At 55.4% G+C, this 141,018-nt stretch overlaps 6 protein-coding genes and 2 long non-coding RNA genes across 8 annotated transcripts; 5 read left to right on the top strand and 3 right to left on the bottom strand.

Annotated features, from left to right (window-relative positions):
- Positions 1–4,187: 4,187 nt before the first annotated feature.
- On the top strand, positions 4,188–20,689 carry LOC119100526 (uncharacterized). The gene is made up of 18 exons (XM_037223613.1): positions 4,188–4,297; positions 4,329–4,479; positions 5,295–5,386; positions 6,719–7,828; positions 8,142–8,252; positions 8,337–8,583; positions 8,926–8,972; positions 9,667–9,828; positions 11,353–11,499; positions 12,057–12,419; positions 12,919–13,011; positions 13,837–13,940; positions 16,828–17,053; positions 17,636–17,765; positions 17,961–18,123; positions 18,990–19,134; positions 19,535–19,733; positions 20,039–20,689. Exons 1-18 carry the CDS (start codon positions 4,188–4,190, stop codon positions 20,171–20,173), a joined length of 3,735 nt encoding a protein of 1,244 aa, XP_037079508.1. The 3' UTR covers positions 20,174–20,689.
- Positions 20,673–27,587, bottom strand: LOC119100525 (uncharacterized). The gene is made up of 9 exons (XM_037223612.1): positions 27,567–27,587; positions 27,012–27,221; positions 26,865–26,975; positions 26,219–26,383; positions 25,819–25,876; positions 23,707–23,897; positions 23,221–23,484; positions 21,707–21,865; positions 20,673–21,284 (listed from the first exon to the last, which is right to left on the bottom strand). Exons 1-9 carry the CDS (start codon positions 27,585–27,587, stop codon positions 21,063–21,065), a joined length of 1,401 nt encoding a protein of 466 aa, XP_037079507.1. The 3' UTR covers positions 20,673–21,062.
- A 105-nt stretch (positions 27,588–27,692) lies between these two features.
- On the bottom strand, positions 27,693–28,812 carry LOC119101175 (uncharacterized). The gene is made up of 3 exons (XR_005094512.1): positions 28,679–28,812; positions 28,108–28,215; positions 27,693–27,871 (listed from the first exon to the last, which is right to left on the bottom strand). It is a non-coding gene; the product is annotated as an uncharacterized LOC119101175 (long non-coding RNA).
- Positions 28,813–29,115: 303 nt separating this feature from the next.
- On the top strand, positions 29,116–36,281 carry LOC119100524 (chromosome partition protein Smc). Its single transcript, XM_037223611.1, has 7 exons — positions 29,116–29,136; positions 31,423–31,606; positions 33,507–33,708; positions 34,080–34,304; positions 34,934–34,988; positions 35,456–35,550; positions 36,276–36,281. The coding sequence occupies exons 2-7, from the start codon at positions 31,446–31,448 to the stop codon at positions 36,279–36,281; spliced, it is 744 nt and encodes a 247-aa protein (XP_037079506.1). The 5' UTR covers positions 29,116–29,136; positions 31,423–31,445.
- Positions 36,282–36,367: 86 nt separating this feature from the next.
- Positions 36,368–38,464, top strand: LOC119101222 (uncharacterized). Its single transcript, XR_005094518.1, has 3 exons — positions 36,368–36,510; positions 37,486–37,608; positions 38,424–38,464. It is a non-coding gene; the product is annotated as an uncharacterized LOC119101222 (long non-coding RNA).
- Positions 38,465–45,644: 7,180 nt separating this feature from the next.
- Positions 45,645–46,585, top strand: LOC119101506 (homeobox protein Hox-A4-like). The gene has a single exon (XM_037224845.1). It carries the CDS (start codon positions 45,685–45,687, stop codon positions 46,108–46,110), a length of 426 nt encoding a protein of 141 aa, XP_037080740.1. The 5' UTR covers positions 45,645–45,684; the 3' UTR covers positions 46,111–46,585.
- An 8,549-nt stretch (positions 46,586–55,134) lies between these two features.
- On the top strand, positions 55,135–106,029 carry LOC119100523 (segmentation protein even-skipped). Its single transcript, XM_037223610.1, has 5 exons — positions 55,135–55,154; positions 80,457–80,662; positions 83,169–83,422; positions 86,460–86,674; positions 105,795–106,029. Exons 1-5 carry the CDS (start codon positions 55,135–55,137, stop codon positions 106,027–106,029), a joined length of 930 nt encoding a protein of 309 aa, XP_037079505.1.
- Positions 106,030–109,722: 3,693 nt separating this feature from the next.
- On the bottom strand, positions 109,723–115,896 carry LOC119100522 (segmentation protein even-skipped). The gene is made up of 4 exons (XM_037223609.1): positions 115,661–115,896; positions 111,895–112,148; positions 110,417–110,647; positions 109,723–109,734 (listed from the first exon to the last, which is right to left on the bottom strand). Exons 1-4 carry the CDS (start codon positions 115,866–115,868, stop codon positions 109,723–109,725), a joined length of 705 nt encoding a protein of 234 aa, XP_037079504.1. The 5' UTR covers positions 115,869–115,896.
- Between the last annotated feature and the right edge of the window lie 25,122 nt (positions 115,897–141,018).

Here is a 141,018-nt window from a genome sequence, read left to right as displayed (position 1 = left end):
AGAGCCGCGCGCGGACTGCCGACTGCGCCGGACACGCCGCTGGCCGAACACGCAGCCGGCGTTCGGGCTCGGCAGCCACCAAATGGTGCTGATGCCACTAGGCCAATCATGACAGGGCACTCTGGCCGGACAGCCCGCTGCGTGGTCGTCTGTCGTCGCAGGCGTCCGTCGTTGTGCCGGTGCTACGACATCCTCTGACTCAGCGCGAGGGAAGTGGAACATTAACTGGTGGCCACTGCAAATTAGATGGCACCATCCGTTAGTACTATTTTTACTGTGAGGTGAAACATCTGCCATCGTGATTGTCATCAAGTATATCTTTAACCGTTTCCACAAAGAGTACCCATTGCTGTCGATTTAAAAAAAAAAAGTTTTAGCAATCTGTGTATGAGATCTGAATCTCTACTCGGTAATGAACACCAAGATACTTTCACCTACAAATATTTCTGTAATTCGCTCCAGGTGCTCACACGGAAATTGCGTCAATAGCAAAGGCGGTGAACATTCCATCACGATTTTCCGACACATTTCCAAGAGCCTATAGCATTCCGTGCGGAATATTCGCAAAACGTGTGGAAAGAGTCATTCATGAAAACACCTGCTGTTCGCGCAATGCATTGTGTTGTCAATACTTGGAACGCCGCTTGGTCGTTTAATTGCCGAGTGACGCGTCAAATGTGTGATCATGCGTCAAAACCTGCCTCTGAATGCCTTAAGCGAACCCTCTCGGGACGAAATAACCCGAGGTGATGTCCAAAAATGGGCGTAGAGTGGCGCACACATCTGTGGTTATATAATTAGCCAGGTCAGCATTCCTAAAAATCAGAACAGCTTAAGTGATATCCTTACACGGCCGCTGGTCATGGATGCGGACCGTTTGCCATCGGTGCTGTGCTCGTCAGCCGTTCCCGCCGCGCCCGACCGGTCGCTGGTGGCCGCCAGCGTCACACCGGAGCGGGTCAGGTCCAAGGTCGCGGTGCCGGACCGCCGGAGCCGCCAGCCGATCCGGCCCGCGGCGGCGCGGGCCCGGCGGCCGTGCGCCAGCCGGCGCGGCGGCGGTCGCGTCAGGTCAGAGGTCAGGGTCGGGTCGGAGGCGGCGGCCGCCGGCGGTCGGCCGGCACGTCCCGGCCGGCCGACGGCGGGATGACGGCCGCGCTCTGCAACAATGGCGCACGCTCAATGGACGGTGCGGGGAAAAACGAGCCGGCGCTGGCGCACACGCACGGCCCGTGGACGGCGGCTCCCATGAGCCGGACGGGATAAAGGCGCGCACGGTGGCTGGGTACAGCGCGTCTCAAGGTCCGAAGACGGCGCCGACAGCAGCGGCGCGTGAGGGCGCTGTCGGCACCGCGGAACGCCCCACTCTGTGCTGGCCAGGGCCAGGAAAACGCCCGCATCAACTCCCGGAGAAACAATGGAGGAAAAACGACGGTGCCCTGCAGGACGAGTTTCCCACGGCAAACGAGCGGTTGGCCGTGAGCTGGCTCCGGAGTATTTGGTCCACGAGCAAACCCGCAAAAATACTGCCGAGTTTATTAACATATCCCAGCTGTGACGAACCAATCTACATGCTTAGGCAACGAATGAAAATGCGAGTAAATCGTCCGCTTGGAAGAACAACGCACTGTGATGAGAAATTGCGCATGAAAACAGCGCCGACCGGTTGTCAGCTTAAACGGCGCTTGTTTGAGCACTGGCTGCTGGCTGGTGAACGGCCTTGCACCCGCACTGAACCGCCAAGTGCGACGGACGGCACGCATGCCCTGAAAGCCTGCTGATGACGACCCTGAAACGAGCGGCGTTTATCGCGTCGGGTCGTGACCACACTACCTCTGCCGCGTCCAAGAGCAGGGCGCTCGGGCGTGGCATTGGCTGTGCCCCCCCCCCCCCTCTCCCCCCTATCGCCGCCAGTCCCTTCCTGCAACGACAGGGTGTGGCCTTGCTGTACTAATTCTGATTGCATGCCGCTAAGTGAGCTGCCATTTTTTCAGGCGCGTCAGCGGAGGAGTTTAGAGGGTTTTCTGGAGGGCGCAAGGCGTCTGAAGACTTTGACTGCCCCGAAGAATTCGGATACTATCCCCATCCTACAGACTGCTCTAGATACTACGTGTGTGTGTTCAGCGGGGCGCTCGAGGAGTTCTGCTCCGACGGACTCGTATACAGGTGAGTGGCGCGGCGAGTTGACTGTCGAATTAATGAACAGGCAAGTACCACCTGCCGTGCCATGGGAACTAAGTGTTTCATGACTATGCAAGGAACTTGAGGAATTCAAGGGCTCGCGGCACGGAGCGGCATACGGCGCCAGGATGTTTATGCTTTCACAGATTAATGTCTGTGCACTAAACAGACAGTCAATGCAAGCGGGCATGTTCGGCATTTATTAGCACCGATAGGTGACATTCAGCCGTCCCTGGCCTGCATTGCGCCGCCCAGCAGACAACAGCCCGCTGACTTGCGGCCAGCTGTCGTTCGCTGATCGGATCATATTTCAGCGCTGGCCCGCCAGCTGACTCGTACTCAGCTGACTCGTACTCAGCCGAGTCGTCGCCGCCGCCCGGCCGACTCGCTCAGTCTCACGCTCCGCTTTCAGCCCCGGTCTTCTGACCTGCGATTGGCCCCGGAACGTGGAGACCTGCCAGGACGCGGCCAGCGGCGCGCCCAGGAAGCCCAGCCCGGTGGCCAGCGGTGGCCGCCCGGCCGCGCCCGCCCGCGGCTCCAGCCGCGGTCCCGCCCGCAGCCCCAGCCGCGGTCCGAGCCGCGGTACGAGCCGCGGCTCGGTGCGCGCCGCCGCCGCTGTCGCCGCCTCGGAGCCGGCGCCGGCCAGAGCACGCCAGGTGCCCGCCCGGCAGCCCGCCTCCAGGTGAGGTCCGATGAGACCGCTGCAGTGGGGCACGAGTGGACAAGGCAGCCCCGCACACACGAAGATGCTGCACGCTACGAAAAGTCTGGAACAACCTGCTTTCAGCTTTGCTAACATGGATCATTTGATGACCTTGCTTGGCCTACCTACGGGATCAGAAGTGTGCTGTAATGACATCTGTTGACAGTGATGTGTCTCCCAGTGCGGTATTTGAATAAGTGCATCTGACATGTTGGTCACCAATTTCTGACTCAGTTCAGGCCACGAATCAACCTCTTTAGTTTAGAACAGGAAATATTTCAGACTGCCGGCATGCAGCCACCGCTTCCAACCATGCGTAGTTACTTTTCGGGCACCCAAACTCAGAGTAGAACAAAATGCGTCATTAAACCTCTTGCTAGTGACTGTAAGTCAGCTCTGATTTTGCTAAGAAAAGTTCACCGTTATCGCAGGGGACATAATTCTGTCACGTAACAAGCGTTCCGTTGCCGTGTCCGCATATGTCCGTTAGACCGCCTCTAACAGGATGTCTGAGCGTTATGGGCAGTCGGCTGGCTGCATCGGCAACACGGATCGATCAGCAATGTCGCGTGCAGTGCCACAACAATGTGCCGGCGCATGCAATATTGACGTCAGAATTGAACAATGGGTTATGTCGACATCTAACACCTGCCAGACGCCGCGGACAACGCCATCGCCACCGATTTCCAACGTCGCGCCGGCGGCAGCAGGATAAAAACGTTTGCTTTGTCTGGCGGCTTTACCAGCCACTGTACACTACAGTTAACGGCATTCTAAAATCCAGCATGGGCCGAGTACACAAATAACGCCATGCATATAAATGCAACCTGTTTGCCGGAGTGTAGATGCCTATCTACTAGGTGAACATTGCGTGTCTCTATATTAGTTCAAAGAGCCGCTCAGGCTGCAAGTAAATGCATACGCATTCACTCCCTTGTTGGCCACTTAACTCTTGAGTTGGCGGTATTTTGTGCCCGTGTCTTGTCTCATTAGGGCACTCAAAAGACCGACCCACCTATGCCACTCGGACAAACACTGGTCCGTCCGGTTGGCAAGGTCGCAGGAGCGGTTTTGAAATGGGTCTCGCTGTTGGCATCTCAGCGTCTGACAGACACACCCCGAGATCTTTACGCCACAATAGCCGCTCCGTACGGTCAGCAGATCAATCACAGCGATAGCGTCTTCGCGCAGCGCCCATTCTTATCTCGGGCGATTCAGCGCATCAAGGAAGCAGCAGCAAACATTTCACACCGTCATCGCCATCTCGCCACCATCTTCGTCCTTCATAATCGCTGATCGCGGAGATATGACGGGCTGCGATCCTGTTCTTCTCCACAAGATGATCGCACAACTGCGCCAGCGGCAGTCGGCCTACGCCCAGCACCCGCAGTTCCATGCGATCCACCACTCCCTGAGGCACTGACCCCTGACCTGACCCGCCGCGCAGGACGGCACCGGTGAGGAACAACCTGGACGAGCGGTTCGGCCCGTCGAGCGCGCGCAGCTCGCAGGCCGCGTTGGCCGAGCAGGCTCGCCTTCTCGGAGGAGTCGACCGCCGACCCAGCGACCTGGACGTGCGCTTTGAAGACGACACCAACGTGAGTTCCGAGCACAACCCGACGCAGTCGGCCGGGGTGACCCGTTGCCCGTGCAGGTCGCACGAGTTCGGCCTCACTGCGCGGATGGAGCACGTATTGCAGAGCGCCGCTGCGCCACTCTCTGTCCTGGAGATGGTATCGCGCCAGGCTGCCTCATGCCTCCTCCGTCGTTTGCCATCGTTCGCAATACGGGCTCCTGGCAGTCGCTCGTGTGCGGCGTCCGGCTGGCGAAGCGAACGGTACGAGGCGCCACGTGTCACGGTGGCCCAATCCACGCTGGATCTGGCCTGATCACGCGGCCCCACGGCTGGATTCGGCCCGACTGGGTCCGAGCTGGACTGACCGTTTGACTGGACTAGCCATGTCGGGCTGGATCTGGCTCGGCTGGGTCCGGCCTGGAGTGAACGTTGTACCGTACCAGCCGTGTCGAGCACGGCCGTGACGGGCCGAGTCGTGTCGGGCCAAGCTGGGCCGATCCCAGCGGCGGTTGGCCCAGCCATCGTGTCAGCCCCAGTCGTGTCGGAGCCGCGTCCCCGCTCGTCCTGAGTCAGACAGTACCAGACTGGCTTTTGGCAGCATCATGTACCGTGGATCTGCAGAATGGAGATACTTCAGGCTACCACAGTGCCGCAATGTTTGTCCCGTTGTTAGCACTACACCGCATACAGCATGAATATTGGAGGGGCTGTATCTGAAACATCGGGCCTTGTGCATTGAGTCCCGCCACATCTCGCTCCGTCTGATGTTTTGAAGCCATGTCCTCACGCGTGGCGTCCGCTAACGCTCCCCCCTCCCCCCCCCACCCCCGTCCGCAGAAGATCGTGACCCGCCGGCAGCAGCGTCTGTTCAGTCCAGACTCCAGCAGCGGACGGGGACGGTTCCAGCAGCCGGCCGTGCAGAGCCTGCAGTGAGTAGGCCCCGCAGGATTGGGCTACGTTCAGGGTTTTGTTTGACCTAGGGTTGTTATTCGGTCCTCAAAATATGCGATGGGCATGTGACTTAGCCCCCAGCATCTCTGACACCGCTTGTGAAAATGAGTGCCTAATGCCACAAATGACTGATGGCGTTACATCGCACGTTTCAGTTTTTGATCATGATGTGCACATGTTGACATTTTGTATACATTTATGCATAGTATAAAAACGTTTAGCCCCTTGGTCAACGGGAGCAAACGGGAGAACCTTCTTCCGGTAATCCTGTGTTTAAACAGACCTCAGTGACTCAGTGACTTGCAACGGCTCATGCCAGCTGGAAGGAAGCACCACGACCGCTGTACATACATGTGACTGCCTAATGAGCGACATGGACGGAAAGGGAAAGGCAGAGCACACACAGATGAACTAACACATTTTGAACCGGTCCCAATGTGGATGAAGTCATTAAAGATTGCGCGGAGTGCCGATCGGTGCTGTTCTGGAGAACGGCTGATTTCACCCGCTGAGTGTGTGGGACGTTTTTCATAGTTCATTGCTGGCTCAGATGTGTGCAAGCCGACGGTCGGAATAGTCCGCTGTCCAGACCGCAGCGCCACCTCTGCACTGCCTGTCCTCAACGCTAGGTCGGTCACTGGCGCTGAAACAGAGCCGGGTTAGAGTTCGGCACCGCAGAGCGGCCCCTCCGAGGCTCGGACCTCCGCCGGCCGTCTCGGTCCGCGGCTCCTCCGAGGCTCGGACCTCCGCCGCCCGCCGGCTGAGCTCGTGCGATTGGACTGCGTGGGGTCCGCTACAGTTTAACATTATATATGTGGATACTGACTACATGTAGTTGGTGGGTAACCACATACGCACAGCACTGCATATGGACAAAAGCAAAACACGACATCATAAATTTCACAGGTGTCATATTTAATTGTAAGGTAAAAGCTACTGTTAAGCCGAGGCATTATTCATGATTTATGATTGAGATCTCTCAAGGGCCCGCCCACTGGCGGTCTTTGTTCGCGCACAGTCATCGTCTTACAGCTGGCTCATGGACTTACCCTGTTAGTCACGGTCAATTTACAGGGCGTTGTATCAAGCGAACGGTGTCAAAAATTTTCGACACCAGGCTGGCGCGCGCCCACTGTTGACCTAGAGCCTCCCCGCGGCCTACTTGACAGGTTTGCTGGAGCATGCGTAACGGCACTTGACCTTCAGCCTGGTGCCCGCGCCACACTCGAGCCCAAGGAGGCATCATTAGCGGCCCTACTCTCGGCCCATTTGCCCACAGCAGCTAGTCATGCGCACATTCTGTCTTCTAGCCACGCCTCTCCGACCAACGACAGCGACCGGATCGGTGAGACGACAGACGCTGACGGCCAGACTGACAGTGACGTCACGACAGACGGTGACGTCACGACGAGCAGTGACGTCGCGGTCGGCGGCGCCGTGCTGAGCGCGCGGCTCGGAGAGCCGGTCAACGAGAGCGACCCGACGGTGGGCGCCAGCTCGGCCGGACGCTACTTCTTCCAGTTGCCGCCGCCTGACCAGAAGGCGTCCGGCAGCCGGCGCGGTCGTCGCCTCTCGCGTCCCTTCATCCCACAGCCGCTGCGCGCCGGCAATCCATTTGCGGCGCTGACACGGCCGCCGCAGCGACGCCGCTCCGTCGACCAGGGTTTCAGCGGCCTGTTCGGCCGGTCGCCGCTCTCCCGTTCGCACGTGCACTTCGGGGCGCCGTTCGTGCCTTCGAGGCCGGACAGCCAGGAGGAGTACCTAGACCGCGACTACTACGGCCCGCCGCGCTTCTATGACGCCTACCCGTTCCCCGTGTTCGAGGACAACTTCCAGACGCAGATTTTCAACAGCAAGACCAAGGAGGTGGTGCGCCGGCCGCCGCCGGCGCCGCAGCCCTATCAGTTCCAGAACGACTTCCGACCTTCTTTCCCGGCGCCGCCGTACAAGACGTACGAGGAGGAGCGCCAGCAGTCGAACCCGTACCGCCCGTACTCGTACGACAGCGCGCAGTACGCCGACCCGTACCCCGAGGAGGCGTACCAGACGGAGCAGCCGCCGAAGGTCACCACGTACCGCCCATCAGTGACCCCACCGCGCCCTACCACCTACTCTCCCCCGACCGCGGAGCGCGAGCCGACTCCGACCGCCACGGATTCCTACGGTCTGGACCCGTTGGACAGCTGGTTCCCGGCCTTTCCCGTGCCCACCAATCCTGCGCCGCTGCCGCTGGAGCGACCATCCAACGCGAGCCGACCCTCGTACAGCGAGCACAAGTTCTTCGACCCGCTGCCGAGCGTGCCGCTCCCGCCGTACTCCCGACCGCGTCGACCTGACCCGTACGACACCTACGACTATGACGCTTACTATCGACCGGTGCCGACCAGCCCCTACCTGACATCTAGCGACGACGACAGCAGGTAATGGTCTCGCCGCTAGATGACACTGACATACAACTTGAGATATATAGTAAAAACTGCCTAATGCAAACGCGTCCGTATTCGACATCAGTGGCATGGATCGATATAATTGGCAGCTGTACGACAGTACTGAGCTTTTAGGGTGGTCTTGCGCATATGAAACACGTCACTAATAGCTCCTATTAGGCCCTCCATAAACCCTATAGCAAATGGACCTGCCCGCGCTGCTGCAGCGGTCATCGGCGTTCTCAGGTCTCCGTCCCTCGGCAGCCGGACCCTGTTGCCCTTCTGACGGCGGTGTCGCTCCCCACAGGGACAACCAGCCCCGCGCCAAGGCCACGGCGGCGCCACCCATCCGTATCTCCACGCTCTCGTCGTTCTCGTTCGGTGACACGGGCACGCGCTTCCCGGAGCGCGAGCCGCGGCCGACGGTGGCCAGCCCGCCGCCGCGCCCGGCACCCTCCACCTTCGTCTCGTCGTCGCGCGGCTCGCCGCCGCCGCCGCCCAGCGCCTTCCCGCCGTCGACGGTGACGGTGCAGACGGTGAACGCGCGCCGGCCGACGGCCAGTCCCACGCCGCCCTCGCCCACCGTGCAGACGTACACCGAGCCCGCCTACGTGGCCTTCGTCAACGACACCATCTACGACGTGTACTACATCTACGACGATGAGGAGGTGCTGTACGAGGACGAAGTGGCCACGGATGCGGCGCCCACGCGTAGGCCGCCGGCGCCCAGGCCCACCACCACCGTCTCGGTGAGTACCGGCCCGGAGAGGAGAGAGGATGAGATCGAAACCGGAACAAGGAGAGGAGAGAGAGAGGGTTAGCGAGAGGGAGAGAGGGAGGGAAAGAGTGGAAGGAAGAGAGGGAAAGCAGAGAGGGAGAAGAGAGTGGATGGGAGAAAGTGGGAGAAGCTGGCGGGTGGGCATGGAAATGCGGTTATCATATGCATGTTATTAATGGCGAATAGTTTGCAGCGCGTTCGTGTAGCTGGTGTGGATTGTTCAGTTTTGATACCTTAAGTCTATATTTACCCGTGTCAAATCCATTTGAGATTTCGGACAGAATGAACAGTGTGTTCTCATGCTGTTCCACAGACGGCCGTGCGCAACAAGGCTACTCGGCCGACGGCGAGCCCTCCGCGGTAAGTAGCGAGACTCCACCTGCCGCACCGCGCGGGCAGCACAGCACGGCAGGTGGGGTGCGACGGCACCAGAAAACAACGCTGCCGCACCTCACACGGGTCCGACGGCACCAGAACACAACACCACCACACCGCACACGGGTCCGACGACACCAAAACACAACACCACCACACCGCACACGGGCTCGACGGCACAAGAACATAACATCACCGCACTGCTCATCGCCGCTTGTCCAGAACTCTCACCGCGCCCCGGTCGCACGGCGGCGGTTGGCGGTGTTGACTGCTGATGAGGTGCGGAGTCGCTACCGGCGCCCCGTCGAGGCGCGGCAGGTCAGGAAGCCGCGCAGGGGCGCTGCAGATGCTCCACGCAGCACAGCCTGTGACATCTGTGCCGATCCCAGAGACGCAAAGCTCACCCGTAGTGGAACACTGACATTGCTCCTGGGTGGAGTGACCAAAAGACTTCCGGCTAGCAGCGTTGACCTGTCGAGACAATCAACCCTTAGTGGTCATGCGATGCAGTTATGAATTTGGCTTTAGGTATTCGTGACCGTAGTTCAGTTCCTCTCACGAACATTGGCTACCCGTTTGTTCAGGTCATTACTGTAGCTGTCGACATCAGTAGATATTTCCGCATCCAAGGTGGTACCCCTCTCCCCGTCTTCGTGCTTATCGACTGTGCTGGTTATAGACGGACTCGGACACGAAAGAGGCAACGGACAAAGACGCGGAAGCCTGCAAAGACCAGCACCAAGACGACAGACGAGACCAAACCTACCAAACCACGCCGTAGGCGGCCCAGGCCGCGCAAGAAGACGACCACGACCGAAACCCCCACGACGACTGAGGCCAGGTAGATGACATCCTGAAGGAATGGCCGTAGACTGGCAGCAGGCCTCCACGACGGAGCTCACTCCGACGTTCGGGAGGCAGATCACGATGAGTTGAGGTGACTCTGCCCGAGAGGTGCTAGACAAAAACTGCGGTCGCATCGGCACCTGGTATCTCCTCACGGGTCCAGGTATCCGTCTCGCCGGAGAGGCCGTTTGATGTTGTCCCCTCGAGTTCCGTGCAGCAGCAGGATGCTGTGCCGTGCCAAGGACTCACTGCCATTTGAATGCTCCCGAGGCCAAATGCATACAAAGTAGCAGGCGTTTGTTGATTTCGTAACCTCAACAGCGTCTCGTTCTTATAAAGTTAAAAATGTCCTCGTAAAGAAACACCTCCGTCCCATCCGGTGACAGTCGTGACAATTGTGCCGACTTGAGGCTGTCCTTGGAGTGGAGCTTGGCATTCTCCCGACGCCAGCCCTATCCTTCAAACGCCAAGACAAAACAGCGGCGGCCCCGCGCTGACGACCGGCATGATGCGCGCGGCATGACACGGCGCGCGGCATGACGCATGCCCTGGAAGTGTGAAGGCATGGTGAATGGCGCACGCGGGGGACAGTGTGGCGGCTGGCGCGCCAACAGTGCACAGCATGGCTCTTATTAAGCCGCCGACCAACACACAGGTCGGTTGTGAGCTGTCCTCTGGCCCTGCTCTTTTGTCTTTAAGTCTATTGTCGTTCACATCCAGCACTTCGTGTCGCATCGTTCTTTTGAGACTGTCCGCCTGTGCTTGTGCTGTCAGGAGGGAGGCACCCCTGCTGCTACATCCGTGGTCCTATCCTGGGCGCAGACACGTTATGGCTTCCATGACATGGGGACGATAATTGTGCTGGAAGTGCATTGTGTGGCTTGCTATATTTACCGGTTTAAATGCTTACGTTCCAGCTCTAAAGATCTCACTGCTATTGCGAGCACGTGGTAAAGGCTTCTCGTGAGCTCATTTGCTTTTAATGAGCGCTTAATCTGCAGAACAAGCTCTCAAGTGACCCCTGAAATCACGATCAGATTAAGCAGCCACCCCACTCACTGCAGAGTGGCATACCACTCCGTACCTATAGTAACACTTAGTTCTAGGTGAGCTTACAGGATACTGTGCATTCGACAAGCTCCCGGGAGTTTACCTCACGAACTAATGCCGTCATCCGTCATCCGATGTTCCCGCATGACCAATAGAAGCCCAGGATGATGGTTGTTGGTCCGTGTGTCGCCTGCTGGTCTGTCTGTCGCCTGCTGGTCCGTGTGTCGCCTGCTGGTCCGTGTGTCGCCTGCTGGTCCGTGTATCGTCTGCTGGTCCGTGTGTCGCCTGCTGGTCCGTGTGTCGCCTGCCGGTCCGTGTGTCGCCTGCTGGTCCGTGTGTCGCCTGCTGGTCCTTGCGTCTGCCTGCCCTGTTTATATGTCGTCTGGCCGTCTGTGCAGTCGACACATCCGGGCCCAGTGAATCCCTGGCCTGCTTTCAAGCCCTGAGAAACTTGCATGCTCCTTTCTAGCAGCAGCCGGTTGACTGGACGTCCCCAGACCAGACTAAGGCCCACCGTCCGCCGACGAGTCAACGCTCCCCGCAACCCTAAACCCACCACCACCACCACCACAACCACCACCACCACCGCCACCAACCGCCGCGTTGTCCGACCCAGGTAGGTGTTGTGCTGAGCCGCCGCCGACTTCTGACGAGATCGCCCGGGCTGACCGGTGTCGTGCCCGTCTACCGTTAAGTGTGGTCTGTGGTGCTCTACCCATGTGGGGTAAGAGACTGTGCTTTCAAGGCCCGCCAAGTGTGCGCCGTGTCATGTAGTCAGCACGCTGTCGCTCCAGGTACGTCTATGTATGTCACGAGCACCACAAACGATCTTAAGTGAACTATCTTTTGCCTGATCTTTGACGACAACACAGGTGGAAGAAAGCGGGGACTTACGGGCACGGATCAGGCAAAACAACCCTTTGCCTTAAGATGCATGTGTCCCGTAGCCCTTCTGATTTGCAATACGTTGTTACTTGTGCACTTAAGTTTACTGGAGTGTACACAAGAAATTTGAAACAAACTCGAGCCAGCAAACTTAAATTTACTGAGACCTTTTACACCACTTTATATTAGATTCATCGCAATGCACTAGCCCCTGACAAGTTAGTCATTCCTATCACTTCCCGCCCAAACGTGATGGAGCGGTGTTTTCACCTCCTCGCGCCGCTCCAGTTTCAGCTCTGCTGACACCTTCCGCAAGACATCCACCACGGACCTGAGCTCGACGCGCGGCTCCACCCTCGGCTCCAGCTTCAGCTCCGGCTCGAGTCGCGGCTCCACCTTCAGCTCCGGCTCGAGTCGCGGCTCCACCTTCAGCTCCGGCTCGAGCCGCGGCTCCACGCGAGGCTCCACCGCCCAGTCCACGTTCGGCTCGACTCGCGGCTCGACGCGAGGCTCCAGCCGCGGCTCGACGCGCGCCCCGGCGCCGGCGCCGGCGCGGCAGGCGTCCAAGTCGACCGACCTCGGCAGCAGCCGGCGCACGCCCAGCAGCGGCCTCCGCTCCATCGACACGGGCAGCTCGCGCCGCCCCAACAGGTGCAGAGCGGCGGCGAGGCAGCGACGGAGGCGAGGGAGGGAGGGAGGGAGGGAGGGATGAAAAGGGAGGGAGAGGGAGAGAGGGAGGGAGATGAGAGAGGGAAGAGAGGAGGAGAGATGGAGGAGGGAAATGTGGGACGATTAAGGCGAGCGGGGTGAGCTCTCAGGGTCTCGGAAAAGTGCCGCTTTTGCGGATGAACCTTACTGATCTCCCTATTAAAAAAGATCGGCGGCCATGCAACTGAAATATAGCCACCTTATGCTACGCAACGTATAGCCGTTATTTGAACTCCATATAATCGTTATGATAACCGTACATCCATGACCGAGTTTTATCAACGTTGTATACCAATTACATAACAGTGATGTGGTCATCTATTTAACCGTTTTACGCATTGCCGTGCACAGCTTTTGTGCAACCTTGCATGACAGTCATAGTCACATATCCTGATACAGTAACCACGAAATGTTTTCAAATTGTGCCATGCAATTCTTGCAGCAGACCAAGCTTCCCGAAGAAGTCCAAGAACAGCGGAAGCAGAGGTGGACACGCGAGGCCGGCGGTCAACATCTGGGAACATCCCCCGTGGAGGTGCGAACCCTGCTGTGCCTGCGCATTGGAACGCGCTCTCGATCCCTGACCATCACGAGTAACATGCATGGATCAGATGGGTGAACACACGGCACCCTTGATGTATTGGCTCTATACATTTGTTGTTCCTGAACAACAGCTGTTTGTGCCCACGCTCTGACCAATATGTGGTGGATACGCGGGTTGGCGTCCCAGGGACAGCGCTGGCTTGACCCGCCCTCGACTCTCCGTGGAACTGGCCAAGGGAGGCGGAGCGAAGCAAGCGCGGCCTTGTTATAGCATTGCGTTGCATGTGAAAGCCTGTCGGCAAAAATATCCATTGAACGGGGAAATTTCAATGGATATGGGTGGATGGGTGTGTTGGGGGACAGGCTCATGTAATGGCAATGGATGGGTGTGGTAGTAGGGAGGCTCCAGGAACTAGTTGTGCTAGCAGATCCCGTCCAATGTCATTTAGAACGCTCGGCCAGATTTAAATAGCACAGGAGAGAGCGACCCAGTGATAGAAGATGGTGGAAATGTGTGTTCAACGTGAAAAGGCTTACCTATAATGTCCGCCTGTGACCGGTCTCGTCCGTCTCTGTCCGGTCTCATGCATCTGTGACCGGTCTCGGCTGTCTCTTCTGACCGGTCTTGTCTCTTCCCGGTCTCGGCTGTCTCTGCCCGAAAGCGTCCGTCTGTGACCGATCTCTTCCGTCTATAACCGGTCTCGTCCGTCTCTGGCCGGTCTCATCCGTCTCTGACTAGTCTAGTCCAAATCTGTCCGGTCTCGTCCGTCTCTGCCCGGTCTCGCCCGCCTCTAACCGGTCTCGTCTGTCTCGGCAGGCCCGCCCCTGTCTATCCGCAGCCGGAGCCCGACCAGCCGGCCGAGCGGTGTGACGCGCGCTGCCGACTCCCCGACTGTAACTGCGGCGGCACTGCCACTCCCGGTACGTACCCTCACACTCAGACGGGCGGGCCCTCACGAGGTCCGCCCTGTTCCAGGTCACGGACGCGCTGGTCGTGACGGGGGGGGGGGGGGACGGGCTGTGTCGCTGATGTCAGCTCCGGCTGCTCGTTGCCGCGAGGTCATGTGGGTGCTCACGCACTGGCGGGATATGACACAGCAGGTGCTGCATTGCTGGACATTAATTTCAGTGTGTTCTGATCATCCGCTTATGACCCCTGTTTTCCAGAGTAAGAATCTTTCGATGCCTTCCATGGGACTTGCCAGCCAATTTGCGATCGCCTGTGCAGCATCACACATGCCTTATCATATGACATCTGTCGATTGATGTAACTCTCGTCTAAGAAAATCGCGTTTGGAACTCAGCAATATTTCCAAAGTTGCAACTCGAACATTCTCTCAGAATTACAGCGTGACCATGCTCCGAATTTGCCTTTACTGCTCAGAATATGAAGGTATAGTATTGTGTCTGGTATGTAAATACGTTTGACAAGAACGATATGAAGGCGGCGTGGTGTGATGTGTGTACATGACCGGAAGTTTCCTTGTTAGGGAGAGCTGTTTTGAGCTTATAATCGGTAAGGGAAGTTTTATGAGCAGCATGTACTTGGATCATCACCGTGTGATCTCCAAGCCATTGTCAAAGTCATGTTTCTGTTTTCTCTTCATCGGCCTACTGTTTAAGAGTCGAAAAAGACCTGCCGGTGGCGACAAGCTGCCACGGCTAGCCCCGTGGTGCAACACAGCCTAGACACTCGTCCGCGTGGCGTGCCCCTGCCGTGCGAGCCGTGTCACTCCCACAACTGACATCGGCCGCCTGCCCAGGCAACCTCCACCCCGAGGACACGCCGCAGCTGGTGCTGCTTACCTTTGACGACGCCGTCAACGATCTTAACAAGGGCCTGTACAAAGACATGTTTGAGGAGGGCCGTGTCAACCCCAACGGCTGTCCCATCGCGTCCACCATGTACGTGTCGCACGAGTGGACCAACTACGCGCACGTGCAGAACCTGTACGCCGACGGACACGAGATGGCCTCGCACTCCGTGTCGTAAGTAGCCGGTCCGCGCGGCGGCGTGCGGATCCGCCCGGGTCCGTGCGGATCCGCTCGGGTCCGCCCCGGGTCCGCCGCGGTCGGCTGCATGCTCGTGCCTGCTGGTCTGGCCGTCCGTCCGTCCGTCCGCCCGTTCGTCTCTCAGTCTGTGGGTCTGTTCTGTCCACTGCACGCCTGTCTGCCTGTTCACGCGGCGCGGGGCAGCCGCCGGCGGGCCTATCCACTGGGGCCAGCGCCTGTGCCGAGGACCGTGGAGACCCCACACGGCCGGCGACCTGGGCTTCTGGGGCCGCCCCTGGTCTCCGCCACAGCCTGGTCCGGCTCCAAACTGCATGTCTATCGGCGCGTCGGATAACGTCCGTGATAACACATGTGGGCACTGACGACTCAACACACCTTCTCAGCAGCATGCTGCATTAAACAGTCGGATTTGCACATCTAAACCACACTCTCGCAGGCCATCACTTCTCTTGACTCCGTCGAAGCAAATTCTCCACGTACTCGCGACTCAGCTGGGCACGACATGGCCTGACCGGGGCCGGGGACCGCCGGGACGCCGGGGAGTCGAACGCTCGTGCGCTCCTGGACGTCTGTCGTGGGGCAGCCCGTTGTGCAAGTCCAGCAATTCACAGTCAGCTGAGCGTGACCAGAAGGCAGCAAGGGCGAGATGCCGACGGCTCGAGCCGCCGGGGCTTCGTTCGCCGCCGATGCGCCACGTCTGAACTCGTTGTCGGCTTCCATCTGCCGCCATCCGCAACATTGCCTGGCTTGAACGTCGCCCTGTCTCAGCGGGGCCAGATAGGGAGAATGCACGGGTTGGTCAGGTCGTGTGGTCAGTGTAAAGTTCGCCGCTCTTTATCTGGACTTTCTTCAGGCTCGCGGGCGACTAAGTTTGCGGTCGCTCTGCACAGTGTGTTAAACTACCGGCATGAGTCAGATATTATGTTCTTCCCAACGTCAGCCCTTGCGTTGCCTTAAAAATCCAAGAATTATGCAGCAGCGAGCGTTGCCGGCCTACGGGAGGTGCACGTTACAAATAGCAATGGCATCACCATCAATTTCCTCCAACCAACTTGTTTTACTGGTGAGTCTACTGATATCCGCTTTGGGAGAAGGCGACGCACATCGCCATGCTCCTTTTACGGAGCGTCAACAACTGCATCGTCCATATCAGTGTTTGGGGCCATGGCGATCCACTGAGCCAACCAGCACTTCAAACCAGCCCACGTGGACATAGGTGGCGGCCGATTCATCATCGTCGGTATTCCATTCTTCCTCGCTTCTGATTTGAATGCAAACTCCATCGGTGAGCATGTTCAGACTACGGCTGCGCGCCTCACTGAGCGGATAGTCAGCTATTCGGAACGCGTCGCACGTCGTTATGCGCCCTTCCGTGGAGCTCCAGGGACTAAGTTGGTGATATCAGTGTTCGAGGGCGATTACGCAAACTTTTGTCCTTTGCGTGGGATGCGATGGGGCTGGTCACTCGGTCAGCAGGTTCCGTGAGTGATCAGTTCGAGATGACGACCAGCGTGTCCTCCTCACCTACTACGCTAGTTCCAAGCCAGGCTGCTGCAGCAACGACAGGCTGTGATGCTCCCGGGTCCCGGACAGCGCGCGACGACGACTGACAGCTAACGCCGGACACACGACAGTGGCGCCGCCTCGTGGGGTCCGGCTGGTGCTCCAGAGCAGCTCGCGCGGCGAGCCTGCCTCCCGCGCCTCCGGCCCCGGCTGAGGTCGGCGGTCTGGCCGACCCCGTCCACCGCCAGCCGAGCCGACCTGACCTGCCCTGACCGGCGCTGACCTCGCCCAGGTGGCCTGGAGTCGCAGAACGTGCCGCAGCTGGTGCTGCTCACCTTCGACGACTCGGTCAACGACCTCAACCACGGCTTGTACAAGGACATGTTCGAGAACGGCCGTGTCAACCCCAACGGCTGCCCCATATCGGCCACGTTTTACGTGTCGCACGAGTGGACCGACTACAAGCAGGTGCAGAACCTGTACGCCGACGGGCACGAGATGGCCTCGCACTCCATCAGGTGAGCGGCATCGGCAGCTAGCAGCGTCGGGCTTTGGGTCCTCGCCAAAGCCACGGGTCCTCACCGGGGCCACGGGCCGTGCGACTCGCGACCCTTTTTTAGGAGGCGATGGGATGGTGATTCAGAAGACGGGGCGCCGAGTGGGGTCTCTCGGGGCCTCTCGCTGGTGTTTCCACCGGCTGGTGATCGCTGGCTAGAGATGGCGCTGAGCCTGACCACTTATATGCGTTCTCCGACGGCATGTGGTATCGCCTTCCAGGTGCGTCTGCATGGGGTCGGTACATGCCATCGCGTCTGTCACTAGCGGGCTCAAGGGTGACGCACTAAAAGCATGAGCGCCGAATGTTTTTCATGTGATGGGTTAGGGAATGATAGTGCCTCGTGATGTACGTTACATGTTAAATGAATCGGTAATTCACCTGCGGTAAGGCCAGACTACCATTTGAAAAATACGGAGCATGATCAAAAAAGCGTATTAGAGAGCATAGCCTCGATGTTATTTACATGCTATCGGATGCAACAGCACAAGTCCTCGTCGTGAGCCAATGCAGACTGACCAGAACACGCTCCGCCCGTTCACAGTCACAGCTTCGGAGAGCAGTTCTCAACGTCCAAGTGGGAGCGTGAAATCGCTGGCCAGCGTGAGATCATGGCCGCCTACGGAGGCGTGCGCATGGAGGACATTAGGGGCATGCGCGCTCCCTTCCTCTCGGTGAGTGGAGCACTCCTCACTCTGCGGATGGTGCAATCCATTAGAGCTTTTGGATGCGATGCATTTGTGAGCCTATCCTGGCATCACATGAATATGTTAGACTGGTACACTCCATCGGGAAGAAATTGACCAGTAATCTGTGTGTGAAAATGTCAGCTCTGTGGCCTACCACACTCACAGCCTACACATTTTCAGATCGGAGGTAACCGGATGTTCAAGATGTTGTACAACAACAACTTCACCTACGACTCGTCGATGCCGGTGTATGAGAACAACCCGCCGAGCTGGCCGTACACACTCGACTACAAAATCCACCACGACTGCATGATCCCGCCCTGCCCCAACAAGGCATACCCAGGTCAGTCGAGGTCCACCACGACTGCATGACCCTGCTCCCTTTGAGACAGGCCTGCCCAGGTTAGTAACGGTGATCCACCATGACCGTATGATCTTAGGACGGCCTGCTCCGACAGTATCCAACCGGGTCAGCAACGGTGAACCACCCGGCTGTGTGATCGTGCTCCCCCCCCCCCCCCTCCAGTCTTGTCTGCCCAGGCTAGTGACCGTGATCCACCACCAACGCACGATCCCAGGAAGCCCTTCCCCGGCAGGAGTTGCCCAGATCAGTAACGCCAATCCATCACGGCGACACGATCCACCTGTCCTGCCCCAATCAGGTCCACGCAGGTCAGAAAATGGAACGTGGTGGTGGGGGGGGGGGGGGCAGAAGTTGTCCCGCAGTGTCGCGGTCTTCCCAGCGGGCTGAAGCCCCGCGAAGCCGTGATGAGTGTTCTCAGGCGCATTCTCGAGAAGCTTTCCACTTTACTGTCCTGTGAAACTACCAAGGCTCAGGTTCCTCGATCGACTGCGCGAGTCTAGCAATACCGGGCTGGCACAGGTATGGACTACGCTTGTGTGTGTGTCCGACCTGTCCGTGAGTTGAGCGCCATCTGCCGGCGGCGGTGACTGTCGGCTCTGACGCGTGGCAATGTCCCAGCCGGGGGGCGGGTCCCGCTCCCAGCCGGCCCCTAACTGGCAGCTGCTCCTCCGCGGTATTGCGACGCTGACTTCGCTGCAGTGGACAAGGCTGTGCACATGACAGAACTATTCTTGTGCCGTGTGCGCGTGCGGGCTTCGAAAGTAACGTCGGAGTCGGACGGCCGCAGCCTCGTGACCGTGGCCGCAACCTAACCTAACCTGACGCGACCTGATCTGACCTCTCAGGCGTGTGGGAAGTGCCGATGGTGATGTGGCAGGACCTGAGCGGCGGTCGCTGCTCGATGGTCGATGCTTGCTCCGCTCCTTCCACTGCCGAGGAGGTCTACAAGATGCTGATCAAGAACTTCGAGCGTCACTACACCAGCAACAGGCGAGTCAGAACTCGATGGCATTGAAAGATGCAACACCAAAGTCTGTGGGCTGGGTTGGCACCATCTTATTCCAAATAGGAATGGTGTATGCAGGCAATTAACGCGGGAGTAGGGACACGGTTAACTGGGCATACGTCCCTAGCCGTGGTGACTGCATCCTCTATGGACGAGTAAGCAGGTACCCGTGGCTTAAAATGATCTGTACGATCTGTACAGCAAGATAGCATGATCACTTTCAATTATGTTTTGACAAGGTCTCGGGCTCTTCAGAAAAAAAAACGCTGTGGTGTCTCAACTGTGGTCTGAACGGTGCGGCGTCCCGTCCGGTGGCGCTGGGCCGCCAAGCGTCTGGCTCTGGTGGTGTTCGAAGCCAGCTGACAGCGCCTGCTCACACCGCAGAGCCGTCTTCCCGCTGTACTTCCACGCCGCCTGGTTCACCACCGAGCACCACAAGGAGGGCTTCATGGCCTTCCTCGACACCATCAGCAAGATGGACGACGTCTGGCTGGTGACCAACTGGCAGGCGATCCAGTGGGTGCGCGACCCCCAGCCGCTCAGCACCGTCAAGAGCTTCAAGCCGTTCGGCTGCGACTACCCGGTAATGAGCTCGTGCGATCCGACCGCGGCGCAGCGCGCGGGACAAGCCGTCACCAGTTCCCAACAGCTTGAGACGCATCGTTTAAGTTTCTTGATCGGCAGCCAGCGCAGCCATTGGCTCGGCATCCGTTCTGTGCCAGCGAGCGATGCCCGGGTGCGATGCAGCATAGATTCGGTGGCGCGCAGTAGCGCGGTTGTACCACCCGCGCGTCGTCACAGCGCCTTGTTACACATGTGATCCGTGTCTGTCACAGTGAGACAGCGTAGTCCATCGCCGGTACCTAACAACCCCCACCCCACCCCCAGGAGCGTCCCGCCCGCTGCGTGAAGGCGCGCAAGTGCAACCTGTGGCACAAGTCTGGCGTGCGCTACATGACCACGTGCCAGCCGTGCCCGGAGAAGTACCCGTGGACCGGCAAGACGGGCGTCAGCCGACCCTGAGCTCGACCGCCGGCCGGTCGGTCCCACTAACTTATACCGGACAATGAGGTGGTGTGCGCGCGCGCGGGTGAAGTGGAGACGCCGCGCGGCGGCGCCCGCGAGGTGCCCGGCGCGCCGAACGCTGTCGGCGCTGGACATGTCTGCGTCTCGCGTGCCAATTACCGTGATACTGCCGCGCAGGGCACGGACCGTGACGTCACTGTAGCCCTGCCGCCGCGCCGCCCGGCGCCGCTGCGCGCGCAGCCGCCGGGCGGGCGCCCCCTCTCCGTCAGCTAGCCTTGTTTCAGTCTTGCCCGCGAGTGGCGTGCTCCCAGGCCGAGTGTTGGGCTCGCAGATTCTTACGCGCAGATGGGAGCGAACGTAGACTTGGTCCTTCCGATCATTGTACCAAGGCATTCCGCAATGCGTAGATGATTTCACCCTACGTGCAGCAGCACATAGCAGAGGATTAAGCTAGCAGGGTTCAGACACATATTATCATGTGATATGAAACTCGAAATACAGGTTAGTGACGTATTCGACGTTTGTATTTGTTACATACCTTCAATACGAGTGGCGGCGCGAACAAATACTGATATGGAAGCAACGACTTGGCAAGACATCAGCCGCTGCTGAACAGGAGGCCAACAAGTGATCTGAGAAATACGTCCAGGTCACAAACAGCGATTTTCACACCTCTCAACTGCGCACAATTTCCTCACGCAAAACTGACGTCGCGTGAGAAACCACGACAGCGACCCAGCACTCCGAAGCCTCCTCAAAATATCACCCTATTGGCACTGCCCACCGGCCTGCTCCATCCTCCGCACCCTCAGATCTTCTACCCCAGTTCTCGATCTGAGCCTTCGAGCCCGGCCTAGCCGGGGCGATGCGCGGAGCCGGAGGTGCCCTAGCCGGCGACCGCCTGCTCCGCCAGGTCACGCAGCACCGAGCCGCTGATGTGCTGCAGCACGCGCTTCTTGATGGGCGAGTCGTTGGGGATGTTGAAGCAGCCCACCACGAACTGGGACAGCACGCCGGCCGACGCGTCCATCTGCTGCAGCTGCCAGTCCATGGTGGCCGAGGCCGGCCCGCTAGCCGGCTTGGCCTCCGCCTCCATCCGACTCGTCATCTGGCCCAGATAAGAAGCACTTCATCAACATCACGTCCATAGGCATTGCCAAGCTGATGCATTCTCACCAACGGATGGCACACAAATACATGGCGGGTTCAGCAACAGCCTCACAGTAAAACAAAAAAGAAAAAAACATTGGACGGCAAGTCTACCCAACGTCAGGCCAACTGCTTCACTCCACGTCAGCGCCCTGAGCGTTCCATTCACCTAGAAGCCGTAGTCATCAAGGGTCCATGGTTATGCCACCCTCACCGACGCCGTGTTTGGCAAAGCCCCCATCACGCCCACTGCTGGCTCCAAACTGCACGCTGCTGATCAGCAGAACACTGATATGTTATCCCCCATCCATGGTAGCCATCCCTTTGCACGCCACGGTTTTGGCCGCCTGGCTGCAGGCCGTCCAGTTCGGTGCGACGCACTTGTTTGATGAACTCGGCCGTGACGAAGAGCGCCAGCAGCTCCAGCGGCTCGCGGGCGGTCTGGTCCGACACCAGGGTCATCAGGTGCGTCAGCGGCAGGAACACGGCCGACAGGTCATCAGCGTACCGCTCCTCACCGGTGCAGGACTCCAGGGAGCGCTGCAGGGAGAGAGGCACGTCACCGACACACGATTCGATCCGATCCGCTCCTCACTGACACACGATTCCAGGGAATGCTGCAGAGAGGGCAGGGATCAGATACGTCACCGAACCGCTCCTACCGGTACACGACTCCAGGGAGCGCTACAGGGAGGACAGGGGACAGACACGTCACCGTACCGCTCCTCACCAGTACACGACTCCAGGGAGCGTTGTAGGGAGGGAAACACGCCACCGTACCGCTCCTCACCAGTACACGACTCCAGGGAGCGCTACAGGGAGGACAGGGGTCAGACACGTCACCGTACCGCTCCTCACCAGTACACGACTCCAGGAAGCACTGCAGGGAGGACAGGGATCAGACACGTCACCGTACCGCTCCTCACCAGTACACGACTCCAGGAAGCACTGCAGGGAGGACAGGGATCAGACACGTCACCGTACCGCTCCTCACCAGTACACGACTCCAGGAAGCACTGCAGGGAGGACAGGGATCAGACACGTCACCGTACCGCTCCTCACCAGTACACGACTCCAGGAAGCACCGCAGGGAGGACAGGGATCAGACACGTCACCGTGCCGCTCCTCACCAGTACACGACTCCAAGGAGCACTGCAGGGAGGACAGGGGTCAGACGATACTTGGTGGCGATATCTATGGTTACCCTCCGAGCGGCTAAATTAGCCGAATGCCTCACCGTCTGCCCATTCCAACGAACTATCAGAACTGGTGCTCCCGAGCACATCAACAGCTCATCGGTCCACGAGCTCGCCAGCTACACGACTACAACACCCGAAACACAAATCGCGTAACACAGTCTCGAGCCCGCACCGGATCATGCAGGCGCCGACGGTGTATCGGAGGGGTCATTATGCTGAACCGTACCAGTATTGATTCGCATATACCATCGTTCAGGAGATTTGAAGCATATAACCCTGTCTACACGTCACTGAAAAGTTTGAGAGTGCACGTCGTGAGCACATCGTGCTTCAATAAGGTGGGCCAAGACTTTTCTCAGCACTTTACCTTTATTGGCGTCTCAGATGAAGGCACTACGGTTGCGGATCGCCCATGCTGAATCTAAATATAAACCTGGGGCCTCCGTAAGCACGGACCACTTAACGTGCACGTGGTGCCCTGGCCACGTCGACCACGCGTGCCGCCGCCAGTCACAGACACGGTACTGGGCGCCTCGTCCTGTCGTTTCCCCACCACAGGATGCAAGAATTACCAAGCATATAAATGCAATTCATCCAGCTTGACTAATCTCTGAAGCCCGCGGCCGGTCCCCGCCGTTACGGCGCGTGCCCGTGCGTCGCTCGCCCGCCGCGGCGTCCCGCCCCGCTGCCACCCACCTTGACCTGGACGGCGACGGCGCGCAGACAGGCGGCCAGCCGGTCGGCCGGTAGGCGGAGTGACTCCTCGGGTGGGGCGTCCTCCGCCGGCGCCGTCCACAGCGTCACCAGGTCGCCGTAGTACCAGACGGTGCGCGCCAGGGGCCGCTGCTCGGCTGCGGCCGCGGCCGCCGCCGCCGGCGCGTACGGCACCGAGCCGCTGTTGTACTGCAGCAGGCCGGCGTGCAGCAGTCGCCACTCGTCGGCGCACAGGTACGGCAGGTACTGTCGGGGCGGGGAGCGCTCAGGGAGCTGTGCTGTGCGCGGACATAACATCCACATCCCAGGCACACACATCCCACTGCACTGAGGCGTCAGTCTCACATGTTTACCGATCGGTGCCTTGGCACTGTCCCTCACGCCTCACAAACCACCCACGGAGTGCTCTATTTCAGCGCCGTTCTGACACGGGCCATGCAGCCCCGGCGCCACCGCCGTCCGACGTACCGATGCGAGCGTGGCCTTGAGCAGGGTATGGTCGTCGGGCCGCCAGGGCGCGGCGGCTGGGTCGGTGAGGCAGCCGAGCAGACCGGCCGGCTCGGCGGCGCCGGGCAGCCGGCCCAGTAGGTACCGCTCCACGTACTGCTCTGTCACCGGGTGACAGCGGGCAGCCAGGCCGACCAGGTCGCCGTCGCTGTCTGGCGGCCGAGACAGGAGGACGTCACAGCAGCCATGCCGGTCCGTCAGTACCATGACCGACTGCACAGCAGAAGCCTGCGGCGGCCTTCGGACATAATGCACAGCAGGTGCAGCAGCTGCTGGTAAGGTTTACTTTCAGGGTATCGAGCTACTGCCATTTGTTTGTCGCTGATTTTTGGCAATATCAGATGACATCCGCCGAACTTCGACACATATTTTCCTAGTCCGTCAATACACTGAATGTATTGCACACACACACACACACACACACACACACACACACACACACACACACGCACGCACGCACGCACGCACGCACGCACGCACACACACACACACGCACGCACGCACGCACGCACGCACGCACGCACGCACGCACGCACGCACGCACGCACGCACGCACGCACGCACGCACGCACGCACGCACGCACGCACGCACGCACGCACGCACGCACGCACGCACGCACGCACGCACGCACGCAACCGTCCACCCTCCATCGTCAACCGTCCACCGCCACGCGCCTAACCGTACCGTCCACCCTCCATCGTCAACCGTCCACCGCCACGTGCCTAACCGTACCGTCCACCCTCCATCGTGAACCGTCCACCGCGCCCCTCACCGTACCGAGATCCTCAACGCCCTCCATCAGTCGCAGACACTGCAGCGCCCGCTGCCGCTGCTCTAGCATCGCCTCGGCCGGCGTGTCCAGCTCCAGCGTCCGGTCCAGGGCGATGACGCTGAAGCGGGCCAGCGGGCGGCACCAGCCGGCTTGGCGGGCCACGCCGCTCTCCAGCAGGTCCTGTGCCGGCGGCCGGTCAAAGCGCGCTCACCGCTCACCGCTCACCGCACACCGCTCACCGCACACCGCTCCAGGTCAGGCACCCGGCCAAACACTGACGTCATAGCAAAGATAGGCATCATGATGGCTGAGTGGTCACCGCTGATACAGCAGGACCAGAAAGCGAAGCAGGGACCAAAATCTGATCGCAAACAAAGCTATGCAGGCTGAAGACTGCGACGGAGAGCAGCTGGACACCTTCAGACTGGTTCGGCCGCACTGACCACCAGCCGAACCCCGCCGCCGCCACCGTCTGGTGGGGCAGACGATATACGCATATAGGGACCTAGACACACTCACACTCACACACAGAGACAGACCCATACAGAGACAGACCCACCTGCACCAGCTGCAGTGTGAGCGGCTGGGGCGCCGGCAGGGCGGCGAGGCGCTCCGCCAGCGGGCCGTCCAGCGTGGTCAGGCCGCAGCCGGCCGCCGCCGCCAGCAGCTGGCCCAGCCGCCGGAACGGCTTCGGCTCGCTGATCGCCGTCAGCTCCTCCACCACCAGAGACTCTGCCCGGCCGCAGCGGCGAGGTGAGGCGATCCCCAGTCTCGCCGACGCCAGCGCCCACGCGAGGCGGGGTATCAGGGGAACTCACACACCACAAAATTACTCCCCAGTCTCGCCGACGCCAGCACCCACGCGAGGCGGGGTATCAGGGGAACTCACACACCACAAAATTACTCCCCAGTCTCGCCGACGCCAGCGCCCACGCGAGGCAGAGTATCAGGGGAACTCACACACCACAAAATTACTCTCCAGTCACGGAGGCGGTCAGCCGATTAGCTAATTGCCGATGTGCCGACCAGCTAATTAAATACATCGGGCGCTTTCTGGCCTTGATTCAAGACACGGCAGCAGACCGTCACGGAGACAGACCAGCTCCCCGGACCCAGACACGGCAGCAGACCGTCACGGAGACAGACCAGCTCCCCGGGCCCAAACACGGCAGCAGACCGACAAGGAGCGGGACTAGCTTCCTGGGCTCAGGCCCGGCAGCTCCCGCCCCGGTACCGCGCGTCCTCCGCGTACCCAGCAGTCCAGCCGGGCCGGCGCGCAGCAGGTGGAGCGGCAGCCGGCGGCCGAGCGGCGCCAACAGAGCCGTCACCATGGCCGCCTTGCCGCTGCTCTCGGCCGCCTGCAGCACCAGGGCGTGCAGCAGCGGCCGGGCGCTCTGCAGCAGCAGCGCCGCCAGCTGCCGCACCGAGGCCTGCAAAGAACGACAGACGGCGGTCAGAGGCGCCGCCCGTCGCCGCTCACGGCGTTGGGCAGCACTGTGCCAGCCAAGCTCCATAGCAACGGAACAACGACCGGAACGGCAGAGATGGCGACTCGGAGGCTCCTGTCGCCACACCAGCTGACGTCATATTCGGGGGAGGTGACGCCTATTCAAAGGCGGTTGCAGCTGGAGGTCATTGCATGCAGTGGCCTTGCAACAACGACCACCCGCGGTTCCCGTGTGAGCCGTCGGCAGGCTGACCTCGCTGACCGAGTCGTCGGCCGCGCCCACCAGCTGTGCAGACACCGTGCGCAGCTCCTGCTCCCAGGTGGTGGTGCGGAGGTCGGGCGCCGACGTCAGCACGTGCTCCAACAGGCGGCGGCGCTCCTCGCAGGCCGGCTCCGTGAGCAGGCAGTCCAGCAGCACCTGCCACATCATCAGCAGGCGCGGTGCAATGGCGACAGAGGCAAGGGACAACACGGACAATGGCCATGGTGCTCGAAAGGATGAGGACGATGCAACTGGTACGCCCATGCGGCGGACATGTTAGCTGCGGCATGCTAGCTCACTGTCTCCAATATACTCATGCCAGGTATCATGTGCACTGATTCTGACCAAATATACACGCAGAAGATGGCCAACTCGTATAGCACAAAATTACAGGCGATGCTGTCTAAACTTGTTACAATGAGACTAATATGCTGCAATACACTGCAAAAAGACCATCCATGTGCAATGGCGGGCAATTCTTACGACGCATCACGGTCGCCACTCTAAAAGCCTTGAAAGGCAACGGTACCCAGTCCAGTGTTCGCTGAAATACGGTGATGAATCCACGGATAGGACCATGGCACCAATCATACCGCAGCACCCACAGAAAACAGGGCAGCGCACTACGCAAACGCACCTTGATTGTCCTATCGCGGAGCTCGGCCGGTCCGTCAGCCGACTTCATAACGGCCTCCAGCAGCCTCCAGAGGCCGTCCACCGACACCCACTCGACGTTGGCCTCCAGACACTGCACCAGCTCGGCGTCCGCCGCGTCGAACTCGGCCAGCAGCGCGCCGAAGTGCTTGCGGCTGCGCTTGCCGCGCTCGGACACGGCGCGCAGCCGCTGCTCGCGACTGAGCTCCTGCTCGGCGGCGAAGTGACGGCACGTGTCGAGCAGCCGGTCCGTGTCGGGCGGCAGGTGCGCGCCGCGGCCCTCGCGGCGCGTCTCCTCCACCAGGTCGGTCACGTCCAGCAGCGCATCGGCCACCGCCGCCTGCAGGCTGGGGTCGCCCGGCGCCGCGCCGGCCGCCGGCTCCGCCCACTCCAGCCACACGCTGAGCGTCACAGCGCGGAACAGGGTCGTGGCAGCGGCCGTGGCGGCGGCGGCGGCGGCGGCGTGGGCCGGCCGCCCGCCGGCGGTGTCCCGCAGCAGCAGCAGCAGGCAGGCGGTTAACGCCAGCGCGTGCCGGCCGTCGGGCACGGCCGGCGCCGCCGCCAGCAGCGCCAGCAGTCGCTCGGCGTCGGCGGCCGCCGCCGGCAGCAGCGCCGGCCAGCGCGCGCCCAGCTGCAGACAGGCGCGCAGAGCGCATGGCACGGCGGGCCAGCGGGGCGGCGCGACCTGGCAGCAGGCGGCCACCATGGTGGCGCACAGCGCGCCGGCCGCCGGCTCCTCGCTGTCGCGCAGCAGCTGCAGCAGGCTGTCCTCCAGCCCGGCCGGCAGTGCCGCCAGGTACAGCGCCGGTGGCACGGCCGCGCCGCCCAGCTTGGCTAGCGCCGACTGCACGTGCTGGCTGGTCGCGCTCAGCGGTGCGATGCCCGACGAGGCCAGCAGCAGGTTGTGAAGGCTTTGCAGGGAGGCCTCATTGGGATGTTCCTCAGCTATGCATTGTGTCATGTAGGTTGTGAACTTGTCCACTGAGTCTTCTGTCAAACAATGTTGGAGTGTTATTGTGTATATCAATGTTTGCAATGTATGATTTCATTTGATCTGCTGCAAACCACCTTACATTTAACTTCTTGCAGCAAAATTGATATGACATCACTACTACTGGCACTTACTTATGTGCACAATATCAACACATACATGTAGGTCCCACCTATTGCAGTATGCCACAAGTCCTGCCAGATAAATATCTGAAACCCACATGCTTTTTACTTACCCAAATCAGTTCTGAATGATGTTTTATCTTCATTTAGATGCTGAATGAGATATCCTTGAACCCTGGCAAGAAGAGGACAAAACTCCACCTGGATATCCATCCTTAAACCTGCAATTACCAGAAAATACCCATGAGACTTCTGCCAGGGTCATGATATACACATATACATATAAACACACACATACATACATGCATACATCCTTCCATACACACACACACAAGGCACTTTGACAATGAAGAAGATGAGACAACCAACCAACTATCCAACTGCATCATCAAAACAAAATAAATCTTCCTACAAACAGGATGCAAATACTCCATGGAAAATTATCTCTCAAGATGTAAAAGGTGAGACTGACTACAGAGTAGACATTATCACTAATCATTGCAACAGGTAAATATCATGCTTTCTTATGAGGAACAGCCTGACAAACCCAATAAACTAAAATGCACCAATGCAGTGCATTAAACAAAATGTAATGCTAAAAGCTACAAACTTCAATTGATACACTACAACCCAGATGATAGACATTTTATCATAAATTTTGGCATCAAGTGTTTCACATATCACCATGGTCAACAGCTTCACACATCAACCAAGTCCAGCAATGAATGTTACTAGTCAGTGATGAAAGATTCTCAATATTAGGCAATTAGCATGGTGTTCCTAACTGGAGAGAAATTTCTCTAAGGAAAAAATAGAATGGAGGGAAAGTTGCAACAGTCACATCACATCTGAGTCACAGAGGTAACTGTCCAACCAGCACCAATATATTGGTGCTGACCCTACCAAAAGGTGATATCCCATATGCAATGCATGCATTGCATAAAATAAGCTGAAAAACCGCAAATGAACATTGAGTATGTATGTACATGGAACACTTCAACATAAGCGCACAATACTTAATTCCAGTTGTGATTCAAGGTGTACTGCCTACATGCAGCTGCTGTGTAGTACACTTCAATGTACCTATCAAATGTTGATATGTTTCTGTTTGCAGCAGCATGTAATAATACGTGGGGTTTATGGTATGTGAAGCTGTTTCATATGGGGGAAAGTATGACAATCCATCCAGAGGGAAGTGGGTCTAACAGTTGGGATGCGCTAGAATGGTGCAAAGTTTTCAGCAATGTTCTTTAGCGTGGTTGGTTTGAAAACTTTATCAGTAAAACGACGCCGCAATCAGCGGTATGTCATAACGTCACTCAAAATACTTGATGGGTGAAGGACGTGTCTTCACCGCATTTCGTACTGCATTAGTATGCTGGCTGTAGTTGAAACTTTCAGGCCATAAATGTCTCAAAGGAATCGCCAAAAAGTGTACGCTCGTTCAGCATAGATTTTATGTGAAATTGTGCATGATCTATGTTGCTCAGCTACCAGATAGACGGATAAACCAAAGAACACTTTCAAGAGAATTGCACAGTACATATTACCGTTCCAAATTTGCAACATTCCATATGATACCCTGGGATGAGCTTTTGACCGAACGCGCCCTTAGTCGGTGCTCAATGCACTGCAAATGTTTCACGGTCTCTAGATTTGTGTGTTGGTGCCGAGTTTAATCTGTCATGATCAACTCTTCGGCAAAAAAATAGGGGAAAGACCATAGAAGCTCTGAGCCCTGAGATAGGAGAAGAGTGGTCGGGTGGGACACCCACCAGGTATATAGCTGAGTTTAGTCGCTAGCCTGATAGGTATGATCACAAGTATTCTGTAGCGACTGTCATTTCTTTTTTGCATCATTTGCAGGCGGTAGGGGCAGAGCTATTGCGAGCTAACATATTGCGAATATTGGGGAGGGGCTTGAATCCCTTCCCCACCGATCCCCCCCCATCTAACATCTCGGAAATTTCAGCACTATGGTTACAGTTGTGCATGGGGAGAAATTGCTTAAAATGTCTCACAGCTTCCCCAATCATGTATGAGTCTTTGTGCATCTCCTGCAAGCTCTTGCCCATATGAGCACAAAGTCTTTAAAGCATAAACTGAATTGAGTAATTATTGTGCATGTGAAACCACCAAAACATCATTTTGGTATTTGTGGGGGTCATAACTTTACAATGTTGGTGTCAAAAGCACTTCCAACTCTCACTTAGTCCAAGTGCTAACTTGGCCTGTGTACTTGTGTATGTGTAGTTGTATGCTTGTGGGTGATTTGATATTTTGTTCACACTTGTTTAAATGATGCAAAAACTCAGCTTTCAAATGATACAGGAAAGTTAGATGTTTCAACTGTCTTGATGTACAATATTTAAAGTTCAATAAGCCTGTTAAGTACAAGGTCAATTGCATGATAGAAAATCAGTACCACAAAATTTTTTTTGTAAATCTGACAGGAATTTGCTATATATCATACACTTGGCTTCCTAGTAGTGATACTACCACTTGAGCGATACCACCGGTCAACATTATTACTGATATTTACCACTGGATCAAATGACATCATGTTTTAATTAACTCCAGTCTCCAACTCTGACTTACTCAAAAAGAGCAAGAAATTTTATAAGCCGAACTGAGATTTGAGGTTGATTTCTAGGCTGACTGACTACATAATGAGTTAGGAACACCCTGAGTCTGACTGCATGCTGACCAGCTGCACCAGGAGTCAGGAGCAAGTCTGAGTCTGAATTCACCCTGAGTCAGACGCAGTTTGACTTGGACCATACCCTAAGCTAGGAGCAAGTCTGACAGATTTTACTGGCTTCTCTTGCATTGATGGGGGCTGTAAAGTTTATGTGGGAAGCTATGATTATCCCTCTGTTCCATAGTTTATACAATTCACATATTTTGGTTAATCAAGTTGCCCTTCAAACAACCCTTTGCCTATAGAAGTGCTGAGCATGCATTTTATCAGTTTTTTTTATAGCACAAAACAAGTAACTGTTTCCCACCCCATCCCCAGGTTTTAACACAATCACGCTGGCCCTCACAATTCAAAATTGGCATTGCCAGACCTTGTTCAGTTAAAACATCAGTATCCTTCTCCTTTCCAATTCTCTCACCTGCATACCATCAGTCATTCTCTCTTATGCAAAACTTGCTGACAGGCTTCTGTGACTGCTGATTGTTTGTGCTGGGTGCTGGAGAGCAGCAGGCTATTTCCTAGCATGTGGTACACCATGGTGCAGGGCTGTGGCTGGCTGATGTCTGACAGCCCATTTGGAGTGTCCAGGCCAGGGCAAGTGTGTGCCGCTGCTAACAGGGTGGCAGCGGCTGTCTGGTGTCTACTAACGGGGTGGCAGTGACTGTCTAATGTCTGACAGCCCGTTTGGAGCGTCCAGATCAACGCTGGCGTGTGCCGCTGTCGGCAGGGCGGCGGCTGCGACGGAGCGACATGCGCTCGCTGATGGCGGCCTCGCGCGGTCCGCAGCGGGCGCTGGCCATCACGCTGGTGCTGGCGCTGGTCGCCTTTGGACTCCACTACTGGCGTTTACGCTCTGCCAGCGTCGACCTGGCGGTGGAGCTGGATCGGCTGGAGGGCCTATTGCAGAGGGCGTGAGTGCCCCGCCCCCGTCGACCGATGCCCGGGTTCTTTCACTAAGCGTGTTGACAGATGATATGCAATGCACAGATAAGAAATCAATGCCCAACATTAAGGAGCCAATACAGCAACAGTTGTCAGCAAACTCCCAATTCCAATTCTCTGCCAGCTCCTATGGCTGAATAGGTATCTCAGTCTGAAACCTTTGGTGTCTTTTGATGCAGGCAATGTATCTTAAAGGGCCCTGCGCATATTGCTAGTATTTTTAATATGCAGTGCAACATGCTGCATACAGAGAGGAAAAATAATTAGATATGGTTGTATTTCCTCACGGCATTTACGTTATTGAAACCGACTCCAAGACGCTGGAAGCCAACAAAAAAGACACAAAGAAAGGTGCACTTCTGTGGGGTGTCTCTTAACCTGTTGGCCTGGCATGTTGTATATGTCGCAAATTCCGCGCGAAATCCAGTCCTCCAGAAAAGCTGCAAGTGACAAATAGAGCTCACTTTGCCGATCAACATATCTTGGTCTTCAATTTATCAGGGTTTGTACCGGCAACTGGAGACATCGATTTTTGTTGACTGTAATTTAGAATATTGCATCGGTCCCACAAAAAATGTCTGCAGCTTTTCGGAATGTGGCTTAAGGACAGGTGCCGGTATTGCCCCTCGCCACCAGAGAGCATACCTCACCTGTTTTGGTCATGTGGTGTAGCCCAGAGGTTCTGGCACGACTTGAGTGGTGTTTACCAAATCACGTGCATAAACAAAACCAGCATCACCTGAAATGTGTGGGAAAGAACGGAGGACAGGGCGAACAGTCAGTATGACCACTAGCAATCCTAGCCAAAGCAAAAGCGCACTTGGCTGCGCAGAAAACACTCAGTGCACCCACATCTCCAAAGTACTATCCGATGCATTGGTGGCTGCATGCAACGTAGAGCAACATATAAGTGTTCTTAGGGGGACGCCTTAGGACACCAGTGACACGTTCACTGGGAGTCCTAAAGAAAGGCAAGGTGGCGTGGTCACCCGAGGTGACATGTCTGCGTGTCAGCCGAGGTGGCGTGTCTGCGTGTCGCCCGAGGTGGCGCGTCTGCGTGTCACCCGAGGTGGCGTGTCTGCGTGTCACCCTAGGTGGCGCGTCTGCGTGTCACCCGAGGTGGCATGTCTGCATGTCACCCGAGATGGCGTGTCTGCATGTCACCCGAGGTGGCGCGTCTGCCTGTCACCCGAGGTGGCGTGTCTGCGTGTCACCCGAGGTGGCGTGTCTGCCTGTCACCCGAGGTGGCGTGTCTGCATGTCACCCGAGGTGGCGCGTCTGCCTGTCACCCGAGGTGGCCTGTCTGCGTGTCACCCGAGGTGGCGTGTCTGCCTGTCACCCGAGGTGGCGTGTCTGCCTGTCACCCGAGTTGGCGTGTCTGCCTGTCACCCGAGTTGGCGCGTCTGCGTGTCACCCGAGGTGGCGTGTCTGCCTGTCACCCGAGTTGGCACGCCCATTTGTAGGCAGTATCGTTTCTGCCGCTGTTTGTAACATGTTGGCAGAATATGGTGTCAAAAAACTGGATGGTGCTTAAGGTTTGGCGGAACAGTGTTACGACTTCGCGGATATGTTAAAATGCGAGCAAGTGGCGAGAAACATACGTTTAAAATCCCAAGTCCAGCATGAAAAATGGCAATAAATTTCAATGGAAAAACTTATCCACACAGAGAGCACAGTTACGAAACAATCTTAGTATGTTTTTTTTTTAAAGACGCGTTACATCCCCAATTTTCGCAGCTTATTCACAATGTTTAGTTTTTCATGGCGCAGGTGGCCGTCACATTTTTGCTGTGCTCAAGCCACTTTGAGCACTTTGAGCACACGATTTCACCACTTTGTGTGGTGAAAGAAGGTTCATTTCATTTGCAGCGAAGATAAGTCCTCAAAGATTGACCATCAAAGGCGTGAGGCCAGCGAAAATCTCAAGAAGGCCAATGCCGAGCTACAGCAGGTCCAGATGGATCAAGAAGAAGACAACATCCGATGCAAGCAGCTGAAGGAGAATCTAGCAGAAGCAGAGGAGAGTAAATCGGCTCTGATGAAGCAGTTGGAGGATGACAAGGATGACCAGGTTTGGTCCAGTGGCGTGGCGTTACTCAGCCTGCAGTTTTCGCCATTTCGTAATGCGTGCGATCGTTGCTGCGTGGGTGTGATCACAGTGTTTGATAGCCATATCTGAAGTGCTGTACTGTTATTTCTTGTCCCTGTTACGCTTGAAGTTTCATGTACGTTTAACAGTGGCCTGTTCTGCCGCGGTTCACGTGCGCCGCTTCTTCTGCGCATGTCTTTATATTTACGTATTTGCGGATGCCTTTTGCCAACGTCCACGCCAAGATCGACCATCTCCATATCACCGTCCTGTCGTTGGCGTGGCCCACATGTGGGCTGTCCCGTGTGCAGCGGCCGCGGGCGTGCGGCGGCTGACCGGCCGCGCTCGGACAGGACCGACAGATGCGGGACGCGGCCACCAAGCTGCAGGCGCTGAAGGCCGAGCTGACGCAGCTGAAGGAGCGCGAGGAGCGCGGCCGGCTGCAGCTGGACGGCCGCCAGGCGGAGCTGACCCGGACGCGCGCCGAGCTGGAGAGCGCGCGCCAGCAGCTGGCGCAGGCGGGCCAGGCGTCGCCGCCGGCCGCCGGCGAGCGGGACTGCCAGGCGCGGTTGGCGCAGGTGAGACGCCGCCCGGTCAGCTGGCCGCCGGAGACCGGTCGGTCGGTCCCACCGGTCACGCCTCGTCCACCGGGCTCGGACCGGTCACCTGCGAGACACGCAGCAGCTGGCGACAGCCCTAAATGGTCGACTGGATGTAGTCTCCCTGGCCGTCCTGGACCATTGGTCCCATGGCAGCATGACCAGCGGCTGCGCGATGGGCTGTGCTTCGGTGACCTGGCGGAACATTCGCAGAGGCAGCTCATTGTACGCCAGTCCGGGCCATTCGTGTGCAGTTGGCCGCAGTCAGCCTCCATCTGTCTTACTGCATATGGATGTTTGGATCCACATATCGACTTGGCAGCACGTGTTTCCTTTTGACGAGAATACCCTATTACGGTGCAATAGTTGTTTCGGCATACTAAACGTGTCTTTCCCTGTATAATTCCGTTGCTCACTAAATAGAAAAAGTGTTCGAGGCCGCGTGCCCCCTGCTGTGGCGGCTTGTTTCTCAGTGATGTGCGGGCGGACAAACGGAGTGCACACCAGAGTGAAGCCCTCGCTCCCCGGCGCGGCGTTCGGCGTACTGGGCCGGTGTCGCCCGGCGCGTCCGTGCCTCGCCGACTGACGCCGCCGTGTGTGACCGGCAGGCGCAGGCGGAGCTGGGTCGGTGTCAGGCCGGGACGACCCGCTCGACACGGCCAGGTGAGTGCTGGGCTGGCCTCCGGACTCCCGAATGGGCCAGCACGCACACTCAACTTCAGGACAGGACAGTGTGTCGGCCGCGCTGGTGCGCGGCACACCGTCGCGTGGGTGCAGAACGGGCTCAGCCAGCGGCGTTTGACCTGCTTGTGTGGGGACGCGGAGGCTTGGTCGTACGGGGCACGTGCCGTGCCGTGCTTGGTGTACGTGCCGTGCCTCCGAAGCCGATTACGAGTGTTGTTGCCCTCATCTGACGAGGCACAATGCGGTCGCCCATGCTACTCCAAGGGTTGCGGCCGGCGGGTCGTGGGCTGTCCGCGTGCCTGTCCCGTGTCCTCCGTTAGCCGATGGCGGGCGGCTTACTCTGGCACACGCTAACTGAGCGTCGTGCGGCCGCCTGTCGTGTCCCCCCGCTGCCGGCGACGGCCGCCCCCGTCGCCCGGTGACCGGCGGCCCGTGTCCGCCGCCAGCGGAGGGCGACCGGCGGCGTTGGCCCGGCCTGGTGGCGCCGCGCGGCCAGCTCGACCAGGCACGTCTCGACAGCGACTTCCAGCCGGCGGCGGCAGCGCGCGCCGGCCTGCCGCCGCCGCAGCAGCGGGTGCTGCCGGCGCCGCCGGCCGGCCAGCGCAGCTCCAGCTCCAGCTCCAGCCAGCGGCCGGCGGCGCCCGGACAGCTGGCCAAGCCGCAGGCCGGCCAGGTGCGTCCGACCGTCGGGAGGGCGGCAGAGCTGTGGCCAGATGAGTGGCGGTGTGGCGGGCTGGCCGGACAGCGGTCGCCATTTTGGTCCTCTCCTCCGGCTCAGGTTATGTGGGCCGTGGGCCCAGGCCATCGGCAACGTCGCTGCCAAACCGCAAGCATGCTGGCAGCCAAAGCCTAAGTAATGGTCGCACGATAACTATTGTATGCGTAATTAGTTGTCTAAACTGTTAAGTATGTTCCAGTGCATGTTACGACGTGCAGAGGTTGTCCGATGCGGGGAGTGATTGCTATTTTAATATCTGATGATCCTTTGATTCTTTATCAGTAGTTTTCTTTGTAGTAGTAATCGAGTAGAGGCTGTAAAAGGTAACTTGTCTGAAACGGTGACCTTCCGGGTGAGGTAGAAATAGAGTCCACCATTGACTGCGCCATCGTATGCGGTTTCCCCTTTGCTACGTACCCCAAGAGGGCTCGGTCTGTGGGCGGGCATCAGCCTGCCTGCATCCACCAAACCTGTACCGGTTCACCCCCAAAGGCGGACTGCACCGCCCTGGGTCACGGCCAGTTCGTCCAACCCGGCTCGTCCGCCAGCCGTGAGCGTGCGTCAGGCGGCGGCCGGGGGCCGGCCCGCTCGGTGCTGACGATGACCCGGCCGTCCCGGCTGCCTTGCAGGCGGGGCCGGCCGGCGAGGAGGCCGAGGGTCTGGGAGTGCTGCGGCCGCCAGAACCGGCCGGCGGCGCGCAGCCGCTGCGGCAGGAGCAGCGGCCTGGAGACGGCGCCGGCAACGACGACGTCAATCTGCAGTACCCCAACGAGATGGTCAAAGGTGGGCAGCGAGGCACGACCATTCGTTAGGAGACGGGGCGGGGTTGGCGGTCAGAGCGAGTCATCCCGAGAGAGGGCGGGGCTGAGTGGGTCAGAACGAGTCATCCCGAGAGAGGGCGGGGCTGAGTGGGTCAGAGCGAGTCATCCCGAGAGGGGGCGGGGCGAGAGGGCCTGAACGAGTCACCCCGAGAGGGGTGGGGCGAGAGGGCCTGAACGAGTCACCCCGAGAGGGGTGGGGCGAGAGGGCCGGAACGAGTCACCCCGAGAGGGGTGGGGCGAGAGGGTCAGAATGAGTCACCTCGAGGCGGGGCGGAACTGAAAGGATCAAAATGAAGTGCTTGGTTCTCAATGACATAAAAACGTCACTTCACATATATGCGCTTTTAATAGCAATGATGCCGATTGTGGGCAAAAACACGCATAAGCGGTTACGCTTTTTTGTCCCAGGAAGCAGAGGGCGTGCGAAAATTGAGGCTGGTTTTCCCACCGATGCGTATCAGTCATTCGTTTCTGCTTTTGGAAGTTTTCACGTCCGCACGAATGTGCTGAACTTGTATCACTCTAAATTCCGTTACAATCATAAGCTTGCATTTTTTTTTTCTCCTGGTCAGAACGTGCGGCTGATCGGGACGAATCAAATGATACCAATGGCTCTATTTAGGGAAAAATGTTAGTTGCGCGTTTTTGTTATGTGTTGTTTTGTTTTTTTACTAATTGGGAGGGTAGGTCAGAGCCAACCATGCTAGAAGGGCTTGACAAAGGTCTCTGCTGCACTGAAGTACTTGAATGGATGGGGATTACGGCCTCCCTTACGATCTCTGGCTCTTCAGAATGCTCAGAACCGCTTGTGACACTCAGTAAAGGCAAATTGAACGCTCTCACCGCTGCAGCGGTCGTGGTTCTCGTTCCCTGTCCCGCAGCGTCGTTGGACCAGAGGCGGGTGTGTTGATGCGCGCCCCGCCCTTCCGTGTCGCAGATGAGGGGCCCGACCTGGCCGAGGACCAGGGCCAGGCCAAGGACGTGGCGCTGATCCGTGGCCTGCAGGAGCTCTCCAACAAGAGCGGCAAGGCGGAGGACCTGGTCGGACCGGCCGACAATGGTACGCTGGGTGGCTGGTGAACGGAAGACTGGGGATGGACGGACGCCCAGTGTTCAGTCTCTCGGGCTGACCGCGGACCAGGGCTGGACGGCCGTCCAGTGTTCAGTCTCTCGGGCTGACTGCGGACCGGGGGTGGACGGACGCCCAGTGTTCAGTCTCTCGGGCTGACCGCGGACCAGGGCTGGACGGCCGTCCAGTGTTCAGTCTCTCGGGCTGACTGCGGACCGGGGGTGGACGGCCGCCCAGTGTTCGGTCTCTCGGGCTGACCGCGGACCGGAGCTGGACGGCCGCCCAGTGTTCCGTCGACCGGGGCTGGACGGACGTCCAGTGTTCCGTCTCTCGGGCTGACTGCGGACCGGAGCTGGACGGCCGTCCAGTGTTGAGTCCCTCGGGCTGACTGCGGACCAGGGCTGGACGGACGCCCAGTGTTCAGTCTCTCGGGCTGACCACGGACCGGAGCTGGACGGACGCCCAGTGTTCAGTCTCTCGGGCTGACCGCGGACCGGAGCTGGACGGACGCCCAGTATTCAGTCTCTTGGGCTGACTGCGGACCGGGGCTGGACGGCCGCCCAGTGTTCAGTCTCTTGGGCTGACTGCGGACCGGGGCTGGACGGACGCCCAGTATTCAGTCTCTTGGGCTGACTACCTTTTGCTCGGCGTCCAGCGATGCCTGCGATGTTGTCGGCCCCTTTTGCCGTCAGTACGGAGAGCTTTTTTTCTCGTCCGGTGCAGTTTTACATTCTGATATTTTTCTAATAGCTTTCACACACCTATCTGGAGCCCCGTGGTCTCACTGAATGTCCCCGTTGTGTCAGGCGGCGACGGCGCCCCTGCCGTCGAGCTGGGGCTGGAGCCGGCGGCGGCGGCGGTGGCCCCGGCGCCTCAGCCGCCGCTGCGGTAGAGCCCGTGTACCGGAGCGGCCGCTGCCAGGCGGCAGCGGTCCGCCCCTGCGCCCGTCCTGGCACCCGGCCAGCAGGCGCCGGTCGGAGCCGCCTCAGCACCAGAAGTGCCTGCCGCCGGCCGACGGACGCGCCGCAGCCTCGCGAGGAGGTGCCGTCGGTCGGTGATGCTCAGCGGCGACGGCGGCGGCTTCCGCTATCCAGACAGCTACGTCGGTCCGCATAATATGTGATGGCAGGGTTTTCGTGAGACTTTATCGTGTTGTTTCGTGATGTGAGCTTGTGGGCACCGGTGTTGTGAATGTGTGAGATATTCTGTGGTCTTTGACTGCACTCATGGTCTCCGACGCCACCCGTCGCTGAGATCTCGGTTGGAGCTTTCACCCACCAGCTATCGCTTTTGCTTTTTACGAGTACTTGAATGAGATGTAAAGCAATGCTCCCGTGAGACTGATTTCTCACTGTCAGATCGAGGACGAAATGGGCCAACGATCGTAGCAGTAGAGATTGGCACAAATAATCGCACGCGACGAGATGACCCGGCGAGTGTGCCGGTGCGGCCGGCCGGGCGGGTGCCCTGTTTTGCCTGTGCGCGCGGCCCCGTCCGGGCGTGTGGAGAGCCTGCCGTGTTCGCTGCTCTCTACACCCGATCAGAGCGCCGATCGTGGTGTCCACGGCCGCGGCCGGCGGCCGCCGCCCGGTGCTCTGTTCCCAGTGGACCAAGCGCGCCGTTCGCTATCGGCCTCGTCGGCCCAGGTGGCGCCAGGGGCTGGCGCGCGGCCTCGGTCGGCGGACGGTGGACACGGCTACGCTGTGTCGAGTGATATTGTACTGTGTGATTTCCACAGGGTGTGGGCGAGCTGTACCGAGCTCATGTGTTCCTGCTCTTTGCTGGTGATTATGGCTGGAGTTATATTGTTACTGATCACGCACGGCTCTTGCAAATTACAGCAGCCCCTTGATTTGAACGTAGTTTTGTTTACTGACTCGACGCATCTTCAGAACGCCAGCTTTGCTTGGGCGTGCCATAGCCTGGACGCGTTTTAACGGCAAAGGGTTGGCATGGTTTAGCTCGCCCCTCCGTCAGTCGTCGGCGGAGAGCACGGGCGTACGCGGGGACTCGGAATGGAGCACAACTTAGAAAAAAACATTCAAACCCCTGGTTGGCGGGTGGCGGGCACGCGAAACTCTACATGCTATTAAACATCACCGCGTGTTCTCAGTTTGATTAAGTTTATCTGGCTTCCATCAATTTTGCTCCAAGCTCTCGTTTTTAACATGTATTCATGCATATATCCATGTTTTTCATACATGTGACACGAGGGGGCAGAGACGTAGTTAGCAAAACAAGTTCCGCGGGTCGGGCTGAGCAGTGAAAATTTAGGAAGCGCGTCCCAAAAATACGCCGGCAGAGGGATTTTCAACGGGTTTGTACAGCGTTTTTGAAAAATTAGGGGGTAGATTCCCCGATTGAAAAGGGAACTATGCTTGTGGGCAGAGCGCTGCGTGGGTGATGCTGGCGTCCATAGAGGAAAGTGGATGACCTGACAAGAACTCTTCACTTCGCAATATTTTACATTGCATTGGCCTTAGAAAGGAACAAGTGAATATGGTTACAGCGTTCCAAAATTCATACTGGGTGTACCGGATGTAAGATAGTTTCGTGCTGCCGAAATTCTGACCCTTCGGCAGTACTCGCACGCCATTCGTTGGCACCAACTCGTTGCCATTTGACCCCGACTCGGACAACTGACCTACTCAGCCCAGTTGTCAAGCCTGAGGCGCATAGATACTGATTTGACAGCCGCCCGGTTTGATGCTGATTAGCCGATTTTGAGCAAGGGGTGGGGCATGCGCAGTGAGCCCAAAATCGGTGTGTTATAGCATGAAAAATATCTACATCCCTGCCACCCAAATGGCCGAATATTGGAACACTGTATGGCTATTTTGAGATGTCATGGAAAGTTAGCACATCTGCTCTCTGAGCATTGTTTAGGATGCATAGCGTTTATCACCACAATCATGTCAGGAATTAGAATTCCTCGTCGGCATGTGCCGCCCTCTACCAACCGCTAGTGCAATAAATCGCCGCTTGTGGCGCTAGGGTTCCCATGGGCGACTGAACTTAGCTCGACAGACGGTGCTAAACAAATCAAATAAGCTAAACACGGCGGACATGAGCCTGGAGCTCCAACAAGATATCATGATCTCAAATTTATCGAAACTTTTGATTCTTGATTCACATTCAGGACCCAGGCACGCATCTGACATAAGGAGTATAATTTGGCATGCTTTCGTATGTGTGAAAGCGTCACTGAGCTGGGGCATTGTCAATGTAAGAAAAGATGATATTCCAACCAACTTGCTCATTTTCAATTGGAGCTGTCAGAGTAAAGACCGGCCCTTCTGCAGCCTCTGTCAGACAATGATCATTGTCAGCATTGTCTGATCAAGGCGTAGAAGGCGTAGGGATTACCCCAAAGGTGTGGAACCAAAATTTGATCGAATGTCCCAAATATCAATTGGTTTCCAAAATCCTACGAATTGGAAGCCTTGGGGGGAAATTTGAGCGGTACCTTTGACGTGTACCTAACTACTCCTTCCCAGCAAAAAAAAAAAAACGGATCAAATGCGGTTAGGAAAGGTTGCTCCTCTAGTTTTTGAGCTGCACGCCCGAGAGAATATGAGGCTATGTCAAGGAGACTAGTCTAAGGTCACCCAGGTATCCATGACGTCATAATAATGTCGTTCAAGTTCTGTCATTCCATTGGCCGCGCGCCGATTAAGGCCAAGAAAAATAGTATTACCATGTTGTTTAAATCTAGCGCTCGCGAGCACGAGTTTCAGATATAACGGCCATCAATTGGCTCTCAGTCAATGTTGTGCGAGGTACGATGACACAGTCAAACAATGATGCGGTGAGAAACATGGTTACTAAATAGACTCAATACAGAAAATGTGTTGTCCAGAGTAATCTTCCACCTAAACACATGGCAATAGTCATCACATTTTATTTCATATTATATCTTATTTCATCACATCTGGTGCTGGCTTCAATATCTTCAAATTTGGAGCATTCCCTTTAAACTAGTTACTTGGACCGCGTGACGACCAACTAAGTTCAGCCCAGACCACGGTCGATTTTCTCTCCGAGAAGTTCGTGTCTGTTCGTGCTCATAGACTCGCTTCCTGTTTGTCAGCAAAGTCGGGGCAGGTGTAACGGCAAGCGCCTACAGGAGCACTCTTTTAAATCGGCCACAGTTTGGGGCGTGCAGGATCTGTCCATGGATCGTCCTGCACGTCTGCCAGCTATGAAGTCACCGAACTTTAGCGCGAATAGCGCGAACAGTAGAAGGTACACAGGGCACTGCATTCTCCGCCCAAACCGCATGTAGTAGGTGGGAAATTTAGCGACCAGCCAGTCAACAGTGTCATCTCATCTCACTACCAGCATTAAATTTCGGCCATACGTTATATAAATTTAGATACATTTCGACCGCAGCGGAAATATCCCGACCGTTCCCCAAATTAGCGGTTGGGGAATGCTTGAGATTAGCTTTGAATGTGAGGCACTGGGCTGCAACTCCTAACATCTTCCGGACCATTTCCCAACACATCCCCAAGCGGGATGTCCGGAATGTCCTCGAGCCGCCGATCGTGGCTACGCACCGAAAAATGTAAGATCCCGACCGGGATTTGCCAGTATTTCCCCAAACGGCCGGCCAGGGAGTCCCGAGCGCTCCCCGAACTGCTGACGGCGATTACGCACTGAACAATGACTTATGTCACTTATGTCACTTATGTAACAGCGATGTTTCCCAAAGCGATGGGCGAAGGCAGGGGCTTGACGGAGGAAATTTCGAGAGCCCAAATGCTGTTTCCAGATCGGTTGGGAAAACTTGGAGTTTCCTAAGATTATCCCAGCTTTCTGCGACTTTTCCTCGAGCACAGGGATGGCTGGGCACCAGCGTTTTGCCAGAGCTACTCGTGTCGTCTGACATGGAAGTGTTTGGTGTATGATGATATGAACCATCCATCGTAACTACCAATGTGCAATATATCATTGTGACACTTCATTTGCTTTGGATGTTCAATAGATGGATGTACTTAGCAATGTGAACGGTGGGGAGGGGAATGATCTTGGATACCATAAACACATAAAACGCCCGCGTGTCCATGATATGACCGTGCGACAATCCTCGTCTGCTCAGTCTTATGAAAGCAAGATACATTAACAATGACAATATATACATATGTAGATGTCAAACATGTTTACATAATTACTTTTCACTCCAATACTTAATATTTGTCACCAACAGCCCTTAAATATTCTAATTCGAAATCTGCTAGGAACAAGCTCATTTTTATATAAATTTAAGCTCGTGAAATCAAGCCTTCAGAAAAACGCTTTCACACTGACGTGATGCAAGGAACAAGAGCAAAGGAAGCAACAAGAAATTACGTAAGCTGCTCGGTGCATTAGCGAGGCACATTATTCACATGGATTAGACAGTAGTATTAGCCCTATTCTTTTGAAAAACCGAGGAATAAGTCTAACCACTTCAGCTATTGCTCCGATGAAGGCATGTTGCCGAAATGTCAACCTAACTATATCTCCATTTTTCTGTTTTTCCGAGGAATGATACTAATACTGATGTCTAATCCATGGGAAGCAAAAAGAAAGGTCGAAAGTTATACTGGCATATCCTCACGATAAAGTATCGCTTTTAATGTCGATGTGAAAAGGTCACAGATTTCACTGCGATCCACCTGAGGCAGTCGCGTGGCAACGTTAAGGGACCCGCAACATCTCTTCAAAATCGAAAGTCAAAATATGCGTCATGATCTTGAGACCAGTGACGACGGGGTTTCTCTGTAAATGTGAGGCAAACCCCATTTTACCTGGTTTCTTCCCATGCATCGCCAAAGAGTTAAATCAGATCATGACCTGTTGAAAAATAGGGCACCACAGTTATCGCAAAATAACCGACTGCAGAAATATTATAGATGCATGTATATATATATATATATATATATATATATATATATATATATATATATATATATATATATGCTATATTTATATTATATTAACGTGTGTGTGTGTGTGTGTGTGTGTGTGTGTGTGTGTGTGTGTGTGTGTGTGTGTGCGTGTGTGTGTGTGTGTGTGTGTGTGTGTGTGTGTGTGTGTGTGTGTGTGTGTGTGTGTGTGTGTGTGTGTGTGTGTGTGTGTGTGTGTGTGTGTGTGTGTGTGTGTGTGTGTGTGCGTGTGTGTGTCAATATATATCTGAAAAAGCGTAGGCCATGTCGCCCACAATCTAAGAAATGGATTCAGAACGTCAGATGTTCGTTTAAAAGAGTTGATATAAAAATATGAGGCGCGAGGTCGATGTCGGTCTTTCATGGACATTTTATATTTTATTTGGTCCCGGCCGGCCTTTGATGGGATGCCCCAGGGCTGCCTTGTGGTAAGAATTGCACGAGAAAATCAGTACATGACAAAAAAACAGGCTTTCACCAGTTGGTTTTTCGGCATCATGAGCTTAAAGTTGCTGTGTAGAGTTGTCGAAATTCAAGGTACCAAGGGGACCGGCTAGACCGTGTTGTAATCTTGAATAGCGATTATACTGGCGGTTCTTGATATCTCAAGCTGTGCTCATTCTGAACGGAAGAACTTTCAAAAGAAGGTGACTCTCAACATGAGAACTACAAAATGAATTACTCAGCATTAAGGCTTTCTAATCATGTCAGAAATGTAGGAACACACACGGCGATAAAGCAACCGATATTTCCACAAAATTATCACTTCTGATTAGCTAGCACTAAACAGCTCTGTGACGTTATCATCAAATAACGTCCCAGAGCAGGTTTTATAACATTAAGCTTTACACTGTCTATCGTCAATCTCCAGGCGTGATACTATTCACTTTTACAAGCCATTTTACCTATCTGAACCTACGCTCCTAGCGAGACCTTTTCTCGCTGCTAGGAACGTTTAGCGCGCCTAAACACCAGCGCCTTCCCCGCCTTCCGTGGGGCCAGAATCACTACGCTAATCCGTAAATCGGGCGTTAGCCTAGCGGCGCCCGCCGGCCGGCCGACGCCGCCGCACCGCGGCGGCGGCGGCGGCTGAGCGCTGCCATTGGCTGCCGTCCGCAGGCCCCGCCCACCGCCGCCGTCGGCCGCCGCCCGGCAGCGCGGCGCTCACAGCGCTGAGACGCGGGGCGGGAGCGGGACGCCGGCGGGATGTTCGACAACGGAGGTGCGCTGCAGTCTATCGAGGCCATGTGCAAGGACATGGATAGTGGAGGTGAGAGCGCGGCGCCCGCTGGCAGGATGGGAGGTCGTGTTAGCGCTTGTCGGAATTTCCACCAATAGGATGTCTGGCGAGTATCGAGGTTCGCTGCGTTGTCGAAATGCAGTGAGTTCTGCCCCGAAACAGCCCTGAACTGAGCTTGTCGTGCCTATCCCCTTCGGTGCACTTCTTTGTGTCAGGTGTGTCTGTACAGCTGGCGGACTCGGTGGCGTCTTTGGCCGGCACTGACCCCTCACTGTTTCTAAGATGGCTATTTGTCTGTGTTTATGCCTGGCAGATTCCAGCAGGTCCTTCTTTTCAGACAGCTTCTTTTGAAAATGTCAAGGTCATCCGCAAGGGCAATTGAATTGGCATGATTTTAAATGTGATAGAAAAAACAAACAGTTTTTTCTGTTTTCACGACGTGGGTTGATGGTCCTATCTTTTGTTTTGTGCGTTCAGGCTGGCTTAGGTCGCGTGTCGCATATCCGTCTGTCCCGTGTCCGTACCCGTGCCCGTGTCCGTACCCGTGCCCGTGTCCGTACCCGTGTCCGTGTCTGTGCCCGTGCCCGTGTTGTCCGTGCCCGTGCCTGTGTCCGTGACGGTGCTCGCGTCCGTGGCTGCGCCCGTTGTGTCCGTGTGGGCGCCTGTGTCTGGCCCCGGCGAGCCCGTCCCTGACAGCGGACTCGGCCGGCAGTGGAGCTGGACTCGCCGCGGCCGCCGTCGCCGCCGCCCGGCTCGCCGTCGGCGGCCGACGCGGCCGAGCTGAGTCGACGCGTCTCGGCCGACGACTCGGGCAGCCAGAGCGACTCAGGCGGCAGCGCAGCCGGCGGCAGCCCGGCGCCGCGCCGGCCGGCCCGCACCGTGTTCTCGGCCGGCCAGATGGCCTCCCTGGAGCGCGAGTACGCCGCCAACCGCTACCTGAGCACGCCACAGCGCCGCCAGCTGAGCCAGCGCCTCCAGCTGGCCGAGGCCACCGTCAAGGTCTGGTTCCAGAACCGGCGCATGAAGGAGAAGCGCCAGCAGAGCGAGAGCCAGATGCACTACCTGAGCCAGGTCATGCAGTCGTACATGTACCAGCTGCAGTGCGTCGGCGTGGTGCCGCCGCCGCCGCCGCCGCCGCCGCCGCCACCGCCGCCGAGTCACCCGCTACCGCCGCTACAGCTGCCACTGACGCCGCCGGCTGCGCCTGTGACGTCACCAGCTGTGCCTGTGACGTCACCGGCTGTGCCAGTGACGTCACCGGTGGACCTGTGCCGGCCGCGAGTCCGATCACACCACCACCTCTTCAGGCCATACGCTCTATGAGCGTGCAGGTCATGTTCGGTACCGCGCGTTTGTGTTTTGTGTGATCGCCACCGCCCGTGAAATGTTGCCATCGTAGCTGCTTCGTGCCTCCAGAGATCTGCGAGGACGCGGCGCGAGATGAACCGGGATGTACAGCAGGTCCAGGTTTCCAGCCGTTAGTACGTCTGCGTAAATTAACCAAGCAGTAAAAGCGCCGCCTGTGAGCGCCGTCTGGTTAGACGATGACTCACCGGTATTCCTTGAGACGCTTTACGACCCGCTGACGATGCTCGTCGTTCTCCGAACGCCTCGGCTGTGTCGCAGCGAGCCGTCCTGGCTGAGGCTCGCGTGGTAGGAGAACGGCACGAGTGCAGACGACGCACGCTGCAGGTGCAGTGCTGCCGCGTAGCCCGTGCTCCTCCTGTCGGTACGCATATGCTGGGTGGGCTCACTGTTCTCATCGGTAGTAGGCATGGTGGCACAGCGCCGCCCCCCCCCCCCCCCCATAGGTATGGTTGGTGAGGTTCCAGCACTATATTTGCGTTGCCGCTCTGTGGTTGATATTTACGCTTCACTTCATGAACCCCGTTTGTGTATTCCCGCGTTGTTTTGTGAGTAGTGCACCACAGTAGCGCTGGAGATGTTCTGTTATTGGTGTCAATACATTTATTCTTGTACCCAGACAGCGCACTGTGTTTTTGCCCGGAGAGGACCGAGTGGGGTTGATTCAGGTCAACGGCAGCAGGTAGAGGCCCCGCGCCCTCCGCCGAGGCCTTGTCGCCATCCAGGCCTGCCCTCCCCTGTCACATCGGGGAGCGGTGACCCGAGGTCAACTCGGCCCTGCACCGAGCTCGTCACACCCCTCAGCCAGCGACGCCGACGAGCCAGGGGCCCGGGCCCCTGTCCGGGACGGCGTCGGGCCCCTGATCCGGAGCGTCGCCAGCTCTGCTGAAAAGCCGCTCGGCGCCGTCGGTACCTGGGGCTGGCCGTGCGGCGCACGAAGGGACTAAAGGTGGACACAAGGGGGAATACAGGGGGGGGGGGGGTGCACGGAAGCTCAGGGGGCATACAGAGCGACTCAAAGACCCCCAGGGCTACACGGAGGGGCTCATGGGGACACACGGAGGTATAGTAGGTCACACAGGGTACAAGGGGTGTCAGGCGGGGGTAGAAGGGGCTACACGGTGGGACTCATGGGGGACACATGGAGATACAGGGTGTCACACGGGAGCACAAGGGGTCCCACGGAGCGACTCACAGGGGACACACAGGGGTACAGTGGGCCACACGGGGGTACAGGGGGTCACACGGAGGGACTCACGGGGGACACACGGAGGGACTCACGCGGGACACACGGGGGTACAGGGGGGCATACAGGGGTACATGGGGTCACACGGAGGGGTGCATGGGTATCACATGGGGTGCAGGGGGTCACACGGAGGGACTCACGGGGGCACACAGAGGTACAGTAGTTCGCACGGCGGTACAAGCGGTCACACGGAGGGACTCACGGCGGACACACGGGGGTACAAGAAGACTCACGGGGGCAGGGTACAGTAGGTCACACGGGGGTACAGGGGGTTACACGGAGGGATTCACGGGGACACACAGAAGTACAGCAGGTCACACGGGGGTATAGGCGGTCGCACGGAATGACTCACGGAGGACACACGGAGGTACAGTAGGTCACACGGGGGGGGGATGGGGGGGATGGGGGGGGGGGCGGGGGTCCGAGCGTCACCAGTGCGGCAGCTCAGTGCGGACCGGCCCCAGCTGAGGCCACGATCGCCAGGCGTCGGTGGCGTGTGCCCGGCTGGGTAAGACCGGCTCCGGACTGCTATGTCGCTGCCTGTCCGGTGTTCGGACCGTCTGGTGTCCGGACCGGACGTCAAAACGAATGTTGATGCTAGCTCAAAGTGAAAGGAGCCAAACAAGCGTTTGCTGAGGAAAAAACACTGTAGTACGCATTCTGGGTCGTTTGGGGAATGATGTGTTCCGTTTAGTCGTCTCGCGCGTGCTCTTCCATACCCACAGGTGTAGGCTTTAAGGTATTCACAGCAAACTGCGCGTTGTGTGAAGCCTGCGCACATATAGCTGCATCCGCGTTGTGAGCACTCTTTGATTAGCTCCTGATCCTCTCGTCGGTTCGTGCGACTTCTCGGCAAGCAAGCAATGAAAAAATTAGCGAGTTGCAATAAAAAAGCATGGCGTAATCAATCGCGAGGTAAGGAAAGAAGTCACGGCTTAGCCAGCCAGCCAGCCGAGCCCCAGTAGGGGTCAGCCAAGTAGCCGAGCTTCAACAGCGGCCAGCCAACTAGCCGAGTCCCAGTAGCAACCAGCCAACCGAGCCCCAGCAACGTTCAGACAGCCAGCCGAGCTCCAGCAGTGGCCAGCCAACTGAGCTTCAACAGCAGCCAGACAGCCAGCCGAACTCAAGCGGCGCCAGTTAACTGAGCCCAGCAGCGTCCAGACAGCCAGACGAGCTCCAGCAGCGTCCAGACAGCCAACCGAGCTCCAGCAGCGGCCAGCCAGCCGAACGGCGCGCCAGGCGCGGACAGCTCGGGCCCGGCGCGCGGCGCGGCGGCCGCTACGCCATAAATACCGCCGGCCGGCCGGCCGTTACCGCTGCGGCCACCATTCAGATGATGCGCCGATGTGGGCGTCGTTACAGCGCGCCGCGGCCACACAAAGCGCGCCGCGCCGTCTTTGTCGCCGCGCCGTGTGCGCCACCGCGGCGGCGGCGCCCGCGGCGCAGGTGCGGCCAACATGGCGGCCGGTGGAGGCGGCGATCGGCGCTGCACCTGAGCAACGACTGCGGACGGGGGGGGGGGGGGGGGGGGCGGTCTGCTGCGGCATGTCACCGGCAGCCGCTGACAGTAGCTGAACACTGAAGCATCGGAGGGGAGAGGAAACAAAAGTGCTACCCACCGACCATGTGAACGTCGACAGAACGTGCTGGCATACCAGTGCCAGGTATGCTAACCGTCGGCAGTGATCAGGCCTTAGCACACTGATAAGTATATCCTCGTTGTAAAAGCCCGGGCCAATGAGGCCGAATGAGAACCTACGCTAGACGCAATCGCTTTGAATCCGGTAGGTTTATTTGCGACCCAATAAGAGCTTTTAATTGGGCGAGCGTGGCACTAATTGAAAGAAAGGCCAGGTTAGATCGGATAAAAATCCTGGGAGGCTGCCGGTGTAATTCGTGTCCGACATTTTTATTCCAGACCAATGAAGGACGGGCCCGCGGGCAGTCCAATCTCGGCTGTTGGATTTCATTGCCTATCGCACAGAAGCAGTGGGAACGGTACACTAGATTAATCCAAGCGAGAAGGTGAGGTTTTGAGGTCTCTTTCGAGATATTTTACAACAGTTACGAATTCAAGGTCGCGCAGGCTGAATAACACAGCAAGTGTGCATGCATTGACGAACACACGTTTCGTTATCAACAAATTTGGTAAATATTAATGAGGCGCGAAGACAAGTTCGTCTATCAGACCTCAATAATTTGGATTAAATTGGGGGTCCCTTTCTTAGAAATTTGGCATGGTTTTCTCAGACTCTGTAACTGATCCTAATGCAAAAATGTTTTGAGATCAGAATCTTCCGATGGGTAGATATTTGCCGGAACTCTGACTCTGCCACTGTGAGGAGGACATCCGCTTCACAGATAATTCTGAATAATTTCTTTTAAGCATAAGTAGCACCGAATGATTCGTGTGAGCCGGAGCCTGAGCGAGTCCCAGTAGAACTGTGAAAAACTTGACTGAACGGCCGGCCCGTCCCGATCGTCACGCGTTCTTCAACCTACCGACACCTCTTTCATCCTGTTTCCAGAAATACAAGCGGTTTGCTTTGAATGTTATGCTGCTTAGAATTTGCAAGCATTTGCCCACAAGCTGCTCGAACAGGTGTATCGAACTTGAATGTGCATTGTAGTAAGACTGAAATATTTATTTCGCTATTCGACTGGCGTGGGAAAGGTCAATTCATTGACCCCATTGACCTGCGAAAAAGTTGAAGAACACGAATCGGAGCCGGCTTCAGGCCCTGACAGCCCGAAGTGGCAGCCACACGAGGGCAATCAGCGCAGACGGAGGAGAGAGCGACCAATCGTATCGGCTAAGTGTGGCTTGATGAATGCATCAGGTGCAGCCCGCCCACGCGCAGACCGCGCATTCGCCCGTGTACGCGCATTTTCAAGGATTGGGGCCAGGTATGGGCAACTAAAGGATTTCAAGGATATGGGCCACTAAGGCAGGCACAGACATGAAATATTCTACACGGTGCAGGCGAAGGTACCGTCAACAAATGGCGACTTGACTTCAACACTGCGGGAGCATTCGAATTGGAGGCGCCCAATGGTAATCGGAAACAGACAGACATACTTCGGCAGTCCGCAGTACGACCCACTCGTTTGGAACGGTCAATTTCTTAACACTTTAGTCCTTGCTACCACGAGATCAAGATCAGATTTGCCATTAGGACAATAGCTTTATTTTACGTTTACATCGGATGGTGTTGTCTCATGAATCGTAACTAGAATTACAGTAATAACAACATATACTAAGTATGGCTCAAGCACACAAGATGTGTTTTCAATGTCTGTGGACATGGTCGGGATATAAGGTTTATCGGCGGAGCTTTTTCAAGCAAGGAATCTCAACAGCTTCGTTTTTCGACGGCCGCTTCAGTCTAGTTAGGTCACCTCAGTAGTTCACGGCGCGCGTAAATATTCAGAGAGGCAAACAACGCACCGAGTATCTCCTGCAAAGCCTGATTTCAACATTTTGGTTCGTACTTTTCACCCTATGTCCCAACAAGCTTGACGAAAGGCAGTCAATGTACTCTTAAAATGATGAAGCTAACTCATCATATTCACGAACCGATCTATCGAACCACGTGACCGGACTGCCTGACTGAACTCCGCTAGGGACGTTTGAATGCGACATATTTACAGATTCCACACTTGCACTTGTCATCTAACCCTTGATACCCAGTCACTTAACAAAGTGAAAATCGATTATTGTCATTCCGCCTTTTCATGGTGGATGAATAGCGCGGCGGCTGACATATTGTTACATTCAAATGGCGGATATACTTCCTAGAGGCGTCCAGCCGCCGTCACCCCGCGAAAAGCCCGGCAATTTTCCGGGTGGTCAGGACGGTCACTTACCGGAATTCTGCACGTGCCACGACCCCCTGCCGGCGCAGATCAAAGCGCCGCCCTCCATCAGTGGCGTTCGCCCTCGGCTATTAATGCGCCGACGATCGTCTGTCCACTGCCATCCCTTATGACAATGACAAATTTCCGCGCCAGTCTTTGTGTTTTATGGAACGCCGGCATTCTGACTTTGCCGGGCGCCGGCCATTAGCCCGCCTAATTGATTAGCGCCCAGCTTCAAAGGTGCCGCCGCCACCGCCAGGCCGACGATGTTGGTTTACTCAGCACGACTTGATTGGTGGCTGTTTGTGCTCCGGCTCCAGGCTTCGCGCAGCGCTGTGTTGTTCCGGTGCGAATGGCTGATTGAGCCGCAATGGCCGCCGGAACCAACGCCGTGGGGGCGCTACGGTCGCCCCCATTGCGCCGGTATCGCGGCATCGTTAAGGCCCGGGAATGCAGGCGAGGCTCGCTTGACGTCGGCGGGGGTGCTCGCGCCTGACCGAACAAAGCCGGGCCGAGGATGGGAGCCCGTCGCCATCAGTTCGCACCCGTGGTGGCTCATCCCACTCATTGCGGAGGTGATAATGAATGGTTGGAACATAATGGCGTCAAAAGATTTGCAACGCTAGCTAGGGTACAGTGCAAAAGAATTACGAAACTCGAAGAAATTTCGCCCGATCAATTCATTTCAAAGAGTCATTGGTGGCTCCATGACGAAGAGGTAACATCAATTTCCCAGCAAAAGGTGATTGTGCTGAGGATGAGGGCATTTCAGGTGCACCATTGTCACAAAAAATGCCGCGCGTGATGAAAATTATCAACGCCAGTGCATGTGGGGGGGGGGGGGGGGGAGGTGGCTGGATGCTCTCTTCTACTGGTGTTGTCGACCTTACTTAGCTTATGCCTACACACTTGTGTACTTGGCTGTTTTAAAAAAAATTGCCCGAATGAAACGCACATGCCCAGACATTCTTTTCCGGGCACACTGCATCACGAAGCTATTGCTAAGAGATGCTAATTGCTAAGATGCATTGGGATATCTTTGCGTATACATCCTTAGTCAGCGGCTCACTCGTGATGCGAGGATATCTGACCATGGTCCTGCGATCTACGCGCCTTCCAGATAAGCATCTAAATGTGACATCAGTTGCTTTAGTTAGTTCTCTTTACCTGTAGTTTTTGGCCTAAACCTCTGGCCCAGTGCAAAATTACATTTACCGTTGTGTGATGTAGCCTAGCCTGCATGTGCAAAATGTTGATAATCTTATCCCCATTGACAGCCAACAGTAAAAAAGGCTTTTTGTATAACAAGGATATGTCTAGATTGGTATTTACAACACATATAGGCCATATCCCGAGAAAAAAACACGTAACAGCGGTAAATATTTACAAGTTAATGTTACAAATTGGCTTGTAAACTCAGCCACATCGGTAGTTACGTACCAGAGCATTTTTAATCCCAAAAGCGGAGATATCTATGGGCATGCCAGCGCTGTATGTCATGCAGATAAAAAACTTCATTGAGGCCTAGAGAAGTAGTATAATGAGGAATGTGCCATCTACCCGGTTTGTGTGCCGCATATGTGGCACAGCACACGGATGAGGCTGTGAGCAGGCGCAAGCTCGACCCCATCGTTTATCATGGGACTCAGACCATGGCTCACTGCGTATTTTTCTTGCATTAACAAGTTCATCTTGTAGGTCATAAGAAATGTTAAGATCATAATTCAATTCTTGACACGTTTCTTATTAAGCAACGTGTGGTCGTGTGGTCGTTCTTGACAACGTATCAAGCAATGCATTTTAAAGTTAAGCTTGTTTCGTTGATCGTGTTTAGGAGATTTCTTTTTCTTTGCTTCCTAAGACATCTATGAGTATATTTCATTAGGGCTTACGTCCGTATTAAGGTTTTCACTGTGCCAGTAAGTGTTAATTTAAGTAGGTTTATGAGCTGCAGGTGCAGCAAGCGGTGAGATAGAATCAAGCGATTTTTTACCAACCCAACGTTAACAGCCTTCAGAAGTGCATGCGTTGGACAACAGAAACCTCACTTTGCCGCTGCATAGTTAGGCTGAATTATTTCTTCCTATCGTGGGATGTAATGGGGCCGTGCCATGGCGAAAATTCTCTTCCACCACATACAAGAACACGCCATATTTACATTATGATTGTGCTTGCAATTTCGGTAAAAGCCTATGCATAGCCTTAAATGCGATGTCTCACAGCCTCACCGGGGATAGCTGTGCCAAGGGTCTCCAAAGTCGTTCAAACCCTATACTAGATTCCTGCTGAAAGCCAAAGACTTTTACTGCTACGTAAGAGCCTTACTTCATTATCAGATGGGCGTTCGCATTCAGACGTTCCTGCTAGATAATTGTCATCTTTTTCTCGCAAGCGCGGAGCCACATGGCCAAACACCTCATCAGATCACTCTGGGGTCATGCGGAAAGACATACAAAGCTCCCCAGATTTGTTCCATTTTCTCCCAGCATTGATGCATATTTTCCTCTGGTGCTTCGAAGCTTCAGCGATCCACACACCCAAACACAGCGCACAGGAGGTGGCGAATCGCTTTGAAGCCCAGGCGCTGGTAAACAAGATCATTCCGCGTCATATGCCTGTCGAGTGAAGTCTTCATTTCTGAAGCACAGCGACCATTTTGCGACCATTTTGCCGTCTTCCCGTGAAAGAAATCCCGAAAGAATCCGGAAGGAATCCGCACACCGCCGACATTTGTCACAACAGCCATCCCTTTTTAATGAAAATATGCGCACGTGACGCCTGCGGCGGGGCAGTGCGCCCGAGCCGTCCGTCTGTGGGCCCCGTGCGGCGCGGGCGGTCGGCCGGCAGGGCCGCGGGCGGGCCGCGGGCGGGCGGCCGCCACCGCACGCCGAGCCGCCAGACGGCTCCATTAGAGGCGGCCGGCCAGCGACGGCCTGTTTTCGGCGCGGTCCAGACGGGGGACGGACGCGTGACCGTTGCCCGGTCGCGCCGCGCCTCGGGTGGTAGGCGGCGGCCAATTGCGGCCGGTGATCCATCATCTGCCACCGCAGCCGGATGATGTCTTTGTCGCAGCTCGGACGGGCCGCGGCGGCCGTGGGTGGTCAATGGGCGGCCTCATCGAGCGCCTCAGTGCGCCGGACCCGCCTCATCATGGGACAATTTCGGCCGGGATTGTGGGCGGCTAGCGGTGGGCGCGAGAGCGCGCGACCCGCCGCTATCGGCGCTGGCCGTCGCGTCATCTATTATTGGTGGTCGGGCCGGGCCGGGCCGGCCGCGTGTGGCCGTATTGGTGGTCGGGCCGGGCCGGGCCGGCCGCGTGTGGCTAATGGAGTTGTAAGTCGCAAGCGCCACCCCCGCTGATCGCGCTGCGACCACACGGCACGCCGGCCCGACCGGCCCTGCAGGTCCGGCCAGTTCTGGAGACCCGACAGGCTCCGGAGGCCCGGCCAGCTAAGGAGGCCCGACCAGCTCCTGAGGTTCGACCGACCCTGGAGGCCCGACCAGCTCCTGAGGTTCGACCGGCCCTGGAGGCCCGGCCAGCTCCTGAGGTTCGACCGGCCCTGGAGGCCCGACCAGCTCCTGAGGTTCGACCGGCCCTGGAGGCCCGGCCAGCTCCTGAAGTTCGACCGACTCTGGAGGCCCGACCGGCTCCGGAAGTCCGACCAGCTCTGAAGGCTCAGCGGCTCTGGAGTTACAGCGGCCCTGGAGGCCCGACCGGCTCTGGAGGCCCGACCAGTTCCGGAAGACTGACTGACTCCAAAGGCCCGACGGGATCTGGAGGCCCCGGAGGCCCGACCGGCTCCGGAGGCCCGACCGGCTCTGGGGGCTCGGCGGCTCTGGAGGCCCGACCGGCCGGCGGGAGTCGCTCGGCGACTGACATGACCTCCCGGCTGCTATGGTGAGCTGAGCAAACGCAGCGCTGCTGTGATGGCTCTGTTAAGTTTATGGCTGCGGTTGGATCCGGTAAAGCGGTATGCCTTGTTAGACTCGTTCGCTAATTGAGCATTCATTCAGAAGGCTGACGACCTATGCTAGGACTGGATATTCAACGTGGTGTAGACTACGTTTCTACGTGTTTCGGGCTAGTGCAGACGGAATGAGCTGGCACGGTGATTGGGTGCGTGCATAGGTGTACCACCACGTCTCTGAGATTGGGAGGAGCAAATCAGATTTTGGGGGGAGTAAATGAGAATCTGGGGGAACGCAAGCTTGACCCGACATTTTAAATTGGAAAATGGGAAAAACGTGCATTCTATGGGCAAAACTGGAGAGGACAAAAGCCTCTTCTGTTGAAATTGGGAAACACGCACTGGCTACACCCAGGTATTGTTATTTCGCATTGTTAGAGAAAGAGTTGATGCAAAACAGACAATCAATCCTGCTATATTTCACTTACTTCAAGCGTTAAAATGGTTTGGTCTGAGTTGCCTAGGAGACTTTCGCCACTCCAGTGGAAGCCCAGCAGCTCGCGCGGAGCCCCCCCCCCCCCCCCCCCCCCCCCCCAGCAGTGACAATCAGCGCTGACAAGCTGCTGATTGCCACGAGCTCGGCTGGCTTGCCGGAGGCGCAGCGGCAGCAGCGGCTCCCAAACCGGCCGGCTGGAGGTGCTGAGGCGGCGGCGGTTCTCAAATCGGCCGTCGTCATGCGGAGCCGCCTGCCCCCGGTAGCGTCTCATGCACTCTAGTGCCCCCATGCCATCACGCTGCCTCCCTCCCCCTCGCCCCACTTCCTACCGCTTTAAAACACTGACATTGATTTGTGACAATCGGCTGTGTTTGTGTATAATAGTGCACTGCAATCTGTATGATCCTGTGCTGATGGTTCGACTGGTGGGCAGAAAAACCAGCTGGGAGAACGATCTCACGACGAGCTGTACATAAGCTGAGTGCGTTCTGTACGGGCTAGAGGGGAGACAGGAGAAGTACACTGGGTAATAGCATGGTCAGCCGGCTCTGGGTGGCGTTATCGTGAAGGCGAAGATGTGATCCCAGACAACTCTGAAAGAAGGCGCTCCGCTCACGGCATCTCGTGGAGCAAATTAACCAAAGTGCCCTCTGTCGCCTCAATCATCAGCCGACATTGGTGCCGCTGTCCCGGCGGATAATCTGGATTGCCGGTGCTCTTGTTTTGGCGGATAACACAGACTCCCGGTGCCCCTGTCTGGGCGGATAACACAGACTCTCGGTGCTCCTGTTCCGGTGGATAATCCAGATTCCCGGTGCTCCTGTTCCGGTGGATAACAGACTGCCGGTGCCCCTGTCCCGGTGGATAACACAGACTGCCGGTGCCCCTGTCCCGGCGGATAACACAGACTCCCGGTGCTCCTGTCCCGGCGGATAACACAGACTCCCGGTGCTCCTGTCCCGGCGGATAACACAGACCGCCGGTGCCCCTGTCCCGGCGGATAACACAGACCCCCGGTGCCCCTGTCCCGGCGGATAACCAGACTACCGGTGCCCCTGTCCCGGCGGATAACACAGACTCCCGGTGCTCCTGTCCCGGCGGATAACACAGACCCCCGGTGCCCCTGTCCCGGCGGATAACACAGACTACCGGTGCTCCTGTCCCGGCGGATAACACGGACTCCCGGCCCCGCGCCATGGTATATCCCGCCAAGCTTATCGTGAACAGTCCTTGAACGCTCCTGTGGTTACTGGTCGTCCCAACGGAGGTCAAAAGGCTGGAGTCCACAGACTGTCGTAAATGCAGTCGCAGGTAGCGAGGTAATTAATTCATACGACCATGGTGGCCAGTGTCCCGCATTAAGCAGCCTTCCAAAACTACGGAATGAGCCGCCCGCCGGAAGGAGTTCCAAAAATGTTTCTACTACGCTCTCTATCGCTTCTTGGAGGCTCCACGCCCTTGCAAACTGCAAGAAGCAAACACTTAATTGAAATTCGGAAGCCTTCAGCTAAAATAAAGTGACCGACAGCGTTGTTGCGTATATCACTGCTTTAACCGCTGAGACCACAGCAAGGTGGCAGAGGATGGCCGGGCTAAGGGGAGGTTCGAAACGTTCCTCAACCTTAAGGAGCGCTTCTAAACTTAAGCATAACTTAAAACATTCGTGGTGCGAATGAAGGTAGCGCCAAAACACCGCTTACTGCGTAAAATGGAAATGAGAATTGGCCATCGCAGTGGAGTGTATACTCATGCAAAAGTTTCGGCCCTTTCACAAAATCATCTGTCAGTTAAACACAACTGTAAACAGAGTTCAACATATGCTGCCATCACATGATGCCGCAGAAGCGAGACCGGCTGTCGATAAGCCAAATAACACCACTCCATGCGTAGGCACGCCAAAGCCGTGACGATTTTACAGCTGAGCTAAACAGACGAAGCACCGCGATGCTTCCCCATCACAACAGCGGCCCATTAACTGCTGGGCTTCGCTGGCTGACAAACGGACGGCGCTAAATCGCATCATTTTCGCGTCATTAGTTTGGCTGCCTGCGACCCGGGCTTATTCTCAGCCGTTGGTAACGTGCCAACTCATGCAGACGCCCCCACCGTGAATTGGCCAATCAAACAAAAGATCCCGGGGGATAGGCGCGCTGCCATATTTCATGCATAATTTCCATTTTATCAGGTGCATGATTGAGTGGCTCTATCTTGCCGGCCTGTGGACGCTCGGGCCGTTTATCCTGTTGTAATCTCGGCCGTCCCCGGAGACCTATTTCGTCGGCCGGGACGCATCTGGGCATGATGCTGTAATACAGCCAGCAATTACCATAGATATAGAGGACGGCCCAGTTTATAAGCGATCAGTATCTAGATTGGCCGACGGCGCGGCGGCGCGCCATTTCACGGCGACAGCAGGACGGCGCGGAGACGGAGACGGCACGGACCGCTGAGCAGACGGCGCGATGACCTCAGATGACCTATTCCTATCTCAACTGGGCGGAACTGAACTGAGCCGAGCTAACGCAGCCCGGGGAGATGGCTGAAGATGGCTGGCCACAGAGGAGCTGACCCGAGCCGGTTTGGTCTGGCCTACCCTATCTGAGCTAGCCTTATCTGAGCTAACCTTGTGGGAGCTAACCTGAGCTGAGCTTAGCTCAGCTAGCCTGACATGATCTGAGCCGTACTGAGCTGACCTAGGCTGACTTGGCCCAACTGGATTTCAGATATACTGGCCAGGTCGGACTTGACCTGGTCTAACCTCACCTCAGATGACCTGACCTGATATTACCCAGCTAAATTAGATATGTGTGTCACCTCTGGAGCGGTCGCCACGGCCGGTCTACATCTGGAGCCGTCGCCCTGCGGGTGGGGCGGTGAGGGAATGCGTTCGGGTGGTGCAATGAATGACATCAAATCGAAGCAGGGACAATGCGATCTTTAACGACTTTTAAAACACATCATCGCGTGAGTCTAGCCCAGTATAATAACCTGTCCTTATGACCAGCTTGAGCTTAACGCCTCGCCAACTGATGCAACACGTCCGCTTCAGAACTAACATAAGTTGTGCACCTGTCACCGTCGCGCGTGGGATCCGCAAGACAGGCATCCACGCACCCCATAACTTACGCCGGAAAGTACCAGCACCGTGCGTCCACACTTGACCGGCCCGGCTCCTCGCGACATTCGAAACCGCTTCCGGCCCTCGACGCGAATCGGCCGGCGTCGGCGGCAGTCGGGTCTTTGGGGCGCTCCTCCAGCTCCCGCCCCTCAGCCTGTCGCTGCCGCTTTGTGTCGCATTCGCCGGCGCGCGTCCGCGTGGAGGAGACGCCAAACAAAGGCTGATAATCCGGCCGAAACACGGCGCGCTGACGGGCGGCGCCGCCAGCGCCACCGGCATCAAAGCGGCGAGCGTGTGTGACTCGGCGCGTCATGGTGCCGGCACCGGATTAGGCGCGGCCGGGCCGGCGCTGAGCGGCGTATCGGTGCAGCAGCGGCCCGCAATGACAGGGCGCGGCCGGCTTATGTCGGCGCCGTGATGGATGGTGGGCCAGCCGGGCGGTCCGACCTCACGGTCAGATTAGCACGGGGCCGGCCACCCGGGCCCCGCGCCGGGGACGGACAGGCCGGGCAGTCGGTGACGCCCCATCGGAAGCACCCCGCTTGGGAGCGGTGACGGGCCGGCAACGGGGCCGGCCTGCCTCAGATCCGGCTCCAGCGGGGCCGGCCTGCCTCAGATCCGGCTCCAGCGGGGCCGGCCGGCCTCAGATCCGACGACAGCGGAGGTGACCGGCCTCGGATCCGGATCCGGAGGTGATCGGCCTCGGACCCGGTGCTACTGGAGGCAGCCAGCCCCGGATCCGGATCCGGAGGTGACCGGCCCCAGATCTGGATTCAGAAGTGAGCGGCCCTGGATCCGGCGCTAGAGGGGTTACCAGCCTGAAGCCATCTCACGCTGATTACTGCTCCAGGCGCCCGCTCTGACGCCATGTATAGAGCTGGCTGGCGGGTGGCTGGTAAGGGACTGCAGCAGCGAACGGTGACGCGCATGCATGTGCGGGCCAATGATTCCTGCAGTGGTGATCACAGAGCACACATGGATAAAGACGTGCAGTTGCGATGACCCGGCTTTCGGACAGGCCAAAAAGTGTGGTCGAGAGTGATGAAGTGATAGTTGTGGAATCCGCAGGCTTCGAGGCTCCATGTTTAGACATCCGCCGATGCCGATCAGCACCGGTGCATGCAAACATGGATGAGTATATAATTATGGCACAATTTACAGCGCACCTTTCTGACTCGGTAACTGATTTACAGAGGTATTGTTTTTCTTGCGCCATTTGACACTACTCACGAACAAAAGGTGATTTTTTACACCCTCTCGGACGAGTGGCCAGTGAGTTTGCACAACAAAACAACGGTTTAATCACTTGACTTTTGGGTATTCCCTACGTTTGTCTAGACCCTCTTACATTCCAGTGAGTAATTATCGAGCCCTCACGAAGAAATCTTCACACACAAGCCAAACACTCTCTGTTGTACGCATTCCTACTCAGTAAAGCCCCCACGAATTAACACCTCGGATTTCCAAATGCCAATGGTAGGAGAGCGTTGACTTCGACAGCACTCTCACTCGGAGCCGAGATCCTCAGACCTCAAGTCGGAAGGCCGCAGTACTAGCAGGCGAGCCTTCCAAACATCACCCACAAACCATCGAGGGCGGCGTAGAACCGGCTGATCTGCCGCGGGCAGCGTGCGCCGTGCCACACTCCAGCCCGGCTCGACTCAGCCATGCCAACCGGGTAATCCCCGCCTCCCAAACGTCTGGGCTCCACGACGAGTGCACCGCGCCGTCCGAGGGCGGCACATCCGGTGGAGCCTCGTGCTCGGCTCGGCTCGGCTCGGCTTGACTCGGCTCGGCTCGGCTCGGCTCGGCCCGGTTCGGCTCGGCTCGGCTCGGCTCAGCTCGGCTCGGCGCGGCTGGGCTGGGCTGGGCTGGGCTGGGCTGGGCTGGGCTGGGCTGGGCTGGGCTGGGCTGGGCTGGGCTCGGCTCGGCTCCACTCGGCTCGGCTCGGCTGGGCTCGGCCCGGCTCGGCTCGGCTCGGCTCGGCTCGGCTCGGCTCGGCTCGGCTCGGCTCGGCCCGGCTCGTCCCGGCTCGGCTCGGCCCGGCTCGGCTCGGCTCGGCTGGGCTCGGCTCGGCTCGGCTGGGCTCGGCCCGGCTCGGCCCGGCTCGACTCGGCTCGGCCCGGCTCGGCCCGGCTCAGCTCGGCTCGGCTCGGCTCGGCTCGGCCCGGCTCGGCTCGGCTCAGCTCGGCTCAGCTCGGCTCGGCTCGGCCCAGGCTCGGCTCGGCCCAGCTCGGCTCGGGTTGGCCCGGCTCGGCTCGGCTCGGCTCGGCTCGGCCCAGTTCCGCCCGCCGCTGTGTCGTCCAGCCAGCGGCCATTACCGTGATATGACCGGCGTATCACGTGTATCTGTTCCCAGGAACAAGCCGATGCCATCGCTCGGGCTCCGAAGCGAGGAAATGACATTCATTATCGCCGCGTAACGACCTTTTATTATTCACTAATGCATTCTAGCGGCGCTGCGATTGGCGTGTTTATTCGGGTGGTTTCCATATTTGAGCGGTGGCCGCGCCACCGTCCGTCAGACGCGTGGAGCCGCGTGTCGTGCCTCCGGGCAGCCCGGCTCCGGCCGCGGCCACACGCGCGACTCAAGAGGCCTCGCTCGGGACACTGACGCGGCTCGGGAGGTCTGGCATTGGACACGGATGTGGCTCGGTAGGCCTTACATGGGACATACGCGCAGCTCAAAAGGCCTCGTTCGGGTCACAGACGCAGCTCGAGAGGCCTCACACGGAGCATAGATACGGCTCGAGAGGCCTCGCTCGGGACACAGGCGCGACTCGGGAGACCTCGCGTGAGATACAGGGACAGCTCGGGTGACCTCACATGGGACACGCCGCATCGGCCGCTATTTAGCAGGTGACCCATCCTGCCAACTCCGCACCAGTTGGCGGGTGACCCATCCGCCAGCTCCGATGCGCTAGGGCTATGGAATTTTCTTCCAAGTTGGGGGGGGGGGGGGCGGGGCGGTAGTCATTACCACCAAGAGGTTATCTCGGCTTTCTCAAGAATCGAATGATCTTAATTGCAAAAACTAAATCACTAGGAAAAACATAGTTCAATTCACTAGAATACACACACAAAGATTTGCTTCGCAATTATTATGCTTTTCTCTCACAAAAAGTGAAAATACATATGAAGAAGTTGTGAGCTTCTGGACAAATCTGGTCTTTCTCCATCGCCCTGCCCCACCCATCACGATCCCTCACCCACCCTCTCTTTCTCCACTCCAATCACCCACCCTCTCATGAGGCTCTGTTTATGACCGCCGGTTACATTTAGCCACCGCGCTGCGCGACATGGCCGGCAAACAAACAAAGGTGCGGCCAGCCTTGAACGTTGGAGCTGTTGAGCCCCAGCCGCTGTCATCAGCTCGACCCCCTCCCTGGCGGGGACGGGGGGACATCCTCCCATACTCCACAGCGTCCGCCGCTTCAGGCGAGGAGACCTGGGAGGCGCTTCTCAGGAGCGTGGCCGGAGCCGCACGCTCGATTTCCTACGACCATCGCAGCATTACAGCATGTTAACGAGACCAGAGACCGCCTCCCACACTCCGCAGTGTCGGCCGCGTCAGACCAGGAGGCCTGGGAAGCGCTCCTCAGGAGCCGGACCGGAGCCGAGCGCTCCGATTTTCTATGACCATCGTAGCATTACGACACGTTAACGAGACCAGAGACCGGACCCGATTTACGGCCGCGCCCGAAGAGCGCCGTCCGGCAGCGGTCGGCCGGCGTATTTTACCATGATGACTTAATTGGGGCGCTGATTCGGCTCGATTAATTCGAACTGTGGTGCGGCGCCGGTTTTTGTGTCGCCGGGCAGCGTCGGCTGATTTAGGGCGGGGTGCGGAAGGAGGGAGGGAGGGGCACACGGTGGCCGGCTCCGCCACCGGCCGCCGTCCTCCGGCTGCGCGGCCCCAGATCATCCGGTTTATGGGTTTATATGGCTGTCGATCAGCCGCGGGCGCAGACGCCGTGGACGGCGGCGCCGCTGCCGCACGCTCCTGACTGAGCGCGGCCGCCGGCGGTGGCGGCGCTGCAGATGCTGGCTCGAGGTGACGCTGAGGGCGGCAGTGCACGACATCATATGATGTGACGACGCGTGACCAAAAGGCTCCAGATTAGTTTTCCCCATCAACCAGTTTATGGCCACGCATAGCAGTTCTGGCATTATAAACCACGCGGTAGCATCAGGCTTCGAAGTGTGACGAGGATATCATTTTGCTTGCAAGACCTGGCTCTCGGACTCTCCACCTTAAAGCTTTTCGGCCTGTTCCAGTGAGCCCTAGCAGAACTATTATTTCCCAGCACGGCCCTGCTGATACGTACCCTGAGCTCGCACGTTATGCTCCCGCGTCTGTTGCGCTCAGCACGACCCATGATCCCGTTTCTCCAAAGCTTAGCACGGCCATATTGCCACACCTGCTCACGTCCTCCTGCCCTGCAGTTGAGCTCAGCGCGGTCACCCCCTAGCGTCCGATGAGCTCAGCGCGGTCACACCCTAGCGTCCGCCGAGCTCAGCGCGGTCACCCCCTAGCGTCTGCCGAGCTCAGCGCGGTCACATCCTAGCGTCTGCCGAGCTCAGCGCGGTCACATCCTAGCGTCCGCCGAGCTCAGCGCAGCCACACTCTCGTCCGCTGAGCTCAGCGCAGCCACACACTCTTGTCCGCTGAACTTAGCGCAGCCACACTCTCGTGTCTACTGAGCTCAGCACAGTCACACTCTCTTGTCCGCTGAGCTCAGCTCAGCCACACTCCTGCGTCTTCTGCGCGCGGCCAGTGGGCCCGCCTGCAGCCGCGCCCGGAGCGTTGTCTCAGGGCGCCGCCGCCGCCGCCATCTCGATCGCAGCCGCGCCCAAACAGAGTCATTAACGGCGTCATTCCGGGTGTTTGGGTTGTGATCACCATTAGCCCTGATGCGGAGCGGTCCGTGCTATCGCAGCGGCCTCCGGTGCGCGCGCGGCGGAGGCCCGCCGCCGCCCCGCCCGGCTGGCCGCCACCACCTGATCCCCCCAACAATGATAGATGGCGGCGGCGGCCGGAGGAGAGCGGCCGCCGCTCGCCGCTGACGACCAGGTGGATCAATAGAACCGGGCGGCGCGGCCAGCGGCGTTAACTGGGAGCGAGCGCAGCCGGCCGGCGCCGCCTCCACTTCTCGGCGGTACATCACCGGTCTAAACCCGTTCAAGTCGACACCATTGGGAGGAGCGGCTCTCAAAGGGTGTTCTGATTGCAATGGTCGCGTACCGTATAGTTTTTGAATCTGCGGAGATAATAAACTCTCTGCGCAATTGTTTTCGGATTGGGGCGTGGCTGAACGATAATCAGACCTCCCTGGACCAGCTGAGTACACTGGCCCTGTTCATGTTTTAATACTCATCCGTTGCTATTACATTGCCTGATGGTACGCCGCGTAGACAACTGACAATTCAGTGTGTGCATGTACTATCATGGTGAAAAACAAAAATCGTAGTGTTACGCCACACCTGAGATGAGACGTCAGCACACACTGAACTTGTATCCGGCCCAATCATTCCCAATCCCGTCAATGGTATTGTTATTGACACGGCGGTGTTTCGGGCAGACGTCTCTGGCCATCAACACGGAGTGGAGTGATTGTTAGATCAGCTGGCTGAAACGGCGTGCAGATGGCCAAAGCGCTGAGGCCATATGCCATGACGAAGACGACAGCTGGAATAGTCAATCAATCGGAACTGGGATAATAGTTTTCTATGCTTGGTTTCCAGCACTTATATACACGCCAAACTTAACCTGCCCCCACATCCAGGATTGTATATTGGACCCAACTTTAAGCCAGGCGTTTTTTCTGCTTCTGTTGTATAGCTTCCTACACGCAAAATTGCCGTGTTTGGTTGTCATTCATGTGTTATCTTTCATGGCGCCAGCCGACAGCTTTTAAAATAGCTCAAACGTATAGATAGCGTCAAGCAAAAATGAGCGTCAAAGTTCTGCCAAGTTTTGCCTCAGCATCAGGCGCATGGAGCATCAACATTCAGTAGACATGCATATGGTAACAGAATTCAACGGGGCGAGCACAGGACCGCAGAACAGACCTCGGATGGACGGCCGTCGGCAGCGTGTGACACTGGCCGAGCCATGCCCAGGAGATCCCTGCAAAGGGGGAGGTCCCAGAGGTGCGTGTGACGCCACCCCGGCGCAGAGGACACGACACCGGAGCAGGTCCCAGAGGTGCGTGTGACGCCACCCCAGCCCAGCAGACACGACACCAGAGCAGGTCCCAGAGGTGCGTGTGACGCCACCCCAGCCCAGCAGACACGACACCAGAGCAGGTCCTAGAGGTGCGTGTGACGCCCACCCCAGCGCAGGAGACACCGGAGCAGGTCCAGAGGTGCGTGTGACGCCCACCCCAGCGCAGCAGACACCGGAGCAGGTCCCAGAGGTGCGTGTGACGCCCACCCCAGCACAGCAGACACGACACCGAGAGCAGGTCCAGGGGGCGTGTGAGACCCCACCCCAGCACAGCAGACACGACACCGGAGCAGGTCCCAGAGGTGCGTGTGACGCCCACCCCAGCGCAGCAGACACCGGAGCAGGTCCCAGAGGTGCGTATGACGCCCACCCCAGCGCAGCAGACACCGGAGCAGGTCCAGAGGTGCGTATGACGCCCACCCCAGCGCAGCAGACACCAGAGCAGGTCCTAGAGGTGCGTGTGACGCCCACCCCAGCGCAGGAGACACCGGAGCAGGTCCAGAGGTGCGTGTGACGCCCACCCCAGCGCAGCAGACACCGGAGCAGGTCCCAGAGGTGCGTGTGACGCCCACCGCAGCCCAGCAGGCACGACACCGGAGCAGGTCCTAGAGGTGCGTGTGACGCCCACCGCAGCCCAGCAGGCACGACACCGGAGCAGGTCCAGAGGTGCGTGTGACGCCCACCCCAGCGCAGCAGACACGACACCGGAGCAGGTCCAGAGGTGCGTGTGACGCCCACCCCAGCACAGCAGACACGACACCGGAGCAGGTCCAGAGGTGCGTGTGACGCCCACCCCAGCGCAGGACACACGACACCGGAGCAGGCCCCAGAGGTGCGTGTGACGCCCACCCCAGCGCAGCAGACACGACACCGGAGCAGGTCCTGGAGACGGCGGGAGCGTGCCGGCGCCATCAGTGCCCCGCTCCCGTCACATTAGCGTAATTAATTACCATATTAGTAATATTCTGGTCAAATCCCCGGTGATTAATGGCCACCAGCTAATCGACGGTACGACAGGTGTTTGTTTCCTTAGCCGCGTGGACAGGGTCATGCTATGCCTCAGCCCGCACTTATCTTGAATAAATAGACGGACCGAAGTGGGATGATGGTGACATCCCCCATCCTGCGGACCGCTTCAGCCAGCCGACGCGGTGCTTTATGCTCGTATCTTTCAGCCCAACCGCTGACGGGTTTTTGCCACCCCGCTGAGTGATCTTGTCTCTTAGGCGGTCTTGAAACAGATGTTTGCCCGTGTCCGCCAGCGCAGCCCCACCTGAACAGCTGAAGCGCGGGGTCCCTTCATCAGCCGCATGCCCTCCGTCTCACCTGGAGCTATTAGTCGTCGGCCCAAATATATCGCCGACTCGGCCCGCTGGTTTGTGTTGTAGATGAGCGTGGCTCACGTGCCGTTCGCCAGGACACGTTGACAGCGAGGGCGCAGTGGGATACAGACTGTAGGCGCTCGGACCCCGGGTCCCCCTCCCCCCCATCCCCGCCGTGCGCGGGCTCCGCAGCAAGGAACGACTTTTGGAGGGAACTTTGGAAGCGGCCGGGAAGGAACGACATTGGAGGGAACGAGTTCTCCAGACTTCAGCATCACTCACGTGGCACTGCATGGACGATGCCTCAAAAGCCATCACCTCCGGCCCTCCATGCGAGGCCGGGCCTCCGCCTGCACAGTCGATGGCGACGGCTCCCGCGGTGCCCGTCGCGGAAGCCGCTCTGATCGCCAGTTTCCATTACCGGCCGGCAGGTGGCCGCCGTCGCCGCGGATTAGCTTACCCGGAATAATCGTTCTGATAATAGGCGCACCGCCGGACAGCGTCTGCGGGCGACATGTCTGTGATGAACGAGGCGGCCCGCCGCGCGCCAGGTGCCCTGCCGCCGCTATCGGCCGGATCGGTGCGCCACCACGTCCGGCCGCGCTGCCCGCGAGGTCCGGCCTCCTCCGGGCCGGTGACGGCCGGAAACAGGGCGCACGGCGCCGACACAGCGCGGGACAAGCCGGAGCGCCCAGGCCGGGCGGAGGCGCCGCGCTACGGCTTGCAACGGAGCGGGACAGGTGACGCGTTTGTTACGTCACGTGACACGTGACGTCCCCTGTACCACTGGGCAGGTGTGGGTGACGACTGCCGCGCGTCTATCTCGCTGCCGATGTGACCGCGGCCCCTCGAAGTGATTTCATGTACTTTGAAAGCCTAGATGAGACATGAAGAATGCAGAGCAAAACGGTAGAAGGAAACAGACACGTCATGCGCTCTCAAATTCTAGTCCGAGGATGCAAGTTTTCTTCAACAACAGCGGGCAAACAGTCGTTTTCGCCTGTGTGACTACGATTTGTCTCCTTGACGTTTACTGATCTCCGTTTCTAAACCTACTGGGAGTCTTGGAACTAACAGTTCGTTGCACTTTAACGGTTTCTGCCACCGAAAATAAAAACGATCGACACGATCTTTCCCGAGCAAGTTCACGTGCTCAGATAGCAAGTGCCGCTGACTGCATGCATGGTGTGTTGGCTTAAACTGTATTATTTGTTTCTGTCGGTTATCCTTTTTATTTCTGTCTCTGGCCCACCAAATTTTATTGCCGAAATAAGATAAGCCTTGAGCCAAGTTAAGCGATCCTGTTGACACAATTCCAATGGTCTTTATTTTGAAGACCTTATGGTAATTGCCATCTTATCATATAATACGTGACAATCTTAAAACAGGAACAAAGCTGATGAGCACGAAGTTGACAAATTGGTAAGTCACAGACGATGCCAACTGACGCATGACAATGACGCAAGCTGAATAAATCATAAATCGAGGCAGGCTTAATGTCGATGTTGTGACCAACTGAAGAACGATTTCGAAAGGGATACTCAACACCAGAAGCGAACACAATTGTTTTGTCGCAATGTCAGAGTCGTGGAACACGACCATTGCAGCGGCATGACTACGCTATCGTTCTTGACCAGCCAGTTACTCCAAAGCAATTCGCTGCAAGCGATGTGCCGAGGCTGCACTGAAATAGCTACCAGCGTGCATTAAAAGTTGCCGCGTCCTATTGACACAATATTCCAAACATAATCAATCCTTTGGACTTGCAAAGATTTCCTAGTTATTGGGTAGGTGGGGACAGGCAGGGCAGAGGCGTGGAGCGGAACGTCAAGCCGCTATATCTGATATGTATTAATGACATCCAGGAAATGTTTGCGGTCATTTTCATTCAGCATCCGAACATGTCTTGAGAGGAGAATTCTGCCCTCAAGCCGCAGCTTAAGCTACCGCTTAAGCTACCGCTTAAGCGGTAGCATGCTGGCAGTTGATAAGGTGCGGTTAACAATCTACTTTTTGGGCCTGGATGATTTATATTTGGCAGCTATAGGTAATATAGCCGCACATAAGATAAACAATGAGTCTGTGATGGAACGTGGCTAGTGGGATAGAAACATGTATATCCTGAACCAAGCGAAGCGGAAGGATGCTCTTCTGTCCCGTTTCCTCTAGGGCAAAATAACGTCTCAAGAAAGTGGCGTGCTGTTTTTTGAGCTGGCCAATGCCTGACCTGGCGCTGACCTAAACGCCATAACTGGAAAGGGTTAAGGTCCCGCCATGCCCGCCATACCCATACCCCTCTGTCGTCCCGCCAACTGATCGTTTTTGTACGCGTTAATTTTAGTGGTGTTTCCGCGATCGAATCAGCCAGCATTCCACGCAGTGAAAAAGAAAAGAAAGTAGCAGAGTGGGATGTTGTAAATTAATGGCACTCAGCGGCTCCAGGGCTCCGTTGGGTGAGCTTTGGTTCGCCTGATAGCTCTGGCACGCTTACAGGTCAGCTCAGGAGCTGTATCACGATTGGCCGAAGACATACCGGCAACAAGAAACACTAGCATGTGCACGACTTACCTGCTGTAAAACATAATTCAATTTCCCATTGTGACAGTTTACCTGGGATCAGGTGGGACTGCCCAATTCGAATTCATTTTTTTTTGTTCTGCGGTAGGTCAAAACGAGCAAAATGTATGGTGTTCTTTTTAATAAACTCATGGTTGGACAAATCATAGATTGCTTTTCACTTCCACCGATGGCACATAATCCTATACGTGTGGTATGAGAGAACCAGGAGGAAGTCATTCTTATGTTTCAGATGCCATCAAAGTTAAAAGCGTTCATTTTCCCTCCCTCTCCCCTACATCCGCATGTGTATGAGTCGTACACAGCTTGATGGGTCTCGAATCTAAAAAAAGGAGTAAATATATGGCTAAGATGAAATGTCTCATTTCATTTCGGCAGCCTTGAAATGTGTCAGCTGTTATATAATCGATACACATCAACATTTTGAATGGCTATTGCTATTGTGCTCAAGAGGCGAGAATCGAAGGTTCAAGAGGTTCAAGAGCAAAGGTTCAGGTTCAAAGAGGAAGGTTCAAGGGCGCTACGAGCCATCTCACCTAGAACGTCGGGGGTAATTTAAGTTAACTTATTAAGCCCGCGGCTCCCTTGAGAGTGATAACGTCACTTCCACACAACGCCATAGACGCAATGTCAAAAATTGACAAGACCTGCAAGATCTTGTCCTTCCTCACTTCCCAGCAGAAGCACGCAAAATGGCATCCTTCACACTGACAGCATACTTCAGTGGGGACCCGGGGCCAGTGTACAGAACACTTCTCATTACCGGCATGGATAACTCTGCCGCCGCCGCACTTGACAGCGGCCTGGCTGAGGGGGGCTGCCAGGGGCGTACCCAGCGCGAGGCGAACCGCGGCGAGAGGGGCAGCTTCGCGAGATACCTTCGACCGCTGAACTGGTCCTCAGCCGCGGCATTGTTCAACCTTCCACTCCTGCCAGCTCCAGCCTTTCCAGTACCCCAGTGCCGTTGATTGACATGGCGTCCCCCGGCCGGAGCGGGCCGCGCCGCTGGACACGCCTCTGCCCAGCGCCGGCAGGGTGACAGCTGTCGCACGAGGTCCAACAGATACATCAGCGGGACGTCACCGACATGATGTCTCGGCAATCGGCCCGTCTGGCTGCCCCGCCCCTGGGTGGTCAGCGGCACATGAGGCGGCGCAGCCGGCGGCCGGCACGTCTCCGGCGGCGCCCCCGCCGCCATGCTGACACCCCCACACACAGAGGAAGGGTGGGCCCTGCTGGCAACAGGCCGATCACCAGCCACCGGGCGGGCTGTCGGCACGGCGGGGTAAGGCCACTTGAGACCGGTCAGGGTCTGGATAGAGCGTTAATAACCTTCAACTTCACCTTAAGGATTGTCGTCAGTCGCAGGTTTTCAGTCCAGAAAGCACCCGTTTCCTAGCTGAAGAAAAGTGTATTCCGATGCGTCAGCTACGACAGCTCACTTTCGGCGAGCACTTCTGAAACAACACGTGAAACGGACCGAGCTACTGAACTCGTATCGGTCCGCACCGCACCTACCCATTTTACGTGTCGCCCAGATGCGGCCGCTCCCGTTCTCAGCCCGGCTTCAACCCAGCCGCGGACAGCCGTCGTCACGCGGCTTCGGGTCCGGCGGTCCGGGGACGGTGCGGTCTCAGGGGCGCCGCGTGGACACAGCGGTCATTAGTCGGATCACACATTCCGCCGGCGCCGTATCCCACCGGCGAGCCACTGCGGGTCGCGCCGCTCGCACGCCGCCGCCTTTAACTCGGCCCGGACCAGATGCCATTCCGAGCGGCCGTAAACTGAGGAATCCGGCCTCTCTCGTACGACAGGAATGTCAGAGGAGTGGGAGGATCGGCCGCACGGGGCAGCCGGCCGTCATTTCCTGCTCGATGGCCCTCTTGGAACGCTGAGCTCTTCTCCCAGATGAAGCGGCTCTGTGGCTCTTCTCAGTAGCCGATGATTTAGGGGCGTGTCGATAGCGGGGGCTGGGAAGACTAGCGGATTGTGCCTGTGACTGCGGCAGAAGAATCGGTCCAGGATGTGCTTCGTGTGTATCAAGTGCACATCTAGTGGGGGATGGATCGCTTTTCGGTCAGACCCAATGCATTCAGTTGCGCGTAAGTGGACCGCAATGGCTTTCGCTTCCTAATCCTCAGGGCAACAACAACAATGGTCCAACTCATGACGGGGACATCACCAGCTCCAATCTCGGAGGGACTCCGAGCATGCACCCCCGCCCGTGAGCTCGTGGTGGCTGCTGTGCGCGCCGCACCGGCCGTGGCTTTTATCGGTTCACGAATTACACCGCGCTTGATTGCAAAATTTTAAAAACGTTTTGTTTAGATTGTAGATTAGACATTGGTGTGCCGGAACGAAATGGAGAAGTTAGAAGAGCTTAGTGTTAATTCATGAAGCGGTAATAGTCACATGGCCGTTATATTTGGCAACATGCATTAAAGTTGGCTGAAATGTGATGGATTTGTGCGAATCATTCTAGATGAATATTGTCGCAGTGAATTAGATCAGGTCGGGTGTGGGCATTTTGAAAATAGTGGATTTGGGGGCAGATGTGGTGTGGCAGAATACTGATGGAATAAAATACTCGCGTTTCCAACCGAAAATTGTTGCAGTTGAATAGTAGCATGTTGCAGTGCTTCGCACGCTTACAAAACGTGCTATTATTGATAATCGACCAGCACAAGAACAGGAATTTGTAATCATGGATTGATTGAAAGTGCTCGCCATTTTTACTGGGACACATCGTCTGGCTTCAATGGGACAAAACATGCGTTACATCATGCCACTTTGTGATCTATCATAATCGTTACTTAGTCAACGGAAAGTCTGGGAAAAATTTGTATAACTGTAAAATGGCCTTGCGAATCACATCAATTCATGAAATAGCTGGATATGTTGCATGAAGGGTGATGTGATTTCGAAACACCTTTTACGAACATTGTCATGCTGTGAGGGCGTACTTCGACAATATAGAGTTCACGGTTATAGGGAGCATATTTTGTAAGTCTCAATTCGCAGGAGGTGCTCGGATTATGCATCGCTGCTAGCGCGCTCAGCAGGCGCCTGAGCGCGCCGCCAGACGCGGTGCCTGGCTCATGCGCTCTCGCCGCCTCCGCCGCCGCCATAGCTCCACAGTCTGCCGCAGTCCGCCGCCGGCATAGCTCCACAGTCTGCCGCAGTCCGCCGCCGCCATAGCTCCACAGTCTGCCGCAGTCCGCCGCCGGCGTTGTTTGCCAAAAATCGAGATCCGTAACGATGATGGTTCCATCGCCATCTAAAACGCTGCCTGCGCCGGCATAAACAGAATCATTACGGCGGCGGCGAGGCCGGCCCGTTACGGCGATGGCGGCGGCGATAGGCGGCGCACCGGCGCGAACACGGCGCATCTGCCGGCCGCGCCGCCGCCGCCGCCGCCGCCGCGGCTGCGCCATTATGGCTGTGTGCGTTCTGCGCCGATCCGCCGGGCAACGAACGAGGTAAGGCCAGTCTCGGGGGCGGCGGTGTATCTGCTGTTCGCCAAATGCCACGCACCGGAGGGGGAGCATAAAAGACCGCATGTCGTGGTCTTCGAGGTGTCTCGTTAAGAGACTGCGAGAGTGGACCGCATGCTCCAGGGAGAGTGTGCAGTCTTCATTGAGTCTGGTTCAGAGATTGGCTGCGATCCGTGATGAAGGCGTTTGGGTTAGGCCACGATTCGTTTGAGCTGGTAGCTAGAGACCCCGCCCACATCGCACTAAGAGTGTGCATTGCGTTATTACGTTATTCGGTAGTACGTTAGAGTGTGCATTTCGTTATTACGTTATTCGTTATTACGTTAGAGTGTGCATTTCGTTATTACGTTATTAAACGTTATTCGAAAACGAGAGCTTAACATTCAACCTGGCTTGGTTATTGTAAGGTTTGGGTAGATGCATTTGAATATTAGGCACACACATTTGGAGCCTTTGCACAAATATCCAAACGCTCATGTACATGAGTGCATGGCAGGCGGGCGTACTCGCACAAACTCTCCACCGCCTTACGGACTGAGAGGATATCGATTCAAAGTAAAAGTCTATTTTCTAAGTTTTGCGCAGAAAATGGATCATGTTCTTGTGATGTGAATAACTAAACAAACCTGACGTATCTGAACTCAGCGAAAATAGGTTATCCAGGACGGAAGGAGAGAATGATAATGCTGAATCTCATAAAATACTTCGCATCGCAGCCCTTTCTATCTTAGCACTGCAGCGTTTCTGCGAATTGTTTTCAGGTAGAGTTCGTTACACCAATGGGATAAAGGGTGCGGATAGCGCAATGGCTTGATAATGACCTAGGTTTTAGGGGGCGCGACTGCAGCGCATTGGTTTCGCTAAGCGCCTGGAAAACTGCAAGGCATCTGGGCCTTTATCTCCGGGATGTGCCCTCCCCCCCCCCCCCCGCTCGGCCCTGCCAGGGTGAGAGGCGGGAGGTGTTATCAAGCTCCAGATGCTGAATGTGTCCTAAAGCCCCAGCGACAATAGGACCCGGAGGGGTGCACTAGAAGGGCCGTGCAGTGTGCTGTCTGGGACTCAAATCCGGTCTGTATGGGCCGTAAGTACGCGTCTCATCCACCGGTCCACGGGAACGCCATTATCAGCTGTTAATTACGTTTAGCAGCGCCATCGAATGTTTTCGTAAACATCTGTGTGGCTTTCAGGAGTTGTTTAAATGTTTTAACAAATATTTAAGCACCGATTTCAGGCTTCAAATATCCGATGAATTTAAAGATTCGAATATCCCGAGACAGAATGCTCAATAAAAGCCACGGTATGTGAATGGTAAAACTCAAATGACAATACAAAAGAGAGTCAACCAGAGGCACTATATCGATTGTTGATGATAGTCCGAACATAACTTTTGTAGGCATGGAGCCTGGATATTTTAGGCCATTATTACACTATGGACTACTAGATCGATGTTGGTGTCTTTTAACAGCCAACAGCCCAGTATAGTTCTTAATAGTGAGTTTAACGGAGCTGGTTAGCTGCCACCGGCCGCTGATCATTGCACAGTATGCAGAAATTGCGCAGTGCAGCAGTGTTAATGGATCGCCTTTTCCGGCAGATAGGCGTAATGACTCGGCAAAAGAGCTGCAAAGAGACAAAACAACTCTACAGCACTCCCACGAACCTTCCTCTGGTCTTGCCGCTACCTAAATATCATTAATTCAAACACCTCCAACTTGTCACTGAACGGCGGACGGCCACCAGGCACTGTTGTACAAAACCGGCGCAAAAGCCAGTTTTTGCGCGGCTCCCACTCAACCGCCGTTCGTTGCGTCCGGTGCGGGTTATCGGCGACTAGTCAGCACGTGGGGATGGGGTGTCATTGAGGCGCGCCGAAGCGATCGGCACGGCGCTCTGGCCAGTGTCTTTGTCTCGCTCCCCGCCGCGGCAATAAAAACCTGGGATTGGTGATAGACGATGCACCGATCGCCCGCAGGACGTCAATGGAGCTGTTTGTTTATTGGAACGAAAATCGGCACTAGCAGCTGGCGGGAAACTGGTGAAAGTGGACGGACGGTTAGGGTGGGGCTGTACATAATTGGTCGCATGTGAAACAGCTTTCAGCAATGCTATTATCGCCAAAATGTTTATCCTTGGCAGAAATGATGCTGTCAAGAGTGAGGGGGGTTAGCACGCAGAGTCTGACTGAGCGCCTGTCTCCCGCAGCACAACTCTGTGGCCGGATAGTGTAGCACGCCTGCGTGTCCTGGTGGCAGTGGATGTCCGTGGGCGGCGGCGTAGCTTCATGTGTTCATTGTAATTCAGCGGAGGGCGCCCATTGCTGCATGCTGGTATCAAAGGTCAACATCCGTTTTATTCAGCTAAGTCGGATATCGGGTCAAAATATGTTTCTTGATGGTCATACAGCTCTCCAAGCATTTTCTTTGTGTCTTGCAGAAGTTGGCACATGAAATCCGACCCCGTGCCTTGTCCGGTACCATTCCTTCTAGCATACAATTCCAGACGAAGCCTGCACTCTGTATCATTTAGCGGAGTACCCATTCGCCCCCACATGCCCGGCTCCAGACTCTTAGTGATCAGCAGCCGCTCCGTTCAAAGTGGAACGGATGAGGGCGTCAAAGGCGCAGCGTCCTGCGCGCCAGCTGCCGAGCGCGCCACAAATGGCGCGTTTTACCGCCATGCGCCGCATAGCGCGCCGCGCCATTCGCCGCCGCCTAATGGCCTGCAGGTAACGGTAAAAGAGGTCGTGACCCGCCGAGTGGGCCGGAGGCGACGGCCGGCGCGCGTGAGACACGGCTTCCGCTGCGAAAGGGAGAAGCGCCGCTTCCGCTTCCGCCGCGGACAGCGGGCGACGGCCGAGCCGAGTCGAGAGGCAGACCGCGCGCGATCCGGCGTCGCCGGCCCGAGGATGCTGCGCGTCACCGGACGGCGCGACGTGACGCGCCAAAGTGACGTCCAGTGGGGAGGGGTGTAACGGGGACTTGCGCTGTGACGGGAGCATGGGGCACGCGGTGTGACGGGAAAGCGTGACACGCGGAGCGACGGGGAGGAGCGACACACAGCGTAACGGGGAGGTGCGATGCACGCTGCGACGGGACAGATTCTCGGTTGCCACCCACCGGGAGGCGAGGGGGAGGGGCGTGTGAACCGAGCCAGCCGCCAGTCGGGTGTGGCTGCACGCGGCCGGGCATGTCCAGCACAGACCCGTTAGTGACGGCAGTCGAACCCGTTAGGACCAGTGAAGTAGTTGTAAATCGATGGCATCCGGTGATGGTAGAAAAGAGACCGCGAACTAGCATTCGCCTGCCGGTTTTTTCTGCTCGGCATAACATTTTCTTTTTAAGGGATCCGTGCTTTTCTGACGAGAAGAAATCAATTAAGCCAAGGGGCTTTGGAGCGGTCAAACGTGCATCAGCTGAAAGCATGTGCACTCCGCGGGTGGTCTGACGATCTGAATATAGATCCATGCAAATCTCAAAGGATTCGGACATAGATCCGGAAGAGTCTGGATTAGTGGCCATCTCGGCGGCGCCGTGGGTTAACGCGCGTGCCAGTGTAAGGGTGAAGCCCCCGGTTCAAGCCTGACTTCGGGAGGCTTTTCCTGGACCGAAACCTATCCCGGATGATGGCAACAGCCGGGGGGGGGGGGGGGTTGCCATGCCGCGGGATTAGCGCGGCGCCAACTAGTGCCCGAGACACTGGGTTCACAGGCATGGTCTGCCTTTAAACAGACCCGCCGGTCCAGTGACGCTCCTCGCGAGCGTGTCCGAAGCACTGGGTTCACAGGCACAGTGTGCCTTTAAACAGACCCGTCGGCCCGGTGGCGTTCCTCAAGGGCGTGGCGTTGCTCTGCATCACGAGAGTAGTCCCTGACCATTCGGCCCGAGAGGTACGCCCACCGCATGTATGCGAGCGACGATGGCGTTCCTGACAACAAGCTTGTAGCCAAGACTGTTCTGCAAGGATTGCCGAAAGTGGAGTGTGTGCAATTTTCAGTCTACGGTGTGCGTAGTGTGTCTGCAAAGAAAAAGGTCTCTAGGTTGAACACCAAAGCACTCTTTAAAGACGAATTAAGATTAGTGAGCCATTGAAGGTCATGTTCATTAAGCAGGGCTACGCGTGGTATCTCGTGCAGCGCGTAAAATAACGGTCCAGAGAAAGTCAGTCTCACGCTATGCTGTGCGATAGTGTCGCATCACTATGCATCACATCTATTAGTAGTAGTCTTATTGTATTGTAAATATATGGTGTTCATAAACATCGTTGTTGATACGTGCACGTACCCACGTCAGTCTCTGATAATCTCGAATCTTTGGAGTTGGGTCATTCGTTCGGCGGAGAGAGGAAGATAGCGTTAATGAAATGTTCTACTTGGGTTTTGAAGATGAAGAATTGATCACTGTTGAAATTCTGCCTCGAGCTGAAAAGTTCCACCGATACTGTCAGATGCTCGCCCATGCCCCGAATAAATATGATTTGATACTTCTAGGCTTTTCCTCCCAATCCTCTCAAACAGTCCTAAGGCACAATAAAGGCGGCCCTCTGAGTGCCCATTGATTCTTTTGATATTACAATCCAGCAGCAATAAATGAAAACAGCAATTTGGAGGCCTTCGTTTCCTGTATGTAAGCTTGAACCCACATCTAATCTTGAGACCGTAGGTGGGGGAGTCCTCCTCGTCGACTCGATAGCGCGGCTCGGACGAATGCCCCCTCCCCTCCCCCCTCCCCGCTGCCCGCGTCGGAGCCGACTCTGCCGACGATCCTCCCATTGTCGGCCGTTTGTCAGATCTCTACCGACGGCGGCGCCCGGCAAAAAGCGGCACGCTCAACTATTTATGTCCGCCCCGCGATAAAATAAATGAACATGCTGCCAGCGCAGATGGGATCGCTAAATTGGACGAATAATTTGGCAATAATTTTATGAGATTAGCGGCTGAAAGCGACTGGGTTCATAACTCGCTCGCCCGGCTATGGCGAGTGCCGTCGCTTGGATGGAGCGATTTAACTTCTGAGAGACCATCATGGAAGGGAGAAGTATGAGGTGATCAATTGCGTCGCCGATCTTTCCGACCTGTATATGGCGACGACTGAGGAGCTTTCAGAGCTGCGCCGAGCTAGCAGGGAAAAAGAAATTTAGGCATTGGGGCCTAGCTAAGGGACAGACAGGAAAACCAGACCCGTTCGTCTACCATATCCCCACATATTGGACGCGTCAAATCCAGATAGAGCCTAAAATATTCCTGGTGATCTGATAATGTCGAAATAGTTGAGTTGTGGAATCAGATTACGACCTTCACTGTTCGCTATGTGACGAAACCCCTTGAATACCTGAGCACACTCACGCTTTATTCGTAACCGAGCCGAACCAGTGCTGTTCCCTGTCCCATACTGTCGTGGAACGGGGGCGGGTTCAGCCAGGTCGCCTACCGCCGTAAACGGACCTGTTTCGGCCGACGTGTCCGCGCACTCAGCGCCGTGCCCTCCGGCATTTGGCAGGGTCAAGGTCAGATGACCCTGACCCCGCTGACCACCGCCTCAATGCCCAGCCCTCCGTCCGGTACTCGGCGACCTTGGGGTGGTCGGCCAGAGGCGGTGAACACGGCCACCGGCGGCCGGCGCGCGGGCGTGTGGAAGTGAAAGAGGACGCCGATCCTCGCAGCGATTTCTCACCCTGACTGGGACATGAAATGAGGGAGAACGGTAATTGCTTACCTCTTTCACCAGGCAGCAGTTTTGGGGTATTCAACCATCACATTTCAGCGTAGTGTTACTACCGCGGTGTATCACGTCAGACCATGATTCATGTCGTATGCGAACTCTGTCTTGTGAATGACATCTTAGCATGATACTTTCTTGGCACAACGAGTATGGGAAGGAAATCGAAGATCCACTTAATTGGAATTTTTGGTACAGAAAGGTTGCACGCCTTGGCCTCTGAGCTGTGGTATTTTTCGCTGGTTTTGCTCACTGCCTGTGTTACCTCTTTTATGTGTCTTGATCAGTGCAGGATGCTGCAACCTTAAGAATATGCACTAATGGACAGCAAAGCTCCAGGTAATGACCAACGAACATCTAACAAGTATGAGCTATAGAAGGAGCTTTGTTTATTTTGGCTATGTTACACAACGTATAATGAGGGCTAATGCATATTCCTTTTTCGGAGGAGGGAGCTGCCTACTGAGCGTTCCTCAGACACTTCTGTTTGTGAGCATGCAGCCAAAATTACATATGTATGTAGGATACAGTGCTGTATCTTTGCATGCAGTCAGGGGTAGCGGAAGAGGACAAAAGTAGAGAGAACAACTTCCCCCACTCCCAACATCTAGAGGTGCCATTTATTCGTTTTCTTCTGTGAGAGCCTTGACCCCCCAACGTTGGGTTGGGCAACCCAGTGTTGGCTTGGGCACTCCATTAGATCGTTTGAACCGAAATGTTACAGAAGCTCAGGAAAATGTCAACTCCCACGCAACGTCTATCAACTCTGAGAGTCCTCCACTGGCCACAAGGTCGTTTTAAGGACTTTTGGGAAGGAGGACATTTCGATGAATCCCGAATATAAATTCACCGAGCCCACCTCTCCGCCTTCTCCTTTGATTAAGGCCACCTTATTTTTACGCTCCGATAAAAAAAAACGACAAGAAACTGTAGCAAATCATGCGGCTAGGCCAGGGCTGTAAAGGGCAATGTAAAGGGCAATGTAAAATGACGGCAGCGAGAGCGTGCGCATGTGTGTGTGGGGGGGGGGGGGGGGGAGGCATCTGGTCAGTGTAGGGTGCCGGGGAATTCGGTCCGGTGCGGGAATTTTTTCTCATGCAATTAGCATGTTAAAAAGTCCTGGCTGGTCATGACTACTATGCTGCTCAAATTAGGGACTTTCTGTTAAATAATGAAAATTTAACGCAAAAATTGTCTTTCTTTAAAACAGAACGGGCAAACTCCGTTGAGAAAAACACATTTTGGGGGAGGTAAGGCCGTTGATCACTCGCTCCTCAATCATTCCCAAAGTTTGATGCCCCTGTCCACATCTCTTGGAAATTGTTACATTAACCCCGTCGGAAAAATGGGATTTGAGGTCAGTATAACATTTTAGTACCTGCAAAGCCGAGGCTCCAAATACATCTCTCAGCATGGAAACGGCCGAGACGAAAGTCGAATTTATCCCCCTTCCATCTATGCAAAAAACCTGAGCCCGATGACATTACGCGAGAGAACTGACGTAGACACAGCGTTCCCCGCCCATCCCTTCAAAAGATCTATCGCCAGCGTTCTGTTCATGGACTACATCTTTGTACATCCTGCACAGGTGCTCAAATGTACGCAGTAGTGGAGAAACTTACGGGATTTTAACTATTTCTGCCATGTAATTAAGCATAAATAAAAGCATATAACTAAAGCATATAACCAAAAGATATGCTAAGGCACGAAAATATTCCTGACCCACTAGAGTGCATTAAAATCGCGCGTAAATAATGCGTGTCGTCGTATTGATGAACTCCGTTTGGCCGGCGCCGAGCCTGGCTGGAGACCTAGGTGCAGTCATGCGTGTCTGCAATGCATCGGAATCGAGAGCGGCCATCGCTGCAAGCAGGGCTCGTTCCACGCCTGCATGCTCGGTGAGTATTGTGATGGCCCGCCCTCAGCGTCTGTATGTCGTCACTGCGCTCCACGTCGCGCGCTCGGCAGCTGGAGTTTCTAACAGCCCCCCAGGCCGGCTGCATCTCATTAAGTGCGCTTAATCTCCATCGCGCAGCCGTCTCCAGCGTTGTGTACCATTTATCCTAAGTGCGGATGATTTCTGTGCTTAATGGCAGCCAATTACTCAATCAGCACAACCTCAGCAAATAACTCCTTGGCGGCGGCGGCGGCCAATGGCGGCGCGGCGTCGGCCGGGCCCGGCCAATGGGCGGCCGCGCGGTAATTGGATACTAACCGGAGGGCGGGCGCTGGCGGCGCGACGGCGGGCCATCTTCAATCGGCGGCGGTCGCGGCGTGCGGTCGAGCGGGCCGGCCCGGAAGTGTCGACGGGCCATGGCGCAGCAGCCGGGCGCGCCCGAGCCGGCGCCGTTCCGGCCGTTCCTGCCGGCCGACACGGCCTACCCGCTGCAGCTGCTCAAGGCGTACAGCGACCTGCGCGAGCGCGCCCCGGCCGAGGAGCGGCCCGACTCGGCGACGGCGGCCGAGGTGGCGCGGCCCGGCGAGCGGCTGCCGCCCCGGGTCAACGCCGACAGCAGCGGATCGCCGCCCAAACCCAGCGACAGGACAGGCGAGTGGAGCCGCCGCGCCGCCGCTCCGTAGTCTGTCGCGGCGGCAGTCGGGGCTCAGGACGCCTGTTACGCTGGTGACAGTGCCTGGGTTCGTTTCACGTCGTTATCGTGTTTTGCCGCTGGGGGCTAATCGTGCCGGCATGGGGCATGTTTGAGCGAGGTACGAAGACGCGGTGTCAATAGAGAAGCCCTCGCGAGGCGGTAACCGCGCAGAGTGGCCGGATGACGATGCAATGAAAGCGATTTTCCCCCGATAGTACATTTGTGCTTCCTTCGGACAGCCACCCGGTCTGTAATGCGTCAAGCAAGCAGTTCAGTGATTAGAGGTAGTTTATCTTGATGCAACCATTATTTCCATAACAACTTTTGATAGGCCACATCCTGTCGTCGGTATCTGCCTTATGCTATGCGATACAGGACCAAGGCTAACATGCCAAATGGTGCAGAGCAGGGTGCGGGAATGGCGGCAAGAGTTGTCAATATGCAAAACGTGTCTTCTATGAATTGAATATTGATTTATTTTCAACGATATATGCCTATGGTTGTGCGTATGATATAAGCGCAGCGTATGCAAGACTATTACAGATTCAGTATCGATCACAAATGCGAATAGCTCAATTCGATCAAAAACTTGTTCGGCTTTGGAAATTTATTATCTGTCTCCAAATTGTTAGTTATTAGCTCGGTATTTTGGGTGAACAGTGTTAGCTAGGTGATAATTAGTCGGAATGGATTCATCGGAAACTTTTCGATGTGACGCAATTACGGAATTACTAACATTACCCTCAGTTAGAGCAATCACGTTTATCAGTCCTAACGTATGAGCTCAGCTTACTGGTCTTTTTAGAAACTTCGTCCAGTCTCAATTATCTACGGGTTGTTGGACACCAGTCCATCCAGAACTGGAACGTTTTTACAAATAATCGTGAGCATATCAGGATTTAAGGTAGATTCCACACAAACGTCCATAGACGCCCTGCCGAGGCCCAGAAACATCAGGGAGCGGGGTTAGCGAAGCCCTCCCCCTCTCTCAGAGGTGCATGGAAAGTTCCGCCCAGGAACCCACTGTCCCCAAGGTGAAGCTTCGCTCAGAAACCTGCTGGTCCCATCTTGGAGACAAAGCTTCTTTAATGCTAAGATATATCGCGCTGCGGTGTTAGGTATTATTTAATCCAATCAATTAAAGCTGCCTACCTATAGCTATTACGATAAATCGATGTATTAATCCATTTGCCACATTCATTCGTATTCGCCAGAAAACTCGACCTTCGTCTCTGTCTTTTTTTCTGTAGAGGCGGCGCAGCACGTGCTGCTGTGCTGCTCTCTGTGGAGCGTCTGCGACAACAGAGGTCAAATGAGCGCTCTCATGTCGGGCGCTAGCCGGAATCGAACCCGGGTCTCCCGCATGGAAGCCAAGCTGTCTCCCAACTGAGCGTCGATTCATTGCCACCAGAACGATGGGGTTTGAGTTGATGGGATATATCACAAACGACAAGAAGTGACCAGTAATCAGAAAAAGTGTTCATCATTCTCACAATTTCCGAAGGTTGCAAATTGCGTGGGATGTACGGTTTAGAGCTTAGAGGCATTTAGAAACAATACGATTGGAGGCACTTACAGTGCTTCTGAAACTAAGACCATACGTTCGCCTGCATGAAATTGATGCAAAGGACCTCCAGCATCCAGTATAGTTCAATCCACTATCAGTGTTAAATCTAACTACCTGAATCGACCTTAAATCTATACCGCCTGCGAATCAGTTTTGCATGTGCTCCTAATCCGGCCTTGTCGCGTCCATCAAAACGAAGACGTTTTCAAGATGATATCCATCAATTGATCGCTTCTCGGCACAATTTACAACACAATGTATCATCTCTCCGCACATTTAACGTCGATGGGCACATTTAACATATCATAACCTAACATGGAGTTGCTCAATATGTTCCAACCCTTTTGGCCCCTCTACCTTATTCATCCTTCCCAAACTAATCCATGAAGTTTGAGGATTTTGGGATTCATTCTACTCTAATCCACAGATTAACCCTAAATCCATGGATCTGTCCAAGATGTATGACGCAGCGGTCCCAGCAGCTCCACTGTCCATGCACTTTTCTCAGGCGAGGCGGCTTACCAGGCGACTCTAGCAGCCAGGCGGGCGCGGTTTGGCACCGTGTGTTCGGTGTTGTTCGGTAGGGGATGTGATAGCCGGTAATCAGCTGTACTGCAGCTCCTCTCCCGTTACAGTTTATGGCTGGTTTGCTTTAGCAGCCTCGTATACGGCCATTTAATGTTCGACCTCAGGTCGAGTTACCAGGCGGTACACAGGCCAGTAACACGAACACTCGTCCTAGTCTAATGGGCACTTATTGCAGTTGGACGCTTCCTTTGTGTTCCCACCTGCCCTCTGAGGACTGCAGACGCTGTCATTTCGCTCGCCACCTGTGCTCGCGCGAGCCCCGCGCCAGCCGCCGTCGTCCGGCTGACTGGCGGTGGTGCTGCTTCCAGAGGACGCGAAGCCGACGTCGTGCGACAGCACGGAGCAGCTGACGGAGCGGTGCTCGCCGCCGCCTGCGGCCAAGCTGGCCGGCGACGGCGCTCTCAGCGCCGCCCAGGACCCGGGCATCCGCCGCTACCGCACCGCCTTCCGGCCTGACCAGATCAAACGGCTCGAGGCCGAGTTTCTCAAGGACAACTACGTCAGCCGGCCCAAGCGCAACGAGCTGGCCACGGAGCTGGGTCTGGCCGAAGGCACCATCAAGGTACGGGAATAGGGCACCGGGCACTGACAGAGCTGGGTCTGGCTGAGGGCACCATCAAGGTAAGGGAATAGGGCACCGGGCACTGACGCTGACAGAGCTGGGTCTGGCCGAAGGCACCATCAAGGTACGGGAGGTGTGCTGAGTCCAGGTGAACGCAGGGCCGAGTGACAGATCCGCCCCGCCTGATGAGGTCATCAGCAGATTTCTCCAGGTTATGCCAATGAACTGAGAGATGTACGCACATACAGGAATAGGTACTCTGTGCATTTACTAAAACCATCTAGCCCTGCTGCAACACTCCTGCCCCATGCACACACACACACACACACACACACACCCACACACACACACACACACACACACACACACACACACGGCAGCAGTATCTAGATTGGAACTAGACTGCAGCCACATTGGAGTAAAGGGCATATATGACGAAGCGTAGGGTTCCAAAATGAGTGGGGAAGGAGGCTGAATACTGAAAAATGACGGAGCTCACCATCAAAATTCGCCAACAAACGGGCTTCTATCCGAATTCGTGGATGTCAGCACTGGAGCATTAGCCGGAATGATAAAGCCTCAGTAAAAGCCTGCGCGATGTTATTAAAAACGGACCATTTGTGGGATAGCCTTGCCCCTGGCCTTCTTACTAGATAGGGCTTAGGGATTTACGTCTTCACGGAGCTACAACACGGTTCACCGGCAGCTTGTTGGCCCGTGCCGCTCGATTACGAATCCGGCATCTTCCTCTCAAGACCGCTTGATCGGCAAGTGCCGGGCTCATTGTTCACTGTTCCCACTGCACCGCTGCTTCCTTTCAGACTGGAACTGAGAGCACATGTAACAAAAGTTCAAGCAGGTCAAGGCCTTGAGCAGCTCCAAACAGTCCAGTACGCGCAAACTTGATGTTAATCAAGTTGAGCAGAGCGGGCTCTGATCCCCGAATATTCAGCGACGTTTCCTCTCATTGGGTCGAAAACCTCCGGCCACTGACGTCCGCGGCAGACGACCTTCGTCTGGACGGCGCTAGGTGCTGCTATAAGCGTCGCATGTTTCGCTTGAGGCGCGGCAGTGGGCCCCATGCCCACCGACATCAAATTCGTGATTCATCCAACCTCAGTGTTTGCTAACCTAGCGAGGTTTCCAAATCGACCCTCTCACAAAAGCCATTTATCCCCCGCTGTTGTGTACTGGTAAGGGATCATGGCAGAACAGTATGAATAAAAAAAATGATACAGTGATAAACTTGTTTTGTTCAAAAGGCGAGCATGATATGGTTGAACCGTTGATTGGACGAGCCACTTGTTATTCGTAGTCATTTTTAGCTGTTTTATGTTCTGGCATTTCCGCATGCATAATTTTAGACTGAATTGATTCCATAGATCGAATACATTTCATTCATTAATAGCCTTGGTCTGACCACTCTACGGCAGTTTTAGCGTCTTCACACCAGATGTAACGCAACCTGGTGGTGTTGTGAATAATAGTACAGAACGGCTTTAAATAAAAGGAGAAAGAATACCAAGATAATCCCCGAACTTAGCTCAAGACCAGGAGCTAAAAAAAATGTTATCGTTGTCATCTAACGTCGTTACAGAATCGGGGAATGCGACCCATTCGATTTCTGGCCACACCACTGGTCAGCGCGCCGCCCTAGTTTCGCTGGACAAAAAATGACACGCGTTTTTTTGGGATCCGAGGCGCCAACCCTGTGTCCTCTATTGCCTGAGTCATCAGACATTGGCCAGCGTGTAAGCAAAAGCAAATCCTAGATGGCAGCAGAGTTTTTCAGCGGCCGTAGCTCTGAGTGTGTCTGGTAAGGCTGCGGTGGGATCGACTGTTTACCCCTAAAAGCGAGGGAGCTCAATTTTCACGCGCCAGAGAGCACCGCACCTCCATTAAAAGGCCCAGAACCATATCGAAAACGAAATGAAGCAGTGCGCACCCAAAAGGGATCTCAGGCACGATATCTCAACTACCATACATCGACAGGCAGTCAGCCTTTCATGAACAGGAACGTCGTCACTGCTGCATCACTAACGTGGCATAACAGGACGCTACCAACGAATGCTCATTTTTGCCTACGAAAATTGGAAGACGAATCATTGCAGACTAACATGTGGTCAGCGATAATTATGAATACACTTATCAGTCTATTACAGCGTTGCTATTGAGTCGCGAAATCAAGTCAAACGTCATATACTGCAAAATTTCATGTTCGGTAAAGAGCCAACGAAATTAATTTACTACGACCCCAGGGGTTTGCATACGAAATGCACTGCAGTAGTTGACACATCCAAAATCATTCGTACATATAAGGTCAAGTGTAAGATATGTGTGAATAAACAACGCGGGTGGTGGCCCAACTCAAAATTAGATCCATTCATGTAATATTTGAACAGAATGAAAACTGCGCCAAAGTCGTTACAATTTGACACTTATCCACTCTGCTTAAATCTGAGCTTGTAACGTTTATCGAGTTTGTTTACATTTGCATTTTCGCGGCTAGACGGCAGTGACGTCACTGCGATACTCGTCATTTGCGTACTGTTGATGCTCTGCAGCAAGCTTCCTGGATACTTTATTGGTGGAGGTCGGAGACCCCTCGTGGAACGGAAGAACAGGGAACATCGGGAGACTTGGCCGACCACGAAGAATTGGGGAAAGTGTGGGGACGGGGAGTTGCCCCATTCGCACCTTGTTTACTCGCCTGATCAATTGCCGTGGCATCATCCGTGTTAGTCAGCTCTTCACGTTGTCATGATATGTTTTGCTTTCATGCACTTTTCCAGACTCATTTTTGAACTTGCCATGAACACTTTTCCGCTTCCCTTCCACAGGTATGTTCTACAGTTCCATACAACTGCTCACAACGGAAGTCGCCTGGTGCCTAAAAACATCTCATTACGCTTAATTAAAATCGGAACAGTCCGTAAATTGGAAATATACGGCCATATCACCTGCACTATCCATCTCTCAAGAATTGGTAGCATGATTTAAGTGGGTCGATTTTGACGGATATTCTGCGTGCCGCCAGGTGTGGTTCCAGAACCGGCGCATGAAGCACAAGCGGCAGCAGATGACGGCCTGGCCACTCGACCCGCGCTTCACCGACCCGGCGCTGGCCGCCATGATCCTGCAGGCGGCCGTCGCCTCCGGCACGTACCCGTACGGCGGCGTGGCCGGCCTGGCGGCGCCGCCGCTGCCCTACTACAGCCCGCTGGCCGGCTCTGCCAAGTGTCGCTTCTCACCGTACGCGCCGCTGCCGGTGCGACCGCAGCCGAGCCTGGCGGCGGCCGGCTTCCTGCTGCCGTCGCTGGACGGCTGCCGGCCGCCGCCGCCGCCGCCGGCGCCGCTGCCGCCAGCAGTCAGCGCCGCCGCCGCAGCAGCAGCCGCCGCCGCCCTCTCGCCGGCCGTCTCCTCCGAGCAGAGCAGCTTCTTCAGACCGTTCAAGCCCGACTCTCCTGTCAGCGAGCACAGGGCGGGCTGCTGATGCTGCGTTTACTCAGCGCTGACGTGATATCGGGACCGTTTTATAGTTTAGGCGCCCACCGTGCCACTCTGCTGGGAAGATGGCAATGTTCTGGTGCTATGGCTGGCGTGAGAGATCGTGTGACCCGCGACTGTGCGCGAACACCTGCTGTTGTGTAGCTGTGCCATTCCATGTGGTGTGTGAGGTCGTTCTAGCATGCTACGTGCGTTGCTTCCTAGTGAGTTTCTCAATGAGGCGTATGTGTAACGCGTATAACCTTCTCAGAACAGTGTACCATTGCAAATGTATAACCTCTAAACACATTGCTCCCATTTGTGTGGACATGCTCGAGGGGTCCAGTGCATGCGGCACCTAATTTATTGCCCCTTTTATTTATTTAACCTCGGGAGGACCTAATTTCGCGCGGCCTGCTGTTCCCGAGCAGTGCCTCAGATGCCGCCGCGCACCGACCCGGTTCGGAGTCCCTTATCGTCTTTTTCGGGCCAGCAGCTGGCTGCTGACCCAGTGACGTGGTGCTGAACCAAGCCATGGCATGCCGCCGTGCTCATGTGGTAGAGAGGCAGGCTTGGGCAGAGCAGCGTAGTGTTAGGACTGCGACCCGGGGCCACTGAAGTTGGCCGCCGAAGCTGACAGGACCGCCACAGTGCCCATATTGGGCCAGTGTTCAGATGACTGCAGGTTTTGAGAACGGTGTCACTTATCACTGCGTGTTTAGAATCGACGGTATCGTGATGATTATGCCCCGCGCAATATAAGCTATTACTTCCCTTTTTGTGTGTTTCACCTCTCTGTCCTTTTTCTGTGAAGCGACGAAATACGCTGCAGGTGCTCAAATCGGTTACAGACAAGATCTATAAGGAAAGAAGCCATAGCTAACCTGATGCTCTTTGCGTTCAAAACGCGTCTTTTTGTTTTAGAAGCATCGCTCAATGATGCCACTCTGCGGCAATGCAATCCATGGATACCTAAAAGCCTAAGAAATCAACTGGTCGTGACGCGTGCAGCTCTGCCGCCAATAATCCTACAGGTGCCTTACGCACTAGCCCAGCTGCTTTATGGCGGCTGTTTTAATGATAAGCCACATTGATAGAGCTCCAGCCTCGGTATTAGGCAGGCGCCTTGTGTGACTGACGAGCTGATGACCTGTGTGAGTGTCATGCAGATGATACTAGAAAGGGGATGGGCAAGTCAAGCCACATGCCTTCGGGAACAAGCGGACATAGGTCATACCAATGCATTGCAATCCCGCTCTTTTATGAAATGTAAGCACGCATAGACATACAATGATGTAGCGTTCGCACCAATTAGCAACTCACCCTGTCTGAAAGTTGGCCCGTGTCGCACGTCGCTGCGCATGAGGCAGCGCTGTCGTGCCGGCAGTGCCAGCTCTTGGGAAAGGCTGTTGAATGTAACCCTCATGATGTGCAATTTCACCTCAAATAACATTTGTCTACATCCTGTTCAGAGTATAGGTCTCCTACTCCGACGCTTTGTCCGTGTATGGTAATTTTAAGCACTAGAGAGATCGCTAGAATAGATGTGAAGCCTTTTGGCACACAAAAAAATATTTACAATGCTTCAAAATAGCATTTTTCAATTCTGAAGGTCACCGAACTCGAAAATGCTACCACTTTTGTACTTAAATCTTCCACCACTTCCCCCTTCGCCTAGTTTTTTCCCGTAAAAAGGGGATGTTTTTCATGTCTTCACATTAAAATCACATTTTCATGTTAGATTGTCAGCGCCAGATTTCAGGCTGGGGCAGCCTGGAATCTGGCGCTGACAATCTAACATGAAAACGTTATATTCTCTAAACTCCCCCCGTAACCATGACTGGTCCCTCAAAATCCCAGAGGTGTGGTTACCTCCATGCCTGCCACAACAATTTAGGCGCAAGGGTCACTGCAGGAGTGTTATTTCCTACTCCCCTGGGATGCTGCCCCCCCCCCATATTTCAGTTCCAGCCCCACCCCCTCCTTGGGGAAGAAAGTGGGCTAAGTCCGGGAAAAATCCGTTTGCTGGCGTATTTTGGAAGAATGTTTCGTAATTTTTCACTGTTTCTCCAACTCATTTTGCAAAACTACACCACTTCGGCACTGCTTCTTTTGAAGGACCACTGGAAGGCACTTTTTCAAAGCAGAAAGCCCTAGGACTCTAGTGAAATGCGTGGGTGCATCTTCGGCACGTTTTCTCACAAGTATATTTGTCAGAACTAAAATTCTCAAAGCATGCTAAAATGATGATGTCTGAAGATAAACAGAAGATGCACATTCTACTAGACGAAAGTTTTAGAAGCATGCTATGATGGGCGGCGTTGTGCCTGACCATGTGGTCGATACCAAACTAACGAGACGCACAAATCTAGTTCACGATTAATAAACAACAATAATTTATTAATCAATATCCCAATGCATACACAACACTTACGGCGGCGGCCTTAAGCAGCGGCGGTGCTTCGTAGTTCCCACAGTGCACAGTTATACTGCCGTGTTTCTTTGCTTACTTTGAGAAACTCGTCGCAGCTGGTATTCGACTCCCATTGGGACCAGCGCTAGAACAAGAACAAAATCTATAGCTACTACAGCCTACTGAGAAAACTTCCGCCAAGCAGAAAGGTGGGTACTAGATGCGTCAGGAGCATACTTAAGAAGCAGCTTCCTGCATATCTAACCAAAACGCGATATTACGGCAGGTCCCATTACTTTAAAGGGAACACCCTCATTTCAAGATATTGAAGAGAACATGAGATAACATGAAAGAAGCTCATTTATAACTATTGGCATACTTTTGAGTTGAGAATGCTGCGCTACACAACACAATTCTTCTATTTAGTAAATATACTACTCAATGCGCTATTGTTTGATTTAGTCATCGTATCTTGCACAACATTTATTGAGAGCCAAATGACTATCATTTTATTTGGAAATCGTGCTCGTGAACGCCAGATATGAATGACTCGACAATTATATTTCCCTTGACCTTTATTGCTGGCGCGTAGCTCAGAAACTAGAAAAGTTTCGGCCTTAAGAAGGGCAGGGCTGTGAACAGCACCCAGTGATCTTAACAGTGGCTGCTTCAGTTCAGAGCCCCATGCAAATGTGGAACACTCACGTTAAGAACCGGATTAAATGGCTTAAATCACAAGTTTCCTGCACAGAGGGATCCTAAACCAAGAAATGATAGATACACTACCCCATGTTGTTCAATGTCCTGGCTGGTTGGGGCGTTACACACGTTTTTCTATCCTCGCATGCGCTAAGATTAGCACCAGTCTGATTATTGGGCATGACCTGACGTGGATCGCCACGAAGGTGAGAGAAAGGTGACGGAATCGTAATCCAGCCGCACCGGGCATGGTGCCCAGAAGGGCCGGCCGCTTGGGCCCGACGAAAAAGGAAACGTTGGCTGGCATCCGGTCAAAAGAGGTCAGCCTCACCCCGGATTGGGGGGGGGGGGGGCGTATTGTAGCAGTGTGAGGCACAGAAGGTGCTTGTCATAGACCCGTCGGGAAAATTTCGTTTCGTGTTTTATTACCTGTTTGTTCGAACAGAGTTGAACTGGCCTAGTGATCTGTAGAAAGCGAACGTCATCTAAACCATTCAACTGACATTATATTTCTATATCCCTGGTTGCCAAAATCTGACATGAATCCCCCCAAAAAACACTTAAATGCGAAATGCCGAACGTTTCATGGTTGGCACCTGAGAGCGCGCGCCTAGATGCGTACATCCAGGGGCGTATCCAGGATTTCGTCAAGCGAGAGGCTACGCTTCATTGCGGTGCCATGGAACTTGCTGCCCCCCCCCCCCCCCTCCTCAGTACCACAGGTAGAGGTGGCTCAGGGGGCACATGCCCCCCTTGGGTTCCGAGGGGTCCGAAGAGCCCTGCAGGACCTACGATTAAGGGCCCGATTTAAGGGCCCGATGGGTCACAAAGACCGGCCGGAGGTCGTATTCAGGGGATCTGGCCTGCAGCGATTTACTTCGGTCGGGACCCCACAGCGCCTAACGGGGCCCTGTGCTGGCAAGGGACCTCAGGTCGGCCAGGGGGAAGTGTTCGAGGAGACCCTAAGAGCCTGGAGGGCCCACCGGGTCCGACGATCAAGAACTCGATTGGAGGGTATAACTGCGCGGGTGGCTGGTGGAAATCTTATTCAGGGTCCCGGCCTGCAGGGACGGACCCTCGACTGACATTCAGAGGGTTCTCTGCGCCGATCAGGTCGACATGGGTCTATGTGTCGGGCAGGCACCACTAGAACCGTGCAGTCGATGTAGGTCTGAGGGCCCACTTCCAAATCAGCTACAAAGCCCAGGTCATTGATTCACACTGCTCGGGGCTCCTGTATCTGTTGAGGGCCACATCGTCTAACAGAGAGGCCTGTGCTTGCGAGGGGTCCCGGGCCGGCCAAGGGCAGTGTTCCATGAGGCCCGAAGAGCGGCCCGGGCGGCCCACCGGAATCGATGATCAATGTACCGGTTGAAGGGTATAAGGGCCTGAAAGACTGGCTGTGGGTCACATAAAGAATCGCGACCAGTATGGTCGTCACCTGAAATATCAGCCAGGGGTCCTCTTGCACCGTTTTGGGACCCCCTGAGACAATATGGGTAACTAAGTCGGCCAGAGGCCACGAACACCGAGTAGTTGACTCCCTGTGAACCTGAACCCTGAGGGCCCATTTCCCAAGCAGATGCAAGGTTGGTGGCCACGATTTGCGTTGGTCTGTGTCCCTGAAACAAAGCAGAATGCTCTGTGTCGGTCAGGGGCCCACTGCCTAACAGGGGATCATGTGTCAGCTAGTGACCACTAATCGGTCACGGGCTTTGTTTGAGGAGGTCCGGGGAAAGATCGAAGCCCCCCCCCCCCCCGAGACCAAAGATCAGGGCCCTGATCGGACCTGGGCTAAACCCTCCACCCGTAATGTCGTGAGCTGAGCTTTCAGTCAGAGAGCTTCTTTAAGGGCGCTCCTGTTAAGGTTATTATCGCTACACAAAAATGATAGGGAGTAAACAGCACGCAGTCAAACAGTTGGCCTCATGTCCGGCTTAGCAATTGAGACCCATTTTCCAAGCAGGAACCAGGCCGGGACCCGCCGTTTGCAATGTTCGGGGTGCCTGACGCAATATCGGTCAGGTGTTGGTCCTGTGTCGGTCAGGGGCCACAGTGCCTAACAGGGGTTGTGTGGTGGCAAATGGTCCCGAGTCGGCCAGGAGCGATGTCTGAGGGGGCCTAAGAGCGGCCGAAGGGTCTCTTGAAATCAAAGATCAAGGGCACGATTAGAAGGTTGAACGACTCAAAGGGCTGGCTAAAGGCCACCTCAAGGGTTTTTGGGGTCACGGCCCCTAGGGCCGTGATCTCGAATGTCAGTACGAGGGCTTCTTGCACCTGTTGTGGACCCCTGAGAAAGAAGCATCCTCTGTTTTGGCCAGAGATCACAAACACCGAACAGTCGGCTCCGAGTCGGTCTGAACTCTGGGGGCCCATTTCCCCAGCAGGGACACGGACGGGCCCGCGATTTACATTGGTCGGGGCCGCTATAGCAATGCGGGGCTCCTGTATTGTTAAGGGGCCCGCAGTGCCTAACAGGGTATTCCGTGTCAACATGGGTCTTCGAATCTGTCAGGGGAAGATTTGCTCAACATGGACGGGGACGAAACCACGAATGACAGAGGGCCTTTTGCGTGTGTCGGAGAATGAATATTGAATGAATCTTGCGTGTGTCAATGAAAGGAGACATGAGAGTTTATGATGGTTGTTAACATTGAAGCAATGGAAGGGTCCTGTGCTGGCCAGGTCCCCCAGTACCGAACGGTGGGCCCTCCAACCAAAGTTCAGCATCGCCCATTAAGCTGAACTGGAGCCTGTGCGGCATTTATTAGACCACCTGCGGCGATCAGGGATGTTTGTGCGTCAATTGGGGTCCCTGCGTCGATCCAGGGGCAACTGTGGTCTACGCGAACCAGAAGGCCCTCAGCGTCAGGGAGTGGACCAATGTGATATGATGCACCCCTGCACCCCTGGCCGATCTGGATGCCTCCAGATCGGCCAGGGGATCCCTCCTCGTGTAGCCAGAATGGCAGTCGGAAAACACTCTGCAGTGGGCCGGCATAGCCCTTCAGCCCTTGACCAGGAACATTAATGTACCCCCTTGTGTTCTTCTCAAGGGAGCCCCGTTCCCGGAGAGAAATGAGGGGTCTCATTAGTGTTCAGTATATGAGTCGAAATGAATTAAAGAAGAACGAGGCGATCCCATGCTTACCTGGGAATGTTTATTCTTCTACAGAATTGACGAGTGAAACAAATTATCTAAAGGTTTGAGCCTACGCGCCCATAATCTCGGAAGCAAGGACAGCGATAGCCAGGGTTGCAGCTTCCGTAAAACCGAACGGCGTTGGCCACTGCAAGTAAGATGAGGTGGCGGGTGCCGTGCGCGTGAGAGCGACCATCATTGAGTAATGCTCCCGAATATCTTTGAAAATGAATTCATGCATTTCAAATATAAGGCTCGGTGTATTTTTGTTTATAACTGTGGGGCTGTCCTCTAAACAGATTAATACCTGACGCAACGCGAAAAATAGAGATTCTGTGTTTGCTCCTCCAGCTTTACACCAAGTCGCCGTGCTGTCAAGACTAATCCGTTCAGTTCATCAGCCTGAAAACCGCATTGCTGAAATATACACCCAGCTTTCTTCTAAATGTATGTTTGTTGTCCTAAAGCGCTAAAAGGCGTTTCTTTCAAATGCGTCATCATTTTCGTCTACCCGTTGGCCACAGCTTAGTGTTAGTCGCGGAATCGACGCTGCGCGGGCCATGGAGACTGCAACGCCTGACATCAAGGTGTTGTCGCTAAGATTTGCAAGCGCCCATGTTCAAAACTACGTTACATAACTTGCATCACTCTTCACTAATCAGAATATCGAACATCTCCTGTTGGAAAGGCTTAGCCATGTTAATCCAGCTTGCTAGCCCATTCTGATCCACGTTAGCGGAGTCCTTAAAGGGAATATTTCACATGGGAAGACATTGCAGCAAGGATCAAATGTGATGGAACAAGCTCACTTATAACTGTAAGAATACTTAAGCTGGAAAAAACGGCTTAGGCAGCACAGTTTCTCCGATTAGTAAATATGCTACCCATTGCGTTATGGTTTGATTACGTCATCGTACATTGCACGACATTGATCGAGAGCCAGTTGACGGCCATTATATATGGAAATCGCGGCCGTTCCCGGCCCCTCACGAACGTCAGATCGGAACGCCTCGACAAATATGTTTTTCTTGGTCTTCATCACCGCATGTCTTATGGAATGGCAGGATTTTAATGACGTTATTATGACGTCATGAGTGCCAAGGTAATTTTGAAATACTCTCCCCGATATACCTTTCTCCATTTTCGCGGGCGTATAGCTAAGAAACTAGATGGGCTTAGGTCTTAAGAAGGTTAGGATTGTGAACAGCACCGAACAATCTTCAGGATGGTTGTTACAGTTCAAAACCCCATGTAAATATGGAACACTCACTTTGATATCTCCGTACAGTCGAGATAAAGATTCTGACAAAGCAAAGTTCACCGGTGTTGTGCCAGTTTTGTAGCCACTCGCACATTTTATATTTTCGTGCCAATCGAATAGGGTAGTTCAAATCTGACTAATATTTCATTGTTACCGGAAAACCGCACCTCATCATACTCCGTGTATGCAGGTGTTTTGCAAGCATTACGCCATTCCAAGACGGGTGCTACGGCGCTGCCTGGGGCTGATTATCACATGACGGTGACGTCAGCGACAGCAAGGATAAAAGCACACAAAAGCGTGACTGGCCGGCTCGGCTTGCGTCGGACCGGAGCTGGCCTGGCCACCAAAGCCGCAAAATTCTCCCTTTGTTCAGACAAGTGCAAACTTAGCCTATGCCTTGTTCTCAGTCATGACTGCTAAAGGCTTCCCCGGTCGGCCGCTGCTCGTCAAGAGAATGTTTCGGACAGAAACGGATCGTCATAGCGCCGCACAATGAGACTCTCCCTCGCCAGCGTTGTTGCCGGACTGAAGGGAGGAAACTCTCTGGCAGGAGCCGCATACAAACGTCCATCGCGGTCGCCGACGCCCGTGCTGAGGCGCTGTTTGCAGCAGGAAATACGTGACGTTCACGCTGATTGGTCCGGCTATCGACGTCGCCAGCGCCATAACCCCAGTGCAAACAGGGCGGCTTAACGGGAGGCTGATATCATAATTCGCACTAATTCGCCAATAATGGGCGGCCAGTGGCGCTTGGAGCCAATGTTTTGGCAGCAAATAATGCGGCGGTCGCTGAAGAAATGACGCCGATTATTCGCACCGCAGCGCTAAAACCGGCCACTTTCTCCGGCGGCCGCCTCCGCCAGCCAGGCGGAGCACTGTCGAATGCCGGCCGTCTTTTGCTGCGGCCGGTGGAGAAGCCAGAATTTTTCCCGGAAGAAGGCAGGTCAGGCCATAGATGGCCCGCTTCGTTGCTATGAAAGGCATATTTTGGAGTTCTTGTTCGGCAAGTAAACACATATTGATGCCTCGAGCGTACGTTCATGGGTTTTAGAAGCTCATAGGTGTCTTAAACTGCCAACAAATACTGGAGACTTCGGCCACAAGGCGCCTCCCCCCCCCCCCCCACCCCACACCCCTCTCCATTGGCTTTGCTACTGACTGCAACCTCAGTTATCTGACGTTGCTAGAAGTCAGAGGAGATCTGGTGAAAAATGAGAACACGATATCGGGTAAGAATCATATAGATATCTTCAGTACGTCACAGAAACGCGCCTTGAAAGGCCTCTGAAAATTAAGCACACAAACGGAATGGGGGGGGGGGGGGGACTCTGTCCCTACGAGCTGCAAAACCGTACAAGTTCGAAGCACAACATTTGCCTGGCGGCTGATGGCTACCAGTACCATCTCTCCTCTGTGTAATGCTTGCGGCTCTAGTTCAATTCTGGCGGGACAAAAGTATATTTGAAAATGTTCGCTCTGTGCCTGCCCCCCCCCCCCCCCCACCCCCCGCCACCCTTCCCTCGTCGATGTGCTCGCATCAGTGTCCATTACCCGTAACTGCACAGGCTATCCAACGCATTCCACAGTCTTTCATTGGTCCTGTAAGCTTGTAAGCGCCGCCTTAAGCTCCCAATTCAGCGGGTGGTAAAAACCGTGCGTCAGCATCTTTTTAATAGGCCGACTAGCCGGAGCCAGCGGTCCTCGGCCGGGTTGTTCCTCTTGGTTCTCGCCGGTGCCAGCGGTCCTCGGCCGGGTTGTTCCTCTTGGTCCTCGCCGGAGCCAGCGGTCCTCGGCCGGGTTGTTTCTCTTGGTCCTCGCTCTGTGCGATCAGGCAACGCTCCACTTCTCGGTCAGCGCCGGTTCTCCTCACTCCGCGCTTGTCGACAACTGCGCAGTGATGATTCATTTCACTTAGAGACCGCACGGGTGAGAGTTCCTTTATCCAATCCTTCTGCTACCTATCGGGCTGTGCTCATACCTACCCACTACCCGCTTCTAATCGGTTGTCTAATCGGTTGTTTCTAATCGGTCCCACCCTTTGCGTTTCTCATCACTTCCGTTCTGAGCTATTGAACAGTCTCAGGAAATTTATACACAAGCTTACTCTTTAACATTGATACCTGCAAAAGAAACGTGGATGGGGCGCGTTGTGACCAAATGAAGCAAGAGCAGTACCAATTTGAAGTATTTCGCGAATTATCTACTCGACGCTTCCTAGACGTCTCACCATTGCCCACACGCATATGCGTTATTTTCCCCAAATAAAAACCGACTCAACCGTTAACCATTGCATATGGCTATCCTTGGGTCTATCCAGTCCATGAAGTTCTCTGCTTCATTTAGAATGCTAACTTTATTCGCTCGACCCTGAATTACTCCTCTGTCATAAGCATCGCACTAATCTTGTAGGCATGCTTCCTAGTCGTTTTATCAGCACAAGGTACGTCATCCACAGCTTGTTGGATCGAGAAAAAAACTTTGCTCTTTGTCTTGGTGTGACTATTAGCGTCGCCTGCAATCCGCCACGATTCGCCGATTCGTTGTAAACCAATTTTTTCAGCATTAAGTCCGTTCAGTCAAGCCGCCTACGCGGCTGTCGTCTGCCGTCCAAATGCACATGAACAGTGTCACCACGATGGTGATAGCCTAGCAATACTTCCGATTATCCAATGCATCAGTGCACCAAATGATAACGTGTTCCGCACAGTCGTTCCTGAGATTAGTGGCGACATACACAGGGACACATATGGGGATGAGTGGGGGATTTATGTGGATTTACAAACAAGTGCCCAGCGCCCGCTTAGGCATTAGACACCATACGCTCGGTATGATATCTGGCGAGTAAAAAATATGATGTTTGACTGCAAAAAAAGAAGTAAAGATATTCCACAAGTTTTAATCAAATTTGTTTTAACAGTGCGTGGTTAGTCATGCTGTCATGCAGAGTCTGTCAGTAATCGACATTGGTAAAGTGACCTGCTATTCGATACCGCGCACTTTTCTACCAATCAAAATTTTGTAAAGCATTTGTCCAAGTGGAACAAATCAACTCGGATCACGGGAAGAGCACGCCTATTGGCTTTCTGTAGGGTACATCCATATGGGACTTGTCATAACAAGTTGAATGTCTGAAGTGACAATTGCAGGTTCAATAGTGATGGAGCGTGATGGCCAGGGGCACAGCCAGAATTTACGGAGCGATGGGAACCTGCCAGGACGTGCGACTGGTGTACGTCATTTTTTATGACTAAGCCTCCGTTCCATTTGCAGCATCTATACACTGCGAACAGACTATAGACATCACAAACATCGCTAGGTACTCCTAGGTACGCTCCTAACGCATCAATCAGATATCAACCTTGGTTTGCTCCGAGATCGGAAACCATTGCCTCAGCTTCGCACCGTACATATCACGTACATATCAATTCGGCTAACCGCTGACCTTGGCACGAAACTGTTGCTGTCGGACACGGCATGCCACTGCCCATGGCGGCTGATGAGGTGCAAATTCAAGACATTTGGATCGTCAGATTGTTGGGTCAGTATGATTTGATAGTGTGGTGGAGAAAAACTGAGCTCTGTCTTGGCAGGAAGGGGAGGGTAAGATCCATGCCCCCCTCCACCTCCGTTGGTTGTGTCCCTTGCGATGGGTACCTCCACCTGGGTATGACTGAAGGATCACCCACAATACGCATTGTCCTCGCTTAACAAGCTCACTGGTCTTCAGTCGCCCACTGAGGTGTGTTTTGGTAGGAACCGGCGATAGCTTTGTTCAGATTCGACGTTGTAAAATCAGTGACATGTTAGCCCTCTAGTCTTCCTCAGGTGCTACGCCATGCTTTGGCATGTTGGTCACAGGTGTGAGAATCGGGAATGGCGGGGGGGGGGGGGAGGGGGCGGGAGGGGTTTAGGAGCCACAACCCTGCCACTTTCCCTGAAAGTCTAACATGAGCCCCATAGTTAAGTACGTAGAGGCGAGGGACTTAAGAGGCGGGTTTATTCCTCACAATTTTGGGCGTGCTCCTATAGCCGTTACAACAGGTACGCCCTCACCGTAACGCCCCGCGTGCGCGTGTGTGTCAGGGCCGGCAGCGGGACTGGCCTAGCTCGGCGCTGGGCCGAGCTGCCCTCCAAGCCGTTACGGCAGGTGACTGCCGCGCGCCGGCCGCGCCGCCGCCCGCCGGTGGGTGGGCCGCCGCCTCGCGTCCGGCCCGTAAAACCAATAGAAGAGCTGTAAATATGGCCGGCCCGCGCCGCGGGGGAGCCGCAATGATTGTATCAGATATTGGCCGGGCCCCGGCGGGGGGCGCAGTCAACGCTAAATGATTGGCAAACCAGAGCCCCGCCAGATTTAGCGGCCGCCGAATAATGCCCGGAATGAATTTGTGGGCGCACGCGGAGGATTGAGCGGCTCGTGAGCGCGGCAGATGGCCGCGCCGCCGCCGACGGCCGCCCAGGTAATGTTTCTGTTAGCGGAGCCGGCGTCATTACACGCCGCCACCGTGTTCGCCGCTGCGCGCCGGCCCCGGTCGTGCGGCAGCGGCGACAATGCGCGCGCCGTTATGCCGCGGGACGTCCTCATAAGGGCGCGGCATTGTGCGCGTGTTTGTCGCGGGGTCGCGAGAGCATCTGCACGGGCGTCAAAACAGAGCCGGAGGGTGACTCGGCCGGCTGTAAAGAATCGGAGGCGTTTTGGGAATGGTCACTGTTAAACGATCGGGACTTCAGCCGTAAATGGCCACTTGGATTAGGCCGTGGCTCTGGAGGCGAGCTGGGTGGGCCGCACGTGTTCTGTGGCGCCACCCGCCTACAAAGGTGGCTGCTGGGGTCAGCAGCAGGTACGGCAACACCAGCTAATGACCACTGAAACGATGTTTTTATGGCAGCCCACATTATAGTGAGGCTAGTTAACGATGGTGCTTGGTCCTCGGCATTGGGAGGTACATGGTCGACTATACCCACGCAAGCAGCTTTGCGTTTGTTCGCAGAAAACATTCGTTAAAACGCGCTTGCAAAGAGCACAGCTAGCTGGCACACGGGCCGCCCACCGGCAAACGCACGAGCAATGCAAAACCTTGGCACATACGTAATAAATATCGGTCAGACGTTCAGATTGGTCGCGGAAGGTGGACGAGGCGAAAAGACCAGGTAAAACAAACACTTCTCCCTGAGCTCGTCCCTTTTCGATTGCGCATGGCGAGAGAAAGTATTTTCGACATGATTTGCTGTGGGAGCGTAATTGTGTGAGAGCATTGCCAGCGGAGCGATAGGGCGACACACGGCCAAGGCAACGTGTCGGTAGAGTGTCGTGAAGAGTAACTGCTGTTTTTTTATTTGTTTCGAAATGTTCCTCTCCACCCGTGAACGGATACAGGCTTGCAACTCGCACACTTTTGTAAAATACAGCCAGACCGCAATTCTGCCTTCAAAATACTTAAACGGTTATAAAAATGCTGCACAGCATTGCTAGAAAGACATGTAATGCTGTGCATTAAGCGATAATATGATTAAACCTCCTGTACGTCAGGGTGTCTCACGAATCCTGCGTACGAATGTCCTATCAAGTGGGAGGGTCATACCTTATTTTTAAGTCGTTTCCTTCCATAAACACCAAAAGCTTAATGCTAAATCTCCACAAAAAGCGGGAGGGCCAAGTTTAGCACTCCGCCTGGTCTTACTCCTGTGTAACGCCTGAGCAAACACGAAACTTAAAACGTACGACAAACGTTGGCCAGTCGATCAAAAGCTCAAGGCGATTTGGCCCCCCGGTGATCAATTGTATTCTAAAATAGGTTAGGTTGTTCGCCTAACGTAACCCTAGCATTCAGCCTCGATGTAGTTCCCAAGCTCATCACGGTTCCCATGGCGTTCAAAAGCATCCACAGTTGTGCAGACAAAATGATCAACTGGAGAAGAGTAAGAGCGCTGCGCGCCCCGACCAGCCCGTTGCCCTCCGCCAGATGTCCCGCCTGTTCGCACGAGAGGCGCGGACCGCCGAGCCGCCGGTCACGCCTGCAGCGTATTGGTCGAAGTGCACGGCTCTGCGGTGTTGCTTTCCCAATCACGCTCAATATATGATGCCTTTTGAAAAATCGATGTTATAAGACGAACATGGTGGCGTGATATCTTGCCAGCATGGCAGATGTGCTGCTTCTAAAAAAGCTATCTGAGTAGCTCGCCTGTGCCGCCGGGGCATCGTGTGGGGTGAGCCTTTATAACGGCTTCGCTGGACGCCAGAAGAAGTCATAAGGATGAGGCATACTTTTACTCTGTTGACAGTATTGCATGCCATAATTTACCAAGAAGGAGCCGAAGATATATGACAGATTGATACGGATGCTGATCAACATTCAGGCTTACACGGAAGGCCTTGAAACGAAACGATATCCCGTAACAGCATTCCTTGTGTGGCGAAAAGATGCGTTCCAATCATGAACTTCTTATGTCACGTTCAAAAGAGCCTGTGATGCTGATGCAATTTGTTTTCTCCGTAAAGCCAACTAAACTCAAAAGGGCGAAAAGTCCGCGGAGCAGTTACATGCGAAGCATAGACTGACTTTCAAGCGGTGTTCGGCATTGACCGGGCGCTGTTAATAATCGAACACGCAGAGCAGCCAATGCTCACAAGTCGGCAGTCTGAAGTGCAGCCTGCAGATTGGTGCCAGGAGCTGCCAATGCTCACAAGTCGACAGTGTGAAGTGCAGCCTGCAGACTGGTGCCAGGAGCTGCCAATGCTCACAAGTCGGCGGTGTGAAATGCAGCCTGCAGACTGGTGCCAGGAGCTGCCAATGCTCACAAGTCGACAGTGTGAAGTGCAGCCTGCAGACTGGTGCCAGGAGCTGCCAATGCTCACAAGTCGGCGGTGTGAAGTGCAGCCCGCAGACTGGTGCCAGGAGCTGCCAATGCTCACAAGTCGACAGTGTGAAGTGCAGCCTGCAGACTGGTGCCAGGAGCTGCCAATGCTCACAAGTCGGCGGTGTGAAGTGCAGCCTACAGACTAGTGCCAGGAGCTGCCAATGCTCACGAGTCTGCAGCCCGAAGTGCAGCCTACAGACTGGTGCCAGGAGCTGCCAATGCTCACTAGTCGACAGTCTGAAGTACAGCCCATAGACGTATGCCGGTGCGACATCACCACCATGGCACGGATGCTGCGGTGCTGGGCTACAGTGGCACAGTAGTAACACAGCCGCCAGTTTGAGGGCCACTGATCAGCCGATCGCTTTAACAATTGTCCATTTGTTTACTCGCCTCGTCCCTGGCAGCGAAGCAGATTCCCTCGTGGATCGGGTGAACCCACAGGCAGCGGGACCATACGGTAAATCCATGGGCATTCTTTACTTCACCTTCTGATCATACGCGTGTGAGCGCGGGCGGGGTCACCAGTTCACTGGTGCACGTCTGGACGCGAGCCTCAGTTCGGAAGCCGCCGCCGACAGCTGTTGCGCTGAGAGACGTCTGCAGTATCAGAGCCAGCTTTGACAGTGACAGGAATTCCGGCCTGCGGGTCGCTGGAGAGACCCCACTGCACGTGAGAAACTTACCAAATCGTATTGGAGCAAAAACGCACTCCGTCCGCAGGGTAGGTCGTAGTAGCCCAGTAAATGTAGTACTAACAAATGCCAGTATTTTGGCAAATCGCAGTCAGCCTACAGACTGGACCGTTTAGGCAGTCGCCCAAGCATAAGTTGCATGTTCTGTGAAGGGGACGGCTTAGGGTTTGAGATGTGTATCCACCTGCTGTGGCCACTGAGTGCTCATGCCGACGAAACTCAGCAAGAAAGACTTGGAACTTGGAACGGAATGAAAGGTGCCCAGAATAACGGAGTGAGGATGAACTCTAATAGCGTTTTTTTATATTTCCGAACACATCCCTTCCCAGGTTTTTTTGCTAAAATATTGCATTTTTCTATTCTGTTCCAGCCATTCCAAAGCAGTATTTTGACATTCAAGCGGTATAAATCAAAGAACACTGGCTTTCGCTGGTCAAGAAGGTGGCAACGATGTCATCGAAGCTCTCTTCCATAGAATTAACGGTGTCGCGAATCTTTTCTTTTCTAGCGCAGCATCTTTTCGGCCCCATGTCACGACCTTTCGCAGACCAAGGTTTCTGCCGTGGGCTGTCTGTGGACAAGGCCAGCAGGTGGCGTAACCCTTCCCTGGCCACCACGCCGCCCCGCACGGCCCTCTTCCCTCTCTCTGCAGTGTCAGCGCGTTAACAATTCAGCGCGCCCCAGCCCCGACACGACCCACTGATATTCAATTATTAAATAATAATCCCGAATGATACAGGCTAATTTTCTCTGGCTTCAGCTTAATTGTGTTATAACAGATTCAATTTGGAGGTAATGGGCGTCCAGGGATTACCAGGCTCAGGCGGCGGGAGCCGGCGGCGAGAAAATGGCGCGGCTGGCGCGAGAATAATGACATCTCCGGCGCCGAGAAATGGCCCGGAATAGTCGTAATCGTCGCCGATCACGGCGCGCCAAATCTGGTGGGAGACGGCGCGCTGGCGGGAAAATCGGTAGCCGGGCGCGACGGCGGAAGCGGCCCGGCCCCGGCTGGGGCAATTGGTGCGCTGTCTAGGGGAGCCTGCTGGTGGAGCATGGTGGGTGAGACGGTTAGAATGAGATGAAAAGGTGATAGGCCGGACGGTTGAAGTTTGATCTTTATCTGATTTGCAACGCTGCATGATGAATAGCACACTCCCTCGTGATAAGGTTACTTGATAATCTTCGTGATAACTTACATCGTATAAATGTAAGGTGTCAGAATTAGCGGGCTGGAATAATCAGGAAATATATCTGGCCATGATCAGCTTATTGGACAGGTGAGACATTGACTGACTAGGCGGTTCTGCGGCTGGTTTTTATTTGATTTGGAACGCTGCGTGATGAAAAGTACAATACCCACGATAAACCTACGTGATGAACTTAAACATCGCATAAATGCAAGGTTGAAGATAAATCAAGCCTTAAGGTGTGACATAATCAGATAGGCCCTCAAGCCATAATCAGCTTATTGGCTTCTTTTTGGGCAACTGTACAGGTGAAATGTGAATGAGTGAGCTCGACATGTGCTAGCAATGATGAGTGTGGCTAGTAGTGGGTTGGTGGCTGGTTTGGATGCTGCTCGTACTTCTACAATACAAGCCACGAAGCCATGAAATAAAGATTCGTCAGAAAACCAACAAGTATGGAATGCGAGCGGTATAACAAAAACAAATTCGTAGTCAATCTGCTTCGTTTACTCGTCTTAGCTATGCCCTGAAGTTTTCTAATACCATGTTGTGTTTCTTGATCTAAATCTTGTGGGAAAGGAATCGATGTGTGGAAGCAAGATCAAGCGTTGATGAGAACTACATCGGATAGTAAGGTACATCTGCCGAACCATAATAGCCGAGCTCTGGTCACAGTTCACACCTTCGGTGTATGCATTCCAAGAAGAATAGACACTGCCATTTCACAACCCGTTCGTGCACATTTACCTTTTCACTGATGACTGGGCGATAGCAAATGCCTGTCCCTGTGCGCCGTGGCACGTATAACATAACATTAACATCCATGTTAGGGACATAACGTTGCGCCGCTGCAGCACCCCTCCTAAGAAATGTGAATGGCTGAGTAAAAGAAGAGCAAATGCGACACGAAGAATCGGCAATTTCCTGTTAGTAGTAACGATAAGCAAATGCGCGCGAGTGAGGCATATATGAAATTACTCAGTGGCATTTATGGTAACTTACAGTCCGCTGGCACTACTACCGGCGCCGTTCGAACAGCCCAAAACGAAGCTTGGTTAGCACAGCAGAGCGCGTTTGGAGGCGAGACAAGGCCTGCTCATGATGTGTGCATGTCGCGCCCGTGCCACTGCCACTCGACGGCCGAGCAAACTTGATGTCAACACGACGACGGGGTGCCTTCGCGGTCATCTAGCGTGACGTAATAATTTACGTGTGACGCCCGTCCCGGCGGCGGACCACAGAAGGAAGCCGTCGGTCCAGCGGGCAGGGATCATGGCTACAGCTACTGCAGCCATCTAGGCACGCAAAACACACACACACACACACACACACACACACACACACACGCGCACACACACACACCCACACACACCCACACACACACCCCCACACACACACACACACGTATGTGCTCACCCATATGCACCCACATACAACGGGGGAAAATTTGGTGTGCTTGATGTCAAACATGCACAAGTTGTGCAGCTGTCGCAGGTAAAAGCCTTTAGTTTTGCGCCTGGCGAGGTGTGTTAATATTAAATTATGCGAATATGATCTTCTCTTTTAGATATGGTAACACTGAGACTATGCAAATGGGAGCAATCGCCATTGAGTGGGAGTGATATGACTCAACTGTCAAGAACAGAAACAACAAATAAACCGATCGGATGGTTCACATACGGTAACACTGGGAGTATGCAGATGGAGGGACCCACCAATGAGTAGAAAAGATATGACTCAACTGCCAAGAACAGAAACAACAAATAAACTGATCGGATGGTTTACGGGATGTTTGAAGAGAGATATCTGCGCCTTCGTACCAATGCGCTTGGCGTACACACCACTGTACCTACACTTTAAAATGCTCCTATCATTGGTTTTGTCCTTCATTTCGCATGTAAATACTTTTCTCTACGTACCATCCAACATAAAGGTACATCACAGCGTCCAAGAAAAGTCAGTAAGAGTGTCCGCCTCAGGGCGAACACGAGCGCGCTGGGATGCCTCTACGAGGGCGGCGGCGTCTGTCGCTGGAGGGCAGCGGCTAACGTCAGGCCGCTGGCTGGAGGCAGCCGCTCAGAACGCAGGTCATCTCGGCGCACCCTCGGTCTTCCCGGGCCACCCAGCGCTCCCATGCATGACAGATTCAGCAGTTAAGAATCGTTATCCCGTGCAGTTTTTGCAACCGCCTGGTCGACATGAATAGTGCAAAACACGCGGCGGCCAATAAATACCCTGACGTTGATTGAACACGAGATTTATGATTTTACGGCGCGTGCACTGTATAACAATACGGCTTGCCTATCTTATGCAACTGGTCGCTGCGCTCCTCCCAGCGGTCGCTGTCGGGGGCGACATACAAGACCAGCCCTGCTCGCCGGCTGTAATGAGGCCGTAAAAGCTGCGCCAGCCGTTGACCCTCGCGGCTCGCCGTTGACCCTCGCGGCCCGCCGTTGACCCTCGCGGCCCGCCGTTGACCCCCGCGGCCCGGCCCGGCCCGGCCCGGCTCGTCCCCTGTGACCGAGTTCAAGTGGAGAAATGCCACGAGGAGTCACCGCCGGACACGCAACACCCCTGCAAGGGGTCACCGCCGAAAACGCGACACCCCTGCGAGGACTCACCGCTGGACAGGCGACACCCCTGCGAGGAGTCGCCGCCGAAGACGCGACACCCCTGCGAGAAGTCGCCGCCGAAGACGCGACACCCCTGCGAGGACTCACCGCTGGACAGGCGACACCCCTGCGAGGAGTCACCGCCGAAGACGCGACACCCCTACGAGGACTCACCGCTGGACAGGCGACACCCCTGCGAGGAGTCGCCGCCGAAGACGCGACACCCCTGCGAGAAGTCGCCGCCGAAGACGTGACACCCCTGCGAGGAGTCACTGCCGAAGCCGCGACACCCTTGCGAGGAGTCACCGCCGGCCACGCGACACCCCTGCGAGGAGTCACCGCCGAAGACGCGACACCCCTGCGAGGAGTCACCGCCGGACAGGCGACACCCCTGCGAGGAGTCGCCGCCGAAGACGCGACACCCCCGAGGCTGACCCCTCCGGGACGGGGCGCTTCACTGCCACAGGCATGCTGGCGGCCGGAAATGACCAGCAGCGGCGGAGATGAAGGCAAATAAACAAACACGGGACGCCGACCTGATCAGCTGGCATACCCTAGTGACGTCATCGAAATGCGCGGCGGCTTTTCCCCGAGCTGATTCAAGTCCGTAAAACAATGACATGATCCGACTCGTAATAGTTTATGGAACGGCGCCATTGTTAGCGTGACGTCTGCGTTGTGACGAAATACCTGGGATCATCGCGCCCGCCGGGTAACGCGGCCTCCGTGTTGTCGCGAGGTTAGCAAAAACAAACATGGCGCGAGTAAAGGGCGCCCGCCGGTCAGCACTGGCCGCCTGTTTTGCGGTCCAGAGTCCGCGGGCCCCCGGGCGCCTCTCAAGATGATGCGGGTACGTGCATGGATGTTGTTTTAACTTTCAAGACGCTGTAGTGCCAGGGATGTAATCGTGAGGAACGTGCGAGCCTAAGCCACCAGTCATTCGGAAATAACTTACTACATGCGAGGCCGTAGGCTATATTTGGAAGGTGGTTTTAAATTCCTTTCTGCAGTGCGCTGCTTCCAGAGTGCGGTGGTGAATGCATGGACATTACGGAAGTGTTGCATCAAGATCGTCAAGAGCTTCATCCGGTCCGGTCTGTTCCAGCTGGAACGAGTAAGAGTGCTACTGAGGGCTGCTCCAGCTCCTCTCCAGTCCATCCCCAGCTCTCTCCATCATCTCCAGCCGTCTTCAGCCGCTTTCAGTTCCTTTCCAGCTTCTCTCCAGCTCCTCGTAAGTCATTTTCAGCACATCTCGGTTATTTCCAGCTCCTTCTTTCCAGCGGACGGCTCCAGCCCCTCCCCAACGGCCGGCTCCAGTCCCCTCCAACGGACGACTCCAGCTCCTCTCCAGTAGACGGCTCCAGCTCCTCTCCAGGGACGGCTCCAGCTCCTCTCCAGGGGACGGTTCCAGCTCCTCTCTAGTGGATGGCTCCAGCTCCTCTCCAGGGGACGGCTCCAGCGGGTCGCCGGGCCATCATGGCCCGCATTCAGCGGGTAATGGACGGCCAGGCCGGGTGACAATGCGCTGCAGCTGGGTGGGCGACACGTAAATCTCAGCGCGTGTCGCCCGCGCCCGGCCACGGGTCGCCTGCACGTGCCCGCCCCCCAGCGCGGCGATAAAACGGCGATCGTGGCGCGGCGGGCGGCCGACGGACGACGGCGGCCCGGCGCGGGGACCGCCCGGCCCGCCGCAGACGGCGGAGGACCGGGCCGCCCGGCAGCGGCGGACGGAAGCGGACCAGACCGAAGCAGACCGGGCGAGGACCGGGCCGCCCGGCGGCGGGGGACGGAAGCGGACCAGACGGGAGCGGACCAGACCGCGGACCAGACCGCGGACGCCACCGCCCGTCTTGGCCGGGTCACACGCCCGGCGGCTGTACGGCGTCCAGCGATTCTGCTGTCGGATGGGTCAGGAGAATAAGGCTGTCTCGTCTCGTGTAAAATTACGTTTCGGATGGTTGACAAGGTCGTATGTTTAGATCTTACTGTCACCGCAGATTACAGCGTTGCGTGCTTGATACGCTATCAGCGTCCCACTGGTACATTGAAGCTGAATAGCCGGAAGGCAAATGGCTGATGTTACCACTTTATTGGCGTAGAAAATGGGACGGGGTGGGACGAGAGCACACAGTCTTCCCACTTGCAGTGAGAGCTTATCATTAACAATCACCTAGCCGGGCTATAGAAACAGCCTGTGGTAATATAAAAATATAATCAATTTCCACGATGGTCTGGTTCTGTTTTGCCTTCTTCTTAGAATGATCTGAACCAAATTTTAAAAAAATCCAGGGCCGATGGGACAGAAAACGCAGAACTTCAAATTGTGGCCAATCCAATGGTCTTAGACACGTACTATGTTCGCCGTATTGCCATCGATCAATGACCGGTGCTCAATGGCCATGATCTGACATCGCCATCAACCACTGACCAGTGCTTAATGGCTATGATCTGACATCGCCATCGACCACTGACCAGTGCTCAATGGTCATGATGTGACATCGCCATCGAGAACTGACCAGTGCTTAATAGCCGTGATCTGACATCGCCATCGGCCACTGACCAGTGCTCAATGACCATAATCTGACATCGCCATCGACCACTGACCAGTGTTCAATGGCCATAATCTGACATCGCCATCGACCGCTGACCAGTGCTCAATGGCCATGATCTGACATCACCATCGACCGCTGACCAGTGCTTAATAACGATGATCTGACGAAGTTGCGATCAGATGTAGCCGAGTGACTGCTTTCCTTTTCTTCCAGCGATTGGCAGCGGCATTGTACAACCATGAACGTGGATTTGGGGACACTTTTGGGGAATAGGGAAAGATAACGAAAGACGTTTGCCGATGGCAAAATTTTCATACTTCGAGATCACAAAACAGCACCGTAAGAGTGGAAATTTGTTGAATGGAGCATCTAACAGCTCCAAGCGCCGTGTGATTTAACCCAATCTCTTGTGTCTTATTTCGGGTTTCGCCGGCAGTTTGTGTCAACGTCGTTTGAGTTCGGCTGCGTGACCCACTCCAGGAAAGCATCGTGACGCGATCTGCCTGGGCTCCGTCACACCTGGCAGCTCGTGACGCGGTCCACGTGGGCTCCGTCACACCTGGCAGCTCGTGATGTGGTCTGCGTGGGCTCCGTCACATCTGATAACGGGTATTGATTTTGACCAAACACGCAATCAGACTGCCCTACGGTCAGACTGCCCACTGCGTCCCGCTATGGTATGAATGCCCAGTCTCATGATCTCATGTCCCGTCTCCCAGTCTCATGTCATGTCCTGACTACCCAGTCTCATGATCCTGATCTCATGAGTTTGCCTTTGTCGTCTACTCTGATTGAGTTGCATGTTTTGTCTGATCTGACATAATAAATTTTGTGCTCATAAGGCCGTCTGTGTCCCTCTGATCTGGCATCATAATCTCTGCGCTGGTGAGGATGTCTGTGTCCATCGGGTATAATATCATAAGCTCTGCTCTGATGAGGCTGCCTGTATCCTTCTGGTCTGACATAATAAATTCTGGACTGATGAGGATATTCTCTCTGTGTTTCTGGTCTGACATCACGACTTCTGCGCTAATAAGGCTGTCCATGTCGCTATGATCTGACATCATAACCTCTGCTCTGATGAGGTTGTCTGTGTCCCCCTGGCCTGACATCATAACCTCTGCGCTGATGAGGCTGTCCCGGCCCCGGCGGGACGCCCCCGCCGCTGCCGCGGTGCCCACCCCGGGAGCAGCTGCCGCCCCCACAGGAGGCCGACTCGTAACGGCCGGCCCGGCCCGGTCAGCCGCGGCCAGCGCATTGTCTCTGGCGCGGCGGCCCCGCCGGCCGGCCAGCCAGCGCCGAAATTAATCGTGTCCCAAACTCCCTTTCACCGTACAATTGGCTCCGTGGTGCCGTCGGAACACACGTCTCGGGGTGAGAGGGGGGGGGGGGGGGCTACAGGGTGTCCTGGCCCACAGAGTGGACTGTGCTGCGTACAAATCCCGCAGAATATGCGACAAGTGGTCGCCTACGAATGCTAGATGGCGACGTTTGGCCGCACCGCGCTATCTCGAAGGGCCGCGTGCTTCCTCCTGGCTCTGCGGAGGCAATACTTTGTCATGCATGCAACGCAATCTGACATCAAATTTTTCGGGTTAGTCGCCAAGTAAGCACTTCCTTAAACCGACTTCTGTCAACCCTATCAAGGTTTTTATTTCACGATATCCAACAATACAGATCATAAATGACTATTAACAGATATCACGCTTGATCTAAATCACAGGTAGCTGGTTTCGCCACCGCCCTCTGCCACTATGGGTTCCAAAATCCGGGCCCGCGATTTCCAATGAGCGACTTACGTTGTCCACACCAGCCAACACAATTTGAAGGGAGGTAGAGCCTCGTTGCAGGCAAAACAGCTGACAACTAAACATCATTCACGGCCATCCCTAGCCACGACAGATTCAAACGGCCTGAAGAAGCTGCTCTGCTCGGAGGAGACGGCCGGCGAGAGGGCGGCGGCGGCTGCTGCTGCGGCGGCGGCGCTGACTGCTGGCGGCAGCGGCGGCGCCGGCGGCGGCGGCGGCCGGCAGCCGTCCAGCGGCGGCAGCAGGAAGCCGGCCGCCGCCAGGCTCGGCTGCGGCCGCACCGGCAGCGGCGCGTACGGCGAGAAGCGACACTTGGCAGAGCCGGCCAGCGGGCTGTAGTAGGACAGCGGCGGCGCCGCCAGGCCGGCCACGCCGCCGTACGGGTACGTGCCGGAGGCGACGGCCGCCTGCAGGATCATGGCGGCCAGCGCCGGGTCGGTGAAGCGCGGGTCAAGCGGCCAGGCTGTCATCTGCTGCCGCTTGTGCTTCATGCGTCGGTTCTGGAACCACACCTGGCGGCACGCAGAATATCCGTCAAAATTGACCACCCGCTAACACGCCGGACACTCCGTGAGGAGGGACCAAGTGTTTGATTGAACAGAAGCCACCAAGTTACGCTTTCTTTGTATTACATCGTTATTGTTGTCAGTTAGGCTTAGGGCGCGTCAACAGCCGCGTTCATTCTGCGCAGTTGTTTTTACATTGCTATTACGAAACACGGACTGCCCTTAACCAAAATTACACATTAAGAAAGTGAACACAGTCCTTGGATATACGCGCCAGCCACTGAGTATCCCATGGCGTTAGACCATGGGTTGGAAAGCCTGGGATCGATTTTCACAGCGGTAAACATCTGTTGGCGTTACGCCTGTTATTATCAACGTTAACGTTATCGGGTAACGTTGGCCCGGTTTCTACCGCTGTAATGCAACAGCAGCCCCAACAAAGGCATTCAGGGACGTACATCATAGCAAGAATAAGGTAGGAACAAAGATAATTCAACACATTCAAGTGCCCAGCCGTGTTGGTTGTAAAAAAAAGAAACCGTGGCACACGCTAAAAACCAAGCCATCGTAGACTGGAAGCCAATCCGGTCTGCAGCTACATAACTGAGTATTTTCGCAACGGAGGTACAGCTATGATATTCTCACATTCACATGACGGAACGCCAGATTGTGTCGTGAAGGGACTGCTTCGCGGGAAGTGAACGTCGAAAGGTGCTTCACGAATATCTTCGAAAGACGAGAAGTCATTATTTAATGAGCTTCTTTAAGTCCTCTTCGAGTAGGTTCAGTCACAAGAGATCTATTATCCGGCAGTATGCCTGTTTGAAGCCAGATGCCTACCGCGCCCTAATGGTGTCTATCGGCTACGGACCAGATCCGCCCCCCCCCCATCCTCAGCGTGAATGCCCAGGGCCCCAGCTCCGCCAGTACCCGGTGACCCATTCCCGTACCTTGATGGTGCCTTCAGCCAGACTCCAGCTCTGCCAGTGCCCGGCGCCCTATTCCCGTACCTCGATGGTGCCTTCGGCCAGACCCAGCTCCGTCAGTGTCGGTGCCAGGTGCCCTATTCCCGTACCTTCATGGTGCCCTCAGCCAGACCCAGCTCTGTCAGTGCCCGGTGACCCATGCCCGTACCTTGATGGTGCCTTCGGCCAGGCTCCAGCTCCGTCAGTGCCCGGTGCCCTGTTCCTGTACCTTGATGGTGCCTTCAGCCAGACCCAGCTCTCTCAGTGCCCGGTGCCCTATTCCCGTACCTTGATGGTGCCCTCGGCCAGACCCAGCTCCGTGGCCAGCTCGTTGCGCTTGGGCCGGCTGACGTAGTTGTCCTTGAGAAACTCGGCCTCGAGCCGTTTGATCTGGTCGGGCCGGAAGGCGGTGCGGTAGCGGCGGATGCCCGGGTCCTGGGCGGCGCTGAGAGCGCCGTCGCCGGCCAGCTTGGCCGCCGGCGGCGGCGAGCACCGCTCTGTCAGCTGCTCCGTGCTGTCGCACGACACCTCCACCTCCATTCCTGAAGAAGAACCCCCATATAACGGTCACTCTACCACCCGTACATCTGCGGTAACTTGATCGCGCAATAGTCGCTCGTGCCCGACGTGCGCTTGTGTTTTGTTTGTCTAGTATTCTCCACCTAGCTCCCTGGGTGTGAAACGAGCTTTGATCCAAAGCGTTAAAACAATTGGGAAGGGAAGTTCACCCGCACTGGTTGAGGTTGAGCACTGGTCAACCGATACAGCTTATTAAAGGATGTGAAATATATAAGATGGTCAACCATTGGCATCAACGTCATTATCGGCGGATAAAATTACCAAGATGCTCTCAACGATACGACACGGCGGCTCCGCCACAAACTCGCCGCCCGACGTCGGCGAGCAGTCACCACTCGACCCCGCCTTCACCACTTCCTCGGAGCTTCGGTGTACGACCGCAGGGGGCTCTGCCATCCGGCGGGAGAGCACCACTAATGCAAGCACGCGGATGCCATTCGCGCACTGCGTCGATACAATCGCCCCGTCACGGAAGCCTGCTAATTGGCTTAGTAAGACCGGCAATTTTATCGCTGGCTGTAAAGTTCTTGTTGAGACGGGACCAGCGCCGGGGGCGGGTCTCGCCGGAAAGGTGGGCGGCTGTTACCCACCCCTCTCCCCTCGCTGTCGCATGCCGCAGTCTGTGGTGATGTTAGAAGCGTCAGGACGGGTTGGGAAGCCTCGGTTATAGGCGGGATGCATCTGTCAAAACACCAGAAGGGGAAGAAGCGTTTCAAGTACCGTATCTGAAGTGAAGGCAACTGGATCCAGGCACTGAGACGGAGTACCAGACACGATGCGTTGTAAACGGTTAGGGGTTGTGACGCCGTTTCATCATAGGGCTGGGCTTTGGTGTTGGCTTGTTATTGGCTTGTTATTGTTATTGGACAGCAGGAACTTATGGAGCATTTGAGCCCCAACGTTTTGCATCTTGAGCATAAGGCGAGCGCCGAAGTCAAAAGCAACAAGAAGCTGTAGAACACCTTGACTGATATTCGAAACAGTACGGCCGAAATTCGACGACAAATTGAGCTCAGGATTTTGCATGGGCTGATTTCCAGACTCGGGTCCCCATTCTCAGCACAGTTTGGCGCTTTTGCCTCTCAGCAATGAAGTGAGTGGGGACAGAGGAGTATGCAGGGTTCCGCAATAGTGAGGATTCAACCGGAAGTGTTCCCCGTACACCATTTCGCTGTGCTCAAAAGATATTAACCATAAGCTGTCCAAAAGGATGCAGTTTCCTATTCAGTTGAGGGGATCTAACCCCCCTCCAATTTGGGCTCCAGCCCGCCCCCCCCCCCCCCTCATCTCCAGCTTTGAGAGAGAAGTGGGTCCGGTTCAGGTAAAGACACGTTTCTTGACGAATGCTGAGGTCGCAGTTGGCCCTTGAGCACACCCCTGAATGAGGTGATATAACATGGGGCTTCCTCTGGGACTAATGACGCAGAAAATTGGGAAAAGGCGCTGATTGCGGTAATTTCTAACGCTCTCCCAACATTTTGAGTTGCATGTCGCCTTTGGACAGCAATGAGCGAACGAGTCGGCAGCACCCTCCGACAGTCGAGCTCAGAGTCGAGGTCTTAGTGGAGACGCGGGGGTGCAGTGGAGGCAGCGGAGATGCGGGGGTGCAGCGGACGCAGTGGAGGTGCGGGGTGCAGTGGAGGCGCTGAGGTGCAGTGGAGGCAGCGGACGCAGTGGAGATACGGGGTGCAGTGGAGACGCAGGGGTGCAGTGAAGGCAGCGGAGGTGCGGGGTGCTGTAGAGGCAGCAGGGGTGCGAGGGTGCAACGGGGCAGCGGGGGTGCGGGGTACACTAGAGACCCGTTGCGGCCGAGCTGGGACCGTGACCCGCCCCTGCCCGGTCCAAGGCGACACCGCGAGCCCGGCGCCACCGCCGCCGCACGAGTGGTTAGAAAATTAATAAAACCGTCATAAAACGCCCGTGAAGCTGTCCGATGCGTCGATAACACGTCCAGGGCCCGACCGAAGCCATTATGCTGTGCATAAACGTATGGCGGTATCTGTAACGAGCGACGCTATCTGCGACGGCGGTGTGCGCAGCTCGCCGGCTCGACAAAGCCGGCCCGGTCACGGTCCGACCGTAACTGCGCCGTAACTGCCGCCAGCGTACGCCGGCCCGGTGCGGCAGGTGAGGGGGGGGGGGGGGGGGGCGCTGGCGAACGCCGCCGCCGTCCTCAGACGACGGCCCGTCTGTCGAGGCTGAGAGGCGGCCGGCGGCACGCCGTCGGCCGCCGATGACCGCGTGACGTCAGAGGTCAGCGCGGCGGCGCGCTGGACCCGGTGCGGCCGGCCGGCCCGGCTGATACACAGATGAGGTCACGGCGGCGCGCCGCAGTGGCCGCCGCCTGGGCGGGCGTCGGCTGCGCGCGCCGCCGGCCCCTGTTTACGGGGCCACAGTGCGACGCCGCTGACGAGTGAGCCGGATTGATGAGCGGTGGCGGCTGCCGGAACCGCCGCGCGGCCGCGCCGCGCCGCGCCGGATACGCCGGATGTAACGCTCGACCGCTGGCTCGCAGCGACGCGCGGCGACCCTGGCCGTCGAGGCGCCAGCCCTGGCCCTGACCCGGAGCCGGGACCAGGGCGGCCGCGTGCTGGACAGGCCCGGGCGAGGCGGCGCGCTGGGCGGGGGGCGGCTGCGAGGCGTCAGGGCGGCCGGCCGCCGGCGCGCGCCGTCGAGATGTGCCCCCGCAAGATTGATGATGGTCAGCTACTGAGCACGCCGTGCGAAGCCGACTGTTACAGAAGCTTGGCGCCTGGTTCGGTATTGCGGGCGCCAGCAGGGACGCAGTCAGGCACACGTCTGAGGGAGGGGGAGGGGAAACGCACTGGGATGGGTCCCGAGCGGTCCGTGCCAACACCACGCTGGGCAAGTGGTAACAAGCATAAGCGGAAGAAGGTAGAGACGAAATCCGCCCACGACGCATCCCTTGGGTAGGTGTCTGGACTCAAGGTTCGGGAATGCGGCATCCGGTGTCGTCCTTTGCTGTCCGCTACCGTCCGATACCATCCGATGCCCTTTGATACCTCCCGGTACCATCCGATGCCCTTCGATACCGTCCGATACCATTCGATGCGGCATGAATGAAAAGGTTGAATGCTTGCTGCTCGTGGGAATTACATGGGGACGGGACAACTGGGACTTCTCACACGAGGTTGTGTGAATGCTCACAACGGCGAGTAATAAATGACATAAAAGTGATTATGGGACACATTCATTTTAGCACCCTCATACCACATCTAGACCACATAAGACACACGTTAATACGATAGCGAATCAAACGAATTCGCATTGCGGGTCCAAGTGAGCTTCAAGGTGCCCCTTGTTTGTACCGGTCCATGGACACCCTGCATCACCATCGCAGCGTCAAGCGACAATGCAATATCACACAGACTTCAATGACACTACTAGAGCACGTGACCCACCCTTCGGCATCTGCGAAGCAATCAGCGAACGGCGATCTCGCCCGCGTACTGACCGAGCCTGGTGGCGACCTCCGCCGCGTGCTGGCCGAGCCGGACGACGGTGGCCTCGGGCGGCGAGCCGCTGCTGTCGGCGCTGACCTCCAGCGTTTGAGCTGACCCCAGCCTGGAGACCGAGTCGGCCGGGCCGTCCGACTCGTCGTGCGTCTTCAGCGCGGGCTGAGCGCAGCGCCCGTCCGCGGATGACGCCAGCGGCCGTGACATCGGCGGGTCGGGCGGCGCGCGCGGCGGAAGCGGCGCGGTAGCGTCTGCGGTGCGCGAGGAGCGCACGGGAAGCCACCGGAGCCGACGGAGGCGGCGCCGGCCCGGCGAGCTCCGACCGGCGCGCGGCCGCCGCTCGATACCGGCCCGTGGAGGCCAAGCCGCCGCTGATTGGCCGAGCGCAGGACGCGACGGACGCTGATTGGCTGCCGCGTGGCGCGCTGAAGATTGCTTTGGCGCGCCTTGATTGAATAGCTGAAGAGAGGCCCGGGTGACCGATGCGTCGCTCTAATGTGTGATGAACGGGCCGCGCGGCGCTGGAGCGGCACAAATGCACCACGCGCTCAGCGCCAGCAGGTGCCGGCCAGCTGTTGGACGTCAACGCCGGCACTCGCCGCCTTTTGATCTCCTGTTGACCCCATCAGTTACTCCTGGTCCGACTGCACTCTCGACAGCCCACAGTTCCTCCAGATCATGACGGCACCTGTCAACAGTTTACAGTGCCTCCACATCGTGGCCACACTGCCGCACTGTTTGAAGCATGTATGGGCCTAAAAAAATATAGTTGGGGGGGGGGGGGTGAAGTCATATCTAGGTACTTACAGCTCCTTAAATAGGTTTGTTTTTAGACTTTCATAATCACTTTTTGTTGACTTGGATCACAGATTAAGGGACCAAGAAAGTAACGGAGGGTCGGAGGAAGGGAGGGGGGGGGGGGGGGGCAACACAATCGAAGATGTATAAAGCTTTTATCTTGTTACTTGCTGTTTGCAGTCACACATTGTTGGCAGCGCCGTAGACCTCTTCGTAGATGGCATTTTTAGTATTCGACTCAAGCCGGCCGCTAAGTGGAGGGTTCGGCCCATCCACGAATTGCTGCGTCTAGAAATAACAAATTAGTCTATTCGAGGTGTTGTATGGTGATTTTTGTCCATTATTACCCGCATTAAACCGCTTTTACACTTCAGTCTAACGTTAACCGCGCTGGCCTGCGTAAAAGAGCACAATGATGTCACATCTTCCATCCGATTCACAGAAATCCAACTTCGGAAATCTGTTCCAGACTTAACCCATTCTTTTAAGCATAAAAGTGCTATGTCATGTTTGGGACATAGACGTGCCTGAGCCACATACACACGCTCCCTTTCCATTTCCATATTCCTGCTCATTTTCGTCTGTCCTGGCTGTACCACAAATTGTCAGATGGACCCAGCAATGGTCTACTTTGGTCCTTAGGGCTTGATTGAGCTTTGACAGCTCGTGAAGCAATATCAAGAGTGTTTAAAGCTCACAGAAGCCAGATACATTTTTTTGCAGTCTGAGGGTAATGCGGAAGTGGCAGTATTAAATAATCGAATCGCATTTCATGTTATTAAGCCGCAAGAGGCGTGCAGCCTTATCCTCCCGTTGTAGTGACACCGTTATAGTGACACCTCTCGTAAATGCTAGACTCAGTGAATGTAAAAAGGCAAAGAGGCAGTATTTGCTCGGCTTGTAACACCAACAAGATTTAATAATTTTAATTTGTTCACACGCGCCCGGTGTCGGTTTAAATGACTCCACGACATTAGTTCTGCAGTAAAAGCTCCTATCGACAGAGGTGTTGGGATGTTATTTCTACTGTCGATACTTATACACGACGAAACAGTACTCCGCGACAAAACTTATAGCGCAAAAACTTATATTCGTCATCACTTCTGCTGCAAACACTTACGCAGTCATTTCTTATATACGACTCTACTTCTACTGCAAAGACCCGTCCCCGCTTGTGGTGTCACACGCTAACATCCATGCTTCAAAAACTTATGCTCGTGATTGCTTATATTGTAAAATATACGAAGTGGCGATTTTTAGCACAAGAAATGCTTGCTAGACAAACTTTTAATAGTGTACCAGGGATGAGATCGCCAACCAAATCGTGGATTACGTTACAACCTATTCTATTTTCTAAGTCGTTTCTGAGGTACTAGTTGTCTGGCTTCAGACAAATAGAGCAGAAAGTATATTCGTTTAATGAAAAGTGTTGGTGGTGCTGCTTTTTACCTTTAATCATTTTGTGTACTGAATCAGCATTTTTTCGTTACCAGAATGGTGGCCATGGCTCATAAAACTTCATTATGCGACTTTTTAAGCACAGCGTCTGAAACAATATTGATGGCAAGTGTACTCAGAAGGGTTCAGAAGATATTGCAGAAATACGCAGCCTACTTTAACCTCCCAGGTGGTTGTGCTGGCCTATGCTCCTGGTAAAAAGGCGGCTTGTGCTCTTATGATTATTGTAAACGTTTCTCAAGTTATCGAAATGTTATAGATACCTAGAAGCCCTCTGTACGATAGCATATTTAGAAGGGGGCCTCATTTTGTGCCATATCCGAAGGGCACGACGACTAGGACCAGCAGGAATGAAGCTCGTGAGATGTGTGCAGTTGTACACCACAGGCGGCAAATTTGACTTCTGCAGCGCCTTTGTTTCGCCATAATTTACTTACTCGTCACTTCACGTGCGCGATTTTTTATGATTTGGTCATGTGAAGTTACCGGGGGCCTGGCCTCTGACAAATTCGCCTAGTCTTTAGGTGCACTGGACGTAAGTTCGCCAAGTTATGGTGGCACTTCGGTGCGTGGCACTAGCGTGAAGAGGGCATTCGCTGACTGCTCGTAATCAGGCGCACACGCCATTTTCGTAAAGAGAGCGAGAGTAGACTACCGTCAAAAGTTCCCAGGGGCCAGGGGCTAGGCGGCAAGGGCCTTCCATTTTCGTAAAGAGAGCGAGAGTAGGCTCCTGTCAGAAGTTCCCAGGGGCCAGGGGCTAGGCGGCAAGGGCCTTTGATAGGAGCCTCATGGGATCCTCTGAACAGCAGCCAGTCACAGCCTATAATTGACTATTTTTTCCTGATAAACTCCTAACCTCTGACCTAACCTGACCTGACCTTCTACCCTGGGAACTCCTGGTGTTGTGTCAGTTGTAAGTAACTTCTCTAGCATTCGAGCATTTTTGCGCGCTTTTATGCCATGTTTTCCCCGATACCCGGGTCCCCCATTTCCAAAGGACGTACCCGCGTGCCTTCGCCTCGTGTGCATCTCTGAACGCATTATGTGGGCCGTCAATCGTTCTGACGCATATCAATAAAAGCCTTTCCTATACGGTTGCACACTTACACGCCGCGTACCACATTGTGCTTAACTAGCACAGACTTCTGAGCCGACTCCATGCTTATACGGTACAACTTGCTGAGCCACGTGATTGTGGAAGCGAACTTCATGCACCTTAGTCAAGCTTCATGCATTGTAGCTCATGCATTCAGCATTTCTCATGCATAAAACAAAGTTGTTTTCAAGCGATCTCGACCTTGCCATTCACTGGTATATGTCCCACTGCAAGTGCGCTAGGCCCTGGGGCAGCCTCTGACCTGCCTCGGACCCGCTTAGCCAGGGCGGGCGCCGAGAGGGTCGAGCCGCGACAGCGGCGGTTCTCGGCCCAAAAACTCCCGTCACCGGCGCGCCAGGACGTTCGCGCCGTTTATTCGCGCGTCCGTCTGGCGCGTCGCGCGATTGTATCTGGTTTAGGGGTGCAATCTCCGCGTCCGTCCGTCCGGCGACGCGACCTTGACTCTGAACGGCGGCCGATGTCAAGGTGTGAGGTCGCGCGAATTCTTGTACCAATTGGATATCGTAAAGCTGTCGGTGCCAGAACGCCGGCAGTCGGCGAGCCGGCTGTTTTTAGCGCGGTTCTAGATGAGCGATCGCTCAAAGCCCGTCTCTGGTCCAATTAGACGGACCGTTCGGCTTCTTAGGGGTCGTTACGAAGCATCAGTCGCCCGCTCAGAGCCCGTAATCAAGTCTGTCGTGAATGCAAATCGGCCAAAGTCACCGGGCTTAGCGAATATACGACGTCGGCTTCGGCCTGAAGGCGGCGGGGCGTTTTGAAGCTCTGGTACGAACGGCGGTCCGTTGGACCCCACCCAAGCCACTTTCGCTGGCTCGAGACACGCCTCGACACAGACGTCAGCCAAACGGTTCCAGATTACGGTACACGTTTTCCGCGTGGCTCCCGTTCTCACGGGCGACGCCGGCTCGCTCCGCCCGGAACCCTTAGCCGGCACGCGTGAAATTTGTCCAATTCCCGTCCGGCCGCGGACTTCTGGGTGTGGACGCCGCGCGGCGACGGCCGCCCATTGTCGTCGGCACAAACGGGTCTTTTGTGGAGACGGATGCAATGGTAGCGTGACGCGGCCATAAACCCATTCGGCCCCAGCGGCCCGCGAGCGGAGCTGTCCAAACATTGACGCGTCGCCACTAAATCAGGGCGACGGCCGCGCGGCGAAAGTCGGGCCTGAGAAGTTCACGCTTAAATCGGGGGACGCCAAAATGTATCCATAACGGGCCCCAGATTCACCACAATAAAGCCATAAAGCGGGACGTCTCACTCGGCCGGCAAACGCGAACGGTCCGACCGTGTCGGCCGACGAAAGTAAAAAACAGGAGGTTTCTCAATAAAAACTAGCGGGATGGGCCTCTTCCTGGAGCGGGGGACGCGACATACCACAGAAAGGGAATAGCTGGCGACCACCGACGTGGAGATTGGTTTATAAATTCGGACAGCTATAGCACTTCCGAAAGTGAAGGTGAGCTAGAGGGCAGAAGACACCGGCTATCCAGTCAGTCACCACTTCCCCGCTTTAAACAGATGTGTGTATGTTTGTGTGATGGCCCCTATCCGTCTGAAATGACCCATACGATAGTTCATCGAAAGCCTGCAGTGACTTTCACAAACCGTCACCCGACCTGTAATCCACCGTGACAGAGTTCGCTGGCCCCAGCTTACGTCCGAATGGAGCGTCCATGCGTGTTGCCACCAAGCCAACTCGTGCAATACGTTTTCTTCGAGTGTAAAAGACTGCTTGGAGCACAAAATATGATACATGCGGGTTAAATATGTTTCACAATACGTTGACGCTTGACTGCGTCATGAAACGTCCATATGACGTCAGTCGCTGCCAGATTGGCCGTGTCAGAATTGGCACTGTAGCGGACGGGCTGACCCACCTGTAATACTTTAACATGTCCAAAGGTGTCGTGCTATTCAGTGCGCTATTCACGAAATATCGTTATATGTGTATGCATTTGCCCTTTCTCGTGGTATTCTTGCATATTTGCCTGTGATTTTAACTTGTTTACTTGCATTCACGTACACAGTTACAGCGTTATTCTAAAGCTATTCATTTCCTAGTCTTGTTTCCGTCATTTCTCGTGCCTTTATCAAAGTTCCTGTGTTATAAGGCACCAAACGTGATTTGACCGACACTCTTATCCTCTGTCTTGTTTGATCCTGAATCCTCGCGACTCCCCGCTTGCCAAAAACAGGCTGCATGCGCCAGCCACAAATGGGCTGAAAGGGATCCTGAATGGAGACCCCGGCCTGGTACCCGGCGGTACACCCCGCAGAGGGTCCCTGCGCGAGTTAAGTCCGGCGGCTGGGTCCCCAGGCGCGTGTAGCCCCGCCCCAACATTTTCCACGCTCCTTCACTCCATAGCCCTGAAATGGTCATGCCTGGTAGAAAGCGCTGTAACCCACCTAACCAAATCGTGTTCAATAGTTGCACAGCATCACATTAGGTGAGGGCCAACTAAATCCCGTTGATACAAGAAATTATGATGTCTTCGCCAAACACGAAAATTTCGATGATAATGTTTGCCGTGGCCTTGAGCTTCTTACGAAAGCAACCGAAATGTAGATAAACAAAAAATACAACTGCTAAGTAAAATGACACTGGTGTTCACATCAGGCCAGTGACTTTATTTGATCTCCAAAGAGTAAAATTGCCCAAAAACATTCGGAACTATTTTGAAATTTAAGTTACAATCGGCGCCAAGTATTACTCCGGCTGCCATACCCATGAAAGTAAAATGTTCATGGATATCATTTTAGGCGAGTGGCATTTTCCAATTCCCATGAAGTCAAATTAAGAAATCGTTTGACGTCGTTGTAATCCGTGAACTCCAAATAAACGTTAAACACTAGCTCATGAAGCAAGTTATCTAGTAATGAAGCGGTTCGATCTTGACATTGATCTGACTTTCATTCCTGACCCAAGGTCAATGAGGCTAACCGTTATTCTAACTTCAGTAGCCTAATGATCTACGAGACCATCTCAAGTTGCATGGCTTCGTCCAACACTACATACGATTCCTTTGGAATTGCCTTCACTGACAGGCCTGGCCTGACTTTGACCTGCCAGAGGCCAGTGACCTAAGAAGGCATATCTTATTTTTCCGAAAGATCGCGCATTCATTTTCATATAGCCGTGCAAAGCTTGCCACGGATGCAACGCGACATTACGAAGTTATTTTGGAAAAAGCTCCGGAAGGGGGTCAAACTGACCCTCGCCCGAGCGCGTGATAATTAGTGCTTATGTTGTATTTGTGCGTGTAGGTAGGCTCTTTGTAGCCCGCACGTAAAGAGCGACCCCAGGCACTGAAAACGCTGACAAGGCTCCAGTTATTTCGAGCAGATACCGGGGCCGGTCTGGCGGGAGGGGCCAGGCGATGCCGGGCGTCCGTCAGGCGTGGGAACCCACCGCCCGTCCGGCCGAGGGCGGGTCAGCGGCGGCCGACGCCGCGGGCCCCTCTCAGGGGCCGCGTGACCGACCCCTGTCAGGGGCGTCGCCCCGGCACCGATCAGTCGTGGCGCTGACGGGGCCGCCGCCGGCCGACCTCTCATTAGGCCGGATCGGCGCCGCTGACCAGGCTCATGATGACCCGGCTCAGTGCTGGCAGGGGTGCCGGTCAATGCCGCCGCTAATGTGACGTGATAAGCACCGCACTGCCGCATGTCGGCGGCGACCTCACCAGTCCGGAATCCCGGGGCCCAGGTCTGCTGGGGGAACAAGTGTTCTTCGAGGGGACTCGGTGGCCGGTCTCATTACCAGTAGCCATGGTAAGCCATCACCCCTTGCAATTTGCATGCTCGTTCGAGAAGTAAAGAATGAATTGGCTTAGCGACAGGCAAGCATCTTCACTTGGGCGGAGGGGGCAGACATGCGGGACTAAAGGTTAATCTCCAAAGGGCCAGAGACCGCAGGTGGGATGGAAAGGTGTTAAGCGGATCAAGCTGAGACGTCCAAACATACTGCCACCTCACGATTTTGCAGCGATTCTCATTGTTAGGGGTTTGGAGTGCGTCACTTGTTAACGGCGATGACCCACTCCATCAATATTTCCATGAGCTGCCATGGGGTTACTGTTAATTCAGCCTTTGAATGGCTCCCGCTCCCCGTCCCACGCATCCCCCATCCCCTCTCTCATCGTCTCTCTCCCCCTCTCTCTCTCTCCCTCTCTCTCTCTCTCCCTCTCTCTCTCTCTCCCTCTCTTCCTCTCTTCCTCTCTCTCACTCTCTCTCCCCTTTATTTTTTCTCTCTTTATTCTTCTTCTCCTTTATTTTACTTTATTTTCTCCCCATTACTCCCTCTCTTTCTCTCTCTCCCTTTGTTTGCTCGCTTCTTTCTCCTCTTCGCCCCCGCCAAGCCATCCGCGACGCCCAACCGTGAGCGGCTGTGACGAGTACCTTTGGTCACTCGGCCTTGTTGCGTCTCGGCAAGAGACTACGATGCCTGTCCATAACGAAAACAGCGATAGAAATGCAAATGAACGCAAACTGTCGTACCGTGAATGTTCCCACCAAAAAGGAAACGACAACGCTCCTGCTCGGTGATTTCGGGCCATTCCGATATCTCCCTGCAGTGATATCTGTAGTGCCATCAGCGCTGTTATTGAGCGCTGCGCCTCCCGTTGACTCACGCCGCCGAGATGCCCGCCGACTGTAATGGTGCCCACATACAAGCCCCGCAGCTGATTGTCCATTGTCTGGCGGCTGCCATAACTGTACGATGACGGCTGTGACAATCTGGGACAATTTTACGGCACGGTGAACCGGCAAATGCGGCACAACGACGCCGGTGGACGCCTCTGCCGATGGTCTTTGTACACTGGCACTTATCAGGAACATTATGAGACTGGGTACAACAGCTTATTCAAATTGACGTGGCTTCTTTGTGGATTCGAGTTGGCAATTTCGCTAAAGACCCATGCAGTGGGTGTATGAGTTCCAGCGGCTGTTTTGATACTTGTACTGTTGATACTGTTTTGATACTTTTGATGCTTTGATGTTCTTCACAAAAGGTTTCTGTCTGGTACATCCAATTTGCAGTCATTCGCATATCCCTGGCATTGCTGCGCAGAGCCATCAGTACGCCGAGTGCGCTAATCTACTGCCAGGATCAGCTGGCCAGCCGGCCTGCCGCCGCCACCGCTGCGGAAACGGCCAGATAAGGATATTGGCAATCCGGGGCGTGACCGATTTCGCCAATTGCCTATTTAGGGGCATGTGGTGCCCACTGCGCCTTGTGTGGAGCTGTACAGAGGTATCGGCGCATGGGGCCAAACCCAATCATTACTGAACGCGTGTGTACATGTGCATGTACATTACATGTACATTTCATGCGCTGTCCGAACGCGACTGACCATTTTTGCACCGGGAAGTCATAACCGGGCGGCCGATGGATGTGTTGTGGTTCAGCAATAGTACGCAGCATTCATAACGTGAAAAACATGCTCATATTCTGCGACTGAATGTGCGATAACGAGGAAGCCTTTGTGATAAGATGATGATCAGTTTTGTGTTCGAACGCACCAATAACGCATAGTTCGCCTTGTAACCGAACCAGTGTTTGCACTACAGTTGAGGATGCCCCCATGCATTTGAAGAGATCTGAGAACAGCAATGCCACTCAATGAATACCATCAGAACACAAGAAGCATATGAGAATGCCGATTACGAACAGAGCCACAGGTCGAGCGAATCTGACTTAGCTGCAAACTTGATCGGCCCAGCCCGACATATCCGCCACACTTTCAATAGCCTAATATCTTTGCAATCACTGATCATAGATCTAAGCAATTTGCAGGCATATAAACGTCATTATGTGAACACCATGATGCACAGGTTCATGCGGATTGACACGCAAGCTGTTCGCTTTGATGGAGTTTTTGTACAGCATTGCAACACGAGAAATGCAGCAAGTACGTCACTGCTGTGATTCTCCTCCACAATTCGCTTAGCATGGAAGCTGTTCAATTTTCACATTACAAAACGCACAACGAACATGGGCTGAGACCAGACCTAGATCTCGACGACCAACGTCGCGGCGAAATTAGATTGACAAATTCTGATAGAGCCCGAAATGGAGAACAAATAGTCGCATTACCAAAAGCGTAAATCGATATGTCCAGTCACGCGCTATCGTGCGCAAAATTGGATCCGCCCGTTTTGGGAGACGTTTTATGAATAGTATGACATCTTAGCAGCTAGAGTGGATAAAATGTAACTTAACCGCACGGTGAGAACAAGTGCACTGACTACACGGTGAGAACAAGTGCACAGAACAGGTGCACTGTCACCAACAAATCTAAAAACCATCTGACCCATACCAACCATCATAGGTGCGCCAGTGATCAACGGGAAGACGATCCATGTCATCCGCCATTTGTCATTGGGTCATTGGTGGTGGCCCTCCCTTCAGTCACTGGTAGGAAGAGCAGCGGCAGCGATAGTGGTGGCCCTCTCTTCAGCCACTGGTAGGAAGAGTAGCAATATCGATGACAGCGACGTCTCGAGAAGACAATAGGTCCGGCGCTGTCACAGCTCTTGCGTTGAAGCTTGATGGAGAGCGCCACCTACCAGCCGCGGCACACACCTGTCTCCCACGGGTCATGGCAGAGGTCAGTCAGAACAGGTCGCAGGTCAGACAGCCGTGTGGCGCTCCGCCGTATGGCGGCGGGCCCGCGGTCCAGAGCTGCCCCGGGGACCGACGCCGCTCGCCACCTACGAGGCTGAACGATGATCGCGAACTGTGTTGGCTTTGCCTCCCGGTCAACAAACCGACACGTCGGCCGGAACGTCCGTTTGTTGACCCGCTCCTCGTGAGATGCTTTGTGGCAGAGCTAGACAAGGTCCCGGCCGGAGCAGGCGGCGCTCCACGGTGACCCCGGGTGACCCCGGACGGCCGGCAGCAGCGCCAGAAACAGACCAGGGCTGGCGGTACAAGACGGCGTGGAGACGGCCGATGTCGGCGCAGCATAGCGCGTTGTGGCACGGGTCACGTATATGATACGCCTAGTAGTCACTATAATGTTGAATGCAGGCCTCCAGACCTGTGGTGACTTTGAGTAAGCACTCGTCTGACTTGCGCTGGATTGTTTTCGCGGCTACCAGCTGCTCTGGTCATTTTGTTGCCATAATGAGTGTGCACTTGTGTTACGTGGCTTGGCTTCCAATCGGGAGACTAAAAGGAAACAAAAGACTTCAGATAAATACACAACGGCGCTCGCTGCCACGAAGTTACGTCAACGGCCTGAGATGCAGTTTCGGAAAATGGGTTGAGGCCTGAACAGTGAAAAATGAAAACACCTTCTCTAGAACAGCCGGCTAACGGGTTTCTCCACGGACCTTGCCCGCGCTCTTCTCAAAGTTGGAAGGCCCAGGCCCGAACCTGGGGTTGGAGCACCCTCCCCCCCCCCACAGATGAATAGGAAACTACACCCTTGTCCACGGCTCGGGGTCAATATCGATTGAGCACGGTTTTTATAATATTTAGGAACACATTGCCGGTAGAGCAACATTTCATTAGCTGCCCCATCATTGCCTGTCGTCGGCCCTTGTATGAACGCTATGCATATTGAAAACGTGCTACCGATTGGAAACGTTGCAGGTGTCCAGATTTTCTCCCCCGTCATTGCTCCATACCTTCCCTGAAGCCATCTCCTACAGTCGATCAGTTCGGTTTCAGGGCGGCACATTTGGCGAAATAATTGCGAGTGGTGCGGTCGGTGCGGCTGGTGCGGCTGATGCGACTGGTGCGGCTAGTGCGGCTGATGTGGCTGATGCGGCTGGTGCGGCTGGTGCGACTGGTGCGACTGGTGCGGCTGATGTGGCTAATACGGCTGGTGCGGCTGGTGCGGCTGGTGCGACTGGTGCGACTGGTGCGGCTGATGTGGCTGATACGGCTGGTGCGGCTGGTGCAACTGGTGCGACTGGTGCGGCTGATGTGGCTGATGCGGCTGGTGCGGCTGGTGCGACTGGTGCGGCTGATGCGGCTGGTGCGGCTGGTGCGGCTGGTGCGACTGGTGCGACTGGTGCGACTGGTGCGGCTGATGTGGCTGATGCAGCCGCAGCTGTCGATGCAGCTGTTGCGGTCAGTACGAATCAGACGCATCTCATGAGTGCATCAGTACACGAGTACAACGCGGACTGTCGCCTGATATCGGCCACGAGCCACGTGTCGGCGCAGCTGTAGTGACGTGCCCTCGCTTCCGCGGCCGTGCCTGATGTCGGCCACGAGCCACGTGTCGGCGCAGCTGTAGAGGCGTGCTTCCGCCTCTGTACCGGGACCTTATGACAGCCACGAACCACGTGTCGGGACAGCTGTAGTGACGTGCTCCCGCTTCTGCGATGGGACCTGGTGACAGCCACGACCCACGTGTCGGCGCAGCTGTAGTGACGCGGTCCCGCTTCCGCGGACGTGCCTGATGTCGGCCACGAGCCACGTGTCGGCGCAGCTGTAGTGACGTGCTCCCGCTTCTGCGGTCAGACCTGGTGACAGCCACGAGCCACGTGTCGGGGCAGCTGTAGTGACGTGCTCCCGCTTCTGCGGTCAGACCTGATGTCCGCTGTCAGCCGTGGATGGCGAATGCGATGTAGCGTGTGCGTTGGCTGCTGCGCCGACTCTCACTGAGATGAGCCTATTGTGAGCCTTTCATCATTGATAGACGCTCGTTGCGGCAGCCGTGCCACATCAGCCTCTCAGCAGTCTCCAGCCGCGCTGCCAGCCCAGTGTCGGCGCTGGTGCTGCTGCCGGACCTGTCGGGGTCTGCAGGCGGTCCAGCCACACCTCGTGAGCTGCACCGGAGCCGGGGGACGCCGCTCCCCGGGCCGTGCTACGGTACAGCAGCCGGGATCGCCGCCGCCGGCTTAGATACGAGCATGGGTGCTAACCAGCATGTGATGACATAGGATGGGTCCTCTCAGGCTATGCAGGGTTATGCATTCATTCACAGGTTCTGGTTCGAGGGCGTTGCGATTTAAAGTGTGACTTGCGATTCAAAGTTGTGTAACGGTTTCATTGTTTGAAGTGTTCTAAAGCATACAACCTCATGCAAAAGAAAGCGTAGCTTCGCGTCGTCAGGTAATTCAACCACGCTGATCAGCCCGGGCTACTGGGGCGATATAACACTTCCCGTGGTGTGCGCACGGGGAGCGTGCAGACAGCTCAGCGCAGACCATGGGCAATATGGACTTCCTCAGTTTTTGCCTTCGGGCTATATGTGACTGCCGACTATAGGAGCTATATGCAAGGTACCTGGATATATTCCCGGTCATGTACAGGGCAAAGTTGTATAGAGCTCTTTGGTATGAGGGGCTGGTGGATCCGGGTGAGGGCATTCCAACCATGTCCCCTAAAAAGGCATAACGCCCCCACTCAGAAAATGTCACAAAAATGTCTTGCGGGAAGCTGATTTCGGTAAAGGTGAGAATGAGTGGGCGTGGAAACATTTTGGCGTTCATGAAAGAATATACCCTCATCTGGAAGCACTTCAGTCGCTTACACAATGCTCATGCCAATCACCCAGTTCCCCAGCTGTCAGCGTCGGCCGCTGTGCACTAGTGACGTCACGCCGGGGCAGAGCATAGAGCTTCTGACGTGTCGTTACGCTGAGGTCAGCGACAGAAGACCCGATCGATATTCTGGTGTCTAAGCCAGCACAGATGCCTGGATTGTGACTGCGACTACAGGAAGCACAGCAGAGCGTGGCCTGTGTGAAGAGCCGGTCACAGACAGGCACCAGACGAGGGCTGTAACGGTGTCGGAGCCCAGATCGGATCAGCGAGATGGCGGGTCAGATGCAGACCATCCGTGCGATGGCTGGCCTGCCCTGAGCGCGGCCGGGGCCGGCCCGGGGCGGCCGGCAGCGCTCCTCGAACTGCCCGGGAGTCGGCCGGCGTCGGCCGGCGACACCGACTGGATTTACTGCCGCCTGTAGCGGGCGACGTAGGCGTGCGCGCGCGCGCCGGCCGCCTGGGCGACATGTTTATAGGACTGGCAGGAGTGTGGGAACCGGCCGCGGCGCCGAACGGCCGCCAAACCCCTGCCGCCGGCAGCGCCGCTTAGAGCCGGCCCTCCAAACAACGGCAGCTGTCGCCCGACGGCCGCCTCTCCCCGGAGCTGTCTGGCGGATACCGTCCTGACGTTAACGCCGCCGAAGCTGACGCCGCTTCTGTTCAAGACGCTACCGTTCGTGGTGTGACGGTAGCGGGGAGGGGGGGGGACCTACCCGCACAGTTTCGGCGGGGCTGACGCCGGCGCCCTCGCATGCTGGGCTCTGGTGCAGCGCGGCGAATAACCCGGCCCACGACTGTTTATGACCGCTGCCAAGGCCCGTTGCTTTTACACGGCTGACGAGCTTCAGTAAACTCAGAGATAAAAGAAATTAATTGTTGTGCCGCCGAGCGGCGCCCTGCGATACAATCGGACGCACCAAATGGGCAATAAAGGGTACGGCATCACGTCGCGTTACGGTCCATAATGATTTTGTTTATATTTTCCCGGGTCAGATCTCTCGGATGGTGATAGAACATCATCATTTGGGAGGTGCCTACAAGCACCTCCTCGCCAGGCGCTGTTTTGATAATGGCCTGGATAGCTCTCGGGTCGTCAACAACTTCTCAGAAGAGCCCGCGGGCGAGCTACGGACGTGGGCGTGCGCATTGGCGACGGATTACGTCCCGGGGATCTAAAACCGGAGGGTGGAAGCACTCTGTGCGGCCGAGAGGAGTCAGTGGCCCTCGGCGTCTAAAAGCCAGTCACGTGCTGTGCTGGCCGTGGCCAAAGAGGCTTTTTTAATCCAATCCGTCGTATGTCGTTACGTAGAAATGAATTGTTCATTTGAACCTGCAAGTTTGTTGACACGATTTGAAGAGCTAGTGGAATGTTCGAACTACGCAGATGTTTAGATAGCTTTTTTAACTGGTTGTACATTAGATATTTTGAGAGATGAAATTAAGTCTAAAAAGTGTTAGGCGGCAATACCGATCATGCATTCCTTTACCGGCGGCCAGGATAAATTTTGCCTTAAATATTCGCGTAATGGACCCTGTAAGGTGTGTTTTAATCCTACTGCTTTGCGCACTCTACAATACTCCATTTGCCGGTTGTTGGTTTGCCACCATTTAGGTATCGTATTGGTGAGGTACAAATCAGCCCATCTCGTTAGCGTCATTTTCCTTTAACTCCATGATAGTGTCGCTTGCTCTAGCGATCTCACCCCTCCTTTCACGTAAAATGTTTGTTAACGACAGCGTTTATCGCGCCGTGTTTGGAACGTTAAAAGATGGGACCTTGACACTTCGGATCAGGTGTTAAAAAGACGCGACGCGACGTCACGCCGCACGACGAGCATGTTTTTTAGTTCTCCTCTTCGCCTCCGCCCCTTCCCCAGTATTTTCAGCCGCGTTTTCAGGCCAGGCGGCCACGATGGTGCGATGCCTCGCCGGGCGACCTCATCGGCGTGACAAGCTCGCAGATCGGCCGATACAGCGGCGGTGGCGCACGACCGGACGCTGGCGCCGGCCGTCCGCACGCAGAGCCCCGCGCCGGAGGTCGCGCGCGACAGGCATGTGCTACACGTCGCAACGCAGGATTAATGGGCCGGCGCGCGCCGGACAAATTTGAACCGGAAGGCGCGCAGCAGCGCGGGCGGCCGGCCAGCGCGCCGCTGATGATTCCGCAATAGCCGAGCGACAATACACGCAGGAGAAGGGTTGGAAGTCATTTAGATACCGGTAGATATATCTGACACTGGTCGCGTCCATTAGGCCAGGAGGGAGACAAGAGGGCAGGACAAATACCGGAGAGGGAGCGGGTGATAGCGCGACCACCGCTGCGCCGTGTCCGCCTCCCGCCCACCCTGCCCACCCTCTCCGGCAGCCCAGCCATAACGACAACTGCCGGGCTTAGCCGACGGAAACAACTGCTGCACGACACCAGGCTCCGGTGAAAAATAGCCCGTCAGCCGCCGCTGGCGGCGTATTAAAAGCTGTTTCTTGCGTATAAACACTGAGTCGGACTGTTGGACGCGAGATGAAAGAGCGGCTCTTTGCTAGAAGCACAGTGCGATGGGGACAACTGTCTTTACGTGCATTTGTATCACAACAAATATTTCCAACCCCTTCGAACCGTGGTTAAGAGTAAACATGGTCGCCGCGTCACCCATTAGTTATCAAACGGCAAACGGCACTGATGTTTCCTCTGTAAGATGCATAATGGGACATTTTGTTATTGCTCCCGCCATTGCAGCACAAATATACACCCTGTCCCGCCGATATAATGCATCGCGTCGAGCACAAACCGCGTCGTCGGATGCCGCGCATTGCGGTTACCAATCCTGACAGCTCAAGGCCCGCCATCTGTCCCACCATTAGTCTTCAGAAGGCGTCTCAGCGGGCAGCCATAATGCAGGCGACCATTCCCTGTATCAAATCAGGCCCGCAGCCATAAACCATTAACATGGGATCATGGCACGTATAAAATATTTATTTCTATACGACACCCACTAATGGGCTTAATGGTGCAGTAAAAGTCGCGGCTGGATTCTTGGTAGCTGAGGTGGCCTGCAGCCGGCCGCCTGTGTAGGCGCACGGCTCGGCGGTGCGGTCTCACGCGCTGCACGCCGTCAGCCGCCGGCACGGGCCCCGTGCTGCAGCAGCGCGGCGCGGCAGCAGCGCAGCAGCAGCGCCTGCCCGCTGGCGAGGCTGGCCAGGACGCGAGCTTGGCAGAGGTGCCACACCGAGCGCTGCTCAGCGCCGGGTCCGATGCAGGGCAGGCTATCAGCGGAGATACCACGGCGCATGGGACAAAGACGTCATCAGACCGCCACAGACTGTCATGAGCTCACAGCTCACAAACCCACCACGATCGCTGTCGGGTGTTAAAAGGGAGACATCAGAGATATCAATGACGTCATCATAGATACCAATAACGCCAGCGTCGATGCGAGCAAGCCATGATCGGGTCACCCACAGAATCATCAGAGACGACCGAGACACCTGCTAACCACTGCAGGGTGCAATCCGACGGCGGCAGCACAAGTCATCAGCTGACGACATCGTCATGCGGCGGTAATGAAAGGCGTCATCAGCCGCCGTTACAGAGCGTCATCAGGAGGCAATAGAGCCGGTCACCAGTCGACAGCGGCCCTCGCCAGCCCCGGTCCGTACACGGCCCGGTGACGCGGCCTCCACCTGGGAAATTGGAAGGTCCGCTCCCGACAGGTATACGGCCGAATGCATTAAGCAGCATTTCCAATTAATAGGCCCATAAACGCTATTGAAAGCCCTAATAGGAGGGATGAGCGGGCGACCCGAACGGTAGCGCCGGCCGCCGCCGGTCAACGGCAGGTGCTTTCTCTGTTAGCTCTTGTGTCGGGCCGGCCGGGGAGATTGTTATTGGGAGGCTGTCAATTTGCTCTCTTTTGTTGCGTCTGGCCATTTGGAAAGGTTCATATGAAGGATCTAACGGCGGCGGACGACGCTGCCGGACAATAAACAGCGCCGACATCGGCGTCGCGCGGACACTGTCTGTCAGCAGAGGAGGGCGCCTGACACTGTCGGTCGGCCGAGGAGGGCGCGTGACATTGTCTGTCGGCAGAAGACGGCGCGTGACACTGTCTGCCATCAGGCGAAGGTGCGTGACGCTGTCTATCGACAGAAGGAGACGCGTCACTGTCTGTCGGCCGAGGAGGGTGCGTGTCACTGTCTGTCGGCAGAGGAGGGCGCGTGCCATTGTCTGTCGGCAGAGGAGGGCGCGTGGCACTGTCTGTCGGCAGAGGAGGGCGTGTGTCGCTGTCTTCAGGGGCATGGGAGGGTGCAAGACCATCAGCAGCCGCTGAGCGGTGCACACGGATCCGGCCGGGCTGGCGTGTGCTGGAGCTTTGCTTTCACAAAATGGTTGGTGGTGGTGGTAATGGAAGGTTACTTGTGCATAGTGTGCAAGTGTCTTTATGCAGCCATGCCTAGCTGACCATGCTTGGACCGCCCCTCATCCGGATAGGACGGGTATGCAGGCACCCCAGGCCCCAGAGGTTTTTGGTGTGACATTCGGACCAATTAACTTATGATATCCAAGCATTTGGTACATGACCTTACATCTCTTGCGATCTCCATCAAAATGTTTCGAGCCCCAGCTTTCATAGGTCGCGGCTGACGACCTCTTTATCGGGGTCGTGTTCGACGCGTCTCCAGTTCAGGCCCGCCGTAACGTCGGCATGTCATGGAATATACTCTCTAAAGCGCTATTTTGCACTGATTTGCGGTAGCTTCCCAACGTGAATGATAATGTGATTGTACGAAATGGAATTTCCGCGTCGGTTCATCCGATGTCAATGCAAGTCAAATGCGCAGCAGGATAAAATTACAGGCCAGTGGCGTTTGCCTTGCGTAGCATGTTTCAACATACGTGTTATCTGATTGAACATTTACCCATGCATTATCGTGATGGTGATGATGACGTTTTGGAGCTTTGGAGCGCGTCGACTGCAGATGGTCATGCAGTGACCATAACTATTGTTTTACGAGGCAAAGTCGCGACTCAAACCGGTTTTTGAGATACAAAAACCATGAAATCTTAATGACTGTGAGAATCAGCATGCTGCAATGAAGAAAGCATCGCGGTGAAACCTACAGCAGATAGAAGCTGAAAAGGCTTTCCAGCTACGACAGTTTGACAGTCGTTAATCCTCGATGCTATACCCACAATGCGCAGAAATTTTCCCCTTTTCTTCTCCGTCACAATGCCCGCTTACGTGCTGGCAGATCCGTCCACCTCAGTCCCAAGTCCCCTACATCGCGTGGGACTACATCTACATCGCATCGTAGTAAACCTTCGGGTTAAGGAGCTCGACGCGTAGCACGCGCTGTTCAGGGTGCAGGAAGTGATGCCTGTGCGGGTAATCCATCGGCTGAACATGGACCGTCTTCGAAGAGGTCGCCATCCAAGACTGCAATAGCAGTGACCACCAGCGGCCTAGTCGACAAAGATCAAACCTGATGATGATGATGGACGGAGAACAACCAGTGAATAGGTGTCTCAGGATTCAAGCTTTTTTGTACTGCTCTGATTTTCTTTATATACTCGCGTTTCACCAACACGCGTAGTTATTTTGCAGTACAACTCAATTCATGAATGCCATCCATTTCGGTGCTGTGCCGTGCTGGTCGGCGTTGTTAGCATATGGATTGAACTGGCAAATATTCTCGCTTATATAATATCGGTGTGCATTTCAAAGGTCTTGAATATGTTAAGTTAATGATGTCTGACTTACATGTTCGTTAGCCAGGTATAAGGATACCATAATTGTTCTCAGTTCTTTCGAAGATTCATCAAGATTCTTCTAGATTTCTCGTGTGTAAGTTGAGAGACACGACGCTTGCTGTTGCCGATCTATATCTCACAGTTAAGTGACTTTAATCACTCAACTTTAACACCCCTATGGGTGACTTGGATTTAACAGCTTTGAAGAGACAGCGCTGCATAAACCTAGTGACACACATAGTTCCATTGGGGTTAAATTGCGGACTCCGCGAGTGATTGACGCATATACAGTGTCCCTGTTTTTTGCTGCTATCAAGGTTTCCGCATTCCAAAGCGGGGTAAAATTGAATAGTTTAAACTTCGGGTGTAAAATCTGCCAGCGCCGCCTGGTCGTCGACCCCCACTGACGTCTGCCGAGCGAGCATAAATGCATAAGCAAGTATCTGCCACCAAAATCAAAGTCAGCACAGTACTATGGCCTCATAATGGAAACACCAAACGAAGCTGGGAAAGATACATTGATTTAATTAATAGTTGATGTAGTATTAAATGACTTTCCTTAGGTTGATCCAAAACGCACAGGGAGCATTTAGAACCGTTCAGATCTTCTGACAATAACAAAGCGGTAAGCACCCTGGCTGACAGATTCAACCAATTAGCCAACTTCAGGATGCTAGTTTCCAACTTGTTCTCACCCCAAAAGTTGTTTGAGGCTACGTATAAAACGAATAGAAGCTGTGGCGACGCAGCCATGTTCAGCACGATACTTCAGAATGCTGAAATGCCGTAGAAGATTTCGGTGTTCATATGCTGAGGTTTCTGTTGCTATGTCAGCATATGTTTATTGCCAGAATAGGGATCGATCCAAGGGGTCGCGGAAACAAGGTCATCTATGTCGGTGAAAAAACTTGTCTGTCCTTACTGTTGGTTTGTAGGCGACTAGTGCCCATTCTAAATTCGCCACCCATCATTCGGTTTTGGATTACCGCTTATACCAGCGGCCTGTTACAGCAGTGTTGCATTGTTCTACACAGGTCACAAGTGCACCCGCATGCTCAGGGCATTAATGTAACCTGGGCCAACAAATGTTATCGTACAGCCCAGGTCACAGTCGGACGTCACATAACATCGCCAGCTCAGACACAACTGCGGCTCACATCGAGCCCCTGTACAGCCCCCTCCTCTCGGGTCACGTCGACCCCTGTACGGGCGGTGGTGATTATCCAGCCCTGGTCGGACCTCCAACCTGCCCCCCCCCCCCCCCCCCCTGTCACGTCGATCTCCTGTACATCGGTGTAATCCTTAGGGCCCTGACCAGATCTCCAGCCCCTCCCCCCCCCGGGTCCACATCGATCATCTGCGCTGTAATCCTGTAACCTTTTAATCCTGTAAATCCGGTAATCCTGTAACCCTCCAGCCCTGACCGGGCCTCCAGCCCCTCCCCCGGGTCACATCGATCACCTGCATAGCGGTTGTAATCCTCCAGCACTGACGGAACCTTCCAGCTCCCTCCCCTCAGGTCGCATCGATCCCCTGTAAGCGGTGTAATCCTCCAGCCCTGACCGGACCTCCAGCCCCTTCCCTCAGTCACACATCGATCCCCTGTACAGCGGTGTAATCCTCCAGCCCCTTCCCTCAGGTCACATCGATCCCCTGTACAGCAGTGTAATCCTCCAGCCCCTTCCCTCAGGTCACATCGATCCCCTGTACAGCAGTGTAATCCTCCAGCCCCTTCCCTCAGGTCACATCGATCCCCTGTACAGCGGTGTAATCCTCCAGCCCTGACCGGACCTCCAGCCCCTTCCCTCAGGTCACATCAAGCTCCTGTACAGCGATGTGATCCTCCGCCCTGACCGGACCTCCAGCCCCTTCCCTCAGGTCACATCGATCCCCTGTACACGGTGTATCCTCCAGCCCTGACCGGACCTCCAGCCCCTTCCCTCAGGTCACACATCGATCCCCTGTACACGATGTGATCCTCCGGCCCTGACCGGACCTCCAGCTCCTTCCCCCAGTCACATCGATCCCCTGTACAGCGGTGTAATCCTCCAGCCCTGACCGGACCCCAGCCCCTTCCCTCAGGTCACATCAAGCTCCTGTACAGCGATGTGATCCTCCGGCCCTGACCGGACCTCCAGCCCCTTCCCTCAGGTCGCATCGATCCCCTGTACAGCGGTGTAATCCTCCAGCCCTGACCGGACCTCCAGCCCCTTCCCTCAGGTCACATCGATCCCCTGTACAGCGATGTGATCCTCCGCCCTGACCGGACCTCCAGCCCTTCCCCAGGTCACATCGATCCCCTGTACAGCGGTGTAATCCTCCAGCCCTGACCGGACCTCCAGCCCCTTCCCTCAGTCACATCGATCCCCTGTACAGCAGTGTAATCCTCCAGCCCTGACCGGACCTCCAGCCCCTTCCCTCAGGTCACATCAAGCTCCTGTACAGCGATGTGATCCTCCGGCCCTGACCGGACCTCCAGCCCCCTCCCCCTCCCCCGGGTCACGTGCTCCAGCCGGACGCTGATGCGCCGGTTGTGCGCTGCGATCCGCTCGGCGGCCGCTTCTCACGGCACGCCGCTACCTGTCTGGTGCTTTTAGGCTTTACAGCGGCTCATAAAGTGCGCTGCGGTTCGTCTGCTGACAGATTGGCCCATCGTCCTCTCCACGCCGATCAGGCCGGCGCCGATTGGTGGCCGCCGCCGCCCGTGTGACGTCACGCCGCCGGTCCCGTTGACCGGGCGCGAGTCACAATATTGTCCGCTTTTTGTTCCGCTCCAGCGGGGGACGGACCGGCGCGCGGCGCGGGTTCTATCGCGTCAACTGTGACGCCGTTAGGACACTGCACGCGGCAGGAGCGCCGCGGCCGGCGCCCAGATCCGGCCGGCGCGCCGCGCCAACGGCCGTCCGCGCCGCCCCCTCCAGCGGGCCGGCAATCGGAAGGGCGCGGCGCGCGCGCCGCTCGCCGGGGAGCTGTCGGAGCTTTCTCTTTCGGATCTGTAGCGGCGCGGCGGCGTGGCGTGGCGCTAACGCGCGGCGGGCGTCAGCGCGCCGCCCGCACACGGCGGCAACACAGCTTTTTATCACCGTTTATTTGAATGTGACAAGTTGTGCGCTGTGTGACGGGACGCAGCGGCGGCCGGCGGCGGCCCCCCGGGGACTGTCGGCGCCCGCCGGCACCGGCACCGGCTGACGACGGACGGACGGCGCCGGCACGCGACGGCCGCCCTATCTGTAGGCCGCCGGCTACAGAGTCACGCCGCCCGGCGTCAGGGTCAGGCCGCCGGTTTCAGGGTCAGGCCGCCGGCTTTAGGGACAGGCCGCCGGCTACAGAGTCGGGATGCCGACTACAGCCAGGTCGCAGGTTACAGAGTCTGGTCGCAGGTTACAGTCAGATCGTCGGCTACGGAGTCAGACCGCCGTCTACAGAACCAGACCGCCGACAGGAGAGGACTGTGAGGTGACTGTGAGGACGACGGTCGACGCGCCGGCTGCAGTTCTCAGTGTCCAACATACTCATGAGCATGAGCAGCGCCAGCTGGGCGCCCGCTAGGTTTACGAAGCCGGGAGGGGACGGATCGTTTTATCGATGCCTGTCGTCGCGTTGTTCAAATTTCGATGGCAGTGACAAAGGGGGTGGACCGCGGGACGCATTCACACTGCTCTGGTCTGTGGACCAGGGACTCGCTTGCAAGGAAGTTTTTGTAAGTTGGTTCGTATTTGGCGACTGGGAGGGATTTGGAGCAGCTGTGTTTGCCGCGTCATCAAACAAGGCGCTGCCGGTGAACGCGTCGCAACGGTACCCCGCTCGAATAATAGCGCACATGTTGTTCGTTTTCCGTTCAGGATATAGGTTTGGCTAATGAATCGTAGGGCTGATATTGAGTTTACTCGAGTATGGTGACAGCCAGAGTTGAAACCAAAATTGAAACGAGTATTTCTCCGTTACTACAGATACAGGCCATGCCTTTTTCAGCAGAAGGGGATCTCCCTGCGACTGCATTTACAATGGACTGTAATGACCAGACAGTTGTAATAGCCGTATTACTCGGAGAAAAACCAGAGTAATGGAGACAGAGATGGGTGAATATTTCGGCAACCTGCCTTCATCGAAACAATAATAGAAGTATTCTGCTTCACTTCTGCTATTATTTCCATAAAAGCGTGTTGCCGAAATATCAACCCATCCGTATCTCCCTTCTCCTCGTTTTTCTCCGAGAAATAAGGCTATTACTACCGTCTGATCTATGTGAATAATGCTCCTCGCAAATGGACTGAACAACTTACGTAATTTTGGACTGTAATGCTCCGAAAAAAGAATGTTTATTTGCCTTCTGGATCATCTTGGAAGGCTCTTACAGGGTAGATACTTGAAAGTCGCCGCGACTGCGGTACTGGGGCGCATGAAATTTGCTTCTTATTTTATGCACCCTGAAACATAACACAAACAAGCAATGGCTGAATGTTCAGCACTAGAGGCTAGACAGTAGTGAGCCCAAACATGTCATTTACGGACCTTGTACCGGGTGGACCTACGTAGCAGCGGAGTTGCAATACCTGCCAGCTCATTAAAATGTAAAACAAGACTTATACTGAGATGATGGATGGTAACGGTGTGTTCCAAGATGAACGTGTGGTAGGCTCCACAGGTAGCGTACATCACGATGATTTGGCGATCAGCGTGTGTATCAATACAGGTATGCACATGCACATGCACAATATTATTTGCACAGCGGTAAAGAAAGAAAGACAGGGGGTGAGAGAGAGGGGTAACGGTCGTGATATGTGTGAAGTGTGCGTATATGAAACAGCTGGTGGTTAGAAGCAGGCAGGCCACATTTCAATGTCATTATCTGTATATTTATAGGTATATGTTTAGAAATATATAGATGTATACCTGCTGTATATACATATATATATATATATATATATATAGATATATATAGATATATATAGATATATATATAGATATATATAGATATGTAGATATATATATAGATATAGATATAAATATAGATATAAATATAGATATAGATATAGATATAGATATAGATAAAGATATAGATATAGATATAGATATAGATATAGATATAGATAGATATATATATATATATATATATATATATATATATATATATATATATATACATCTGCTTCCAACCATCAGCTTCTTCATGTAAATTTTTGAGTTTTAACGGTGAGAAACACTTACCAATACATCATATGCTTACAACATTACGTGATCGAGGTCTTTAGTTTGTACGGTGAATAAATACATGCCTTTCATGTCACCATCATTGGGGCTACTTACTGCTCTGAAAAGACCATCCTATTCGTGCATTATTGAAGGTATTTTTTATGAGACATACTTAACTGGGGAACCATGTGTCAATCGACGTACCAGATATCACCCATTTTTGTGCTTATTGACGCGTGCACGTGATGGCCGTCTTGGCGACCATCAGGAGAAGGAGAGGGTCCTGCGTCGGTACGGAAATCAGTTCAAAGGCACGCCCGCCAGCACGTGTTGAAATGCCCGGTCAAATGACACATTAAGCTCATTGCCATTATGCTCAGAATTCGACTCCGAGGAATGCCTGTGTAATCCTAACTGCAGTCGGGGGAGGCGACACCCGCCCCGGTCTGGCCGCCCTGTGTGCGGCCGGCGACACCTGGGGGCCGCCGTGAGGTCATTACCTGGCCTGTCACCGTCCAAACGAGCCCGGGCCGGACGGCCGGCTCACGTGGCCGCCGCATTAGCGGGCCGCTGTGCGGGCGTCGCGCGCCGCCGGCTGACGTGCAGCCGCCGTTAAGTGCGTCTGGCTCACGGCAAATGCTCTCCTCCTGAGGACGCCCGCCGTCCTGAAGACGCCGCCGTCTGCGCCGGTGATCAGCGACGACTGAATGGTGTGCGTTAAGCCGGCGCGGGCCGCGGATGGGCGCGTGGTTGGCGACGGGCCGTTAGCCACCCACGCTGGGACCGGCCGGGGACGGCAGGCCGCCGGCCCGCGCCACCGCAGCGGCGCCGCCGAACACCGCACCTCAGCGGGGCTTGCTGGAACGAGCCGCCGCTTTGCGACGTGTGACTGAACTTCAGTGATTCACTAAACCGTCGTTTGTGGGCAGGTCCTTAATATCTTGGGCCATCAATAGATGTTTGGCTGGACAGTCCCAAACACGCTTACATCGCAAGGCCATATGCATAAATATGTACGCTCTTTAGAGGAGCGCGAAGGAGTCAAATTCACGAACCATTATATTGCTTGGGTCTTGCAAAGCCAGAGGTTACCACGTAGCAGAACATCAGTAAAGACCACGTCGCTCTATGCACCTCGTCGCATGAAGCCTGCGTTCTTCCAAAAATGGTATCATTTCATTCATCGATCTAAAATTTTATCAAGCCTCAGTCAGTTGCCAGTTGAGACCCATTGTTAGTTTCGGGGCAAGTCAACTTTTCAATGCCGAATAACCCTCGAAAACTTGGTCTTGTCCACGCCTTACAACTGCCAGTGCGGCGGCTTACCAGACGTCGGCCAAATGTCCCAGCCTGCGAGCGCCCAACGTCGAAAAACACACCACAGCGGACGCTGCCCAGCTTGCACAAGACGCCTCGCCTGGCAGCGTTTGTTCGTGACCGCGGGTGGCCGCGATCGCGTTCGGCGCAGTGGGCGCAGGTGGCAAAACAGAGCGGCGCCAGTTCGGTGCGCTGTTTGGCGGCCCGGACATTCCGCCACGTTT

This window comes from Pollicipes pollicipes, unplaced genomic scaffold, assembly GCF_011947565.3.
Source record: "Pollicipes pollicipes isolate AB1234 unplaced genomic scaffold, Ppol_2.1 Scaffold_4881;HRSCAF=5763_pilon_pilon_pilon, whole genome shotgun sequence".
Lineage (NCBI taxonomy): Eukaryota > Metazoa > Arthropoda > Thecostraca > Pollicipedomorpha > Pollicipedidae > Pollicipes > Pollicipes pollicipes.
The sequence above is the reverse complement of the archived record's forward strand: the minus strand, read 5'-3'. Positions and strand labels throughout refer to the sequence as shown.

What these genes read in the sequence shown, in the direction of transcription:
- LOC119100526 (XM_037223613.1), top strand. Translation starts at nt 4,188, where the DNA reads ATGACGGGCTGCGATCCTGTTCTTCTCCACAAGATGATCGCACAACTG. An exon ending in CCCACGACGACTGAGGCCAG is followed by an intron (nt 9,829 to 11,352) that starts GTAGATGACATC and finishes GCTCCTTTCTAG; the next exon opens with CAGCAGCCGGTTGACTGGAC. An exon ending in CCCCAACAAGGCATACCCAG is followed by an intron (nt 18,124 to 18,989) that starts GTCAGTCGAGGT and finishes CTGACCTCTCAG; the next exon opens with GCGTGTGGGAAGTGCCGATG.
- LOC119100525 (XM_037223612.1), bottom strand. Translation starts at nt 27,587, where the DNA reads ATGGTGGCCGCCTGCTGCCAG. An exon ending in TGGTGGCCGCCTGCTGCCAG is followed by an intron (nt 27,222 to 27,566) that starts GTCGCGCCGCCC and finishes CCCAGCCTGCAG; the next exon opens with GCGGCGGTGGCCGATGCGCT. An exon ending in TCTGTTGGCGCCGCTCGGCC is followed by an intron (nt 23,898 to 25,818) that starts GCCGGCTGCCGC and finishes CTCGGCCGCCAG; the next exon opens with ACAGCGACGGCGACCTGGTC.
- LOC119100524 (XM_037223611.1), top strand. Translation starts at nt 31,446, where the DNA reads ATGCGCTCGCTGATGGCGGCCTCGCGCGGTCCGCAGCGGGCGCTGGCC. An exon ending in AGGATGACAAGGATGACCAG is followed by an intron (nt 33,709 to 34,079) that starts GTTTGGTCCAGT and finishes GCGCTCGGACAG; the next exon opens with GACCGACAGATGCGGGACGC. An exon ending in GACCCGCTCGACACGGCCAG is followed by an intron (nt 34,989 to 35,455) that starts GTGAGTGCTGGG and finishes GTCCGCCGCCAG; the next exon opens with CGGAGGGCGACCGGCGGCGT.
- LOC119101506 (XM_037224845.1), top strand. Translation starts at nt 45,685, where the DNA reads ATGGCCTCCCTGGAGCGCGAGTACGCCGCCAACCGCTACCTGAGCACG.
- LOC119100523 (XM_037223610.1), top strand. Translation starts at nt 55,135, where the DNA reads ATGACCTCCCGGCTGCTATG. An exon ending in ATGACCTCCCGGCTGCTATG is followed by an intron (nt 55,155 to 80,456) that starts GTGAGCTGAGCA and finishes CGCGCCCGAGCC; the next exon opens with GGCGCCGTTCCGGCCGTTCC. An exon ending in CAAACCCAGCGACAGGACAG is followed by an intron (nt 80,663 to 83,168) that starts GCGAGTGGAGCC and finishes TGCTGCTTCCAG; the next exon opens with AGGACGCGAAGCCGACGTCG.
- LOC119100522 (XM_037223609.1), bottom strand. Translation starts at nt 115,868, where the DNA reads ATGTCACGGCCGCTGGCGTCATCCGCGGACGGGCGCTGCGCTCAGCCC. An exon ending in GGAGGTCGCCACCAGGCTCG is followed by an intron (nt 112,149 to 115,660) that starts GTCAGTACGCGG and finishes GTTCTTCTTCAG; the next exon opens with GAATGGAGGTGGAGGTGTCG. An exon ending in TGGCCGAGGGCACCATCAAG is followed by an intron (nt 110,648 to 111,894) that starts GTACGGGAATAG and finishes GCGTGCCGCCAG; the next exon opens with GTGTGGTTCCAGAACCGACG.